General features: G+C 42.3%; 1 protein-coding gene across 2 annotated transcripts; it reads left to right on the forward strand.

Annotated features, from left to right (window-relative positions):
- Window positions 1–21,407: 21,407 nt before the first annotated feature.
- Window positions 21,408–117,492, forward strand: tbc1d12 (TBC1 domain family member 12). Of its 2 annotated transcripts, XM_033033577.1 has the most exons (14): window positions 21,408–22,144; window positions 61,221–61,344; window positions 71,374–71,430; window positions 82,260–82,369; window positions 91,128–91,210; window positions 92,535–92,652; window positions 92,754–92,860; window positions 94,740–94,820; window positions 97,113–97,207; window positions 99,336–99,407; window positions 100,557–100,685; window positions 102,264–102,373; window positions 103,305–103,563; window positions 115,699–117,492. In XM_033033577.1, exons 1-14 carry the CDS (start codon window positions 21,864–21,866, stop codon window positions 115,765–115,767), a joined length of 1,695 nt encoding a protein of 564 aa, XP_032889468.1. In that variant the 5' UTR covers window positions 21,408–21,863; the 3' UTR covers window positions 115,768–117,492. The 2 variants fall into 2 exon arrangements, with proteins under 2 accessions (XP_032889468.1, XP_032889470.1); XM_033033579.1 differs by lacking the exon at window positions 71,374–71,430.
- The last annotated feature ends 9,600 nt before the right edge of the window (window positions 117,493–127,092 follow it).

Genomic DNA, 127,092 nt, shown 5'->3' on the forward strand with positions numbered 1-127,092 from the left:
CCGCACGGCTCTCTGGGACATTATATATGATGAATATAATATGAGGAAAACATGACCTACTTGGATAGAGTGGATGTGGAGAGGATTTTTCCACTAGTGGGAGAGTCTAGGACTAGAAGTCATAGCCTCAGAATTAAAGGATGTTCCTACAGGAAGATGGTAAGGTATTTCTCTAATCACAGGATGGTAAATCTGTGGAATTCTTCGACACAGAAGGCTGTGGAGGCCAAATCCATGGATATATTTAAGGCAGAGGTAGAGAGATAGATTCTTGATTAGTACGGGTGTCATGGGGTTACGGGGAGAAGGCAGGAGAATGTGGTTAGGAGGGAGATTGAATGGCGGAGTAGATTTGCTGGGCCAAATGGCCTAATTCTGCTCCTGTCACTTATGACATGACAATACTTAAGTGAAGAAATATCATTCTTAGAATTATACCTAGTAGATTACTTCACTTTAATGTGACAGAACCATTGTTGATTTAATTCCCTGTAGTAGGTAGTGAATGGAAATGGTAAAGTGAAAAGTTGACAATTTAAGGCATCAGGCCAAGGAAAGTGACACCAGCCAGAAACCAAAACAATAATGAATCTATTCTCTAAATGTGAACAATTTTTTCCACCACTCCCCTTCCAGAGACAGATTTATATTGTTCCATGAATGCCAGTCCAACTGAGTTTTAGTTAAATTGGCTGCTTTACATGTGCAAGAGTTCAAGTTCAAGAGTTCAAGAGAGTTTATTGTCATGTGTCCCAGATAGGACAATGAAATTCTTGCTTTGCTTCAGCACAACACAATATACAAGGCATGAATACAGAACAGATCAGTGTGTCCATGTACCATTATATAAATATATACACACATTAATAAATAAACTGATAAAGTGCAAATTAACAGATAATGGGCTATTAATGTTCAGAGTTTTGTCCCAGCCAAGTTTAATAGCCTGATGGCTGTGGGGAAGTAAGTATTTCTGAACCTGGTCGTTGCAGTCTTCAGGCTCCTGTACCTTCTACCTGAAGGTAGCGGGGAGATGAGTGTGTGGCCAGGATGGTGTGGGTCCTTGATGATACTGCCTTTTTGGGGCAGTGACTGCGATAGATCTCCTCGATGGAAGGTAGGTCAGAGCCGATGATGGACTGGGCGGTGTTTACTATTTTTTGTAGTCTTTTCCGCTCCAGGGCGCTCAAGTTGCCGAACCACGCCACAATGCAACCAGTCAGCATGTTCTCTACTGTGCACCTGTAGAAGTTAGAGAGAGGGTACACAAAATTGCTGGGGAAACTCAGCGGGTGCAGCAGCATCTATGGAGCGAAGGAAATAGGCGACGTTTCGGGCCGAAACCCTTCTTCAGACTGATGGGGGGTGGGGAAAGAAAGAAGGAAAAAGGGAGGAGGAGGAGGAGCCCGAGGGCGGATGGGAGGAGACAGCTATAGTTAGCTGTCTCCTCCCATCCGAGAGAGTCCTCCTTGACATACCGACTCTCCGTAAACTTCTCAGGAAGTAGAGACGCTGATTTTTTTTTATAATTGCATCAGTGTTCTTGGACCAGGAAAGATCTTCAGAGATATGCATGCCCATGAATTTGAAGCTTTGACACTTTCGTTGATATAAACGGGACTGTGGGTCCCCATCCTACCCCTTCTAAAGTCCACAATCAGTTCCTTGGTTTTGCTGGTGTTGAGGGCCAGGTTATTGCGCTGGCACCATATGGACAGTTGCTCGATCTCACTTCTATACTCTGACTCGTCCCCATCAGTGATACGTCCCGCAACAGTGGTGTCGTCAGCGAACTTGATGATGGAGTTCGCACTATGACCGGCTACGTAGTCATGAGTATACTGTGAGTACAGCAGGGGGCTGAGCATGCAGCCTTGAGGTGCTCCTGTGCTGACTGTTATCGAGGCTGACACAGTTCCACCAATACGAACAGACTGTGGTCTGTGAATGACGAAGTCGAGGATCCAATTGCAGAGGGATGCGCAGAGACCCAGTTCTGCGAGTTTGGTAACCAGCTTGGAGGGGATGATTGTATTAAATGCCGAGCTGTAATCAATGAATAACAGCCTGACATATGCGTTTTTGTTGTCCAAGTGGTCCAGAGCGGAGTGGAGAGCCAGTGAGATCGCATCCATCGTTGATCTGTTGTGGCGGTAGGCGAATGTGGGGGTCTGGACCAATCGCTGACAAGGTCTTGGATAAATCCCGTCCCCGGAGACGTCATGTCCGTTATTTGGCTTTTCGGTGTCGTGCATTTGGCTTTTCGGCGTCACGCCCGTTCGGTTATTTGGCTTTTCGGCGTTGTGCCCAGTCGGTTATTTGGCTTTTCGGCATCGTGTCTGTTCGGTTATTTGGCTTTTCGGTGTCGTCTCCGTTCGATTATTTGGCTTTTTGGCGTTGTGCCCATTCGGTTATTTGGCTTTTCGGCGTCGTGTCCGTTCGGTTATTTGGCTTTTTGGCGTTGTGCCCGATCTGTTATTTGGCTTTTTGGCGTTGTTTCCATTCGGTATCTTGGCTTCCACTTCTTCGCTTCAGCTTCTCGTCCTTCGATGCCCCGTCCACACACGGGACGATGCAAAGCCCTCATGCAGAAGTGGGGGTACAACGGCGATGGACCAACCAAATGTGACTGCGGGGAGACAACCCAAACTATGGAGCACTTACTTACCTGCCCCCTCCTCCCAGAGCCCTGCAAACCAGAAGATCTCAAGGTCTTCAATCCACGTGCCAGAGCCTGTGTTATGCAGTGGCTTGGAAAAGTGTAGCGACACAACAACAAGATGGACTGAAGCGAAGCATCTGAGAAAGTCAGAGGCGGGCCGTCTGCCTCATGGTCCACTCCACGTGGTGCTCAGATGCAGCTGTCCTGTCCAACTCCTGCTCTCTGCACTGGAACATCTGGTGGTGATGTGCTCTCCCTTCTACTTCCCAAGGGAATTCAATCATCGTGACCAGGGTCTGCATTCCACCCCAGGCAGCTGCTCATTTAGCACTGCAGGAGCTACGTACGGCGGTCAAAAAAACATCAAACAGCATACCCAACACCTTTCCTTTCATAGCCAGAGCTCAACAAGGCCAGCTTGAAGAAGTCACAGGTAGACACAAAATGCTGATGTAACTCAGTGGGTAAGGCAGCATCTCTGGAGAGAAGGAATGGGTGACGTTCCGGGTCAAGACGTCACTCCCAAACTACCACCAACTGTTTCCTGCAGCACCAGAGGATCAAACACCCTCGACCACTGCTATTCCATCATCAAAGATGCCTATTGCTCCATCCATTGCTTTCACTTTGGGAAATCAGACCACCTGGTTGTGCCCATTCTTCCTGCATCTAGGCAGCAACTGAAGAGCACACCCCCAGCGGTGAGGAGTGCACAGATCTGGTCAGGGGAGGTAGAGGAATGACTCCGGGACTGCTTGGAGTCAGTAGACTGGCCAATGTTCAAGGACTCGGCAACGGACCTGATCAATTACACCACAGTTGTTATTGACTTCATGAGGAAATGTGTAGAGGAGTGTGTTCCCATGAAAACCATCCGAGTATTCTTGAAACAGGAGCCTTGGATGAATAAGGAAGTCTGCAATCGTCTCAGGTCCAGATCTCTGGCATTCAAGTCTGGCGGCGCAGAATCATATAAGTCCAGATACACCCTCCAGAAAGCCATCACAAAGGCCAAAAGGCACCTCTGCTCTAACTGGAGAATGAGACGGATGTTCGACAATTGTGGCAGAGCTTGTATTCCACCACTTCTTATGGCATAATCAAGCAGCACCCCAAATAACAGCGAGGCATCACTCCCAGATCAGTTCAATGCGCACTACAATAGGAAGAACACTGATGTGCCTTCTCAGGCCCACATAATCCCCTCCCCCCCCGCCCCTAGATTACAGTGACGTGCCTCAATGACTAGCGGTCGATGGAACTAACATCCGTGGTGATGAGGTGGCTTTGAGAGGTTATCATAGAGGAGCATATCAACTCCTACCTGAGCAACCTAGACCAACTGCAATTTTCCTACCACCACAATAGATCAACAGGGGATGCAATCTCACTGTCCACTCTGCACTGGAACACTTGGACAATTAAAACACATATATCAGTCTGTTGTTCATAGCCTATAGTTTGGCACTCAACGCCAACATCCCTTCCAAACTTGCTACCGACTTCAGAGAACTGGGTCGCTGCGCATTCCTTTGCAACTGAATCATCAACTTCCACGCCAAAAGAACACAGTCGGTACGAATTGGCAACATTTCCTCCTCGATATCCATCAGCACGGCCACTCAAGTTTGTGTTTTCAGCTCCCTGCTCTATGTAGCCAGATATTTTCAGTCCCCATGAATATGTAGCCAGATATTGTACCAACTCCTCTTTAAATACACTGATGACACCACTTTTGTTGGGCAAACTGACGAGTCAGGGTGTAGGAGGGAGATCGGCCGTCTGATTGAATCATAATAATAATCATACTTTATTAGCAAAGTATGTTTTGCAACATACGAGGAATTTGATTTATTAGTCATACTAATAAAGAGCAACAGAACACACAAAATACATTCACCACAGTGACACCTCCAGCAGTCGGGGGCCTCTAACCTTCCGTTGACGGGACGATCTTACTCCCGTAGCTGGCAGCGGGCATCCGCGTCGGGGCAATTAAGCTCCTGCATGGGGGGGGAATCTCAGCTCCCCCAGGTCGGGGCTAGTCGAACGTCGTGCGGCCTGCGGTGGGGGTCAAAGTCAGTCCTGAGCAAAGCCTCCAGTTCCATGATGTTAGGCCGCAGAACGACCGAAGATATGATCTGGAAAACAATCACATCTCCGGCAAGGTAAGAGATTGAAAAAATGTTTCCCCCACTTCCCCTCTGGTCCTCCTCGCTGGCTCCTGCCCCTCCCCCCCGTGATAACCCCCCTCTCCTCCACAACCTGTCTTTTCTCCGAGCTCTCTCCCCACATTCCCCCCCAGCACACACCCTCCTCCCCACAAACCCCCTGCCCACACACCCCTCCTCCCGATCACACAACCCTGCCCCTCTCCGGTTCCACAATGCTCGCTGCACCCCCACACCCCCCTCCCCACCCATCCCCCCCTGCCCCCATACCTCTCCCCTCCACTACCCCCCCCTTGCCCCACCCACACACCCCTCCCCCAACCCCTCCCCTCCCACACCATCTCTCCCCCCACACCACCCTCTCCCCCCTCCTACACTCCCCCGCCCACACACACCCCTCCCTACCCTCCCACCCCACGCCACATTCCCCCCTTCCCTCCCCCATCCTCCCCTCCTACACATGAAGAGGAGGGGGAGGGAGTACTGGTGGATGAGGAGAAATGAGCCGTGCCTGCACAGTTAGGGGACTATTGGTGAGTGGTGGAATATTGCGTTGGGGATTGGGTTGCTTTGGGGGACCAGGCATCCCGTGTGACTGGGACCCAACTGGTCCCACTTAGTCTAGTTATAAAGAAAGCACATCAATGTCTCTACTTCTTTAGAAGATTAAGGCAATTCTGTATGTCAATGAATACTCTCTTAAACTTCGACAGGTATTATGGAAGTTATATAGAAGAGCACTTAATTAAAACATTTATCATAGCACAGCCATTTTACGAAATCAGACATCAGCTTATTTTATTTAGCCTCACGTGATTGTAAGCCATTTAGCAGCACTTAATTAAATCATTTATCTAGTAATCAAGACACTAAGCAAGTGACTTATTTCTACTTTTGCATCTTTGTATTCTTAATTAAAACATTTGTATCTTTGTACTAAACTTATAAACTAATATGTAACATTATAATATGGTGTGTGTAACCTTGGCTGTAGCTAAAACATAATGGTGGCATAGTAGACACAGCTGGGAGATTAGTGTAACAGTTTGGAATTTAAGGGTGGCGAAAGAGGAAGAGATATGAGGGGAAATGTAAAGTTTAATAAGACTGAACCAAGGTCGGAAGTTAATGGTGGCGAGACAGAGAATATTAGAATCAAAGATAGATTGATGCAAGTGGAGTACAGCATGCAAGATAATGTGGCAGAGATAGGGCTAAAAAACTGTAATAAAAAGCTGCCTGTTTCTGTGAATCGGAGAGCAATTCGAGAACGGACAGGTGGTGTAATCTCTGAATGTTCCAGCCGATGTTTGCAAATAAAGGCTTTCGTCTTCTTGAAGAATCCTCCGTGTCTGTGTCATCTTATCCAACTGTGAGTCTCTAAACCACAACAAAATTGACGCAGCGAGCAGGGTCAGGAAGAGACCGTTAATTAAAAGACAAACAGCCCAGGGCGCTTCCCAGCCCCTCTGTGGCTCCTAGGGACAACAGGAAAAGGATTGCCACCCATCAAAATTATGCAGTTTTCCGCTTCATTTGGACTAATAACCTGTTGAACATGGGAAACATTGGTGACACAGAAGTGCTAGGTAGTTAGAAGGTCTCTCCGACCCAAGAATTTGACACTAAATTGTTCTAAAAGGGGGACCCGGAGGATTGTCCGAGAAGGCTGCGCTGTGTGGTGAGTAATAATATTTGTGATAAGAAAGTACAGCATTGCATTATGTGATATTATTAAGAGTTTATTTAGACCTCATGGATGCCACCCTGAGAGATCAGAGGTTGCACAGACGAGGCAGGTATTAAAACCTCATGGATACCACCCTGAGGGATCAGGGGTTGCACGGGCGAGGCAGGTATTCTGTGGACACCACCCTGAGAGGTCAGGGGTTTGTACAGGCAGAATAAAGTATTTTGTGGATACCGCCTTGGGTGACTGAGGGTGGTACGGGCAAAATACGGATTTAAGGTAAGTGGGTAACGGAAACAGTGTACACAGTGATAAAATATTGTAGAATAGCAGAAATTAGAATATCAATAAGAATAGTGTAAGGTAATATAGTGACTACAAGGACGGAGGAGGTGTAAGGACATAGTTTATTAACTGTTTGTGGAGCCAACTTGCTGCATTCTCTCTGCTGAGAGACCAAGATGAAATGTGCTCCCTTTGTCTGAAGATTGATGGGACTGGGGTGTGGTCAGATGTTCAGTGACTAAGAGTTTGATTGGTTGTGATCTTAGTGGGGTGTGGTTAGAATCTGAGTGACGGTGAGTCTGACTAATCACAATCTGAATCTATGTCCAATCACAGCGCTCAGGAACCTGACTAATAGGTGATTAGACCATCCTACTTGAACTTAAAAAGGGAGATAAGAATGTATAAATGTGTATTTTGAAATGTTAATATGTGTAGAAAATTGCATAATTTCTTTGAAGTAAGAATGGAACAAATGTGACTCGTGTGTAAAAAACGGTTTTGAATGAATGCAGAAGTTCATATTTGTGATAAGTCCTTTGTTTGTTGTAAACCACATGTTGTAAGTGTAGGTGTGTGTGTCCCTTTAAGAAACTGTAAGCAGTGGGGGAGGTTACGCACAGCTGTAAGGTAATGCTTAATGCTTTGTTTCCTCTCAATTTAAAAGGGGAAAGTTGGAAAATGTAGGTTGCTTGGTTTCTCTGATGTTTCTTTTATATTTCTTTTCAGTAAGTTAATTTGGAAAATTGTTACTAGTACTAGGAATTGGAAATTGAAAATAGTGGGGAGAATGGATTGAAATAATTGGAAATAAGTTAATTGCTGAAACACGACCAGCTTTTATGGTTTGTTTAGATAAACATTCTGGTTGGAGAAGGGTAATGATTGTTTGCTGAGATTTTCAGAAACAGACAGTGTATAGGATAGGAGAACTACAGAAGGGGGGCAGAATAAGAGTATGGCCAATGACTGGATTGATTGATAAAGTGCACAACACAAGATAATACAATAAGTAAGGTTACTGCAGTTGAATTGCTAAGTAAAAAGCTTTCTGTATCTAAAGAGGGTATTATAAAGCACTCTGAGGAATGATGGAAAAGTAAGGAAAGTTGTGAGGAAGTGGCCCAAGGAAGGCACTTTTAACGTAAATGTGTGACAAGATCGAAGTGTTAATTATGAATTATATGCCCACAGATAAGGTGGAAAGGTGGGAAAAGCGGAGAGGAGAGGAATTAGATGCACTTAGGCAGTTAGAGAGAAAGGAGAGTGAGGCAGTGAGAGGGCAACAGAAGTAGGAAACAACAGGTGTGAAAGTAATAAATCAGGAGGAGTCAGTGGAAGATTTTAAAAGAAAGGTGAATGAATTTGCAAGGAGGCTAGAATATCTGAGAAGTAAGAAATTGAGTTTAGAATAAGAAATAAGGCATACCAAAAAGGATTAAAGTGGGAAGCAGAGGGATAAATTGATGATACTGCTTTAAAAAGAAAAGGGCAGGACTTACACAGTACTAGGTGTGTTGGAGATGTGAACAGGTATCCCTAATCAGGAAATAATAATTATTATATTAAGATAGTGGTGAACATAGCTATGATAGGAACATTAAGAAGAAGTTGTAGTGCGTGGGTCTCAAAAGGAAGCACGAAGTCCAGTGTTTTGAGAGGCACCTTTTATTATGTTCCTCCCGGTTGTAGGGAAGACCAAACAAGAGAAAGATGGCACCCAAACCCCTGCCTTTAAACCCTCTGGCTAAGGGCCGCCTCCGGACTGAACCACTCCCGTGCCGAGGGGTTCGACAGTTTGATGGCACGACCCTTGGATTTAAATACTAGCCCCATGTTTTTTTTTAAATCAGATGTTAAAGGCAGATTTAAAAGGTGTACCCTTAGAAAGTAGTTGATACAGTATGTGGATGGTTTGTTGGTTTGTCCCACAAGTGAGAAGCAATGTGAGCGAGACATTTTAATTCTCTTGGAAAAGATGGCATAGGAGGTCATAAAGTATCCAGGAAGAAGTTACTGTTTTGTCAGCAGCAGGTAGAATATTCAGGACAAGTAATATCTAAAGAAGTAAAAGCTATAGCGCAGGGTCAAATTGAAGCACTAATTAAAGCTCCCAAACCTCAGACAGTAGGATAGATGATGAGTTCAAGTTCAAGTGAGTTTATTGTCATGTGTCCCTGTATAGGACAATGAAATTCTTGCTTTGCTTAAGCACACAGAAAATAGTAGGCATTTACTACAAACAGATAAATGTGTCCATATACTATGATATAAATATATACACACATGAATAAATAAACTGGTAAAGTGCAAATAACAGAAAGTGGTTATTAATAATCAGAGTTTTGTCCGAGCCAGGTTTAATAGCCTGATAGCTGTGGGGAAGTAGCTATTCCCAAAAAAAATCTTGGGAATGGCAGGATATAGTTCAGACTAGATTGGAAAGTATGTTGAAATTGTGATGCCATTAAGGAAAATAATGAAGGAAGAAGGACACACACGTCTGAGAAATGTTTTACAGTCAGAGCCTTTGAATGAAAGGGACAAAAGGATTTTGCTTGTGGATGTTTCTTGTTAAAGGGATCATAATAGCAAGTATGCAGGGTTTGCAGTGGTGCATCAGGATGAATTAGAATTTAAGGTAATTAAATTGGAAGCTTGCCTGCAATCTTGCTCAGCTCAGTTGGCAGAAATTAAGGCTTTAAGAGCAGCATGTGACATGAGGGAAGGTGAGAAAGCTGAAGTTTATACCGACCCAGCATATGCACATGAGGTCTGTCACATGTTTGGAGCAGTAGGGAAACAGAAAGGCTTTGAGAAAAGCAACGGAGACCCCATGCAAAATTAGCAGTAAAGTACAGATCTGATAAGGGCAATAATGAAGCCAGAGGCACTAGCTGTCATTAAATGCCAAGCACATAAGAAGGGAAATCAAAGTGCAGACGAAACAGCCAAAACAGCATCTGGAGGGTGATCAGCTGTTATTGCGCCTCGGGTAAGCTTGGATCTAGAACCCACAGAGGAGGACATAATTAAATTGTAAGGTAAGGTAATCTAAGCAGAGCAAACTATGTGGAGACAAAGGGGAGCTAAGCGGAACTTGAAGGGCATGTGGATTACTGAAGGATTGTTGGTAGCACCCACACCATTGCTGACCATCCTTATTACAGAAGTACATGGGTTAGATTATTGCGCAAATGGGGGAAGTTATAAAGAAGGTAAGAGGAAAAAGGTATAAGCTAGTAGCGATTGATAGATTTAGCAGGTGTGTGGAGGCAGTACTGTCCAAAGATTTAGGTGCAGGGACTGTAGTAAAGTTTCTGATGAATGAGGTAATCCCGAGGTTTGGTAGACCAACAGAATCATCTTTGACAATGGATTGTTTTCATTCAGAGAGTAGTCAAGCTGGTGCTACAGGCCCTTAGAGTAAAACAAAGATTTGGGTGTGTAACTCCTGCAGTCACAGGGCATGGTGGAAAGAATAAATGGAACATTGAAGGCCAAGATAAATAAGATTTGTGTAACTACAAAGTTGAATTGGATCAATACCCTGCCATTGGCACGGAAGAGATGTTGCATGCAAACTAACCGAATAACCCACATGAGATGTTTACTGGCCGACCCATGCCGGTGGCACAATGGAGAGGTCCCTACAAGGGACCGAGTTTGGAACAGTTAGAAGTAGAATTTAAGAAGTATATGCAACAGTTAATTATGATATACAAGTCTATTTATGCACAGGCAAAGCAAAAGCAGTTGGAGGTGGACCAGGAGGAAGGGCCCTCTAAACCTGGAGACAAGGTGTATGTATGAGCTTTCCGAACCACCCACCGCTGTTCAGGTAGAAGGTTGATCTACCTGGTACCATCTCAATCTTTACATGAGGGCTGTCCGTCAGGTACGATTCGATAATAGCCCTGATGTAAGTGAACAGGAGGACAAAGAAGTGAGGGAAGAGCAGAGCTCTAACAAGATAATGTGAGGTTTTTGGAAATGTTAGTGACTATGAGACTGGTGTAAATAAGGTCTGAATGAGGGGATGTATGTGTCTTGTTTGGGGAACAATGATGCACCTTCATACCTAATAATACTAGCCCGGAGGGGTCTTTCACTAAAGCCATGGATAAGCTAAAAAAAACCTAAGGAGTGAGGTTAAACAACACACAGGGTTCGGACATCAATTGTTTGGGTGGCTGGAGAGCATGTTGGGGGGTTGGGGAGCATGGCTGATTAAAATTGGTTTGACCATTGGGGTCGCTCCACTTGCAGTGGCAATTATGTTGTGCTGTGTTTTCCCCTGTATTAAGTCTCTCCTGGTGAAAGCTACTGTGAACCAACTACCAATGATAACGGGTGAAGACGAATCCGGCCCTCAAGGAAAATGGACCTCGGTGATAGAATACTACTACAGAAGAAGTGTTAGGAAAATGCTAAACTAAGTCTGTAAGGGAAGCTGGATCTTTTTTTCCTGCCTCGCGTAATGGGGGTGGGTTTTTGGCCCAGTCTCCCAGGGAGCCAGAGAAAGAACACTGCACAGCATTACACTAACTTAATTAAAAGAGCCTGCATTTTAGGGCTCTGTGGGTGATTCGACCTGGGGGATGTGTGTGCGGTTTTCTTTGTCTCTGAGACTCAAGGGAGTCTCAAAGGAGGGAAGTTATATGGAAGTTATATAGAAGAATACATAGCAGCACTTAATTAAATCATTTATCATAGCAGCAGATGTCAGCTATTTTATGTAATCAGACATCAGCAATTTTTACTTAACCTCGTGTGATTGTTACTCATTTAGCAGTACCTAATTAAACAATTTATCCAGTAAACAAGACACTAAACAAGTTACTTATTTTTACTTTTGCATCTTTGTATTCTTAATAAATACATTTGTATCTTTTTACTTAACTTTTAAACTAGTATGTAACATTATAATATGATGTGTGTAACCTTGGCTGTAGCTAGGAAATAAGGGTGGCGAAGTAGACATAGCTGGGAGATTAGAGTAACAGTTGGAATTTAAGGGTGGCGAAAGAGGAAGAGATATGAGGGGAAATGTAAAGTTTAATAAGACTGAACCAAGGTTGGAAGTTAATGGCGGCGAGACAGAGAATATTAGAATCGAAGATAGATTGATGCGAGAGGACAGCATGCAAGATAAGGTAGAGAAGATATGGCTGAAAAATTTCATTGTTAGAATTTCATTGTTCCGTTTTGGTACATATGGCAATAGAACACTCTTGAAACATCAATGGTGCAAAGATTCTTACTATTTACTCTATCTGACCTACCAGAATTTGGCTTCTGAAATTGCATGATCTCATATTTGTTTGGATTAACTTCTATCTGCCTAACTTTGCAGCTGTCTATGTCCCTCGTACCCTATCCTTCTTTGCTCTTTACCACCCTACCTATTTTCACATCATCTGCAAAATTACTAATCAGACCATCGACATTCTTATCCAAATCATTTATATTTATTAGAAGCAACTAAGATACCAGCCGATGGCTGTGGTAATCCACTTGCTGCAGAATTCCTCCACTACCTAGATACATAGAAATAGGTGCAGGAATAGGCCATTCGGCCCTTCGAGCCTGCACCGCCATTCAATATGATCATTGCTGATCATCCAACTCAATATCCCGTACCTGCCTTCTCTCCATACCCCCTGATCACTTTAGCCACAAGGGCCACATCTAACTCCCTCTTAAATATAGCCAATGAACTGGCCTCAACTACATTCTGTGGCAGAGAGTTCCAGTGATTCACCACTCTCTGTGAAAAATGTTTTTCTCATCTCGGTCTTAAAGGATTTCCCCTCTATCCTTAAGCTGTGACCCCTTGTCCTGGACTTCCCCAACATCGGGAACAATCTCCCTGCATCCAGCCTGTCCAACTCCTTAAGAATTTTGTAAGTTTCTATAAGATCCCCCCTCAATCTCCTAAATTCTAGCGAGTACAAGCCGAGTCATCCAGTCTTTCTTTATATGAAAGGCCTGACATCCCAGGAATCAGTCTGGTGAACCTTCTCTGCACTCCCTCTATGGCAATAATGTCCTTCTTCAGATTTGGAGACCAAAACTGTACGCAATACTCCAGGTGTGGTCTCACCAAGACCCTGCACAACTGCAGTAGAACCTCCCTGCTCCTATACTCAAATCCTTTTGCTATGAATGCTAACATACCATTCGCTTTCTTCACTGCCTGCTGCACCTGCATGCCTACTTTCAATGGTACACAAAAATGCTGGAGAAACTCAGCGGGTGCAGCAGCATCTATGGAGCGAAGGAGATAGGTAACGTTTCGGCCCGAAACGTTACCTATCTCCTTCGCTCCATAGATGTTGCTGCACCCGCTGAGTTTCTCCAGCATTTTTGTGTACCTTCGATTTTCCAGCATCTGCAGTTCCCTCTTGAACACTTTGCCTACTTTCAATGACTGGTGTACCATGACACCCAGGTCTCGTTGCATCTCCCCTTTTCCTAACCGGCCACCATCTAGATAATAGCTTTCCTGTTTTTGCCACAAAAGTGGATAACCTCACATTTATCCACATTATACTGCATCTGCCATACATTTGCCCACTCACCCAGCCTATCCAAGTCACCTTACAGCCTCCTAGCATCCTCCTCACAGCTAACACTGCCCCCTAGCTTAGTGTCATCCGCAAACTTGGAGATGTTGCATTCAATTCCCTCGTCCAAATCATTAATATATATTGTAAATAGCTGGGGTCCCAGCACTGAGCCTTGCGGTACCCCACTAGTCACTGCCTGCCATTGTGAAAAGGACCCGTTTACTCCTACTCTTTGCTTCCTGTTTGCCAGCCAGTTCTCTATCCACATCAATACTGAACCCCCAATACAATGTGCTTTAAGTTTGTATACTAATCTCTTATGTGGGACCTTGTCGAAAGACTTCTGAAAGTCCAGATACAACACATCCACTGGTTCTCCCCTATCCACTCTACTAGTTACATCCTCGAAAAATTCTATAAGATTCGTCAGACATGATTTACCTTTCGTAAATCCATGCTGACTTTGTCCAATGATTTCACCACTTTCCAAATGTGCTGCTATCCCATCTTTAATAACTGACTCTAGCAGTTTCCCCACTACCGATGTTAAACTAACTGGTCTGTAATTCCCCGTTTTCTCTCTCCCTCCCTTTTAAAAAGTGGGGTTACATTAGCTACCCTCCAATCCTCAGGAACTACTCCAGAATCTAAAGAGTTTTGAAAAATTATCACTAATGCATCCACTATTTCTGGAGCTACTTCCTTAAGTACTCTGGGATGCAGCCTATCTGGGATTTATCGGCCTTTAATCCATTCAATTTACCCAACACCACTTCCCGACTAACTTGGATTTCACTCAGTTCCTCCATCTCCTTTGACCCGCGATCCCCTGCTATTTCCGGCAGATTATTTATGTCTTCCTTAGTGAAGACGGAACCAAAGTAGTTATTCAATTGGTCCGCCATATCCTTGTTCCCAATGATCAATTCACCTGTTTCTGATTGCAAGGGACCTACATTTGTTTTAACTAATCTCTTTCTCTTCACATATCTATAAAAACTTTTGCAGTCAGTTTTTATGTTCCCTGCCAGTTTTCTTTCATAATCTATTTTCCCTTTCCTAATTAAGCCCTCTGTCCTCCTCTGCTGGTCTCTGAATTTCTCCCAGTCCTCTGGGAGGCTGCTTTTTCTGGCTAATTTGTACGCTTCATCTTTTGATTTGATACTATCCCTGATTTCCCTTGTTATCCACGGATGCACTACCTTCCCTGATTATTCTTTTGCCAAACTGGGATGAACAATTTTTGTAGTTCATCCATGCAGTCTTTAAATGCCTTCCATTGCATATCCACCGTCAACCCTTTAAGAATTAATTGCCAGTCAATCTTGGCCAATTCACGTCTTATACCCTCAAAGTTACCTTTCCTTAAGTTCAGAACCATTGTTTCTGAATTAACAATGTCACTCTCCATCCTAATGAAGAACTTAACCATATTATGGTCACTCTTGCCCAAGGGAGCACGCACAACAAGACTGCTAACTAACCCCTCCTCATTACTCAATACCCAGTCTAGAATAGCCTGTTCTCTAGTTGGTTCCTCGACATGTTGGTTTAGAAAACTATCCCGCATACATTCCAAGAAATCCTCTTCCTCAGCACCTCTGCCAATTTGATTCACCCAATCTATATGTAGATTGAAGTCACCCATTATAACTGTTTTACCTTTGTTGCACGCACTTCTAATTTCCTGTTTGATGCTATCCCCAACTTCACTACTACTGTTAGGTGGCCTGTACACAACACCCACTAGCGTTTTCTGCCCCTTAGTGTTTCGCAGCTCTACCCATATCGATTCCACATCCTCCAAGCTAATGTCCTTCCTTTCCATTGCGTTAATCTCCTCTCTAACCAGCAACGCTACCCCACCTCCTTTTCCTTTCTGTCTATCCCGCCTGAATATTGAATATCCCTGGATGTTCAGCTTCCAGCCTTGGTCACCCTGGAGCCATGTCTCCGTGATCCCAACTATATCATAATCATTAATAGCTATCTGCACATTCAACTCATCCACCTTATTACGAATGCTCCTTGCACTGAGGCACAAAGCCTTCAGGCTTGTTTTTACAACGCTCTTACCCCTTTTACAATTATGTTGAAAAGTGGCCCTTTGTGATTTTTGCTCTGGATTTGTCGGCCTGCCACTTTTACTTTTCACCTTGCTACCTATTGCTTCTACCCCCATTTTACACCCATCTGTCTCTCTGCTTACCCATTTAAGAACCCCTACCACCTCTTATTCTCTGTTTATTATTGTTTTCTTCTTTCCCCCCTACATGTTGGGTCTGAGTGCTTTCTTTCTCTGCCTCCTGCCTCACACACTTCTACTAGCTTTCTCTATTTGAGTCCCTCCCCCCCCAACCGTTCTAGTTTAAAGTCTCCCCAGTAGCCTTTGCAAATCTCCCCGCCAGGATATTGGTCCCCCTCGGGTTCAAGTGCAACCCATCCTTTTTGTACAGGTCACACCTTCCACAAAGGTGGTCCCAATGATCCAGAAATTTGAATCCCTGCCCTCTGCACCAGTCCTTCAGCCACGCATTTATCCTCCACCTCGCTCTTTTTGAGGATTGTTACCTGCCTCAATTCAACAAGCCCATTTTGCAGACACAAGGAACTGCAGATGCTGATTTACCAGAAAAGACACAAAGTGCTGGAGTAACTTGTATTCAGTTTGCCACCATGCTTTGGATTCCTTGCACCTTAACCTTCTGGACTTGCAATTGTACAGAGCCCTCATGAGACCACACCTGGAGTATTGTGTGCAGTTTTGGTCCCCTAATTTAAGGAAGGACATTCTTGCTATTGAGGGAGTGCAGCATAGGTTTACACGGTGATGGCGGGACTGTCATGTGCTGAGAGAATGGAGCAGCTGGGCTTGTACACTCTGGAATTTAGAAGGATGAGAGGGTATCTCATTGAAACATATAAGATTGTTAAGGGTTTGGACACGCCAGAGGCAGGAAACATGTTGGGGGAGTCCAGAACCAAGGGAGTAAGCCATTTAGAACAGAGGCAAGGAAACACGTTTTCTCACAGAGAGTGGTGAGTCTGTGGAATTTTCTGCCTCAGAGGGCGGTGGAGGCAGGTTCTCTGGATGCTTTCAAGAGCGCTAGATAGGGCTCTTAAAAATAGCGGAGTCAGGGGATATGGAGAGAAGGCAGGAATGGGGTACTGATTGGGGATGATCAGCCATGATCACATTGAATGGCGATGCTGGCTCGAAGGACCAAATGGCCTACTCCTGCACCTATTGTCTATTAACTAGCCTACCGTGTGATATTAAAATTTGATGTTGCAATATCAAAATCTTTAAACTATTTTCCACTACTTTTCAACACTGCTTAAAAAAGTTAAATTGGGAGGACTAGCTATGAACTAATTCAATCGCAACAATCTTTACCGGGGGAGGGGGGGAAGTTTGGAGTAATAAACAGGCACCTTGATGATGAGAGCCATATATAATAGTGAGGTTTAATAAGCAGAATTTTCCCTTGTATTATCAGTACATTATTCAGTACAGTATTCCAGAATATTGCTTGCAATGCTGGTGAAGGAAAATATTAAATAATAAATGCGTAATTTGGTAGTGACTTTGTTTCCCCTGATCTTGTTTCTTTTGTCTGTTTGTTGGTGGTCGAGATTGTGGAGCTGGGTGGGGTTGTTGAGATAATCTTGGTGTGTTGCTCCATGGCTGTAATAGATGATAACCACAACACTCTAAGGGGTTGATATATAGCCTGTAGGTTCAAGGCTGACAGTTACCCAATAGCCCACGTGTACGATCATGTACGAATAGTTATTTGGATGGTGGCACTAAATTGCACACTGAGTCAGGGGAACTACCCAGCATTACAAATTACCACCTGCAGAAGAGTGAAACTCACAAAGTAAAACTTTTGTTGCTATATTTGAGAAATACTGCATAGTAAAATTGACATTTAGAAATATATCTGTACAACAACACAAAGAAACAGCATCATCAGATGAATATTGTGGTAATAGACTTTGCCTTAATACATTTTCAATGGGAATACCCAGTTGACATGGATTATTTTTTGGTGAGAGAATTTCACACATCATAATGCAGATTTTCTGACATGCAGCAAGATCAGATGGCATCAATAGTAGAAAGCCCAAAGTCTGTTTCTGGCATAATTTTCTACCTCATTGACATTAATAAATTTGAACCTTTTCTTTCACAGGAAAAAGTTTTCAGTACTTTCAGAGGGCGGCACGGTGGCGCACCGGTAGAGTTGATGTCTTACAACTCTTGCAGCGCCGGAGACCGGGTTCAATCCTGATCATGGGTGCTGGCTTCACGGAGTTTGTACGTTCTCCTAGTGACCGCGTGGGTTTTTCCGAGATCTTCGGTTTCCTCCCACACTCCAAAGACGTACAGGTTTGTAGGTTAATTGGCTTGGTGTAAATGTGAATTGTCCCTAGTGTGTGTAGGATAGTGTTAGTGTGCCCAGGGATCACTGGTCAGTGCGGAAAAGGCATGTTTCCGAACTGTATCTCTAAACTAAAACTTTTGTAGAAAACACCAGCTGAACATGACTATAAATCACCTGACATTTTCATTACAAACAAGCGGCAGTACAACTAACCCAAGGTGGGAACAAAGACTTCACACATTCAAGTGGTTCCCTCGAAAATGTCAATGGCCATAAATGCGGAAGAAATGCAAAATGTTCAAAGTAATTCTCTTCCACATAACAGAAATGACAACATTATTTGCTAGCATTTATTTAGAGAGGGCTTGAATACAAAAACTGTAATGCTGAGGCTCTATAAGGCACTGGTCAGGCCGCATTTGGAATATTGTGAGCAATTTTGGGCACCATATCTGAGGAAGGATGTGCTGGAGAGGGTCCAGAGGAGGTTTACAAGAATGATCCCAGGAATGAGTAGGTTAACCTATGATGAACATTTGACGGCACAGGGCCTGTACTCGCTGGAGTTTAGAAGAATGAGGGGGGACCTCATTGAAACATACAGAATTGTGAAAGGCTTGGATAGAGTGGATGTGGAGAGGATGTTTCCACTAATGGCCACTAGTGGGAGAGTCTGGGACTCGAGTTCATAGCCTCAGAATTAAAGGATGTTCTTTTCGGAAAGATTGATTCACTTGGATCAATCATGACCAGTGATTGTGAGGAATTTGTGGAAATGCTGCACCTTTTCAAGGTAATCCCTTTATGTGAGAGCTTTGAATAGTGTTTCTGTTTTGGGAATGCAGTGTCAGGTATTCCAAGTAGGTGGCTTGGAGCCCATTGTGCATAATTAGGACCTGTACCAGGAATGTTGTTTGAGAGAGAATAGTGGAAAATTGATGAACTTATCTTTTATGGAGATAGTGTTGAGGTATCTCTCCTGTGCTTTGATCTACATGCTCTTGATCAGTGCTGAATTTCATTTTTCTTTCAGTACAACCGCATAACTTTTGCCTGACAGCTGCACAAGATGTGGTGAGATTGCACTTGGAGTACTGTGTTCAGTTTTGGTCACTGTGCTACAGGATGGATGTCATTAAGCTGGAAAGAGTGCAGAGAAGATTTACGAGAATGTTGCCAGGACTGGAGGGGCTGAGCTGTAGGAAGAGGCTATGTAGATTATGACTCTATTCCTTGGAGCACAATAGGCTGGGGGGTGATATTATAGAGGTGCATAAAATTATGAGGGAATAGATAGCGTGAATGCATAGAACCTTTTACCTAGTGTGGGGGATTCAACAAGAAGCCATTCGTTTAAGGTGAGCGGCAAAATATAGTATGAACATGAAGAGCAACCTTTTTACTCAGAGCGTGGTGGGTATGGAATGAGCAGCCAGAGGAGGTAGTTGAAGCAAGTACTACAACAGTATTTAAAAGAGACTTGAACAGGTACATGGAAAGGAAAGGGTTAGAGGGATATGGACGAAACAGGGGCAGATGGGACTAGCTTAGATGGGGCATCTTGGTCAGCGCGACGAGTTGGGGTGAAGGGCCTATTTCCGTGCTGCATAACTCTACAACTATGGCTCTGAAAATGGGTGATTGAAGATTGTGACCTCAACCTGGTACAAAATGTATGCTCAGCATACTCAGCTCTCCCTACCTTCCTACCTGCTTCTGAAACAACAGCCACCATATGAAATTTCTCCAAAATCAACCTGCAAAGTTGCTGGGCAAGGTGCCCGAGAGGATGGTTACCATGACATTTAGAGCATGACAGACACTTGTGTGAACTTGCACTTGTGCGTTTTTCCAGAGATCACAGAAAAATCTCCAGTCAATTGACACAAACGGATCTCAGTCACAAAACCCCAATATCTTCCGCAGGTCTTCCCTCAAAAATCAGTGGCTTAAAATAATACTGCAAGATCAGTGGTTCCATTTTCATTTGGTCGAAAGTAACTACGAGGAATAACATTCAATATAAGAAGTGGTTTCATTAACTTCTCTGCCGAAACTTCACAGGGAGGCACCCTCCTATCAGCATTTTCTGCAGGGAGAATATCTCTGCAGACCACCCTCCCACAGGGATGTCTTCACTGACATCTGTGACCGCTAAACCACAAGCACAATCCCCTCAACTGCCTGCGCTACTCCTGAATCTTTCCACCATATCTTGGTAATGTATTTGTAAAGCAAGGTCATGCACGATGACAGTGCTGCTTTTCTGTTGCAGTGAACTTTGTTCAATTCATGACTACAGAAATGTTCTACCAAAGCCATAAGCTTGTCATCTGCCCAGTGCTCCATACACAGCTCCCTTCACATGAGCGAGTTTGCAGCATTGTTTTCAAATGAACGGCTGCAAATTTAACGATTTCCTCCCGCCAAAATAGCTTTAGGGAAAGCTGCCAACGCGTTTGTAACGCCGAATAATCAGCACACACTGATATCTTGATTATTATTGCATTAACTTTGATGACTTTCAAATGTAAAGGTCAGTTTTGAAATGAGAGACACAAGACTGCAGATGTTAGAATCAGGGACAAAAAAAACTTGGGAGGAATTCAGCAGTACAGGCAGCATGGGATTGTCATTGTTTAGGGTTGAGGACCGAACAACAAGACTGCTGCAAACAACAAGATGCTGCTCGACCCGCTGGAGAAAGAAATGCCTAATTGGTGCGCTCTGGTGAATACATTTGGGGCACGGGGAGCCAACCACATGGGCTATTCCTGCCCCCTGATGATGGGAGGCAAGGAAGTCTCAGCCTCCCAGCATGGTCTGGATCCACCCGGGCCACAGCTGCCACTCTGTGAGCTGACACATCTCCTCTGCCCAAGATAGACACGAAAAGCTGGAGTAACTCAGAGGGACAGGCAGCATCTCTGGAGAGAAGGGGTGGGTGACGTTTCGGGTCGAGACCCTTCTTCAGACTCTGGCATGTGTGGTTGGCGAGACTGCTGCCCGTCCCTCTTCCCTGCCTCCCTTGCTCCCCTCCTCCCTCTCTCCCCTTTCCCCATCCTCTCCTCCTGCCTCTTCCTTCCCCCACTTCTCTCCTGCCTCTTCCCCTGCCTCTTCCCCTGCCTCTTCCCCTCCCCCTCCCCCTCCCCCCCCCTTCTGAACCTTCTGAATTTTGTAGTCGGCAGGGCAGTACTCTGTATATCGCCAACTTGGACAATTTTACATTTATACTAAGCTAATTAACCTACAGACCTGTACGTCTTTGGAGTGTGGGAGGAAACCGAAGATCTCGGAGAAACCCCTGCCCCCCCCCCCCTCATCCTCCTTCTCTCTCTTCCCTCCTCCTATCTCCATCTCCTCATCCCCCTGTGCCCTTCCAACCAAAGATGATAGAGAATCTTTGCTTCCAACCATATCCCTCCCTCAGGCTTTACTTTTCACTGCTGCTCCTCCTCATCTTCCTCTCATCTCACGTCACTGTCCGTCCCCCGGCTCCTTTCCGGTCGCTGCGAGTGCGGCGCCAGTTCCGGGGCGGAGGGAGGGAGGGAGGGAGCGGGGAGGAGGAGCAGCAGCAGCGCCGGCCGGGCGGGCGGGGTGTGAGTGAGTGAGTGAGCGAGCGAGTGAGTGGGACGCGGCTGCCTGTGTCGGAGGCCGGTGGGTGGGGAGGGAGGAGCGGCACCGGCGCCGAGAGAAGCTGAGCTGAGCGGATCAGAGCGGAGCGGCCCGGCCCGGCCGCTTGATGTCGGGAATGATCTACCGCCAGAGTCACCATGAGAGCTGCCTGCGGGACCCCGCTGCCCCAGCCCCGGCCCGCCCGCCGCGCTTCACCGGCCGCTCCGAGCCCGAGCCCGAGCCCGCGCTGGGGGGCCTCGTCAACGGCTGCTGCTCCGCGGGCGAGGCGGCGGCGGGTCGGGGTCGGGGTCGGGGTCCAGGCCGCGGGCGGGCGGCTCCGCATCCTCCTCCTCGTTGTCCTCGTCGTCGCCGGCCTCGTCGCTCTCCTCCTCGCCGGGGGAAGCGAGCACCTGGCCCGGGCTTGGAGCTGGAGTCTGTGCCCGGGGATTCTGCTCCTTGCCCGCAGGCTCCGGAGCGATGGCAGCGGGGATGAGGACAGGTCCAGCCCCAGCCCCAGCCCCAGCCCAGCCCGGGCCGGGAGCAGCCTCACAGCCCCGGGCCCCACAACAACAACAAGGCGCCACACTACATGGACGGCAACCTCCACCCCGGACAACTCCTTGCAAGCGAGTCGGCGGCAGAGCAGCAGCCGAGCAGCTGGAGGACGAGCTGGAGCTGGAGCTGCCGCCCACCACTACACTACCCAACGGCGAGGGAGCCAAGCCCAAGAAACTGGCCATCGCCGACTACATCAGCAGGTAACCCGCTCACTCACTGTCACCACAACCCAGGGACGCACCCACTGTAACTCACCTTCACAAATGATAGGTAGACACAAAAATGCTGGAGTATCTCAGCGGGTCCGGCAGCATCTCTGGAGAGCAGGAATGGGTGACGTTTCGGGTCCAGACCCTCCTTCAGAAATGATAAGTTGAAATCGCTGAGATTCAAGCATTTGTAGCTGAAGGCACTTCGGCCAGCAGCAGAACGCTTAAATTCTGATCTAGAGATCAGAAACAAAAACACAGGCCTACGGTTAAAGTTTATAAATGGTAGGAGGAGAATTAGGCCATTCGGTCCATCAGGTCTACTCCTCCATTCAATCATGGCTGATCTACAGTGCCCTTCATAATGTTTGGGACAAAGACCAATCATTTATTTATTTGCCTCTGTACTCCACAATTTGAGATTTGTAATAGAAAAAAATGTTTAGGACACAGCTATGTCATGTAAATTAAAGTAAGTCATGTTTAGTATTTTGTTGCATATCCTTTGCCTGCAATGACTGCTTGAAGTCTGCGATTCATTGACATCACCAGTAGCTGGGTGTCTTCTCTGGTGATGCTCTGTCAGGCCTGTATTGCAGCCATCTTTAGCTTATGCTTGTTTTGGGGGCTAGTCCCCTTCAGTTTTCTCTTCAGCATATAAAAGGCATTCTCAATTGGGTTCGGATCGGGTGATTGACTTGGCCACTCCAGAATTGACAATTTTTTAGCTTTGAAAAACTCCTTTGTTGCTCTCGCAGTGTGTTTGGGATTATTGTCTTGCTGTAGAATGAACCGCTGGCCAATGAGTTTTGAGGCATTTGTTTGAACTTGAGCAGAACTGTGGTTCATCTTTTAAGTATTCTTGGCAAACTGTAACCTGGCCATCCTATTTTTGCGGCTAACCAATGGTTTGCATCTTGCAGTGTAGCCTCTGTATTTTTGTTCATGAAGTCTTCTGCGATGAGTGGTCATTGATAAATCCACACCTGACTCCTGAGGAGTGTTTCTGATCTGTCGTACAGGTGTTTGGGGATTTTTCTTTATTATAAAGAGAATTGCAGACATCAAGCAGTCATTGCATGCAAAGGATATGCAACAAAATACTAAACATGACTACTTTCAATTACATGACATTGCTATGTCCCAAACATTATGCTGCTCTGAAAAGGAGGGACTATGTATAGTCCCTCCATTTCTGCTCCTAAACATTGCTGTGATTTCTACATGGTGAATCCAAAATGTATAAAAATGGCCTTTAATTAAATCTGCGAATGTGCACTTTACCCACATGTGATTTTTTTTCTATTACAAATCTCAAATTGTGGAGTACAGATGCAAATAAATAAATGACGGGTCTTTGTCCCAAACATTATAGAGGCCACTGTATCTCTCCCCCTCAACCCCATTCTCCAGCCTTCTCCCCTTAAACCCCTGTCACCTGTTACTGATCAAGAATCTATCTATCTCTGCCTTAAAAATATCAATTGACTCGGCCTCCACAGCCTTCTGTGACAATGAACTCCACAGATTCACCACAGAGAGTGGTGAGTCTGTGGAATTCTATGTCTCAGAGGGTGGTGGAGGCAGGTTCTCTGGATGATTTCAAGAGAGAGCTAGATAGGGCTCTTAAAAATAGCGGAGTCAGGGGATATGGGAAGAAGGCAGGAACGGTGTACTGATAGGGGATGATCAGCCAAGATCACATTGAATGGCGGTGCTGGCTCGAAGGGCCGAATGGCCTACTCCTGCACCTATTGTCTATTGTCTCTGACTAAAGAAATTCCTCCTCATCACCTTCCTAAAGGAACGTCCTTTAATTCGGAGGAACCTTTTGGTCATGTACATGTTATTTCCTCAATCTGCAGCCCTGTTGGGTTGCAGAACAATGAGTTAAGAGTCGCTGGCTGCGTCGCTATTAGAAATTTACTGTATTTTTCAAAAAAACTGAAAATGAGCAGTATTTATGAATAAACAATGATGGTGAATATTTGGAATATGCGAACCTGGGTAGCTGTAAGAAATGGACATTTGTGAAAATATCTTATGTTTTAGATTATTTCATATATCAAGCTGCTACTTTGCTTTTATCAATGAAACCATTCCTTGCGGGTCAAGGCGTGGTAGTATAAACACTTTTGGACATCTGGAGTGAATGTTAGTTCCACCACAAGACCACTCATTTCAAGTTTGCGTATTCCGTTTTTTCAAATTGTGGTTCGACATTTGGAGTCCCCAATCCCAAATATAGTTTGACTTCGGATGCAGATTGTCTTTGTCCCAAGTTTTTTTAATGACTCCTTTTCCCGAAAACAAAACTTGTAGTTTAAGTGTAATACATATCTTCTAACAGCGCTTCCAAAAATCCTGATGTTTAAGCAAATTCATAGAACAATGAAATGTGCAGTACAGCTGTGCAGTCTATTCAGTCAGTTTTGTAAAATATTTAAATATTTTTATGACTTCATTTTAGAACTAGGAAGTAAGATGATGCACGACAATATATACTCAGTACATTTCCAAAGGGGAGCCAGAAACGAAGGCTTTTGGCTGTGGCTTTGGAACGGGGAGATTAATAATTGTCCATTGGATTTCTTTAAATTGAGAGATTTTGATAAAGAAGATGAGGCAAAATTGTTTGTCAATGCCACAGACAAATTAGTAGTAATTATGATCTGGAAACCAATGTCTGGATAGGCTCTGAAAGTAGATTCAGAAATAACTTTCAAAAGTGAATTTAAAGTGAAGAATTGCTTTTGAGCTAAATTATAGGGAAGGGAAAGAGAGGAGTAGGGCAATTTCATAGCTCTCAGATCCAGCAAAGAACAAAACACAAAGTGCTGGAGTAACTCAGCATGTCATGTCTGAAATGTTACCTATCCATGTTCTCCAGAGATGCTGCCTGACCCCCTGAGTTACTCCAGCACTTTGTCTTTTTTGCTTATCCACTCCTCTCTGAACGGTTGAGTTACTCTAGCATTTTGTGTTTTGCTCGATTCCAGCATCTACAGTTGCTGGATCTCCAGATGCATTACATTACCCGCTCTATCACATGATTCTGAAACATTTCCTTCATTGCAGTAAGCAGCTGATTGCATTTCTCTACAGACAATCTTTTGCAAAAAAAATCATGCCACCCATTTTACACAATCATATGGTGGCACAAATTCTGACATTTCTTGGATGGGCTGTTGGATGGAAACATTGTAAGACCATTTCGTGGTAGGAAAACTGAGTCAACGGAATTTACCTAGTGTCGCATACTGTGTGAAAATGGGTGTTGCCACCCGATGTGGACCCATAGGACATTTAAAGCTCACTGGCAGTTCTGCAGTTGCTTGTCTGCGTCAGTGCTTTCCAGACTTCTAGGCTTGAGTGTGCTTGCAGAAAAGTATGGATGGTCAGATGTATACAATGTTGAAATAGTGCACCTCAGCTTCATATCCGTAAAAACTGAGGGGTGTAGCACGACCTTGTTCATTGACAGGAGAAAATGTGATCTAGCCCATTGGACATTTATAATTATGCAGATATCTAAAGCCTAGTTTGCCCTATTTGGTGACATTGACTTCAACTAGGAAATCTAGCACAAGGACTACAGTGTGTATTGTTTCAAATTAGAGTATGAATTAATAATTGGATTTGATAAGTCCCCAATAATTTGGCTATGCTTCTGAGGAGGTGCTGAACAAATGATATGGAGATGGAAAGAAATTGAAGCTTGTTGCTCGAGCAGGATCCTTTTAGGGTAATCTCATTTTAAAATGCTGGTGCCATTCAGCGATATTTAACAACTAGTACACAAGAAGCACGACATTTTAAAACAATAACTTTTAAGAATTTCAAACATCTATCACCAGCATACACTAATAGCTTTTCAGTTTAATGTTTTATAATTTATGTTTAAGATACAAAGCCTTTTGCCTCGCTATTTCTAACACTGTAATCTCCATTCAATGAAACTAAAGTCTGGTTGCATGGAATATTGATAGATTCGGTATTTCAAATCAGTCAATAAATTGTAGGCTTCTGGATTTGATGGCAACAAGTCTGTATTTTAAAAGTTTGTTGACTGAAGCCAGGACTTTTATCAGAAGATAAATAACATAGAATGATATCTACAAGGGGTCTGTTAAGAGTGTCGACCCGAAACATCACCCATTCCTTCTATCCAGAGAAGCTACTCCAGTATTTTTGTATCTATCTACAAGTGAATTATTTTCAAATATAATTGAAGATGAACATTGAGTTAGAAGTGCTGTTTTACTCTAAATGCTAATGTTTTCATTTCCATTGGTTGTAGAGCTTGTCTGGGTGCCATTAGTGGATTAACCCAGTCTGTCATATCAGATAGGCAGAGCATGGAGACACAGAGCTACAGAGCAGTGAAACTGGCCATTCAGCCCGACTCATCCATGCCAATCGAGCTGCTCAACTGATTTGTTCAGTTAGGTTGTTCCATGTGTTCACCACATTCACATATATTTAAATGACTATTCCAACCAAAAAGCAGTGTATCTTCAGATTAAAAATTTATCCGATAACAATCTTTTCAATGCCAGTATCAGGCTTGAATTTGCCCATGAATGTGTTTGTGACATTTGTTAGATTAAAAGACTGCTTATTCTGTCCTCTGCTTGCCAAATATCATTAACATCAACTCTTGGAACGTTATACTCTAAAATTAGTAGTTTATCGTTTCAAATGTGTAATTTAATGTACTGCCCTTATTATGCTTTGAACATGTCATCACTTCAATTTGACCTTTCCATCAGCATCTTGACCAATTCTACTCTAATCTTTGAGTGGAGAGTGAATTAATTTTCCTCCTCATGAAACAATCTCATCCTGCAATCCAGACCAATAATTACACATTACCATCAGAGTGTGCTGTATGTAACTGATAAATCACAAAAATCATTCTGTTTGCCATCATGTTGCCCAAGAACTTTCAGTTAGGAGTGTAGCTTCAGCAAGCAACACTGACCGTGAAAACATATATTGCCCTTTCTCAACAAGTATTGGGCATTCTCTCCCAAATGCTTCTTTGATGACTGGTGCTGTTGATATTAGCTGGTTTCAAACAGATTAGATTTCAGCAGGCTTCTTGCACTTTGGGATGTCAAACCAGGGCAGTTAAGAGTAGAGTCCTGGAGAGTGTTGCAGAACAGAGATATGGAAATACAGGTGTGTAATTCCTAAAATGTCGTGTCAGGCAGACCCGTGTAGTGAAGGTGGTTGGCACATTTGCGTAAGGGTTATTGCGTACAAAAGTTGGGACATAATGATTTAGCCATTCAGGATGTTGGTGGGACCATACTTGCAGTACTGTGTGCAGTTCTGGATACCCAGCTTTAGGAAGGATGTCATGAAGATGGAAAGGGTAACCTGAGCTTGCAGGCCTGAGTTATAGGAAGTGGTTGGATATGCCAGAGCTTTTTTCTTTGGAGTGTGAGAGGCTGACTCGTGATCTTATTGGTATACACGATCATGGATAAGGTGAATAGTCAGTCATTTTCCCAGTTAGAGGATTCAAAAGCTGCTGGGTGAGGCTTCAGGTGTGAGGGGAGAGATTTAAGAGTGATTTTGAACAACCTTTTCACTGAGGGTGTAGGAAGGAACTGCAGACACTAGTTTAAACCTAAGATAGACACAAAAAGCTGGAGTAACTCAGCTCTAGAGAAAAGGTCACGTTTCGGGTCGAGACCCTTTTTCCACATTACGGAGGCCTCAATGCGAAATGTCACCTATTCCTTTTCTCCAGATATGCTGTCGGACCCGCTGATGACTCCAGCTTTTTATGTCCATTTTTTTCACTGAGTCTAGTCCGTATCTGGAATGAGCTGCCAGAGGAAGCTATGGGAATGGATACAGTTACGAGTTTTTAAAATATATTTGAACAGCAAGTGTTGAAACAGACATGGGCCAAATGCAGGCAAGGGGAAAGGTATCGCAGATTAGAAAAAATCCCAGTGAAAATGTGAGATGAAAATTGCCACGGTAACAATCACAACTGGCTACTAGTACTGAAAAGGAAAAAAATGAAACTGAAAGATACAGGAGAAGGGTAATGGATGGTTATTCAAAGTATAGTCATATAACATGAAAATAGGACATTTGGTTCAACTGGCCCATGAAAACCACTAAGCCCCATTTGCACGAGCCCCACCTACCCCCATTTAGCTCTATTTAAACCTATTCTATATGTACCTGTTCAAATGTCTTTTAAATGCTATGATATTACCTGCCTCAACTACCTCCTCCGGCAGCTCGTTCCATATACCCACCATCCTTTGTGGGGAAAAGAGCTACCCCTTAAAGTTTCTGTTAAATCTTTCCCCCTCCACCTTAAACCAATGTTCCCTGATTCTTGATTCACTGACTGGACAAAAGCCTCTGCATTTACCTGATCTATTCCTGTCATGATTTAGTACACCTCTATAAAATCATCTTCCCACACTCCAAGGAATAAAGTCCTAACCTGCTCAACCTCTGCGTATAGGGCAGGCTCTCACGTCCTGGCAAAATCCTCGTAATCTTCCCTGCACCCTTTCTAGCTTGACAACATATTTTCTATAACATGACACCCAAAACTGAACAAAATATTCTAAATGTGGCTTCACCAATGTCTTGTGCAACTGTAACATGACCTCCCAACTCAGCATCACAATGTGCCGGTACCACCCAATTTGCCTGTGATGCAACTTTCAAGGAACTATGTATCTATATTCATAGATCCCTCTGCTCTACAACACTTCCCAGAGGGTTGGTCCTGCCCATGTTATTTATTTTATTTTTAAAATTATTTTTATTAGAAGCAATTGTACAAGAATAAAACATACGGCATGTAAAATTATACAATGATTGTACAGCTTCAATTTTAACCTTTTAACCTGAAAATGAGAGAAAAGAAGAGAGAAAGAACAAGTGAAAAGATAAGACCCCTAGACTACCGAAATAGTGTGGCCAAAGAGTGAATAAAGATATAAGCGAGAAGAAAAAAAGGAAAAAGAAAAAGTGGAGATATACCTGCCCCTCGTCTACCCCCCCCCCCCCCCCCCCCCCCCCCCCCCCCCCCCCCCCTCACCCAACCCAGAATCGGATTTAAATCCAAATTTGTGTTGCGCCATAATATCCTTGTAAGAATTTGGTAAAGGGTGTCCATGTCTTGAAAAATTGATCTGGTTTTTCTGCCAAGACAAGACTAATATTTTCCAAATGTAGTGTCTCGGACATGTTTGTAATCCACATCTTCACAGTAGGGACTGATGTGTGTTTCCAAAATTTAAGTATTCGTTTTTTCGCCGTTATCATGCGTTAAGGAAACGTCTTAGAAATAATGTTAGCTCATGTTAGACGTGCCGAAATGCAACACATCACATTTGAGTATGAAATTGTAACAATCATTCCTCAGCCTACCTGATCAATCAAGATCCTGCTGCAATTTTTGACAAACCATCTCCATTACCTACTTTAGTGTCATCTGCAAACTTGCTGGATATGTATATTCTCATCCATATTATTTGTATAAATGACAAACAGCAATGGGCCCAGCAACAAACCCAGAGACACACCATTAATCACAGGCCTCCAGACCAAAAAGCAACCTTCCACCATCACCCTCTGCTTCCTTCCATAAAGCCAATTTTCCATCCATTCAGCTATCTTTCCTTGGATCCCATGCAATCTAACCTTCCAGAGCAGCCTCCAATACGGAACTCTGTCAAATGCATATATACGCCTGCAGGTCTGCTGTCATTAACCTTTTTGGTCACATTTGATTTGTAAGACACGTAAGTATTTGTGAGAAATTTATCCAATTTACATTTTTTTCTTGACAAAATCACATTATGAGCACTGAATTCAATACACTAAAATTCTAGTGGATTTCTGCTTTATCTGGAGTATTTGCATGATGTGATGAAGTAAAGAGATGGTTGCATGCGGGAAAATGTGATTGGTGGAGATGGAAGAGCATACAAGAGAGTTGCAGATGGTGCAAATAAATGTTTAAGAAAGAACTGCAGATGCTGGAAAATCGAAGGTAGACATAATTGCTGGAGAAACTCAGTGGGAGAATAACTTTGGAAATTAATTAACAATGAAGCCTATGTGAAATTTCCCTGGACTAAAACAAAAAAGACCGATTTAGATTAATAATATTACAAAGAAAATACACAATGGCTTGTACAAGGACCACTTGCTTTATATGATCCAATATCAATGAAAATAAATTAAGTATTGTACTGCAAACAAAAAACGAATACAGAAAATACAATCTCAAGACATTTGATTATAGCCAAAACATTTATTTGCACCGAAGGAAATAGGCAAAGTTTCGGGCCTCTGAAGAAGGGTTTCGGCCCAAAACGTTGCCTATTTCCTTCGGTGCAAATAAATGTTTTGGCTATAATCAAATGTCTTGAGATTGTATTTTCTGTATTCGTTTTTTGTTTGCAGTACAATACTTAATTTATTTTCATTGATATTGGATCATATAAAGCAAGTGGTCCTTGTACAAGCCATTGTGTATTTTCTTTGTAATATTATTAATCTAAATCGGTCTTTTTTGTTTTAGTCCAGGGATATTTCACATAGGCTTCATTGTTAATTCATTTCCAAAGTTATTCTCACTAAGGAGCTCACAAATCTGATCCTTTTTGCAGCAGGACACACTGGAGTTATTTTATTTTGGAGAACACTATTTCATCCTGTACAGAAGCATACTTGGGTAAAGTATGTGGCCATAAATAACCGCATTATAACAAGCGATGAACATCTTGCATGTGGCATAACAAAGTTCTAGTATTGTTGTTCGGTCTTTTTTGAAATGCTCCTGTGAATAGAAGGGAACTCCTATTTTCTCACAGTTCAATGGAGGGCAATATTAGCACTGGGTGCACAGTGGTGAGACAAGATGTACTGGCAACACATTTCTCATAGATGTGTGTTCTATTACCTCTATTGAATAACTGAGAAAATCATCAGCTGCTAGATATTGGTATTGGTTTAATTATCATTATGTGTATCAGGATACAATGTAAGCTTTGTATGCTATCCAACTCATACTATACATGAGTACAGGCAACTTACACAATTACAACTGGTCGTGCAAAGCAGAAAATAGCAGAGTGAAAAATATAGTGAGAGCATTATGGTGTTGGTCACATAACAAAATTCCAAGATCTGCAGTAAGGTAGTTTGGAAGATTGGGATTACACCCTATTTTACGAGATGACCATTCAATAGTTTGATAACAACAGGGAATAAGTTGTTTCTGCATTCTGCATGTGCTTTCAAGCTTTTGTCTCTTCCACCTGCCAGGAGAGGGGAGAAGAGGGAATGATCAGGTAAGAAAGGTCCTTGAATATATTGGCTGCTTTTCAAAGGAAGCATGATGTGTAGATTAGTGAGGAGGCTGGTCTGTATGATGGAATAGGCTACATCATAACTGCAATCTCTTGCAGTCTTGGGCAGAGCTGTTACCAAACCAAGCTGCGATGCATCCCAATAGAATGCTTTCTACAGTGCATCTGCAGCAGTTAGTACGAATTGTTGTAGACATTCATAGTGTTTTCTGAGAGAACACATGATAGAAATTGATATATAACAATTGCAGCCTCCAACATGGAAAATATACCACTAATGCTGTCTCCACATAATCCTCCTAATTTACTGGAAGGATAAGTATTATTATACTTACAATGTCATATCCTTTCTGAAGATCGTAAGTTCATTTGATTAGCTATTGTTGATGCAACTATCCAATGCCAGCTGGAGCACAGAGCACATTTCTTGTCACCGTTCCATAGGATGGATATGATTATACAATAGGATGTTTACCAAGATGTAGCCTGGAATGAAACATTATAGTCATGAAAAGAGACCAGAAAGGTTGGATTTGTTTTCTTTGCAGTGGAGGAGATTGAAGAGAGACCCCCTCAAATGAATACATAGTTATTATAGGAACAAATAGGGTAGATAGTGGGAAAGGTTTCCCCAAAGCAGATGTATTTAATCTACAGGACATAGCCTTAGTGTATACATGACCCATTTTGTTATTTCTATTCATATGCTTGCATACTAGCAGTTTATCACTGAAGCAGATTTAGCTTCTGCAGTGCCAAATTGCTCAGGCTGCTATGATTATGCCTTAACAGGCAGTTAGGTAATTCAAGGAGAGTGTTAAGACAATTTTTCTAGTATTCAAACAGAGAGGAGTAATATGGATTTCTCCAAACTGTCTGCCTAATCACTATTACTAAAAGGAAAATAAATTAGGATAATTCCTGTCAAGTACGAAGAGGTGGAATTGTAGGATTATGGAATATTTTTTGGAGAATATTTCTTTGGATGTTGTTCCAGCTGCCATTAAGCATGTCGGAGAATAATTAATATCCTGACATATTGAACACGTCAGACTTCATGGAAGCCTGAATAGTAGCAAACAAAAAGCTAACTGGACTGTCCTTTTGAAGAAGCCATTCCTTCACTGAGAATTATAAGATGTAGCAGCTGTAAAGTTAAATCAATGGCAATATACATGGAAATAATATAGGAATGACTTAATTGAGCTTTTGGCATCAGGCAGGTAGACTCTTGAATAACTATAGGATGTAAAAAAGATTAAAGGATGTCAGAGTTGTATAGCATAGAAGCAAGCCCTTGGACCCTGAGTCCATGTTATCATCCATGAGCTTGTTCCTTTGTGTAATCCCTGCAGGAAGGCAGAGACAGGTGTTAAATTATGAAAATAACTGATCAGCCGAGTAAATGTGACAACGGATAACTTCTATAACAGATCCCATCATGACTTCAAGTGGATAGGTGATGCTTCAAGTCGAGACCCTTCTTCAGACTGATCCTTGGTAAACCCGCATCTAAAGTTCCTTGTTTCTACATCTTGAAAAAATTTAGTTTCTGTTTATGAAAAGCAATGAATTATGGACTTTGGGCTTCATTTTATTGCAACAGTATTCTCTTTTGCAGTTTGTTTTTTAATTTTCAGCATGTCATTTTAATTGATTGTGAAGAGGCTTTAGCTTGAGTATTCATTTACTTGGTATGGCACATTTACTTGGTATGGCTTCAATAATTGATGTTGTTTATAGAACAGTAAGTGTGACGCCCATAATAATGATACAGAACTACTTTATTTTCCCGAATTCCTCTCTTACCTTTGAATATTTATTTAATTTTTGCAAAAGAAAATTACAAAGGGTGTTTTGACTTCAGGCTCAGATGACATAAAAGGTATTTTAAAATGTCTACTACGTGCTACTTTGTGACTGAAGGAATAATCACTAATGCTTTAGTTAAAAGACGTTTTCTCTTTAAAACTCACTCTTTTTCTGTAGAATCTCAGATGTGTTCCCCATTGATGTTATGCAGTCTCTAGGATTTTAATTTTTCATAATGTTTGGGTGTACAATAATTCTATTATTTTTGTACATATACGTTTCTGAATGCTGTTCATTTATTGCCTTGTATTTGCATGGGCATTAGTATAATTTATTAGCACCAGCTTTTCTGCTATGTTGATTCCCCCATACCTCTTTTATATTTTTGAAATATAGGACATTACATTTATTCTTTCTAAACGTCATTGTATGCCCATTGCTCACAATTCTATTCTTCTGTCTTTTTGCAGTTCTTGTATCTGTTCCAGCAACTAATATGATTTACGCTTGATGTCATTAGTGAGTATAATTATAAATACCTGGGTTAATACCTGGCGGCACGGTGGCGCAACGGTAGAGTTGCTGCCTTACAGCGCTTACAGCACCCGAGAGCCGGGTTCAATCCCGACTATGGGTGCTGTCTGTACAGAGTTTGTACCTTCTCCCTGTGACCGCGTGGGTTTTCTCCGAGATCTTCAGTTTCCTCCCACACTCCTAAGACGTACAGGTTTGTAGGTTAATTGGCTTGGTATAAATGTAAATTATCCCGAGTATGTGTAGGATAGTGTTAATGTGCGGTGATTGCTGGTCGGTGTGGACTTGGTCAGCCGAATGGCCTGTTTCCACGCTGTATTACTAAACTAAACTGCAATCAATGAGAACTTTGACTGCTCCCTCTGTCCATTTGAAAGATAATGCAAAACTGACCCTTGAATATAACACCCACAGATCTTTGACAGTCCAACAAATCATACTCGTGGATTTAAATGTTAACTTTTTTTCCCCAGACATTTTACTACTCTTTCTAATTGAAAATGTTTACTCTAGCAGTAGTATTGCCACCAACAACACTGGATTTCATTCATATATCCACTGTTACCTATGACTCAAGGCAACTAGCTTACTTCTAACATCATGTCTAACATTAGATGCACAAAATGCTGGAGTTACTCAGTGGGTCAAGCAGTGTCTCTGGAGAAAAGGAATAGGTGATGTTTTGGATCAAGACCCTTCTTCAGACTCTTATTGACTTTAATATTGATTCTTTTAAAACAAAATAGAGGACCCTGAACTTCTTGTAAATACTTAAAGCAGAATTTGAGATCTCCATTTTTCTGGCTGTTCCTGTGGAAGTACAACCCCTGGTACGGATGATTTTGCCATCTTTCACAGATGGTAAAGAAATCAGCGGCAGCTGGAAATTGCCTCTCCCTCGTATACAGCTTCTTGGTAGGGAGGCAGCTCGTTGAACTTTTTGTTTCCAGCCAATGTTAATCCTTCATTTGATGCCTCCAAAGCAAATTCACTGACACTTCATCTCATTGTTATGTTTGGAACTTCTGCTTTGCTGGAGTTTTCTGGTACAATTGCCTAAATTATAACAGGCTCTAACTACTTTTGAGAATGCTGAGGATATGGGAAGTACTACAAAAGAGTCAAGAGTATTTTATTGTCATATGTCCCGGACGGGACAATTAAATTCTTACTTGCTGCAGCACAACAGAATATGTGAATATGTAAACATAGTACATAACGGGGGAAGAGACAAGAAAAAGAAAAAGTTAAATGAATGACAAATATAGTGCAAATAACAAATATTAATATAGTCTTTTGCAGTTCAGAGCTCAGAGCTTATTCGTTGTTGTGTTTAATAAATAGCCCGATGGCTGTAGAGAAGAAGCTGTTCCTGAACCTGGATGTTACAGTTTTCAGGCTCCTGTACCTTCTACCTGGTGGCAATGGTGAGATGAGTGTGTGGCCAGGATGGTGTGGGTCTTTGATGATTTTGGATGCCTTTTTGAGGCAGCGACTACGATAGATCCCTTTGACGGTGGGGAGGTCAAAGCCGGTGATGGACTGGGCAGTGGTCACAACTTTTTGTAGTCTTCTTCGCTCCTGGATGTTCAAGTTGCCGAACCAGGCCACGATGCAACCAGTCAGAATGCTCCCTACCGTGCACCTGTACTCTATTTTACTTTGTCCACAATTGGACCCGTCGTTTTTGGTAACTTTGGTAAACATAAAACAAGTATCATAATCACAGATAAGAACATTAAAACAAATCTTGATTATACTTAGCAGGGTATAAATATACTGGAGCAGCGATTGCCCTCAGGTACCATGAGATAATCATGGTATCAAAACATCAAGTGTGTATGTAAATCTGACCAGTCCAGTCATCTGGCTCATCAAAAGAAAAGTAGTAACTGTTTAGCCAAAATATGAGGCTTAATTTATGAATTAAACAATTGAATTTTAATTTTGTTTGTGATAGAAAAATAAATCTGTTGATTTACTTTTGTAATTTGATATTTTAATGGAATAATATAATGAAATGTGTTATTTGGCAACAGTTTTATTGAAGATTTTAGTCTTAGAATTGTAGAAAGGATGAATAATTTTCATGTGTAGGGAGGAACTGCAGAACTTTAAACCAAAGACAGACACAAAAGGCTGGAGGAACTCGGCGGGTCAGGCAGCATCTCTGGGATGAAGAAATAGGTGACGTTTCGGGCAAGACCCTTCTTCAGACTGATTCATGAACCATTTTCATGATTTGTGTTTCATGATTATGCCATATTTGTGGTAAATAACCTGCACATTGAAATGAATTGTTCATATTTCAGCAGTAATGGCACAGTGATTACTATTTTGAACTTTTACATGCAGTTTAAATTTAATTTTGCTTCATCTATAGCATCTAATTTCAAAATGCTACGTGCTACAAGAACTTTCTGAAAGGGACAACCACAGTCTGTGCATTTTTGCTCTCGAGATCTGGCTTGCAGCTGTTTGCACTCCAGTTGTGATGGCTTCTTGTTACTGGTCTCAGTTCTCCAAGTTTGGTTTTCAGCACTCATGCCAGAGTATTTGGTGACTGAGTTTTCTTCTCTCTCCTGCACTGGTGATTTTCAGTGATGTCTATCTGTTGTTTTTTCTACATCAATTTGGAAAGTTTTTATTGCTAGGAAACCGTTACTAGCTTGTGTGATTTCACACTTCAGTAAATGCTGTTGTTTCCATAAAACTAAGTTAAATCTAAATGTTATTTTGATCTATATCTTAATGAATGCCTTCTTCAGTACTGGATGTTCGTTGTATTGCAGACATTTTATGTAAAGAGATTGTTATGCATAATTGAAGCAATAATAAAATAATGAACTGCATTTTTCCTGGAATTATTTTGGGTTTTTTCTAAGGTCTGGTTTTCATTTTTTTTGAATAAGTAATAAAACATTTGGGCCTAGCCAACTGAAATTATTATGAATACACCCACTGGTTTTAAAACCAGTATCATGGCCTTTAAATGTAAAACAGAGCAAGAAATAATTTCAGGTGTGTAAATTTATGTGTACACCTGTGTGTGCATGTTCTTAAAAACGTGATGAAATAATCAATCCATGTCAAATAAACAATGGCTTGAGACCCAAAAGCACTCTTGCACCAAGTTCCCATAACGAATAGGATAGAGAGTTAAAATGGTTAGGAATTGGGCGATCTATCCTTGGCCTCCTCCATGCCCCCTGAACTGCACACATTTCTTCAACCATCTCCCAGTTCTCCAGTCATCCTTCTCCTTTCCTTCACACATTCATTATCATCCCTGAGTCTCCTTGTCCCCTTCCACCCACGTTCAGTCCTCTAGCTTTATATTTCATTCCTTCTCTCTTTACCTCTAGCCTCTGTCACTTTCTCCACCCATCTGCCAGATTCTTCCCCCCGCACGTGTGTTTACCTATCATTTGACAAGCTTTGTCCTGCCCCCACCTCTCTCCCAGCTTTCTCTCCATACTCCAAATCAGTCTGAAGAATGGCCCCGAACTAAAACATTGTGTAACCATTTCCTGACCTGCTGGGTGCACATGAAGACCATCTGGCAGGCAAGGAAAATCTTAAGGCATCCTACTCATACTCATACTTACTTTATTAGCAAAGTATATTGTGCAACAAATGAGGAATTTGATTAGATTAAGTGTAATAGAATGGCTAGAGAAAGAATATGTCCCATTAAAGATGAGCTTGGCAGGCTTTGTGCATAATCATAGAGATGGGGAGATATTAAATGATTATTTCTCATCATTGTTTGCTGAAAAGAAGATTCTAGGAGCTTAGAAAATGAGGCATACGAGTTGTGGTGTTTTAGACCAAGGGTTCCCAACCTGAGGTAAATTTACCCCCAGAAGGTAAATTTCGCCGACCCAGGGGGTATATTTGTTGATTCTGGATTTGGTAAAAACAGTATTTTAAAATTTCCCCTTTGTCGGTTACGATAGAAGTGTTAACTCAAATTACTGAACAAAACAAGGTGGGGGTAAATTTACAATTTACAGCTTTGAAAAGTTGCCAGTGGTAAACGGAACAAAAAAGGTTGGGAACCCCTGCTATAGACCATATATAAATTGCCAAAGAGGAGATATTGGTGGGTTGAAAGTGCATTAAGGTGGACAATTCCCCAGCGACAAAGTGCATTTTCTGACTTTGTATGACTTTGTCTTGTTGCTTTTCACTTAGTATGGCTGTATGTAACTCATATTTCACTGTACATTAATTGGTACATGTGACAATAAACTGACCTTGAAACCATGAAACCTTGAAATTAAAAATATATATATTGTGAAGGCCTTGCGGCAATATTTGCATCATTGTTAGGCACTGGCAATGTTCCAGAAGACTGGAAGGTGGCTAATGTTGTACCATTATTTAAGAAAGGCAGCAAGGACATGCCAGGGAAATACAGACCAGTGAGCCTGAGGTCTGTGGTGGGAAGATAAACAAAATGCTGGAGTAACTCATGGGGTCAGGCAGCATCACTGGAGAAAAGGTGGTGGAAAAGTTGTTGGAGGTGATTCTGAGGGATAAGACCTCCCACCATTTGGATCAGCATGGACTGATTGCAGATAGTCAGCTGAGCTTTGTGTGTGGGAAATCATAACTCCTGAGCCTGACAGCTTTTGTAAGAGGTCACCAAGTGGATTGATGAAGGATGGGCAGTGGACATTGTCGAAATTGAGTTTTGCAAGGCCTTTTACTGCCCCACATGGGAACATAGTCTCGAAGGACATGGAGTCAAAGGTGAACAAGCCAATTGGACTAAAAATTGGCTTGATGGAAGGAGTCAAAAGGTCACCATGAAGCGTTGTTTTTCTGATTGGAGGCCTGTGACCAGTGGTGTGCCACAGGGATCGGTAATGGGTCCACTGTTATCTACATTAACGATATGGATGACAATGTAATTGACATTATTAGTACATTTGCAGATGGCACCAACATTGAGGAAGGATATAACTTTACACCAGGATCTAGATCAGTTAGAAAGGTGGGCCAAAGAATGACCAATGGAATTTAACTCTGACAAGTATGAGGTGTTGCACTTTCATATGACAATCGAGGGCAGGACTTGCACAGTAAATATTAGAATGTAATGGAACAAAGAGATCTGGGAGTACAGATGCATGGTTCCCCAAAAATGGTGATTCGGATGGACAGGGTGATCTGGTGGAATAGGCGTTTGTCACGCTTGCCTTTAATGTGAAGGTATTGAGTGCAAAACTTAGGACATCATTATGCATCTGTACAAGTCATTGTTGAGACCACACTTGGAGTATTGTGTGCTGTTCTGGTCATCCAGCTATAGGAAAGATGTTATTAAGTTGCAAAGGGTGCAAAAGAAATCCACCTGTATGTTTGAGAGGGTGGATCGGGCCCATTTTTCTTTTGAGCACAGGAGGCTAAATAGTCACTTTATTGAGGCCTACTATGATCATAAGAACAGCATAATTGATAGTATTTTTTGGAATTGGTTTTGAACGTCTGTGGGAATTACTGTAATAGACATTAAACTTGGGATACAGCACAGAAATGGGCCCTTCGGCCCACTCAGTCCGCGCTGACCAGCGATCACCCCATACACTAACGCTATTTTACACATTACGGATAGTTTCACAACTTACCAAAGCCAATTGACCTACAAAGCTGTGCATCTTTGATGTGTTGGGGGAAACCGAGGCACCCGGCGAAAACCCACGTGATCACAGGGAGAACGTACAAAATCCGTACAGACTGCACCCGTAGTCAGGATCGAACCCGGGTCTCTGGCGCTGTACGGTTCTACCGCTGCGTCACTGTGCAACCCCTTAATATTTTCAATTCTCTCCAGCCTTTACGCAAAATTGAAATTACGCTTAATTTCACCAATTTTTAACACTATTTTTGCTTTGACAAGTGTTATCTTTCCAGCTGAAATGAGCTGATGCTGTTTAGAATAGAGATTAACAAAATTACATATGTAGTTGCATATATGTAAAGAATTAATGGTGGATTTATTAGTTTTCTTTTCCTCGGAATTGGATATACAGTGCCTTCCATAATGTTTGGGACAAAGACCGATCATTTATTTATTTGTCTATTACACAATTTGTAATAGGAAAAAAAATCGCATGTGGTTAAAGTCCACATTGTCAGATTTTAATAAAGGCCATTTTTATACATTTTGGTTTCACTATGTAAAAATTACAGCAGTGTTTATACAAAGTCTCCCCATTTCGGGGCACCATAATGTTTGGGACACAGCAATGTCATGTAAATGAAAGTAGTCATGTTTAGTATTTTGTTGCATATCCTTTGCATGCAATGACTGCTTGAAGTCTGCGATTCATGGACATCACCAGTTGCAGGGTGTCTTCTCGGGCAATGCTCTACCAGGCCTGTATTGCAGCCATCTTTAGCTTATGCTTGTTTTGGGGGCTAGTCCAGTTCAGTTTTCTCTTCATCATATAAAAGGCATTCTCAATTAGGTTCAGATCGGGTGATTTACTTGACCATTTTTTAGTTTTGAAAAACTCCTTTGTTGCTTTAGCAGTATGTTTGGGATCATTGTCTTGCTGTAGAATGAACCACTGGCCAATGAGTTTTGAGGTATTTGTTTGAACTTAAACAGATAGGATGTGTCTATACACTTCAGAATTCATTATGCTACTAACATCAGCAGTTGCATCATCATTGAAGATAAGTGAGCCAGTACCTTCAGCAGCCATACATGCCCAGGCCATAACACCCCCACCACCGTGTTTCACAGATGAGGTGGTATGCTTTGGATCTTGGGCAGTTCCTTCTCTCCTCCATACTTTGCTCTTGCCATCACTCTGATATACGTTAATCTTTGTCTCATCTGCCCATAAGACCTTTTTCCAGAACTGTGGTTGCTCTTTTAAGTACTTCTTGGCAAACTGTAACCTGGCCATCCTATTTTTGCAGCTAACCAGTGGTTTGCATCTTGCAGTGTTGCGTCTGTATTTCTGCTCATGAAACATAGAAACATAGAAAATAGGTGCAGGAGCAGGCCATTCGGCCCTTCGAGCCTGCACCGCCATTCAATATGATCATGGCTGATCATCCAACTCAGTATCCTGTACCTGCCTTCTCTCCATACCCCCTGATCCCTTTAGCCACAAGGGCCACATCTTAACATAGAAGTCTTCTGCAGACAGTAATCATTGACAAGTCCACACCTGAAGGGTTTTGCTGATCTGTCAGACAGGTGTTTGGGGATTTTTCTTTGTTATAGAGAGAATCCTTCTGTCATCAGCTGTGGAGATCTTCCTTGGCCAGCCAGTCCCTCTGTGATTAGTAAGTTCACCAGTGCTCTCATTCTTCTTAACGATGTTCCAATCAGTTGATTTTGGTATGCCTAAGGTTTGGCTGATATCTCTAACAGTTTTATTCTTGTTTCTCAGTCTCATAATTGCTTCTTTTATTGGCACAACTTTGATCCTCATGTTGATAAACAGCAATAAAAGTGTCCAAAGGTAATGGAAAGACTGGAGGAAAGACTAGGTGCTGAGAGCTCTCGTATACCTGCATGAAGGAGGCATTTAAACACACCTGAGCAATTACAAACACCTGTGAAGCCATGTGTCCAAAACAATATGGTGCCCTGAAATGGGGGGGACTATGTATAAACACAGCTGCAATTTCAACATGGTGAAACCAAATGTATGAAAATGCCCTTTAATAAAATCTGACAATGTGCACTTTAATGACATGTATTTTTTTTCTATTACAAATCTCAAATTGTGGAGTACAGAGGCAAATAAATAAATGATGGATCTTTGTCCCAAACATTATAGAGGGCACTGTATGAACAGTGATTCATGCAGATTAGATTTTTAAAAGCTGGATACGTATATTGTTTGGAAACTGTCTTTGTTTGAGAGCATTTTATTCCTTTGATTTCGTCAGAACTGTCTTTCATGTGACACTTATTTGTGCCCTGGTAAAACATGCTTAAAAAAGGTTATACAAGCTTCCATGGAGGTTCTTTACTGTTTTACTTGAATTGCACCCTGCTGTTTTGTTCAAAGAGCTCCTGCTATGTCATTTTGTGCACATAATGTATATGTTTTGGTAATCTTCTATCCAGTTGGATTTTCAGATGCAATCCAACTCTGGATTTTTAAGGCATGTTTTCTTTTAATAGGACACTGCCGTCTAATATTTAAATCCAATGTGAAAGAAATTACCCATGTAGAACTCGAAATTCACCATCAAATTTAAACTGCAAGTTCATAGTTCAACACATTGTTTGCATTAAATGAGAACCTGAGGTGAACTGGTGAAGGTTTTAATGGCATTCATCAGACCACTGGAATGCTTTTAAAATATAAATTGAACTTTTCCACGAGTTACAGCTCAGGAGTATGCATCATCAAAATATGAGTAAAGAAAGAGGAATCTTGCACTTTGTGGAGAGGCACATGACATTCGATGACAAAACTAACAGTTGAGATGTTTGTCATCTTACAAAAATCTCAACTTGGCTGGCGGCCTAAATTCTAGCATTTTAAATGACCAATTCTTTTGGGCTGTGGTTGCAAAAGGCATGTGCACATTCTTTTTTTACATTCATAATACTTTTGAACACAAATCATATGTGAAATGTAAAACAAATCAGCTTTAACCCATCTTTTATACAGAGGAAAAAAAGGTGTGTGTCCCCTCCCCATCCTTGTGATGGAAGTTGTCAATAGTATTTACTCAAATAATTTAATTGTTATTACCGAAGGAGGTTTTCTCATATTTATAACCGAGTACAAATTTCAGCTGAAAATGTTCAGATGACCTAATGGTTCTGTCATTCTTGCATATATGGTTGTTCTTTCAGTTAAATTACTTATCACCAGTAAACTGGCAAACTAGGAGCAGTGATTATATTTCCATGTCATGATGCTGTGGTAAGTTTGCAGTGTACAATGTCTTGGTCCTCGGTAATGAACATTGTGCATTTGAAAGGTCTTAAGGAGCAATCTCAGTGAGTTACTGCAATGTTTATTGTAGATGATGCACCATGCAGTTATTAGAGATAATCTTTATGATGGGAATGAGGTGCCTATAAGAAATGAGGAGGTGCATTAAACCTTTTGATCATGCTCCACTATCAAAACAAAATCACAGTTATGTCTTCAGTCACAATACAGTTTTCTTGTCCTTTCTCCCTATCCCTCGATTCCTCTGATACCCTGAAATCTATTGATCTGTTTTGAATGTTAATCAATTATTCATACAGTCCTAAGGGGTGGAGATTTCCAATGCTTCTCCAACACTTGAGGAAATAAATTTCTAATTTCAGTCCTATGTGGTTTCTCCCTAGTTCTAATCTTCTCCGCCATGGATAACATTCCTACAGCTCTCTTATCTAGCCTTTGTACAATTTCATTGAGGTATTTTTGATTCTCTGAACCCTAGAATATAGAGACTCAGCTTAGTCAATGTGCCCTAATATGACGGACTATCTCAGGAACTAATAGGACAATTTTTGTTTCTATAACAAGTGTGAAGCTCAAAAATGCACATTTGTTTGATGTGGTCTTATCATTTTACTTAATGAGGTGACTTTATTCATACTCTCTCATCCTGTTGCAAAAAAGACCATCATATTATTTGCCGTTTGGATTAAGTGCAGAATCTGCAGCGTTGTTGAGGATCTGGGTTTTGTGCACTGCTTGTTTTTGTTAGTTCAGTTGTTCATCACCTTTCATGAGTAGTTTTGACAGACTAAAAGCTGTAATTTCATTAGTGAGGTTACTTAATTTTGCCTTTCATCTTCAGTTCACATGCAGACATCTGGTGTTTTGCTGCTTTGTGCCATGAGTTTCACTGACCTTTGATGCTGTTGCCAGCATACCCTTCTGTGTTCATCGTTGGAACCAGGATAGCAGTGAAGCTTAGTGATAAGGGTAGAGGGAGGAGGGGATGGGATGAGATTTTAGATTATAGTTGAATATGCTTATATTGTAGTTCCTCGTCTTGAGCACCCAGATCTATCACATTTGGCATAATGGAAGGAGGGTGTGTGGAATGTCCAGGTGGCACTTTGTATTCATGAGAATTGTGCAGTGGGTCACTCTTAACATTGATGTCACACTAACTACCTGCTGTAGACTCTTTTAATTTTCTCTTTCAGGACTTGGCTAGCGCAGTCAGTGGTGGTACTCCCAAGCAATCCATCGTGAGATTGAAATTCCACATTCAGGCAGTGGTGCTGTTGCCATTGTGTAACCGTGACCTTCTACCTTGAGCAAGCTCATATTGATGACTGCCAGGGTCACTACCGCCTATTGCATCCCATTTTACCGCTGCATGTGGGGCGGTACGATGGTGCAGTGGTAGAGTTGCTGCCTTGCAGCGCCAGAGACCCGGGTTCGATCCAGACCATAGGTGCTGTCTGTGCTGAATTTGTATGTTCTACCCTTGCATGGGTTTTCTCCGGGAGCTCCGGTTTCCTCCCACACTCTAAAGACGTTCAGGTTTGTAGGTTAATTGGCATGGTATAATTGGAAATTGTCCATAATGTTAATGTACGGGAATCGCTGGTTGGCGCGGACTCTGTGGGCCGAAAGGCCGGATTCTGCGTTGTATCTCTGGGCACAATAATGCTTGTGGGGTAAAGAGTACTTGAGAACTGGAGCAGAATGTGGGTCATTGGCTATAAGATAGTTGAGCACAGCTATAGAAAATTGGGGGCAGTTTCAAACTAAGCCCCTTTCTTTGCCTGTGTTACAATTCTGCATGGAGAAATGACATGAATAGTACATTCGATGTACCTAATCCATTCATTTGCAAGTTAAAATAGGTTAGTTTCTGTATTTTGCTAGTTTGCATGTTATATTTTTGAATAGATATGTCAATTGAAATTTTATGCTCACAATTTCATGATGCTTTTTGAGCTAGGATCAGATTCCTGTTGCAGGAAATGCCAACAGCATAATGCAATAATGTTGGAATTTCTTTACGTAGGCAATTCTATGTTAAGTGTTCTGTATGAATGGAGAATATGTGGGTGTTGAATGCTGATGTGAGCATGCTGTCTCCATTCATTTGAATGGTGAGGAGGAAGTATTCAGTATTTTTTTTAATTGAATTTTGTTAGATAGAGTCATACAGCATTGAAACAAGCCCTTCGGCCCAACTTGCCCATTCCAAACAGACGCCCCAACTACACTAGTCTCATCTGCCTTCAAAGATCCATCCAAACCTTTCCTATCCATGTACCTGTCTAAATGTATTTTAAATGTTGAAACAAGAAACTGCAGATGCTGGATTACAGAAGTGCTGGAGTATCTCAATGGGTTAGGCAGCATCTCAGGAGAACACCTGTTTTAACTGTTGTTCCAGTACCTGCTTCAACTACCTCCTTCCACATACCCACCACCCTCTGCGTGAAAATTTTGCCCCCCAGCTTATTAATTCTTTCCCCCCTCACCTTAAACTCATGTCCTCTGGTTCTTGATTCCCCAACTCTGGGTAAAACATTCTGCATTCACCCTCACGATATTCCCCATGCTAGCCTACCAAACCTCTCCCCAATGGCTAAAGTGGTGAAGCCCTGGCAACATTCTCGTAAACCTTCTCTGTACTCTTTCCAGCTTAACAACATCTCTACTACAGCAGAATGTCCATAACTGAACATAATAATCCAAATGTGTCCTCACAACTGTATCATAACAGCCCAACCTCTATACTCTATACCCTGATTGATGAAAGCCAATGTACCGATAGCCACCTTGACCACCCTATCTATCTGTGAAGTCACTCTCAAAGAACTATGTACTCCTTATTCTACAACACTGCGCGCGGGGCCCTGCCATTCACAGTGGCAGTGTCCTGCCCTAGTTTGACTTCCTAAAATACAATATCTCACATTTATCTGCATTAAACTCCATTAACTGTTGCTCAACTCACAAACCAACTGATGAAGATCCTGCTGTAATTTTAATAACGATCTTCACTATCTACAATACCATCCACTTTAGTGACCGACAAACAGATTTGAATGAATGAATGATTGAATAAATGAATAAGTTTAATGAATGATTGAATAAATGAATAAGTTTAATGAATGAATGAATAAGTTTATTGGCCAAGTATGTACACATACAAGGAATTTCCCTTGGTGCTCCGCTCGCAAGTAACAACACCTTTGAAGGACTTCAAAAAACAAGGTGGGCCTTAGCCAACCATGTCAGACCTTTTCAGTGGTTAATTGACATTACTTGTGTTACTTGTTTAATTCCCCCACATGCTGGCCTTTATATGGTCAAAGCCTTTGTTATTCTGGTTCAGTTTGGCCTGAGAGTGCAAATTTACAGTAGCCGATGCACAAAGTCCATTCTCGCCACTTAGTTTGACAGCAGAATAGGCTGCTAGCTGCTGACAGTAAATTCAGAATGTTTTCCCCCCCTTTTCTATTTTATAAAAAGAAAAGTCACATGCATAGTCGGAGTTACAAAGTCGTTCATTCTTTTTGGCATAGTGCTTACTGTCTTCATTGCCTCTGAATGCATACACTTATTTCATGGCAGTTTGTGCAGATAAATTGCAGTTGAATATTCTTCAAAATATTGCTCAGACAATTGAAAGAACACATATAATTAAAATTGGGAGCTCAGCTGGAAAAGGCCAGTAGAGAGATTTTTTGGCGGGAACGAATGTACCAATTATGTATGCAGGCTGGGTTAAAATTATGGTCTGACGAAGCAGTTACGATTTGATTTCCATTGTCACCACAGACAAATATTCCGTTACAAGTTAATTACCCAGAGGTCATTCATAAGGAATGCATATACTTTCAGTGTTGTGGCTCATTGCAGTAAGCAGACACAAGTTCCTTGCCACAAGATGCCAGAGTTGAATCAACCGGTTGACTATTTTGTTATGTATCAGTTTAATTAGCAACCCCTCTGTAATTTGAAGTGCATCTGTGTCTTTTTGCATATGTCAGCACTTGCTTTTCCAATTTGGTTAAATGTTGGTGGTGAAAATATTTGAGGACAAAGCTATGTTATTGGGTAAGTGAGCAGGCAGTGAAACTGACAAGTTAGGACTTGCTCAAATAAATCAATATTTTTTTTGATCAACGTGCAAAACATTTGATGTTGAAGGGTTGTATTGTTTGATTTGAGCATAACTTCCAACAGGACTTCTCCAATCTAACCTTGTGTGTATGGTGACAGCTTGCCCTTGGTGCTTTCCCATGAAACACCTGACTGAGTGCATGTACTTGCTTATCTCATTTTTTTTAAAAATCTCCCTGTATTCAGAACCTTGAGGGATTGTGCTTTACAGCATTTCTCTCGTGCCTGGAACTAGGTTCTCCCATCTCTGTGCGTGCGTGGGTTTTGTTGATAGTGAGTGGCATCATTGTTAATTGTTTACACACTTTGGAGAAATACATTTAAAGATTAATTTGTACTTTAACCACTTCAGGTCCTTTAATACCTCTTCGAGAACAGTTAGCTTTAAAACACAGCCCTAAATGGTAACTCAGCAAGTTTTTATGGAAAAATTCCCAAAGCTTCTGAAGCAATGGAGAAGGCATTTGAACTGGAAATATTTGGCCCCTGGTTTAATGCTGAGTTAGCATTTTAGTGTTCAGCTTGGTGTCTAACAATTTGATTAAGTCCAATGCACAGGGCAAGTTTAGTTTTAGTTTAGTTTATGGATACAGCGCGGAGATAGGCCCTTCGGCCCACCGGGTCCACACTGACCAGCGACCCTCGCACATTAACACCACCCTACACACACTAGGGACAATTTACATATATACCAAGCCAATTAACCTACAAACCTGTACGTTTTTGGAGTGTGGGAGGGAGCAGAAGATCTCGGGATCACGGGGAGAACGTACAAACTCCGTACAGACAAGTACCCACAGTCAGGATCGAACCCGGGTCTCTGGCGCCGTAAGGCAGCAACTCTACCACTGTGCCACCGTAGTAGTACAAATTATTTTTATTGGGACTTTTAGCTGGCGTAAAAAAACATTTTGCCATGTTATAATACCCTGCTTCATCGTTTACCTATTTTATAATGTGTATATGATTTTTTTTTAAATTAAAAATTGCAAATATTGTCTACATTGGAAGTTACCAGATTTTCTCTCTTGCCAAAACCCAGCAATCATTAAATGCATTTACTGTGATCATTTATTTCTTGTCTATAATGCCATGAAAAAGGGATGAAACATTCTAAACAAAATAAGAATACACTTTTTGCAAAGACAGTAATTTATTTTGAAGAGCTTGATTGTTGATAATTTTCTTGACCTTTGGAGTGCTGAAAGTATATCACCAACATTATCCAGCTTTCGTAACTTTGTCAGTGTTGCACAGGAAATAAAATCCAACGTTTTTAAAAAAGATATAAAATACTGTAACAGATCAGCAAATTGAAAATCAGAAGTGGATAGGTTAGCTTTTATTTTGAATGTTCTCAAAATGCTTTTAATTGCTGAACTTACCTTTGTAATTAATTTCTGATTACATCAATATCAAGCTGTTAATTCTACTCTATTTAACATGAAAATTATTTAACTGGAAAAGAGTGGTGGACTTTTGCCAATGAGTATCAACCGTTAAACTATAATAACTTATTGTGAAGCTAAACATTTGCAAACTGTTGCCTGGTTTTATTTTAAATTGTATGTGACAATTTCTAAAAAGTGTTAGTTGCTATGCATTTTCAAACATTTTATGTGTAGATTGTTTGGTCGGCGAGCGTGAATGCTGAATATATACCTGAATTACAATTAAAACACAAAGTACTTATTTATAACACCAGGATAAGCGCTCAAGCATTTTAATAATCAGAGTATGCTAATAAAATTAAATGTTAAGGTATGATATTCTACATTATGATAATGATGGGGCATGTTAGTCGGTGTGGGCAAGTAGGGAAGAAGGGCCTGTTTCAACCCTGTATGATGCTGACTCTAGGACTATTATCAAGTCAACAAGGTTCTCATTTTCAAATTTGAGGTCAGGATTATTAGAAAGGAAAGAATATGGCTGTGCTTTCGATCTTGCTTAATTGTTTTTAAATTTACCGCACCTTGTGTGAACTCCAAAAATTAGCGTCTAATATTTTGCAAAGTATGTCTTTATGTTGAAGTGTCAACTCGTGTCGCTGTTATTATTTATAAATATAAAAAATGCTACTAAGTTACTGAACATTTCTTAGATCTTCAAAAAAATTGATTAAAAATGTTACCAATTTCCAAATGTAGAAGAGAAGATATTGATTTGGCTCCGTTGTTTGACATGGATCAACCAGTGTTATTACTTTCAACCGGTGGTACCTTCGTGTACCTTCGATATTCCAGCATCTGCAGTTCCTTTTTGAACACTTATTACTTTCAACCTTCTTGTCTTATCATGAAGGTTTGTATAACCCTTTGAGCACTGTCAGATCTCAACTAAAGACATTACAAATACACAGTAATCTTATTAGCATCTACAAATAGAGTTTAGCATTTTGAATAGACTCACCATATCTCTCATTTCCCTTTCCCGTGACTTTCAGTCGGAAGAAGGATCTCGTCCCGAAATTTCACCCATTCCTTCTCTCCAGAGATGCTGCCTGTCCCACTGAATTACTCCCGCATTTTGTGTCTGTCTTCGGTTTAAACCAGCATCTCCAGTTCCTTCCTACACATTTTGTCCGCAACATTTTGAATGTTCTTAAAATTACAGACTAGTGACTGATTTATGATCTACCCTTGAAATACTGATCTTCAGTCTTCCACCTAGGCCAGTGCTTCATCTGCCTTCGCGCAATTACTTTGTTTATTTCTGTATTCGTTTCCTGGTGGATTCAGAGGCAAGTTAACAAAGTATAAAACTTGTCTCATTATGTTGTCCTACAATTTTGTTCTCTCTCTCTCTCTCTCTCTCATCTCTCAACTGCCACTGTTCAAGCAGATCATGGAAAAAAAAAGTGAGGAATACTGTATTAGTTTAAATTAATTGGTAATAGAGCTAATTCTGGAACAATGTCACCACGAACCAATTACAAATATACACTACAGCTCTTGAGGACAACACAGTGGCGCCGCGGTAGAGCTACTGCCTTACAGCGCCAGAGACCTGGGTTCGATCCTGAGTACGGGTGCTTGTCTGTACAGAGTTTGTACGTTCTCCCCGTGACCTGCGTGGGTTTTATCCGAGATCTTCGATTTTCTCACACACTCCGAAGACGTACAGGTTTGTAGGTTAATTGGCTTGGTATAAATGTATATTGTAAAATGTAAATTGTCTCCAGTGTGTCTAGGATAGTGTTAGGGTGTGGGGGTCGCTGGTCAGTGCACAAACTAAACTAAATCTAAAATCTAAAATAAACTAAACTCTTAAGTTCTCTTACCCGTGAATAATTCTCATACGCGTTCCAATAATTTTTTTTCCCCAACTCTATCAAATCCACATGTGGCAACAATTAATGTTCAGCTTTTCGAGTTATAGAGTGTGAGCCAAAGTTTTAAATTCATTGCAAGCTCAGCAAAATGAGAAGTTTTTCAACTTCACTACAAGCTGTGTAAAAGCATTACTTTTGTTTCAAAGAAAGAAAGCAAGGTCCTTGATGCTGCAAGTCCTATTAATTAACAATTAGCCTTGATGTCTATTGACATCTGTAATGGTTTTATTTGGATGGAGCAAATCTATTATGGCATCTGGCAATTTTTTTTTGTTACCAATGTCGAGTAGAAATAGCTTGTCTCAGTTAACTGAATTAATGTGCATGGAGCATGTACAAGTGTAACTACCACTGGGAATTACATGACCTTGTGTAGAATTTGTTTCAGTTGGTAAAGCAGTACCTCAGCTGTAGAAAGTATTAATACTATTCAGGAAATGACATAATGTAAACAGGAAACGAGTTACAGAAATAATGGAATTGGACAAAGAATTTTGAATGGTTGGGAGTTTAAGAAAACTAGGCAGTAAAGTACTGATCAAAGTTCAGAGCAAAAAAAGTAATATAATGCAGGTATGATGAGTTGTGCACGGCTATTCAAAACATGAAAAGCATATTTCCATTTGAAAATTTAAATGCTTCCATGCAACAACCATATGTATAATATTTTGAGATACATCTCAAAGTTTGACTCCAGGAGTGTGTGCCGAAAACAACAGTCCAGGTGTTCCCATGCCAGAAACCATGGATGAACCATGAGGTCCATTCTCAGGTGAAGGCCAAGACTGCTGCTCACAAGTCAAATGATCCCGAGCGGTACAGAAAAGCTCGCTATGATCATCGCAAACCTATCAGGAATACCTAAAGACAATACCAGGACAAACTTGAGACCCAATATAATCACCAGGGCACCTGGCGACTGGCAGGGCCTGAATACTATAACTGGCTACAAAGCAAAAGTCAGACAGCATCTCTGGTGATAGTATGCCCTCCCTGATGAACTTAATGCATTACATGCTCGATTTGAGCAGAAGGCCAACAGGGCAATCCCGTTCCGTCACACTTAAGCAGTGCCTGTCCACACACGCTTAAGTGTGCCTTTTTCCTGGGTCTGTCGCAAAAGTTCGATCTGCCTTCCTTCCATGGAATGCAACTGGCCCAGGTGGAGTGTTCAGGGACATCTTTAATCTCTCCCAACTCCATTCTGATGTACTTGCCTGCTTCAAGAAGACCACTATTATCCTGGTGTCAAAGAAAAGAAAGATTTCACTTGTTAAAAACTACCATCCACTGGCCATAACATCCACTATCATAAAGAGCTTTGAGAGGCTGGTTATGAAACACATTAAATCCAGTCTATCAGGCAACCTTAATCCACTGCAGTTTGTCTCCCGCCACAACAGGTCCATGGCTGATGCCACCTCCCTGGCCCTACACTCAACCCTGGAACACCTGGACAAGAAGGACACTTGCGTCAGACTCCTATTAATGGACTAAAGCTCTGCTTTTACCACCATTATTCCGTCCAAGGTCTTCTGCAAACTTGTGGAACTTGGAGTTAGCACGGTCCTTTGCAATTGGATCCTCGACTTCCGGATCATCAGACCACAATCAGCGAGAATAGGTGGCAAATCATCCTAAATAATAATCCTCAACACTGTTGCCCTGTGAGGATGTGTTTAATTTAGAGATACATGTCCAAGGGACATGATGTAGCTGAAGCCACTCTAAGTGTGATTGTAGAGATTGCAGAAAGAAATGTTATGTGCTAAGGGAGTTTAGCTGACAGAAAATTGTGTGGAGAGATCAAACTTATTACTTTGGTGACAGAAACTTCCATGGGGGTGAGGTGGTTGTAACCGCTGGCTGGCCAGTCAGTGTGTAGTTTTTCCCTCCAGGCTGCCTCTTCACCTCCTCTCCCTTCTGTTGTACAGATGAAACCTTTAAAAATGGTTGATTATATATTATAAACATAATTTTTGACAAAAATAACAATTTGTAGGAAAAGTAATTATTTTCTTGAATGGTTTTTGAAAATGCCCCTCCTTATGGAGAAAAAGAATTTATGTAAAAATCAATTTATGAAAGGGCATATGTTCTAAAACAGTTGCTCTCGTCACAATTGTTGCTTGACCTGCTATTTCTAGTATTCTTTGTTATTTCAGTTTTCCAGGATCGTAGGTTTTTCTTTTTATTTAATTATATTTGTATATTGTCTTCCAAGCAACTGAATGAACTTCATGACATTTAATTGGTTCTAAAGTTTAGTCACTAATATCTGTACCTCAGTTTTTTTATATTATGTTTATTGACAGATGAATACAAAGATATTAGAGCTACTCTTATAACTCTTAAAATAATGCCATGCTCCTCCACTATAAAACCCTTTGTCTTTACCTGTGAGTGCAGCTGAAAACAGTTTAATATCTCATCCCCGCTTCTCAGTGAGCCTCCGATTTGTGCTGAAGTCATGCAACGAGACTGGAACACTCAATCCTGTGATGCCGATAAGATCTTGTTATTTAACCATGAAAATAAGCTGTCCTTGTTCTCATCACCATCCATACATTTAGAGCAAAGGGTACAATACAAAAATTATGGGCAAAACTCTCCTAGTATTTTCCTTTTCCAGAGTGTACAAAGGCCTTAACCATTGGCACCATCATCTCAGTAAATTCAGCACTGATGAGATTCACATTGATCTGAATTATATTGCAAAGTCACAAAATTAAAGTACATGGTGCAGAAGCTGTTGTGTGCAAATCTATGTAAACTTCACTAGCTGTTGTGGTGTGCTTATGGAAGCTGTCTGTGGGTCATTATGGGAGTGACTAAATATTGGGTGAGGTTGAAACCAAAGATCTTAGAGCAGAGCTCTAAGATCTTTGGTTGAAACATACCATGTAATTTGTGGTGTGTTTGTAATGTGATATTGTTGGGGAAGTGAAGTTGATTAAGCATATCATATAACCAATAGAACTGAAGAATGGGCCTGATGGGCCAAGTGCAGAACAATTCAATTTTGTATCAAATTGACCTGCTTTGTTATAGAGTGATTTGGAATACATGTAGAGACCATATCTTCATAAAATGATTACAGTGCAATGGTCTTACATGAGTTATCATTATTCATTTTTATGTAACAAATTAATCCTGACTCTCTGGATCCAAAGCCTTGGAGTGTATATTAAATCTCTATACCTATAAAAGTCTGATTGCGTGCGTGTGTGTGTGATGTTCCTAAAAACGCTACGCGCTAACGCTTAAATTTTCACAGATTATTAATCACATTAACCCCATCGACAAAATAAACTGCTTCACTTCAGATTTCATGCTATATTTCACAAGTCATAGCTACAACCAAGTTTTTAAATGGCAAAAGTCCTTCAACCCGCTTCGAGTGACACCACAAAGGGGGAGTGGGCGACAATGTGAAACCACCAGCTTCCAGTGACTTCAGAGGGAGGGCCGCATTTAAATTAACGTTCTGCTCTTTCCGACCCCGGCTCCATCAAGGAGGCATTGAGACCGTGTCGGTGAAGGAGACAACGAGACCGCAGCGGTGAGGCCTCGCGACTATGGGGCCACTGGGGAGGTGAGGAGGGAGAGTGGGGGGATTGAGGGAGAGGAGGGTGGTTGCTACGTCTACACTCCCCCTCTCTACCCCCTCCCTATCTACCCTCACTCCCGCCCTCTCTATCTACCCTCACTCCCGCGTTGGGGGAATGGGTGAGTGGTGGAATATTACGTTGAGGGAGCAGACCCAACCGCACTTGGTCTAGTATAAAATAAAAATGCGCTGACATGTACCAACATAGTTTTTTTCAATTGTCTTCACTCCACTCTTTTGGAAAATAACATTTAATTGAATTTGCTAAATGTGGTTGTTGGATTAGGAAGATAAAGCAATAAAAAAACAAAAATGAATTACCCTTGATTTTTAAGAGATGGCGCAACGTAAAATGGTGGCATATTGAGATTTATTAAATAGAAAGTTCAGGTTGTTGTTTCAATAATGTTCAGATGTTTTCCATTTACTCTTTCACATTGTTTCTCGAATTAAAGGAAAAGTGCTGTAACACCAGTGGGATTGTAGGATTAGTCATACAACAGATATTTGTATTTAAGTAGCACCTTTTCAATCTGAATCTAAACAATCCAAGGTAATTTAAGAATTATATTAAAATACTCTGATATTGACTCATGTAAAATGATTGATCAGAAAATCAAAAGTTTGCTAGAGTAGATTTTAAGGAGAGGTTTACAGGAGCAAGAGTTGAAAAGTCTGGGGATGGAATGTTGGAGCTTGTAGTCAAGTATGGCCATCAGTGGTGGAGCGATTGCTTGAAGATGTCACAGATATAAGGAAAAGTAAGGCTGTGGAGGAAGGTGAAAACAAGATTTAACAAGTGAAGACATTGCTAGATCAATAGACAATGTGTGACAAAATCGGTGTAAGTTATGATTGGTGAAGCAAGTTTTAAATGAACAGTCTACTTCAACTGGAATATGCCGAGTCCATTAGTTAACAAATATGTATTAAGAAATTAGAACAGATGCGCTGAGGAAGGAAAAGTGTTGAGAAGTGTGCAGTCAGATTCACCAATGGGAATTCATAGGGGTACACTCACAAGGTTGTGTTCATCGTGTCTTTTAGAATACCTTTCTTATCACAACAAAGAAAAATGTAAGATACCACTTCCATTAAGGAATTACCCATTCCATCGCTCCATAGATCTGCCTCACCCTCTGAGTTTCTCCAGCATTTCTGTCTACCTTCGATTTTTCCAGCATCTGCAGTTCTTTCTTTCCATTAAGGATATCTTTAGTTTTAGTTTGCTGTATGTTTAACTGAAACTCAGTGGGACATGTGCTGCCATCATGCCCTTGTGCACAAATGCTGAATTTCATGTTGAATTTAAGAGATATTTGCATGGTCTTGATATTTAACATCCACGAGAAAGGTTATTGCTGCTCTTTATTCAATGAACTAACTATATTTCCATTTTCTTTTGGAGGAGACTATTGGATAGCTTTTGACTTTACTCGGTAAACAAGTTTCTTGCAAGTTTTCCATTATGCAAGTTGCTGCTTGGACCCACCCCATGCTTCAACTAAGCATTTAAACTTCCTTAATCCAGCTCCATTGCCTGATGCACTTAGGCCACTTGCTAAGGATTGCTATTCACTAATACATGGCACTTGGCATTGAGGTACAGGCAATTGAAGGAAATAACTAAACCTGAACCAACTGTACGTGACTTATTTTATAATGGAACTAATTCGTATCCTGAAAGAGATTGTTTGGTTAAATGAGGTAACAAGTTTTTAATGATGTACTGATAAAAATTTACAAATTAGTATAATACCTGACCTTATAATTGCAAGACACTAAAATAATTTTGAAGGCAGACAAAAGTGCTGGAGAAACTTAACGAGTGCGGCAGCATCTATGGAGCGAAGGAAATAGACAAAGTTTCGGGCCGAAACCCTTCTTCAGACTGATGTAGGGTGGGGGAGGGGGGGTGGTGGTGGGGGGGCGGGAAGAAGAAAGGAAGAGGAGGAGCCAGAGGGCTGAGGGAGAGCTGAGAAGGGGAGGAGACAATAAGGGCTACCGAAAATTGGAGAAGTCAATGTTCATGTCGCTGGGGTATAAACTGCCCAAGCGAAATTGAGGTGCTGCTCCTCCAATTTCCGGTGGTGCTCACTTTGGAGGCCATGGAGGAGGCCCAGGCCAGCAGAAAGGTCGGATTCGGAATGGGAGGGGGAGGGGGAGCCACAGGGAGATCAGGTAGGTTATTGCGGACCGAGCGGAGGTGTTCGGCGAAACGATCACCAAGCTCATTGGTCTCACTGCTGTAGATCAGCTGACATCTAGAGCAGTGGATGCAATAGATGAGGTTGGAGGAGGTGCAGGTGGACCTCTGTCACACCTGGAACGACTGCTTGGGTCCTTGAGTGGAGTAGAGGGGGGAGGTAAAGCGTCAAGTGTAGCATTTCTTGCGGATGCAAAGGAAAGTGCCCGGGGAGGGGGTGGTACGGGTGGGAAGGGAAGAATTTTGAGTACATTTCAAAATATAATTGAAAAGATTGAAAAGACTAGGCTTGTATTCACTGGAGTTTAGAAGGATGAGGGGGATCTTATAGAAACATATAAAATTATAAAAGGACTGGATAAGCTAGATACAGGAAAAATTTCCAGAACCAGGGGCCACAGTCTTAGAATAAAGGGGAGGCCGTTTAAGACTGAGGTGAGGAAAAACTTTTTCACCCAGAGAGTTGTGAATTTGTGGAATTCCCTACCACAAAGGGCAGTGGAGGCCAAATCACTGGATGGATTTAAGAGAGAGTTAGATAGAGCTCTAGGGGCTAGTGGAATCAAGGGATATGGGGAGAAGGCAGGCACGGGTTATTGATTGGGGACGATCAGCCATGATCGTAATGAATGGCGGTGCTGGCTTGAAGGGCCGAATGGCCTCCTCCTGCACCTATTTTCTATGTTTCTATGTAATGCATATTGCGTGGAAACAGGCCCTTCGGCCCACCGAGTCCACGCCGACCACCAATCACCCGTACTCTAGTTCTATCCCACACATCAGCGACATAAGTCAAGAATGTTTTATTCTCTCACGTCCCAGTTAGAACAATGAAATCCTTACTTGCAGCAGCACAACAGAATATGTAAACATAGTACTCTGTAAACGATGTTATAAACGAGAAAACGTTACTCCATACAGACTGCACCCATATTCAGGATATATTCCGGGTCTGGCAATTTTAGGCAGCATCTTTATGGCCAATGTACTGCCCCAATAGCCTTGAACTGAATTAAAAAATACAGTAGCTGTAAAGGGGGACATAGCGTCACTTAGAGATTTAAGACTGAAAATGGATAGTTTCTTTTTTTTTTAGTAACCAAAGTTATCAACCTATAATTTTTTGTGTGTTGGAAAATAAAATATAGTGGCACAGCTGGTGGACTTGCTACCTCACACGCCAGAGATCTGTGTTCGATCCTGTTCTCGGGCACTGTCTGTGTTGAATATTCACATTCTCATTGCAAGCATGTGGGTTTCCTCCTACATCCCAAAGATGCATTGGCTTTGTAGGTTAACTTGTCTCTATAGAATTGACTCTAATGTGCAGGGAGTGGGTGAAGAAAGTGGGATAACAGAACTTGTGTGAATGGGTAGACAAAAATGCTGGAGAAACTCAGCAGGTGAGGCAGCATCTATGGAGTGAAGGAAATAGGCGATGTTTTGGGTCGAGACCCTTCTTCAGACTGATGTGAGGGTGCGAGGGGAGGTGAAGAAGAAAGGAAGAGGCGGAGACAGTGGGCTGAGGGAGACCTGGGAAGCGGAGAGAGCAGGGGACTACCTGCAATTGGAGGTCAATGTTCATACCGCTGAGGTGTTGTGCGAAGCGATCGCCAAGCCTGCGCTTGGTCTCACCGAGGTTGATCATACGCTGAATAACCACATGTTTGTTTGGAAGTGGAAAGAAATAATAAAAATTGCATTAATTGCAATGTGTAAAAAGAGTTGAGATACTGTCTTATAATTTTGCTGCATGTCATTGTGGCATATCTCGTGTCTTGATTGGTGAATATGTTTAGTTTGTGACTTTATTTGAAGCAGAAATAATATGTGAAAGCTTCATTGAGCATAATTCCGACTGGTAACTACGCACTTCGTCCGAGCACATTATCGCAAGCCGTCTTAAATGACCACCTAAACTGTCATTTGGCAACCTAAAAAGCTGCCGAGGTTACCCGGCTGGCAACAGGGAAAAAAGTTAAGTGAGAGCCCTGTATCACTGAACTATTGATGTATCAGAATTTGAATATTGAACTAATTGCAGTTAATAAAACTGTGAATTACTTGATATTTACTTTGCTGACTGTTCCTTTGCTCCCTCCCTCTTATTTATATGAATAATGTAACAGATCCTGTGCCATGATTAACCAGGCATAGGTTCAATGAGCAAGTTGGGAGTTTCTATGTAAAATGTAACCCAATATTTTAAGTTTTCTTGAACTTTATAAAATCTGTGGTACGGGAAACAAATTTGTTTTGCTTTTCCTTTAAGAGCCTAATAGATCTATTAAATCTAAATTTATTTGCAATTTTTAAAGCGTCTTCTGCATTTTGACTCGACTGATAGAATTTAGAAGACTGAGGGGGGATCTTATAGAAACTTACAAAATTCTTAAGGAGTTGGACAGGCTAGATGCAGGAAGATTGTTCCCGATGTTGTGGAAGTCCAGAACAAGGGATCACAGTTTAAAGGTAAGGGGGAAATCTTATAGGACCGAGATGAGAAAAAAAAAATTCACACAGAGGAATCTCTGGAATTCTCTGCCACAGAAGGTAGTTGAGGCCAGTTCATTGGCTATATTTAAGAGGGAGTTAGATGTGGCCCTTGTGGCTAAAGGGATCAAGGGGGTATGGAGAGAAGGCAGGTACAGGATACTGAGTTGGATGATCAGCCATGATCATATTGAATGGCAGTGCAGGCTCGAAGGGCCGAATGGCCTACTCCTGCACCTATTTTCTATGTTTCTATAAGAGAACTCGAGGTAAAGGAACCGCTTGGAGGTAGTGATCATAATATGATTAGTTTTAATCTGCAATTTGAGAAGGAGAATGTTAAATTGGAAGTGGTAGTGATGCAGTTGAACAAAGGGGACTATGAAGGCATGAGAGGGGAGCTGGCCAAAGTAGACTGGAAAGCGATCCTAGCAGGAATGACGGTGGAACAGCAATGGCAGGAATTTCTAGGCATAATCCGGGAGACGCAGGTTCATTTCATTCCAAAAAGGAAGAAAGATTCTAAGGGGAGTAGGAGGCAACCGTGGCTGACAAGAGAAGTTAGGGATAGAATAAAACTAAAAGAAAAGATGTATAACACAGCAAAGAGTAGCCGGAAGCCAGAGGATTGGGAAACTTTCATAGGACAACAGAAGGAAACAAAACGGGCAACACGGGCTGAAAAGATGAAGTACGAGGGGAAGCTGGCCAGGAATATAAAGAAGGACAGTAAAAGCTTCTTTAGATATGTTAAGGGAAAATGAGTAGCAAAGTCAAATGTGGGTCCCATGAAGGCAGACACGGGTGAAATTATTATGGGCAACAAGGAAATGGCAAAAGAGTTGAATAGGTACTTCAAATCTGTCTTCACTAAGGAAGACACAAACAATCTCCCATATATACTGGAGGACAGAGGATCTAAGGGGGCAGAGGAACTGAAATAAATTTTCATTAGGCGAGAAATAGTATTGGGTAGGCTAATGGGACTGAAGGATGATAAATCCCCTGGGCCTGATGGTCTGCATCTCAGGGTCCTCAGGGAGGTGGCTCTAGAAATAGTGGATGCATTGATGATAATTTTCCAATGTTCAACAGATTCAGGATCAGTTCCTGTGGATTGGAGGATAGCTAATGTTATCCCACTTTTCAAGAAAGGAGAGAGAGAGAAAATGGGGAATTACAGACCAGTTAGCCTGACTTCGGTGGTGGGAAAGATGCTGGAGTCAATTATTAAAGAGGTAATAATGGGGCATTTGGATAGCAGTAAAAGGATTAGTCCAAGTCAACATGGATTTATGAAAGGGAAATCATGCTTGACTAATCTTCTGCAATTTTTTGAGGATGTGACAAGTAAAATCGATGAAGGGGTGCCAGTGGATGTAGTATGCCTAGACTTTCAGAAAGCCTTTGATAAGGTCCCGCACGGGAGACTGGTGACTAAAATTAGAGCACATGGTATTGGGGGTAGGGTGTTGACATAGATAGAAAATTGGTTGGCAGACTGGAAGCAAAGAGTAGGAGTGAACGGGTCCTTTTCAGAATGGCAGGCAGTGGCAAGTGGAGTGCCGCAAGGCTCAGTGTTGGGGCCGCAACTGTTTACCATATATATTAATAATTTGGAAGAGGGAATTAGGAGCAACACTAGCAAATTTGCGGATGACACGAAGCTGGGTGGCAGTGTGAACTGTGAAGAGGATGTTAGGAGGTTGCAGGGTGACCTGGACAGGTTGAGTGAGTGGGCAGATGCGTGGCAGATGCAGTATAATATAGATAAATGTGAGGTTATCCACTTTGGCGGCAAAAACAAGGGGGCAGATTATTATCTCAATGGGGTTAGGTTAGGTAAGGGGGAGGTACAGCGAGACCTGGGTGTCCTTGTACACCGGTCACTGAAAGTTGGCGTGCAGGTACAGCAGGCAGTGAAGAAAGCTAATGGAATGTTGGCCTTCATAACAAGAGGATTTCAGTATAGGAGTAAAGAGGTTCTTCTGCAGTTGTATAGGGCTCTGGTGAGACTACATCTGGAGTATTGTGTACAGTTTTGGTCTCCTAATTTGAGGAAGGACATCCTTGTGATTGAGGCAGTGCAGCGTAGGTTCACGAGATTGAACCCTGGGATGGCGGGACTGTCATATGAGGAAAGATTGAAAAGACTAGGCTTGTATTCATTGGAGTTTAGAAGGATGAGGGGGAATCTTATAGAAACATATAAAATTATAAAAGGACTGGACCAGCTAGATGCAGGAAAAATGTTCCCAATGTTGGGCGAGTCCAGAACCAGGGGCCACAGTGTTAGAATAAAGGGGAGGTAATTTAAGACTGAGGTGAGAAAAAACGTTTTCACCCAGAGAGTTGTGAATTAATGGAATTCCCTGCCACAGAGGGCAGTGGAGGCCAAATCACTGGATGGATTTAAGAGAGAGTTAGATAGAGCTCTAGGGGCTAGTAGAGTCAAGGGATATGGGGAGAAGGCAGGATTATTGATACGGGACGATCAGCCATGATCACAATGAATGGCGGTGCTGGCTCGAAGGGGCGAATGGCCTCCTCCTGCACCTATTTTCTATGTTTCTATGTTTCTATATCATTGACCAACATTTCTTCATTCCTGTTTTTTAGAAACTTTTTTACTAAGAAGACGAAAGAAACAATTCCTTCCACCTTTAGTGCTCCTGGCTGGAAGTTATTTGGGAAAATTCCTCCAAGGGAGAATTCACAGAAAGATTCCAAAACAATACAGCAGGTATACTTTGAAAAGAAAGTCCTTTATTTTTTGTTACCTAGTGTATTTGTACCTTACTACAACGTGTATTTGTATTGGATTTGTATTTGTAAAAGACGTTGCTGCTTAATTGACACCATCCATTTTGGTAGATGTTGATTCTTTAATGTTGGCTTGAGGCAATATTTTTTTATTGTGACCCTTCTTGTGAACTGACAATGATCAATGAACGTTAAGAAGCTGTGATGTGGATTAAAAAAATATTTGGATTGGTATGAAGTAAGAATTCTTCAGTTCAAAATGAAAACAAAGTGCTGGAAGCACTCAGCAAGTAAGCCAGCATCTATGGAATTAGAAACAGTTATTGTTTGGGATTGAAAACTCATTGCTAGACCCAACCTGTTCAGTACTTTTAGCATTTTCTGTTTTTAGTTTAGATTTCCAGCACCTGCCGTTTTTAATCTTTTAAATGTAGGTGCGTTGACATTTGACGTGGATGTTGTCGATAATTTAAGGATTCCAATGTTCTGTAACATAAATGACCTTTTTAAAAAAAAAACTAGCGTGAGTATTATGTGGCTTGCAGACGTGGCTCATCTGAAGAAAAAGGTGCAGGATAAAGCAATTGATCTTTCTTTGTAAAACAAGTCAGACTTGTGTAGTGTTAGGTGCACTTGATGATGCCAGATCGCATATCCTCATTCATAGTTCATTGAGGTGGAAAGGTTATTACTGTTTTATTAATATTTAATTTATTTGATGACTAGAAGTAGACAAGTTGGGAAGAATTATTGCTTTGGCATCCAGGTACGAATTCAACTCATTTTGGAAAGTTTGCCGTGATCTTGTGGCTGCTTCTGCACTAGTTATAAGTTAAATTCTCAGGAGTCAGTGAAAATCTCAAGGTTTGGAGAATATCCTTGAAACTTTTCCACTGTCACTGAGAAATCTTTTCCTGAGACAGGACTTGGCATGGAGGATCAAAGGGTAAAGACTTGTTGACACCCAGGTATATGCTCCATTTAAAGGAAGGGAAGGCAGACTGGAGAGAGATGGTTCATGGGGTAACATAGTGAGGACTCAGATTGTGATGTTATATCTCTGTTGCCTGATCATTGGGAACCATTACCACGATTAATTGAGTGTTAAACCTATACATTAACTACAATGGGCATTGATAATGCTGATATTGTCAAATCCTTGGGCTCTGATACAGCTGTGCTTCACAGCAATAAACCTACAGGGCTGTTCGTTGTCAAAACTAGGCCATTAATGGCATTCCACATTGCCTAATCAGGCCACGTGAAAGCATTGTGGATTGTCTATACTGTGGGGAGTGTTAGGATTGTAAACTGTAAGTGATTGCGTCATTTTTGTAAAAGTGAATACATTTTTTTTTAATGATTTGGGATGTCATGAAAGGAACGTGAAATGTGATTTTTGAATGGCAATCAATTAATAACTATATTGATGTCAACATGCAAAACTTGAATGCTGTTCTTCATACCAAAAATCTATCAAACATTCTGAAGATTATTTTTTGTGCTGCCCCAACTGCTAATGATGAATCATATTTTTTGTTCACTTCTGTTCTAAATTTCTACTCCATCTGGGGGTAGAGAATAAACTCTGAACTTTTCATTGAAATTAATGAAAGAACTCAGTCGTAGAATTGTTCAGCACAGAAATAATTCTCTTCGGCCCAACTTGCCCTTGCCAACCAAGATGCCCCATCTACACTAGTCCCACCTGCCTGCATTTGGTCCAGATCCCTCCAAATCTGTTCTAGTGATGAGACAGGCTCTTGAATACGTCTGCCCTTTGGTCCAATTTAAAACAGAAATGACCTGATAAGGATTCTTCCTTTATCTGGATTGGAAATATTTATCTTATGATTTCAATTGAGCAATGCTCCATTCAACTTGGAGTGGAATACATTAATATTAGACATAGTTATACAGTACAGGAATAGGCCTTTGGGCTCCTCATCCATGCCAACCAAGATGCCTCATCTAAGCTAGCTTTTATTTGCACTTGCACAATAATCACTAATCATGTTATACATACTGTATATCTCGGTGATACGTTGACAGGATCTTTAGTGATGAGGAGCAATCTTCTATCAATTAAAAAATGCATAACAGTTTATATTCTCCAGGCGATTTTTGTCCATTTTAATTGCAGTGTTTTGCCTGTGCATGTGGGAAAAAATTATAGGTTTAAGTGACTTTTTTTTAGACTCCACCAAGATGGAAAATTCCACCATTGCTGCCAGGAGTTATCTCATGCATTCCTTTAATTCTATTGTGGAAAGAAAGTTTATCTGTCCCCTGTTAGTGTAATGTACTCCTGCATTTAATATTACCATTCTTCAGTGAGGTTTCTGTACACCGATCTTCTCGTGTGTCATGTGGCAGAATAACAAAGTGATACCTTGAATTAGAATGGATGCCTGCTTGTTGCCTTGGCAAAGATAACTAAACATTAAAAACAAATAATGTTTCAAATATCTTTATACATATAGTATTCCATTACTTTAATTAAAATTTAAGTTATCAGTTGGATATGGCATTGAAGTTGAAAGCGTAAAATAAGGAATATTTTAATGTAATATTTAAATGCCGGTGAACTGCAATCCCTTGTGGTGGGAAGAGGCTGGCCGTTTGATCTATAAGACCGTGACGTCTTTCACGGTGCTTAAATGTGGCCTAAAATTGATGATGGGCTTCTAGCCATTGTACTGAGAAAGTACTGGAGGTTGTTTGTGGTGACATCATCTATGAGTTGAATAATCAGCAAAACTTTGGATAGTATTGCATGGCAGGTGGGGAAGAACAAAGGAACAGTGGAAGAAAAATTAATATTCTTTGAAATTAAGTACAATTAGAATCATAGAAAGTATGAGCTGGGTGTATCGTTCAGCCCTTAATTAGCAATGTTCCAAAATTTTGAGATTAAAAAAATCAAGTCTGCAATTTATCCCATCAGATTAAGCATAAAAAGAAGTTTAATTTGACACCTAATTCACTTTCATATCTTCAGTATTAAAAAGGTTATGGCCATTTTCATACTCGGAAATTAGCATCTTGTTCCCTATTGATTTTCCATTGACTTAACACAAAAGCTGTGATCGAGGACAGTCTAAAGCCCATAACTTTATTAAAAATTAAGAGAACTGAAATAAATTACTAGTATAGTAAGACCTGAGTGATCTCCTGGACAAGTGTCGATCGCCTGGATTGGGGTCGGAGAGGAATTTCCCGGATTTTTTTCCCGAATTGGACCTGGGTTTTTATCCGTTTTTTTGCCTCCCCCAGGAGATCACGAGGTTCTTGGGGTGGAGAGGGGTGATAGCGGTATAAAGGGGAGGGTAGTGTCTTGTGTTCTGTGTCCTGTGTCTACTGTTTGTGGGTAAGTGTGTCTGTTTAGTGTTCAGCCATGAGCGAATGGCGGTGCGGGCTCGACGGACCTGGTGGTCTACTCTCGCACCTACTTTCTATGTTTCTATGTTTCTATGAAGCATTCTGAAACAAATATTAAACAATCTTACTTGGATGACCTGAAATTAAAGCATATAATTAGTTAGTTACCCAATTGTAGCTAATTCCAAAATTCAATTACTAGATCTAAACATCTATCCATTTCTTAAGGAAAGATTAACATTTTTAAATAGCCAAAGTGTCCAAATAACATTCACACAAGAATTCACAATAAAACATGATTTTTATATATCATTGACATTAATTTATAGGCCAAATGGAAGGAATTTAGTGTTCAATTGCTGTAAATTAATGCCCATCAGCTTTCGAGTGGAACGCGTTGGTTTGGAACGCTGCCATTGCGGTGAATTTGTACCCCATATGCCCAGAAAAATACTGCAGGATTTAATAGGCCCCCAAATCAGCTACTCGCAACATAAAATTTTGTATAAAGGGATCTTAAGAAGCGCTTTTTAATGTAAAAATAAACAGCCTACCTTGCGTTGTCCCCTACATGAGATCCGTCCCGTTGGCGGCGGTCGCGGGTTTAGAGGATGATTTTTAACCTACTATAACAATTAAATAAACCAATTTAGTTTAAAAATAGCTGCAGCGAACTAATGTCGCAGCGATTTTTCGTCAGCAACTAAGTAGGCTGAACAACCTCGATTTGAATAGCCGAGAGAAAATCGCGTTTTAAACCCGCCCCCCCCTTTCAAAGGCACCAAAATCTCGCACACGGGCAGCGACAGATCTGCACTGCCGCTGAAGGTAAGTTTTGCAACATACCTACCTTAATGCTTACCCTGCCATTCAAGATGATTGTGAATGATCCTTTATTCCACTCTCATATTCCTCATACGCCTTGATGCCTTTTGATTCTATACTCTGACTCAAATTTAAATACAATCATCAACTTGATCTTCGCAGCATTCTGTGGTAGGGAATTCCACAGATTGGCAATCTTCTGGATTTTTTTCCTCCACTGTGGTCCTAAATGAGGCCAGTCCTTGTATCCTGAGACGTGGCCTTGTTTTCCCCCAGCCAGAATTTTACATTTCAATAGGTTCCCTCATTGTTCCAAATTAACATTTGTGATAATAGTTGCTTGCTGAATCTACTTTCAATGATTGGTGTAGAAAATGCCTCAGATTTCCTTGTTCATCAATGTTTCCCAGTCTATAACCATGTAAATCCTACCCAACTTTCCTGACTTCATACCAAAGTGGGTAACTTTGCATTTATCTGCTGCACTGCAGTTGCCCACTCTGTTTCTCAATGTCCAAAGGAAGTCTAAAGCCAGTTGTTAACGTGCCAGTAGGTGGGTGTCACCCATGTGCACAGCAGGGCGAACTCGGCCCACACCAGGTGGTGGTCTGAGCTCGGCACCAGCCGCCACACGGAGGCCGCCGAGGCCTTTGAAACGTACAGGAGTTCAATCCGAGAGCCCCCCAGACCTCCAGGTGTAGGCACTGGAGCCAGGATAGAGATTTCGCTAGATATTCACCCGTCAAAAGAGCCCCTTCAACTTCTTCATCGACGGCCAGCCTCACTGTATACCAGAATGATCAGCTCCTTTGAGGTACAGTTTAAGTGAGTCCCTCACCCCCACCCCCCTGGGGATAATGCACTCACCAGGGTCAATGGAGTTCCAGAGTGTGGACACGTCCTGAGAAAGGCGGGCCTGCAATATGCTGGGCTTGGGGAGGATGTACACATTCACAAACTGCAATGGCACGCTATCCATGTGCACGGCGAGGTGGGGCAAACGGATAGGAACAAGATCCTGGACTTCCAGGATCTGAGGCTGGAAAATCGAAGCCAACAAAGTATCCACCCTACTTGATAGGGAGCTGAGGTGACTGCAAACCCCCTTCGCCACCAGGAACCAACAGATTAGTCTCCTAGAAGGGTATGGGTTTTCTGCAAGAAACTCATCATGTATCTCCTGTTCTGGAGGGCGGTGTTGAAGCCTGCACAGAAGCCACCTGCTGCCATTCACCTACAGGCTGACAATTGTGATCTTCATGTTAGAAGTACACCTTATCCTGGCACCAGCACCACTATGGTAGCACGGTGACATAGCGGTAGACTTACTGCCTTACAGCGCCAGAAACCCGGGTTCTATCCTGACTACGGGTGCTGTCTGTACGGAGTTTGTACGTTCTCCCCATGACCTGCATGGGTTTTGTCCGAGATCTCTGGTTTCCTCCCACGCTCCAAAGACCTACAGGTTTGTAGGTTAATTGGCTTGGTGTAATTGTAAATTGTCCCTAGTGCGTGTAAGATAATGTTAGTGTGCGGTATCGCTGTCGGCGCGGACTCGGTGGGCCGAAGGGCCTGTTTCCGTGCTGTATCTTTGTATCTGTATATGTTTGGCGCTGCTCGGTGCCCTACTTTGCTAGGGCACTCTTAAAGCTGCCACTCGTTTCTCTCTTTCATTGTATTCATCTACATTGAACTAAATTGTTTTGTTTTTAATTCTTAAAAATATGAAGGCACTTACAATATATATATTTTTAAAACACCACCGCCATAGTAAAATAATTACAAAATAAATTGTACAGCATTCTGTACGTTCCGCCACAAGCCATATCTATTCCACTCTCACATTCCATGATATAGGGTCTGGAAAATAGTTTATCCTTCATATGACAGGGGAATTCTAGCAAGATCAAACACCAATGTGATGTTGAGCAATAGTGTGCGGTGATACCTGTCATTAGGTCTAGTGCTCGTGCTACTTCTATCCAGGTCAACCACTAGCATGCAGAACTCATTCCTATGCTAGCTGTCCAAAGTATAAAAGGTGTTGTCTTTATTGGGGGTGGGGGGAAGGAAATGAGCCATAATTGAAACATGGACTTGAGAAGGAATGAAGGGAAGGTAGTATTAAAGTCAATGTATTAAATATTATTGGAGCAGGCCAAAATTGTGATGGCCCAATCAATTACATGGTAATAACTTACATGGTCCATAGATATTTGTTCTACATCTAATGTGGTATATTGTTGCTTGCTTCAACATCAGTGTATCTGAGAATCACTACTGACAGTTTGGTGCATTTACTGAAATAACAAATCGAAATCGTACCCATCAGTAATTTCCAACTTAAGCAGATAGTAGCACTACTTCAAATTTTGCTGAAATGTTTTCTATGGTACAATGATCTTACTCTTTCAAATATATATTTTTGCTTCAATTGAAACACTAAACTAGATTAGCTAAATTGTCCACAGGATTTTTTTTAAAGAAGGATGAACCAACTAATGTAATCATAGTTTTGGAGCATAGAGGTGAGTCATGAAGTGAGTGGTATGAAATACATAAATTCGAGGCCTAATATTTTTTTCTTATCACAATTTTCTTTTGGTCAGATTCCACCTCACAATTTGACATCTCTTGCAACCAGAGAGCGTAGGACTGACTAATGCCAATCAAGGCACATGGTTTTCTGACTCCCTGACCATGGGGTTGGTATTGCTGGATATGCTGGAGCACTGGGTAGCAATAGAGCATGTTGTTTTTTTCCCCATTTGACAATTTTATGGATCATAGGAGATAACCCCTCAGATCCTCGTTTGAAAATTCTGGTTCCACAAATTGATAGTTTCATGTGTTATGCCTGAACAGTGGACACAATGAGAAAGGGATTTATTCAAACATATTTTCATTTGCTGTTAATTGTACTCAGTGTCATCATTGAGTGAGAATCAGCATGGGTATGATTTAAGCAGTTTGTCAGTAAGAGCTGACTTACTTAGCAATTGGGTGTTTATTTGACTTGCTGGGATATTGGGGAGAACTTAAGGGTAAAATATAAATAATGCAAATAAAACTGCAATTTACTTGTGTACTTGTTTTTTTACATGAAGTCCTTATATACAGTGCCCTCCATAATGTTTGGGGCAAAGACCCACCATTTATTTATTTGCCTCTGTACTCCACAATTTGAGATTAGTAATAGAAAAAATCAAATGTGATTAAAGTGCGCATTGTCAGATTTTATTAAAGGGTATTTTTATACATTTTGGTTTCACCATGTAGAAATTACAGCAGTGTTTATACATAGTCTGCCCCGCCCTCCCCATTTCAGGGTACCATAATGTTTGGGACACAGCTCTGCGGGTGTTTGTAGTTGCTCAGGTATGTTTAATTACCTCCTTCATGCAGGTATAAGAGAGTTCTCAGCACCTAGTCTGTCCTCCAGTCTTTCCATCACCTTAGGAAACTTTTATTGCTGTTTATCAACATGAGGACCAAAGTTGTGCCAATGAAAGTCAACTAAGCCATTATGAGATGAGAAGCAAGAATAAAACTGTTGGAGACATCAGCCAAACCATAGGCTTACCAAAACAACTGTTTGGAACATCATTAAGAAGAAAGAGAGCACTGGTGAGCTTACTAATCGCAAAGGGACTGGCAGGCCAAGGAAGACCTCCACAGCTGATGACAGAAGGATTCTCTCTATAATAAAGAAAAATCCCCAAACACGTGTCCGACAGATCAGAAAAACTCTTCAGAATTCAGGTGTGGATTTGTCAATGACCACTGTCCGCAGAAGACTTCATGAACAGAAATACAGAGGCAACACTGCAAGATGCAAACGACTGGTTAGCCACAAAAATAGGATGGCCAGGTTACAGTTTGCCAAGAAGTACTTAAAAGAGCAACCACAGTTCTGGAAAAAGATCTTGTGGACAGATGAGACGAAGATTAACATAAGTGATGGCAAGAGCAAAGTATGGAGGAGAGAAGGAACTGCCCAAGATCCAAAGCATACCACCTCATCTGTGAAACACGGTGGTGCGGGTGTTATGGCCTGGGCATGTATGGCTGCTGAAGGTACTGGCTCACTTATCTTCATTGATGATACAACTGCTGATGGTAGTAGCATAATGAATTCTGAAGTGTATAGACACATCCTATCTGCTTAAGTTCAAACTAATGCCTCAAAACTCATTGGCCAGCAGTTCATTCTACAGCAAGAGAATTTCTATCTTTTTTTTATTTTTAGTTTGTTTAAAAGTACGTTTTGGATTTTTTTTTTAGTATTTTTATGTGGGGGAGGGGGGGTAGGGTAAGGGGGAAACCGTTTCTCAGTCAATTCCTCGCGGCCTACCAACAGGATTGGCGCGGCCTTTCCTGCCGGGGACCGGACCAAAGCTTCAGCAGCGGCGCAGCACTGGATTCACCGCGGTGCGGTCGATGCCTTACCTGGATCGCGGTTTGAAGCTCCGGAGTGTTGGGCCTGCTACTTCAACATCGCGGAGCTGTGGTTTGCGGAGCTCCCAGCGCGGGCGGCGCTGACTTCAACATCGTGGAGTCCTGGGATCCCTTTTCCGATTGCCGCCAGTGTGAATCTCCGCCCAGCTCGGCCTGTGGACTTCGGGAGCCGCAGTCTCCGTAGGAAGTGGCCGATTCGGAAGTCCAATCCGCGGAGAATGTTCTCTCGTTCCGACGTCGGAGTTTCATCATCCGGCGAGCGGACCTAAATATCGGACCGCCCGTAGCGGCGACAGCGAGGGGTTCGGGACCCCCCGACCACGGGTGAACAACTGAGGACAACAGAGGAGGATGACTGAACTTTGGTGCCTTCCCTCAGAGTGGGAAACTTTGATTCCGCTGTGTGGGGATGTCTGTGTTAAAGACTATCGTGTTCTGTGCTCTTTTTATTCGTATGACTGTAAGGTGACAACAAATTGCGCTGTACCAATTGGTACATGTGATAATAAATGTCTCTTGTCTCTTGACTCTTGTCTCGACACATCCTATCTGCACAAGTTCAAACAAATACCTCAAAACTCATTGGCTGGCGGTTCATTCTATAGCAAGACAATGATCCTAAACATACGGCTGAAGAAACAAAGAAGTTTTACAAAGCTAAAAAATGGTCAGTTCTTGAGTGGCCAAGTCAATCTCCCGATCTGAACCCAATTGAGAATGCCTTTTATATGCTGAATAGAAAACTGAAGGGGACCAGCCCCAAAAACAAGCATAAGCTAAAGAATGCTGCAATACAGGCCTGACAGAGCATCACCAGAGAAGACACCCAGCAACCGGTGATGTCCATGAATCGCAGACTACAAGCAGTCATTGTTTGCAAAGGATATGCAACAAAATACTAAACATGACTGCTTTCATCTACATGACATTGCAGTGTCCCAAACATTATGGTGCCCTGAAATTGTGGGTGGGGGGGGTATAATGTATAAACACTGCTGTAATTTCTACATGGTGAAATCAAAATGTATAAAAATGGCCTTTATTAATATCTGACAATGTGCACTTTAACCACATGTGATTTTATTTCTATTACAAATCTCAAATTGTGGAGTACTGAGGCAAATAAATAAATGATGGGCCTTTGTTCCAAACATTATGGAGGGCATTGTAGATGCTGTATCATGCATTTTAAATTGTTTCATAATAAACCATCCTATAATAAAACTACTTTTTGGCCCTTGAAGTTTTTATATCAAGGTTTTGTCTTAATCCTTTTTCAATGTGATTGTGTGTCCCTGTGCTTGTGTTGTTGATGACTAAAGTTGTACTATGTTTCTTTCATCAGGATAGCTATGGTTGCAGTCTTGCGTCAGTGTCTGCACCTAACCTGTTCATGACAGGGGTATGAAATTACTACATTTCCTTCCAGTCAGTTGTTAACCCATGCATGACTTGGCTGTTGGTTTATGTGCGTATTTTCACCTGTATGTCATATTTATTCAAGCATGATGCTTACAATGCATATCACTGTAGCGGCATTAAAACATTGAAACATCCATTGGAATGAAATAGCAGGATGCATTGACATTCACCATTGTTTTCAGTACCCAAAATACCATTCACGCGATCATTTATGCACTCTTCATCAATCTTTCAATGCTAGATAAAATATATTGGGAACTTAAAACAAAATGATAACTTGCCTTCAGATATAATTTAACATTTGTTTTGAAGCTAAGCACATTGACTTGGATTTGGTTTTGAAAGTGATTCAAGTTATAGCATACATAATTCAATTTGATCTGAAAATAAATTGGAACTAAATTTCCTGAAATATCTTGTGTAGCAGTTATTGAACCGTAATGTTGCAAAGAGTTTGCATGTATTTATATTTTATGTAATTGCTCAACTGTTCAAACACATGTACATTCTAAAACACTGCAATAGTGTTAAATAAAGAAGTATTCACTATTAACTATTGCAGTATTGAGGTACATGGATCATTAAACCATTTTGGCAATTGCTTTTTGGGGAAACGATTTTTTAATGAATGTGCAGAAATTGTAATTATATTCTTGCCATTTTAATAGTTTTTGTTTTACTATCCTAACTATTTTGGCAGGATTTGACCTACCAGTCAATTTCAAATTTGATTCTACTGACTAGTAACACAAGGACGACTTTTCTTTAGAGGTCATCAACAGTATTTTCTTCTACATATAACTGGTTCCAGATTCATTATCGTAAAGCACTGAACACAATAAATGTTTTCCTAGTGCAAATATATTTTGTCGTCCTTTCAAAGTTAAAGCAGAATACAGATACAGAAAATTCCAGCAGTACTCTGGGACAAATAGTTTTTGAAAATGGGTATCTTTGTTTATGTGTTTACACTATAAAGATGACATTGTTATGCCTACGTTGTTGGAATCTCATAGCTAAGGTTACAGGGAAGCACAATACCTGGCACAATATGACTACATTGGAACGATTTCTGGCATTCAGTTGCTTTAACCGTCCATTGCCAGATTTGCCTGGACCATGTTGAGCACTGTGTTGTTTTGCACTCATCCAGTAGAAATCAAACTTTAAAACAAGACATTCACCCTCAACCTACTTGACCAGATATTTTTTTAAATAGTTTTTCTCTGCAGAACCATCAAGCTCCCTACAATTTTGCAATGTTAAAAATCTCCTGGTCATTCAGATTGAGATGATTTGTTAATTTTCCTTTCCTACGGTCAAACAAGCCAGACCTCAATAAAGATCCCATTTACCCTATTATTTTAACCCTCATCATTTTTGTTTTTCTTGAACCTTCCCCTTCGAGTTCTTCCAAGATGGTGCCCAACCCAGATTTGTGTGCTAGCCACAGCGGCAGCTCTGCAATCAAATATTACGATCACTCCATACTTTTAAATCTCTACTCCTATAGCAGCATTTCATACTTTTCCCTTATCATGTATCTGTACACTGTGAATGGCTCGATTGTAATCATGTATTGTCTTCCCACTGACTGGTCAGCATGCAACAAAAGCTTCAGCTCTGCCTTTAACACTGTCATCCCCGCTAGCTTGATCACCAAACTCAGCGGACTTGGCATCTCCACCTCTCTCTGCAATTGGACACTGGATTTCCTCACCAACAGACCACAGTCTGTTAGGGTCAACAACCTCACCTCCTCCACTATAACACTGAACACCAGCGTGCCACAGGGCTGTGTGCTCAGCCCTCTCCTCTAATCCCTCTTCACCCATGACTGCGTCCCTAAGAATGGCTCCAACGCCATCATTAAATTTGCCGACGACACCACGGTGGTAGGACTGATCAGTGACAACGACGAGTCAGGCCTACAGGGAGGAGGTCCAGCACCTGACAACCTGGTGTGCCAACAATAACCTCGTCCTCAACTCCAAGAAGACGAAGGAAATTATTGTTGACTTCAGGAAGAACAGAGGGGGCAGACATACCCCCATCCATATAAACGGGACTGAGGTGGAGCGCGTCTCCAACTACAAATTCCTCCGGGTACACATCTCGGAGGATCTGTCCTGGTCCCTCAACACCTCCAAACTGATCAAAAAGGCGCAGCAGCGCCTTTACTTCCTGAGTAGGCTCAAGAAAGCTCACCTGTCCCCCCAGATCCTGACCAACTTTTACCGCTGTACCATCGAAAGCATCCTGACCACCTGCTTCACGGTATGGTACAGCAGTTGCACCGTAGCGGACAGGAAGGCACTACAACGGGTGGTGAAAACCGCTCAGTACATCATCGGTGCCCCGCTCCCTGCCATGGATGCCCTCCACCGAAAACGGTGTCTGAGACGGTCCGGGAAGATCATCAAAGACCCCTCCCACCCTAACCATGGACTGTTTGCCCTCCTCCCATCAGGGAGGCGGTACAGGAGCCTCAGGTCTCGTACTAGTAGGATGAGGAACAGCTTCTATAACAACACTGTCACATTTCTGAACTCGGAGTCCCGCCGATAGATTTCTCCAGTCTCTCCGTCCACATTGTTTGCTTATTCTGTATTTTTATTTCTATATTGCACTTTTACTACGGACTGACGCTAAACTGCATTTCGTTGTACCCATACTTGTATCTGTGCAATGACAATAAAGTTGAATTGAATTGAATTCACGTGACAAGAAACTAAACTGAACTCATTTTGGCCACAGTGCTTATTTTTACTTGTGACCTTTATTCCATTGCACATTTGATTCTCAACTATCATTCCTCAACTGCATTCTTGTACACATTTTAAGGTTCTCACAGTTTTTGAAAACAGCATGTAAGCACTCGCCTCACAAGTCCCACTCTTGAAACACATGCTCAGAAATCAATCCACCTAACTGCAAGCTCCTGAGGGCTTTGAATAGTTTGTTAGCTTCCAAATCCACAGCATCTTTCCTGCTGTTCTCTCTCTGAATTTCAATGGTCTAGGTAACAATGATGCATAAATCTCCTCTATTCTTCTCTGCAGCCTCTGTTTTTCCACCAGTGCATTACCTCTGTTGTCCAGTCCAAGGGAAATACCTTTGCTTATTTCCATTATCCTGTCCATCAGTCTGAAGACAGGATTTGACCTGAAATGTCACCCATTCCTTCTCTCCAGAGATGCTGCCTGTCCCGCTGAGTTACTCCAGCATTTTGTGTCTATCTTCATTGTTAATCCAGTTCTGTTTATCTTCTTTAAATCCAGTCTGAAGAAGGGTTTCGGCCCGAAACGTCGCCTATTTCCTTTGTTCCATAGATGCTGCTGCACCCGCTGAGTTTCCCCAGCAATTTTGTGTACCTGTTTATCTTCTTGTCCTTGTACCTTTGCCCATGGAGCCCTTTTGGTGAGACTTTTCTCATGCATCCCAGTATTACTTTCCTTTGGAAACTTTAGCCTAATTATGCTTCTGTGTTGAGCATTGTTTTTAATGCTAAACAATTTTTCTAAATATACATTGTTCCCTTGTGCCATATTCACAAGAATTCAGAAACTTCAACTTTGTTTTTCCTGAACTTTACGATCAATTGGCTGTTTGAAACATCTTCTGAGCTGGATGATATTCTATTTCTTTCATAAGCAGAATGATCCCACTATCTCGCAAGTTCCAAGGCAGAGTTGATTATTGTTTATCTGAACAATTAAACTTCCGAGTTTAGGCTTGCCATCCCTCTGGTCCTGAAATCTTTCCAGAATGCAAACAAGCTATTTCAGTTATCTCTGCAGTTGATTATTGAGAGTGACTTTTTTCTATTTAATGCTTCAATTGAATAAGATGGTCTTTGAAATACTGCCGTACCAGCAGTCCATTGGCACGTTTAGTAGTTCCTCGTTATGAATAGGCTTCTGAAATGTAATTTAGGGAATACAGGAAGCAAATTGTTAAAAAGCTCTGGTTTCTACTGATTGGATTTAAATAACAGCTGCCACCTGTTGGAGTTGCTGACTGGTACCACATATTCTTTGATTGACTGGGTATATGTGTCTTTGTTTAGAAAGCCCATGTTTCTTTGGTTTTGATTATTTTAAAATTGTTTTGTTTTAATTATTAATTTGAAATTGCTTCCATGGCATTTGGAATATAGCAAATATCATTTGTGCCTCTTTTTCCTGTGAGCAACATCATAGCTCTGTTACTGAACCATTTCACTTTTTAATGCTTGTTGGTCTTTTTTGATTTTTCCATGGATGAAAATTGCAGGTAGATTTAGCATTTAAAGCCCACTCTTAAATGCTATTGAAAAATGGAGGTGCAGCATCTTGAGCTGCTGGAGCCTGAGGCAAAGTATCTGCCACATTGCTTTTATATAGTGAGATCGAACATCTTTACTGAGTAATAATGAAGGATCACTGATATTTGCATGCCAGGGAGGAGCATGATATGGAGAAATGTTGCAGCGTGAATGGTCCTATGTGCTCATTGCAGAATTCACGCCATCCCCGCATTATTGCGGGGTTGCTTTCCGAGATCAGCCTCATCACAAAGTCACATCGATTGTGCATGCGTCAAACAATAGTTGAAAGAAAAATAAATGTTGTATTAATCTATTTAGTTTTTTCATATTCTGAGAGCAAATTTAATTCAGTTTCACAAATCCTTGGCTAGTGATATGTGAATTCTGTGTAAAGGAAAATGTCTGCAACACAGACAGCTGTAATGTGGGAGTCATCTGTATTCGGCTCCTGATGTTGTTATACCCACAGTATCCAAGCCCTATCTTACTGATTGGTTTTGTTAAGATTTTGGTCAACTGATGGTAAACAGCATGTTGATGGTAAGGACGTACAATATCATGTTATTTCTTCGTGCCTGGCAATTTTTTATTTTTCTTGTCACATACCCACTGATGCAGGTCAGATCATTGATTAAGCGGCTTCATTTGATTGGGCCTCAAACATTGCTAGGTACCTTATTTAAAAATTAAAAAAAATCAGCAAAGTCAGAGTACGGAGACATTTGAATAAGATTGTTATTCCAACAATCAAAACCTTGTTTCCATGTAAAAAGAAGCGTAGAAAAAGGTACATTGAAAACGCATCTTTGAAGTTGTACAATTGGTCCAATGCTATGCTATTGTTATATGGATGCACGCTGGAGACACAAACAACTGCAGATACAAGAAGCTTGAGCAAAAATCTGAATGCTGGAGGAACTCGGCAGGTCAGGCAGCATCTGCAGAGGAAATAGACAGATGGATTTGAGATCAGGTCTCTTCAGACTGAAGAGTGGGGATGGGGGGAGAAAGCTGGAAAAGAGAGTGTGTGTGTGACATTCCTACGGCCCGCAAAAATGTGCAAAATATATAATGTGACCCTCGTACTGCATAGTTTAGAGGCCCCTGCTGTAGTACTTTTGGAACAGGGAGTGCTTAATGTACCGGGCATAGCTGGTGCCGTGCAAGTGTTATGTTGAACAGTCCTTGTGCCAAACGTATTCTGGCATCATTAATTACACAACTCTGTTACATCGATAATTGTATCGGGGTTGCCCTCTGCACCCTTGCAGTACTCGTGGACTTCTTAAACTTCATTACTAACCTCCACCCTGCCTTCAAATTCATTTGGCCTATCTCTGACACCTCCCTCCCCTTTCTCGATCTCTCTGTGTCTACTTCACAGGAGACAGACTGACGTCGACCTCAAACCCACTGCCTCCCACAGCTACAAGACTGCATCTTCTCCCATCCCTCTCGCAAGGACACCATTCCTTAGTCCCAATTTTGTCTCCTCTGCATCGGCTCCCAAGATAAGCTTTCCACTAGGACATCCAAGATATCCTCCTTCAGTAAATGGGCATCCCCTGCTGATGTGAATGGACCCCTCGTCTGTGTCTCCTCCGTGTCTCACATTTCTACTCCCACTCACCCTTCGCCAGGTGGAACTAGAGTAGAGTTCTTTGCCTTTCGTCTCACCAGGCTCCGCATTCAACACCTCATTCTTTGACATTGCCACCTCCATCGAGATCCCATCACATGTTCTTCCTACATGTTTTCATCCTCACCTTCTTCCGCTTTCCGTAGCGGCCACTCCCTCTAAAACTCCTTATTTTAGAGGCCACTCCCTCCAAACCTATCCCACCCCATTCCAAACAATTTCCCCTGCAACCACAGAAGATGTAATGCCTGTCCCTACACTTCCATCCTGAGACTCTCAGCATTCCTTCCAGGAGACATATGCACCTCTTCAAATCTTGTCTGTTGCATTTAGTGCTCCCATTGTGACCTCCTTTACCGAGACCAAACATAGACCAGGGTATCTATTTCACCTAACATTGTGTGAATTGATGGTCAGCATGGACTTGGTGGATCGAAGGGCCGATTTCGATGTTGTATCTCTAACCAGCTTCAAAATATTTTTAGCCTTTGTAATGTACTTCATCTATCCGCTTCTCATCCCCCTCTTAAGTAGAGTGAAAATTGCCGGTTTGTACATAACCCACTTTCCCACCAGGGATATGAAAACATTGGACCTGCTGTATGCCAATGTTAAAGAGGCGTACAGCTCCATAGCCCTTCCGCCACTGGGAAGATCGGACCACAAGCCGGTAGAAGCCAATGGTCCAGAGGCTACCTGTGACACAAGGTCAATGTGGTCACAGGAGGCCTGTGACTCTGGGGTGGTGAATGAGTGTTCTATGGAGATAAAAGGAGGTATGGGGTTGCATAGTAGGAGAAAAGACAGGAGCGGTCACAGAAAAGAGAATGGGGATAGGGTGGTGCTACTTCAATTTTGAGAATTTACTATTCACATTGGGTAGTAAATGCCTTCTATTTCCTTCCTTCTGGCTTCACATTTCACTCCTTATCTGAAACCCCTTTTCCTTCTCACCTCTACTTTTGTCATTCACTCTACCCATCTGTCAACCAAACCCCCCTCACTTGTATCCACCTATCACTTGTCCCATCCCCAAATTTGTTTTCCAGCTTTCTCTCCCCAACTACAAGGATCCTGACCTGAAACATCTCCTGTCCATTTTCTCCTCTGATGTTGCCTGACCCATTGAGTTCCTCCAGCTCCTGCCATCTCTTACTATCAACACATGTTGGTAACTCAACCAGACAACAGGCCAATTTAGCTTTGCTCTTGCAACAAGAAGGATTAATTAACAATGTAATACTGAGAAAGAGTGATCATAATATGATAGAATTTCATATTTAGTTGGGGTAATATAAATCCAAAACTAGAGTCCTCCGCTGTTTTAATAACTTGGATGAAATGACGGGATATAATGTATCTGATTTTGCTCTTAATATCAAGGTGTGTGTAAATTATGTGAAACGCACAGTTACTAGAATTGAAAAGCTGAATGTTACTTAAATAGTGAGAGCGTTAAATGTTCCTAATAGGAAGAAACTGCCTTTGAAAGGCATAGTTAGCATGAAGGGACAAAATGTTATCAAGCCACATGGAGTGTTGGTCCTTATTGGCAGGATTTGTGTGTTTGTCCTGCACCCTGAATCTTGCGTTCACATGGGCCTCAGCCACTCTCTTAATCATGGCTCAGATTGGTTCAGGACACAAAGAAAATCTCTTACAGCAGTGGCGAGTTTCTCAAACAAGTCAGTTTATTCTGGCCTTTTCACAGTGTCCACTAGAGAAGCACTCCATGTGTGGCCTTGAAGATACTTAATTAACTCAGAAAACTTGCAGCAATTTGTAATATACACAGTACAATGGTTACATGCAGATTTAACATTTTTACAATAATTCACCAGTAATCAACTTTGTAAATGTTGATTCCCTTTTACCTCTGGGGGAGTTCCCTCTATTTGTCTGACAGGTGAAACTTGTCTTCCTTTACTTAATAGCCATTTTCCCTATTTGTTCTGTAAATCGATGCTATAAATAATAACCAAGACGCATTGTTGCGTAACTTCTTGTGATCAATTCTCCTGCACTCAGCCTAGTTTAAAAACACCCAATGTTTATTTTTGCTCCTGCCAGCTATGCTGTACAATCTAACTACTGCCGCTTCTAAAATGACCTTTAAATGACCTTCACATGTGTTAGCCTAATTTCCCGTCATCCTTTTCCAACGATCATGGGTTAACCATATTCCAAACTTGCCTAAATGTCTTATTTCCAGAGATTCCTTTAGTCCCTATTACAAAAGGGTTAGAGTACATGAGAAATTCATATTCACCATACAGGGCTTTGCACAGGCCACTGCCAGAATACCATGTACAGTTTTAAGAAAGAACTGCAAATGCTGGAAAAATTGAAAGTAGACAAAAATGCTGGAGAAACTCAGCGGGTGAATCTCTTTTTTAATCTCATTTGCATTGGTTTTAATCTCATTTGATTTGATAAAGTACGTACTTGCCTTGGATTGATTCAGTGATGATTGACTGGGTTATTTCTGTGAGGTTGTCCTTTGAGGAAAAATTAAGCAGAATATGCCAGTAGATTAAAGGGAGGAAAGATTATCACCTTGAAAACACAAGATTCTGAGAGGATTCGCAACGTTAAATGCTGTGACGGTGTTTCTCTGGCAGCAAGGCCAGAATTAGCCATCGATACCTCGGGTAAATGGGCATTGTCTCGGTTTTAACGGTCTACCACCTAAGGTTGAGGAGATCTTGTTTTTCTCTGGTGTTTGAATTTTCTAACCAAGTGCTGTGTATGCTGATTTATTAAGTATATTCAAGGCTAAAATGCAAATAATTTTTGGTGATGAGAATTGGTTAAGGAAATATGGTGAGAAAACAGAGAATGAAGCCAAATAGGAAATCAGCATGATCTTGCTGAACAATAGAATAGACAATTTAAAAAAAAAAGAATAGACACTTTAACCAAGTGGCCTATTTCGCAGTTCTATGCCCTGTCCAAAATATATTTTGTTTGGTACATTAAATAAAATGCCACTTTAAAAAATTAAATCCTTTGGCAGTAACAAATCACATCCTTTTCAGATAATCTTGAAATGCTGAATTATAACAAATCTGATTTTTTAATATAAATGTCATTGAACTATTTTGAGTTTTAGGGAAAAGTGCATTTTATATGCATGAAGATGCTCCATGAACGTTTTTAAAAATGGTTTGTGGATTACTCTTTTAGAAATGGAATGAATCATGTAAATTTAAATTTGTAATTGTATTTTACATTTTATAAATGGGGTAGAAGTTGACATTTAAATCATACATTAAATCAATGAAATATGCATGCAAAATCTCTGAGCAAATGTATCATTCAGTGGGCGTGATAGCACAAATTTTGCCATTGTTAGAATCACCAATATGTAGCCTTGCATAGTGCAAAGAGTTTCCTAAGATTCAGGACAATAGTTTTGGCGATTCCTGAAAATGTTTTTCCAAAAGTAGGCACTTTACACATAAATCTAATTTTTAGCTTAGTTATTCAGACAAAATACTTTGAAAATTATTATTATCAATATTATTATACAAATCCAATTATGGACTGCTCAGGCTTTAATCAGAATCAGATTATTGTCATTTGAACATGGAAGTTCAAACTAAATTACGTTTCTGCAGTCATAAACTTATGTTCAAATGACAATAAACAATTCTGATTTTAAATTAGTTTGTACTTAACTAATTCCATTTACAATAGTTTTTAATTCAATGTAAATATGAGTTCTTACAGTTCAGTTTGGTGGGATTTGTCTTAGTACATTGTAATATGGCAGACAAATAATGGTTCAATGATTCTTAATTGTCACGTGTGCACAGCACAGGGAAACCCTGTTGCACAACCAACAAATGCACAGATGCCATATTTTGGCTCAATTTACAAAGAAAAAGTCTAAAGTGCGGTGCACATGTTGGAAGACCAGGTAGGCCCCAGGCTGCTGCTGCAGGCCCGCGACCCGACGCCCATCTCATCGCCCGGGTCCCGGGGGACACCTCCTACAGCTGATGGTGAAGGCATGGAGGCAATACTCCGGTTCGGTCCCTCTCCTACTGTTCCACTCCTCGTGTCCATAATCACCACCTCCTTCCTCCCGCACGTAGTGACCCACCGGACCTTTCTTTGCAGTTGCGAACAGGCCCACCGGGTCTGCATTCACGGTGGCCGCTAGGTCCCTCCTAGTTCTCGGCAGTCGGTGTTGATGGGTGTGCACAAGAATAAGTTACTGGGAAATAAATGGGAGAAAAGTATTTTGTTGAATATGTCAGATTTTTGTTTGAATTAGTCCACAAATTATTGCTTTAAAATATCTCAAAGGCCATTATACATAGATGATTCATGATTGATCAAAAGAGTTGTGCTGCTTCCAGTGACGTTTGATGCGATTTTCAGTTTTATTGTTGCAAACAAAACATCAAACAAGTAATCATTATCACAAAATATATGAGCTGGGTAAGTAGGTGTGGAGAGGTTACTGTAACGGGTTTGATACTGTGTCTTTTTTTCCTTTACCGTTCTAACGTCTAAACTAGAATTAATTGCGGTGCTATAGTAAATTGGGTGATTTACATTTCAAATAAGTATACTTGTATGGATGATGACTATTAACTTCCAAGAAATATTATTATTAATGATATAACGGTGCTTTACCATTGGAAAATATGTGACCTTAAAACTGAACTGTTGATTTTAATTGACTGTCAGAAACTATTCTTTGAACAATTGCAGATTTGTTCAATCTATCAGCTGTTCTTTCTATTTCATTTTATGTTGATGGGGTGGGCGAATGCATTCTAATCTGTCCAATTAGTCTTTAATTGTTAGAAGTATGTTTGTGTTCATTTGCTCTTTTTGCTGAAAATAGGAATATGAAGCCCGAACTGGCCGAATGACCAAGATTCCACTCCAACGCCGACGTAATCTTGAATTTGAGCCACTGTCCACGACTGCATTGATCCTGGAAGATCGACCAGCGTAAGTTTGTTATCATGTACAGTGAGTGGTTTAGTTCACCAATTACTACCTTCTATTCCCTTTCATTCACAGCATTAAGATATATTGCACCCATACAGAATTCAATTCTGCTACCATTCAGTCCAACTTTCTGAGAATAGATGTGGGCAATCAATGTGTGAACATTTGTAGCATTTGATCCCTCTCCCTCTCCCTCTCCCCCCCTCCCCCCCCCCCCCGCCCCCCCCCCCTCCCTCTCCCTCTACCTCTTGACATGGTGTCCTCCAGAGTCCCTGGTGTAGCTGTGCCCATAACTAATCTTTTAGGGCACTTTATTATAGTCAATATTAGAGCTGTTAGTCAATTGTCACTTTTCTCAGGGACGAGAATGATAGAGGTTTACTTGTCGTGGATGTGGACAATAGATGCTGTCTGACCCACTGAGTTACTCCAGCATTTTGTGTCTTATCTTTGGTGTAAGCCAGCATCTGCAGTTCCTTCCTATACAAATTGTTGAAGTGACAGGTTAAAGATGTCGGCAAAGATCTTGCGGCGTGTGTTCCGACAAACCGGGCCTACTAGAGGGTTTGGCCACGCTCGCCGGGAATGCTCCCGGCCGTGCCGCTCTCCGGGAACATTCCCGGCTGCACTGCTCGCTGCCAGGAGGAATCCCACTTGCATGTTTGCATATATTACGTGGAACAAGTAGCTCAGTGACGCGTTATTGCCTCATTTTATCCAGAGTTATGTTATGGTTATGTAAGAAGACAAAACATCTTTGATGCTGCTTCTGCCTGCCTTGAGAAGTATACTTGAGATGCACATTCTTGGTGATGTTCTTTTCTATTCTTCACACATCATCAAAAACAATGTTAGATTACGTTCATAGAGAGCCTAAACAGAAATTAAACACATTAGTGGAACACAATGTTTTAAATGAAGGCAGACAAGATTGATGTATAAATGAACTTGCTGGAGCTTTTATATATTACTAGACTAAGTGGGACCCGTTGGGTCCCAGTCACACGGGAGTCCCCCAATGCAACCCATTCCCCAATGCGTGGGGGGGAGGGGGGGTGGTGTGGGAGAGGTGGGGTGGTGTGTGGGAGGTGGGGTGGTGTGTGGGAGGGGGGGTGGTGTGGGAAAGGTGGGGTGGTGTGTGGGAGGTGGGGTGGTGTGAGGGAGGGGGGGTGGTGTGGGGGAGAGGGTGGTGGGGGGGTTTGGGGGGAGGGGTAAAGGTGGGGTGTGGGTGTGGGGGGGAGGGGGTGTGTCTGGAGATGAGGGAGGAAGGGGGTGTGTGTGGGGAGGGGGAGCGGGAAGGGGGGGTGTGGGACGGGGGAAAGGGGGGTGTGCGGGGGGACGGACTCGACTCACTGGCCGCGGCATCACACAGCACCTCCCGATTCCACACAGCGACTTTCCCGACTCCACACAGCGACTTTCCCGACTCCACTCTTACGAACTAAATCAGCACTTGTGGGTGACGGAAGGGGCATTACTTTCATGGTGACTGACAGGCGAGAAGACCAATCTGCTGATCTCACCTTCATAACTTATGTATAATTCCACCGGTCGGAACAAAATTTGGTGCGCTTGGAGGAGAGGAGAATGGTGAGTAAGGTGGCGAAGAAATCCTAGCGATAAAGCGTACCGTTTATGCGCAAATTAAAAACAAAATAAGCAAACAAGTGGTCAAGATGAGAGTTTTAGTAATAGTTTAATACTTAACACAATACTTAACTTCTTGTGTTAATACTTAACACAATATTTTTGCTTCTGTAAACTCTCAAATTGAAAATAAGTTAGAGATTCAAAGTACTACAGATGCTAGTCTACAAAAAAAAATATTTCCTCTGGTTTCATAATTCACACCACTTCTGTCCTTATCTGACATTATTTGTCTTTTAATCTCTAGCCTTTGTCCATCCAACTGCCTAACAAACCCCGCTCACCTGTATCCGCCAATGACTTGCCAGGCTTTTTACTGCCCCCACCAGTTCCCCCACTAGTGCTTCCCCCCCCCCCCCCCCCCCGCACCCCGATCAGTGAAGAAGCGTCCTGACCTGAAATAACCTATCTATCTATGTTCTCGAGAGATACTGCCTGACTTGCTGAGTTACTCCAGTATTTTGAAAATAAGTTATTATTTCACCCAACAAAATGTGTATAAGGATATTGATATTTCTTGTCTTTCGGAGTTACAGGAAATGCTGTCATAGTTAACCCAAATTTATGCAATCTAAGATGTATCCATAAAAGCTATGAACGCTTCTCGTGCAACAAATGAAAACAAAAGTGATTTTTTTTTTAAGCCTATATTTTTGTAGGCAAAAATTATAAACCATTTGGACCACTTGTACCTAAAAACAATAATGAATCTGTTTTGAGGATTTATTGCCAATGGCATCAGCCAATAATTCCTTGCCTCCTAAACCCTTCCAAATCCCGAGGGCTTTTACCCAAAGGAGAGCTTAGCTCCAAGGATTGAGAGGTATTTTATCAACATTCAATAGAATGAGGAAAATTGTCACGAAAACTGCAGTAGTAGCAGAAGATAATGAAATGCTTTGTATTTCATACAAACCAGCAAAATCATGCGATGCATACGCACGATCCCACACGAGTGAAAGAGTGCAACTTAGAACTGAACTTGTTGGAAATACCCAGCAATTCAGGCAGCATCTATGAAGAGAAAGAGACGGAATTAACAATTCCGGGAAATGAGAAATTATAATGCTACTTGAATCCAACATGAAGGTTAATTGGTTTGCCGCTTGTCATCTTGTTTTAGGAATAGAAATACTTCTTGTCACGTGACTGGGCACAGTGAGATTCTTTGCTGCATACACAATATACAAATAGCGGCCACCTACGGTACTGACAAAGTTACAAAGCACGCCGGCTCCCCCTTTTGTTCCCCCACGCCGGGTCCTCCATAGTTCTGCCCCTCCCCCATCATGGCGGTCCGCCGCGCTCTCATCGACCATCGACCGCGGGTTGACCCGTGAGGCATCGCCACCGCCGCGAGGCTTCACCACCGCCAAGGTCCCATCGTCGCGAGGCCTCACCGTTGTCGACGCCCCACTTCACGCCTCCATGGTGCCGACCCGGGCCCCAGCTGCAGGCTCCGTCGGCCGTTTCACCCGACCCGGGCTTCTACGCAGCGATCCGGGAGGCATCGAGATCACAGCCACAGCCTGTTGGGAAACCTTCTGGCTGCGTGACCCGTCGCTGCAAGTTTCAAAAATGTGATTAAGTACAAGCTAGCGATGTATTCACATTTTATCCACATGACATGGCAGCCAGTAAATTTGTTTGTCATAGTTATGCAGAGCAGAAGCCTGGCCCATTGACCTGTCTCATTTGTACTAACTTGCCTACCTGAAATAGTTCCATTTGCCTGCGTTTAGATAGTATCTCCCTAAACTATTCCAATCCTTGTACCTGTCTAAATATCTGTTAAGCATGTATGCATGTCTACACCTTCCTTTGGCAGCTCGTTCCACATACCCGCGATCCTCTGCGTAATAAGAAAAAGTTGCCCCATAGGTCGTCTCTAAACCTTAAATTTCTGCCATTTAGTTTTTGACACCCCTATCCAAGGAATAATACAGTGACCATTTATTTGCCTTATCTATTCCCCTCATGATCTTGTATACATCTATAAGGTCACTCTTCCGGCTCCTGCGCTCCAAGAAAAAAAAGTCCCATCTTCATCAAGTCCCTCCTTATAGCTCAAGCCCTCCATGCCCCGTAACATCTGTGTGAATCTTTTTTGTACCATTTCCATCTTAATGGCATCCTTCCTATAGCTAGGTGACCAGATTTGCACACAGCACTTTACGCATGGTCTCACCAACACCTTGCACTGTTTTGTGCATGTAACAATTCATTGCTTTTGTTTCAGTTCAGTTTCAAAATATATATTTTTTAAAACATGTATTTTCATTGTGAAATTTGGTTGAGACTTGATCTTGCTACAACTGTGCAGTATTTTAATAGAAAACTATTCTGCATCATGCAGTCAATCCAAGTAATTTAAATAATAGACTGTTTGCTAGCTGGTCTGAATAAATATTTGCATTTTCAATGCCACCGTTGACAGGAAAAGTAGAGTGTGAATAACTTGAGTGTATTTCCTCAAAGGCTAGGTGATCATTTTTGATGCATGGGGGGAGGGGGGGGAGAGAGAGGGGGGGAAGGAGGGGAGAGGAAGGGGGGAGGGGAGGTGAGGAGGAGGGTGAAGTGGGGGGAGGGCAATTAAATATCTAATGTAGAAAGCCCAATTTGTTAAAGATAGCAAACCGTAGTATTTTAATATTAAGCTTTTAGATCACAGCAGTATTTTCAATCGTATTGTGATAAATCTAATGGCAATAAGCCGGCGGTTTTGTCGTTGAAGCAGATCATTCTTTTCAGCACAAGAAAATGTAAGGGATTATTTTAAATCTGAATTTGAGTTCTGTTACGTACTATCTTCTTCCTTCAATTTATTTGATGAATAGAACAGAAAAATAGAACATAAAATAGCACAGCACAGGAACAGGCCCTTCGACCCACCTTATTGTGCTGAACACAATGCCAAGTTAAACTAATCTCCTCAGCCTGCACATGCTCCCTATCCCTCCATTGCCTGCATATTCATGGGCCTATCTCTGCTAAATGAGAGCAAATCTTACCCAGAAAATTTATCTCCAATGGCTTTCCAACTATCTGTGCAGCTCACTGGTTTATAATTTCTGGATTATCGCTATTTTCCTGAAACAAAGGAACAGCATTGGCTACTCTCCAGTCCTCCGGTACCTCATTTGTCGCGAGAGATGATACAAAGATCTTTGTCAAGACCCCTGCAACTCCTCTCTTGCATCTCTCATTCACTTGGGATAGATCTCATCAGGCTCTGGAGATTTATCCACCTTGATGTTCTCCAACAGCCCGCAACACCACCACCTTGTTGATCTCAAACTGCCCTAATATATGAGTATTTGCAACGCTGATCTCCCTGTCCCCATGTCCTTCTCCTTGACAAATACAGATACATTTAGTGTCACGCCTGCATTTTCTGACTCCAAACATATATTCCATCCTTGAACCTTGAGCTGCCTTACCTTCTTGCTCCAGATATGCTGTCTGACCCGCTGAGTTACTCAAGCTTTTTGTGCCTATCTACCTTCTCCTTAGTTAAAGCCCTGTCCCACTGTACGAGTTCATTCAAGAGCTCTCCCGAGTTTTGAAAAAATCACTCGTGGTAAGCACGCAGAATGTACGTAGCGGGTTCGTTGGAGCTCGGGTACGTCGGAGTCTCTTAGTGGCTCGTAGCACTAACGGCAGGTACTCGGGGAAACACGGTAAGCTCGGGAAGACTCGTGAAGAATTTTCAACATGTTAAAAAATGTCCACGAGAGCCCCGAGTACCTACGAGCGGCCGTTACCGTAAATCTCCGAGTTCGAATCAGGGCAAACTCGGGAGAACTCTTGAACTCGTACAGTGGGACAGGCTTTTAGCCTCTTGTTTTTAATGTCCATATCGAAAGCCTCAGGACTATTTTCAATCAGACTGATCAATTAGGTTTTTTGCTTGCTTGCTTTGCATTCCGCAAAAGCCCAATCTTTCTAAACGAAACATATGTGAGAATACGCGAGAATTTCTTCCCGTGTCACTTTTGTTTTTATCATTCAGTAATTTTGTCACAAAGGTTAATGTAAATATTTCAACATGATGGTTTTAATTAGAAGCACAGGGAACTGCAAATGCTTCTTTACAAAAAAAAGTGCTGGTGTGACTCAGTGGGTCAGGCAGCGTCTGCAGGGAATATGGATAGGTGATGCTTTAGGTCAAGAATACGGATAGGTGATGCTTTAGGTCAAGATTGTCGTGAAGGGGTGCGAATTGTCGGAGCTCAGGACGTCTCTTAGCGGCTCGTAATGCTAACGGCAGCTTCTCGGGAAAACGCGGTAAGTTCGTGAAGACTCGTGAAGATTTTTCAACGTTGAAAAATGTCCACGAGAGCCCCGAGTAGCTACGAGCGGCTATTACCGTAATTCCCCGAGTTCAAATCAGGGGAAACTTGGGAGAACTCTTGAATTAGCTCGTACAGTAGGTCAGGCCCTTTATTATGTTCTCTGGATTAAAAAAAAACCGAATTCAATAAATGTGTAGGAAGGAACTGCAGATGCTGGTTTACACCAAAGATAGACACAAAAACCTGGAGTAACCAATCAATCAATATCAATCAATATTTATTACATGTCATTTGAACCTCAATGAGGCTCAAACGAAACTCCGTTTCCACAGCCATACAAACAGACAATTTCCTACAGACATACACACAATTCAATTTACAAAAACATCCATCACAGTGAACCCACTGTGATGGAAGGCAAAGTATTTTCTCTCCCCTGTTCTCCATTTCTCTCCCGATGTCCAAGCCCCAGGCGGGCGATGGTGAGTCCCACGGCCATTTTAGGCCGTGCGGGGCAATGTACGGCCCCGCTCCCGGTCTAAATGTCACAAAGTTGGAGCCCCCGGCGGGCGCTGGAATGTCCCACGGCCATGAAGCCGCGCCGGGCGATGTACGGCCCCGCTCCGGGTCGTTCCAACCCCGCGACACGGGCTAGAGAAGTCGCGTTGCGGGAGCTCCGGAAAGCGGTCTCTCCACCCGGACGGTCCCGACAGTCCACCGGACCTGCGGCTGCAGCTGGAGCCTCCGAGCTACGTGGTGTTACGTGGCGAGTTAGCTACGAGCTAACTCAGCGTGTCCGGCATCATCTCTGGACAAAAGTAATAAGTGATGTTTTGGGTCGAGACCCTTTTTCAAACTGAGAGTCGGGGGAAAGGGAAACAAGAGATATAGACAGTAAATAGAACAAATGAGTGAAAGATGTGCAAAAAGCAAAGATCTAGGAAAGGTGGTGGACCATTGTTGGCTGTGGAGGAGGTGATAATGAGTTATCCATACAATGAAACTACAGGATAACAGTGAAATGGTACAATAATTGTGGTGGGCAATGGACGAAGAGAGAGGGGATGCTTGAAGTTAAAGAAATCAATATTCATACCGCTGGGTTGTAAGCTGCCCAAGCGAAATATATGGTGCTGTTCCTCCAATTTGCATTTGACAATGGAGGAGGTCCAGGAGAGAAAGGTCAGTTTGGGAATGAGAAGGGCAGCCAGGAGATCGCAGTGGGCAAAGGTGGACTGAGCGAATGTGTTCAGAGAAACGATCACCCAGTCTGCACTTTGTCTCGCCTATATAGATAAATTAGATGAGGTTGGAGGAGGTGCAAGCGAATCTCTGCCTCACCTGAAAGGACTGTCAGGGTCCTTGGACATAGTCGAGGGAGGAGGTAAAGGGACAGGTGTTGCATCACCTACGATTGCAGGGGAAGGTATATAAGAAGGGGACGGGTTGGGTGGGAAGGAAGGAGTTAACCAGCGAGTTGCAGAGGGAATGGTCTCTGCGGAAAACGGAAAGGGGTGGAGATGGGAAAATGTGACTAATGGTGGGATCCCTTTGGAGGTGGTGAAAATGTTGAAGAATTATCCACTGTATGCGATGGCTGATGGGGTGGAAGGAGAGGACCAGAGGGACTATGTCCCTGTTGCGACTGGGGGAAGGGGGAGCAAGAGCAGAGCTGCGGGGTACCGAGGAGACATGCGAGGGCCTCATCTATGGTGGATTCCTTTCCTTAAAGAATGAGGACAGCTCTGATGTCCTGGTATGGAACACTCATCTTGGGTGCAGATACGGCATGGACGAAGAAATTTGGAGATAAAGTCTTTGCAAGGGGCAGGGTGGGAAGAAGTGTAGTCGAGATAGTTGTGGGTGTCGGTAGGTTTATAATCGATGAAAGTCGATAGTCTATCTCCTGTGATCGAGACTGTGAAATCTAGAAAGGGGAAGGAGGTGTCGCAGATGGTCCAAGTAAATTTGATAGCAGGATGGAAATTGTTAGTAAAGTGAATGAAGTCCATGAGTTCTGCATGGGTGCAGGAGGTAGCACCGATGCAGTCGTCAATGTAATGGAAATGAAGTTTGGGGATTGGGTCAGTGTACGCCCGGAACTGGGATTGTTCAACGTTCCCTACAAAGAGCCAGGCGTAACTGGGGCCCATATGAGTGCCCATAGCTACGCCTTTTTTTTTAAGGAAGCGAGAGAAGTGGAAGGAGAAGTTATTAAGGGCGAGATCCAGCTCCACTAGATGGAAGAGAGTGTTAGTAGACGGAAATTGGCTGGTTCGGAGGTCGAGGAAGGGCTTTAAGGCCTTCCTGTTGGGGTTGGAGGTGTCGAGTGACTGAATGTCCATAGTACAGATGAGGGAACGTGGGCCTGGAAAATAGAAGTAAGTGAAGAGACAAAGGGTATGTGAGGTGTCTTGGTCTTGGGTTGGGAGGGATTGGACCAGGAGGTATAGGATGGAGTCGAGGAATGTAGAAATCATTTCATGTTGGGTAGGAGCAGGCAGAAGCAATGGGTCTGCCAGGGCAGTTGTGTTTGGTGTCAAACCACGGGCTGGGGAGGTAAAACTAGGTTTGATGGTGCTGGGGAAATTCAGTCATTCAATAAATATATTTGTCTAACATCACTACATGGATTCAAATGTCAGTTGTTACTTTTGTTGGGTAGATTTCTATTAGCAGAAACTATGAAAACATGATTTTGAATGGATTTTAGCACAAGTAAATGGTAAAATTGATGATTTTTCTGTGCTTTGATTTTACTATTTGATAATGAAACTTTTACACCCATATTTACAATAAAACTATCTTTTTTACAGGCACCTACCTGCTAAATCAGCTGAGGAAGCTCAAAGGCACAGACAAGAATATGATGAAATGGTGGCAGAAGCAAAGAAACGAGGTGCTCCAGTTAGTTACCTCATTTTGTTCTAGGCTGCATGTTCTGGCATCTGTGATATAGTGACATTTATTCCTTGTTCTTCAAACAAAATGTTTGGGGAGAACTGTTCTTGTGCTGAAAATTAACCTATTTTGTATTTTTTACAATCTATAAGTTCAAGGATCAAGAGAGTTTATTGTCATGTGTCCCAGATAGGACAATGAAATTCTTGCTTTGCTTCAGCACAACAGAATATAGAAAGCATAAATACAGAACAGATCAGTGTGTCCATATACCATTGTATAATTATATACACACATCAATAAATTAAACAGATAAAGTGCAAATAAACAGATAATGGGCTATTAATGTTCAGAGTTTTGTTTGAGTTCAATAGCCTGATGGCTGTGGGGGAGAAGCTGTTTCTTAAGGGGTTGGACAGGCTAGATGCAGGAAGATTGCTCCCGATGTTGGGGAAGTCCAGGACAAGGGGTCACAGCTTAAGGATAAGGGGGAAATCCTTTAAAACCGAGATGAGAAGAACTTTTTTCACACAGAGAGTGGTGAATCACTGGAATTCCCTGCCACAGAGGGTAGTCGAGGCCAGTTCATTGGCTATATTTAAGAGGGAGTTAGATGTGGCCCTTGTGGCTAAGGGGATCAGAGGGTATGGAGAGAAGGCAGGTACGGGATACTGAGTTGGATGATCAGCCATGATCATATTGAATGGCGGTGCAGGCTCGAAGGGCCGAATGGCCTACTCCTGCACCTAATTTCTATGTTTCTATGTTTCTATGTTTCTGAACCTGGACGTTGCAGTCTTCAGGCTCCTGTACCTTCTACCTGAAGGTAGTGGGGAGATGAGTGTGTGGCCAAGATGATGTGGGTCCTTGATGATACTGCCAGCCTTTTTGAGGCAGTGACTGCGATAGATCTCCTCGATGGTAGGGAGGTCAGAGCCGATGATGGACTGGGCAGTGTTTACTATTTTTTGTAGTCTTTTTCGCTCCTTGGCTACGCTTTGTTAACTATTATTGTAACGAACAAATATATACAATATCACAAATTGAGTTTCACCAGCAAGTTCTAGGATACCAAATTAAAGTGTTTATGGAGGCAAGGTTGGTGTGAGTGGTGGTAGGGGTGATGAGAAGGCAACATGTGGGAGGAGCCTTTCAAGGGTAGGAACTATATATCTGTCTCCGGTGACCTTGGAGGCAATTGTCAAAGTTCTGAAAATAAATGACTTCTCTGCCACCTCAAATATGAATCGAGGCAGGTTTGATTGCTGGTCATTTGTAACTTGTGAACTGTAACTGAAATATATTTTTGGAATCTTGATTAGAGGTAAAAGAAGCACAGAAAAGAAAAAAAATTATGAAGGAGCGATTCCGTCAGGAAGAAAACATTGCTCATGCCATGATTATTTGGAACACAGATATTCTTCCCAACTGGGAGACGATGTAAGTGTGGCATCTGTCCAGTTGATGGTTCACCCATACAATAATTAGTATCAAATTGTGATAGTTACATATCTTTTTCCGTTTGTTTCTCATATACTTAGTCGAAATACACGGAAGGTGCGGGAACTGTGGTGGCAGGGTATACCTCCGAGTGTCCGAGGGAAAGTGTGGAGTTTGGCAGTTGGCAACGAACTCAATATCACTCATGGTACGTATGCTGCATTTCTGCTTGCCCTTTTGAGACATAAAGGCAAAACGTTCTGCTTTAGAAGAATTCTAACAAACACTTCTAACAGTATTTTGTTACATTTGTGCTTGCATGAGCTTGGCTGATGACATTGGCAGTGAGTTGGCCTGTATGACTACCATGGTCTAACTGAGTTTTTTGCACTCATTCCAACAAATTGGGAAGTTGAGCTTCATAGAAAAAAGATAAGGCAATGGAATTTATTTGTGGAACTTTCTGTATGGCTTTGTTTGTGGTGAATTTATTAATTCAATTGACTATTATAGAGGTGGATAACTCGAGTGTCCCTGTTCTGATCATCTTTTATCTTGTTCCATTCTTCTTAATTTTACAGCTAGTAAGTGGGCAGTGAAACGGTTAATAGAGTTTAATGCAGATAACTGCGAGGTGTTGAATTTTGGGAAGTCTAACTAGGGCAGGAACTTCACAGTTAATGGCAGGGCCCTGGGGAGTGTTGTAGAGCAGAGGAATCCACGAGTGCAGATACATAGCTCAATGAAAGTGGCATCACAGGTCAATAGTGTGGTCAAGGAGGCTTTCGGTATATTAGCATTCATCAGTCAGGGCAATGAGTACAGAAGTTGGGATATTATCTTACAGTTGTACAAATTGTAGGTGAGGCCACATTTGGGGTATTGTGTTCAGTTTTGGTCGCCCAGCTGTAGGAAGGATGTTGTTAAACTGGAAACCATGCAGAGAAATTTGAGGATGTTGCCAGGACTAGAGGGCCTATGCAAGGAATATAGTCCTTGCTTGCCCGACTATAGTTTGAGGGTCTGAGCTATAGGTCTCCAAGCTCAGACTATATTCCTTTCAGTGCAGGGGATGAGGGATGATCTTATACAGGTGTACGGGATCATGAGAGGAATATATAGGGGTGAATGCACAGTCTTATACACAGAGTAGGGGAATCAAGAACAAGGCTCATAGGTTTGGGGTGGGAGTGGAAAGATTTAATAGGAACCTGAGCGGCAATGTTTTCGCACAGAGAGTGGTGGGTATGGAATGAGTTGCCAGAGAAGGTAGTTGAGGCAGGTACTATAACAACATTTTAAATGACATTTGGACAGGTTCATGGGTAGGGATGGTTAAAAGAGATACGAGCCAAACACAGCAGGTGGGACTAGTGTAGATGGGGCATCTTGGTCAGCATGGCCGAAGTGGACCCAAGGGCCTATTTCCATGCTGCATTACAACATCTATTCCATTGAACTAGGCCTGGAAGTGAACTTACAATCTCCACAACATAATCAATCTTTCAATCAAAAGTGGCGAGCAAATCTGCTATGAATTTGAAGTCATACATTCTTCAGACTATATTCTGTTTGTGGCTTGATGAATGCTGCTGAATGGAATGCTGTGTTGACCAAGAAGAGAGTGAACCATTCTGGGTCACGGTTACACCCTGCCATGGGAACTGGATTGCAACGTAGCTCCAGGTTTGATTGACTTAGGGCAGTCACGGTGGCACAGCGGTAGAGTTGCTGCCTTACAGCAAATGCAGCGCCGGAGACCCGGGTTTGATCCAGACTATGGGTACTTGTCTGTACAGAGTTTGTACGTTCTCCCCATGGCCTGCGTAGGTTTTCTCCGAGATCTTCGGTTTCTTCCCACAATCCAAAGACATATAGGTTTGTAGGTAAATTGGCTTGGTAAATGTAAAAATTGTCCCTAGTGGGTGTAGGATAGTGTTAATGTGCGGGGATTGCTGGTCGGCGAGGACCCGGTGGGCCGAAGGGCCTGTTCCCGCGCTGTATCTCTAAAATAAACTAAATGGAACTGGTAGAAATCAACTTATTTTGAAATTGCCTTCATTTTTGATATTGTTTTCATTTGACAGAGCTTTATGAAATCTTCCTGTCCAGAGCTAAGGAGCGATGGAAAAACTTCAGTGAGGTTGGATCTGAGAATGAAACTGAAGGTAAAATTGTGTTACACGTCTGTTTTTATACCTCTGCTCCATGCTAAAATAGCGATGCTTCTTCTCTGCTGTTTATAATTTACACTTTCTCTACTTATCCATTCTACTCCTTCCTCCACCCCACCCACCCCCCACATTTAGCATTTGCCACCTTAAAAATGCAACAGTCATTCTTTGGTAAATGTGTACCAGTAGACTAATATGCATAGTCCCCTCATTATGCAGTGGAATTGTTTGTAATATAGTTAACCTAGCCCCTTTTCCCATCAGCTTTCACTGCGCATTACCTTTCAATGCATTAAAAAAAAAAACTCAACGACAACCAGGACCTTCAAAGTCATCTGCTTATTCACAAAGGTCCTGAGATATCTCAAGTTCAAGAAATGCTTACTGTTTCAACTGAAAACTCAGTCATTTTCAAGTAAAGTGCTGGAAGATGTGGATAACTGAAGGAGCCAACCACCAGGATCTACTGGTAGATCCTGCATTTCAACCACCCAGCTTAATGATACAATATAAAATGGCACCTCTGCAAATGTGACTAGGACTACGTGAGGATTTGTTATCACCCAGTACATTGTAGAAATGAAGCATAGTGTGACTGGCGAATATCTGAATTTTCGAGGATCTTGTGAACACTTATCCACCAAGATCTTTTCTTCCAAGACAGCACTTGTCCAATTTCACTGGAGGCCATCCGAAAGATAATGAACACGCAATTAGCATCTAATGTTGCTTTACAGATTGCAATATGAAAGTGCTACAGCATTGATGCTTTGAAGATGAAGCATACTGTGTTTGTAGCTGCTAATGAGGGAATCACTACTTTTGCAAACTCTGCATGAACCAAAAAGGATTAAAAATGACTAGGCAGCAGTGTGCAAGTTTCTAAAACCTTTAAACTTTGTTCTGTTCATTGTTCTTGCCTGCCGATCCCATATGTTACGTGCATATTCTTATTCATTGACAACACTTTCATTAAAGTAGAAGTTACTCAGCAGAAACCCAATTTTGCGTGTGGAACTAATGCAGTGTCCTTTCTCCCACTCTAATGCTTTTTGCTGAGGCGATGTTGTTTATGATCTTTTACATTTGTTCAAATGTGAATGCAGCACGAGAATGCTGGAAAGTTTCTTTAGACAATTTTCAAAATGCAATATAGATTTATTTCTCTACTTTATTTACAACCTTTCTTCTATACTTAGGCTTAATAGGAAACAACTATCTTGAATTGTTCTTATAAATATTAATAGTTTGGTGGATGCAGCGCGGAAACAAGCCTTTCGTCCCGCCGAGTCCGCAGCGACAAGCGAACCCCCCACACTAAAGCTATCCTATACGCACTAGGGACAATTTACAATTATACCAGGCCAATTAACTACTGGAGTGTGGGAGGAATCCGGAGATCCCGGAGAAAACCCACACAAGTCACGGGGGGGAACATACAAAGTCCGTATAGACAAGCACCCGTAGTCAGGATCTAACCCTTGTCTCTGGTGCTGTAAGGCAGCAACTCTACCGCTACAACATTGTGCCGCCCACAAAATCAATCCATCAATTCAATACATTAAATCAATCCAAAACAACAAGTATTAAAAATAACTAGTCAGTAATGTGCAGCTTTGTCAAGTTTTTAAAACTACAAACTCAGTATTGTCCATCTCCCTTCCCTGAAAATCCCATATGTTACTTGCGTACTCTTATCATTTACATTTATTTAATAAACAAAATAAGATATTGTATATTTTGATATGCAACCTTCATGTGGTCCGCCCTGTTTCAACAAATGCAATCAACCTGGCGTGCACAATCAAATAAGATCAAATAGAGCAAGTTGTCCTACAACTTTAGGCTGTGCACGCCATAAGCTAGAAGAAGAGAAAGATATGAAAAATGAAGCATAATCATTGGCATCTTGTGTGTGAATCTAAGTTGAATGTTGAATGTGCAAGTCCCAGTGTAATTTGTGGTAGTGTTGCATCTACTGGAAATGCCAGCCACATGATAACAAAAGGAACCCTCACACTGTTAGCAAATTGGACTCATTCAGCCAAGTGTAGAATGAACAGAAAATGATGGCAGATGTTTATCAGGTCAGGCAGCATTTGTGGAGAAATCATGTGTCTCGATCCCCACAGATGTTGGCTCCACAGATGTTAGCATCTCCAGATTTTTCTACTTGTCTTTCTGGTTTCCAATATCGGTAGGTTTGTTTTGCTTTCTAAAGCGACAATGAAGATTCAATTTCCACATTTCATTTTCAGTCATAATTTTACTGTCATTTATTTCTAGAAGCTGGAGCATCAGGAGCTGACAGGGAAGCAAGTCTTGAATTGATAAAGCTGGATATTTCCCGTACATTCCCATCTCTCTTCATTTTCCAGAAGGTTTGAGATTTAACCTAAAAGTTTGATTAATAACATACAATTTTAAGTCAGATATATTTCATGCTTGTTTATAGAATGTGGCAACTGGCTGAAAATATTTGGTTTACTGAGTAATAGGGATGAGCTAGATGCACATATATGTTATAAAACATTTAAGGCGTATGAAACCACGTTGACTTGAATTTTGAAACAACTTAGTCATAGAATGATAGAATCATACAGCATGGAAACAGGTGCTTTGGCCCTATATGCCCATGCTGTCCCATCTATAGGAATCCCACCTGCCCATGTTTGGTTCATATCCCCCTAAGCCTTTAAGGGCCTGTCTCACTTGGCAATTTTGCCAGCGTCATATCAATGTCGCCAAAAGATTTTGCACATTTCAAAATCCAGCGGCGACAAAAAAAATGTTGCGACACTTGAAAAAACACCGCACGTCATACGTCATCACGTCGCGTCACACGTCATCACGCCGCGTATTTTTCGGTGACCTGATACGCCAATCAATGATTCCAGCAGTCGCCGAAAAATTTGCCAAGTGGGACTGACCTTTTAGTCAAAGTCAGTAGTCAAATTTAGCCAAAACTATTTTGAATAGGAAGGAATAAATATTTTGAGATAAGTAAATCTGAAGGAATGCATTCAAAGGTAACCAAGCATATTAATTGAGCAGGAATTTGTTTTTTTGAATTTAGTTCATTTTTAATGAAACCAAGGAGAAATGCCTACTTTTGTAACTGTTGTGACCTATTTTTGATACATAAAGTGGTTAAAATTAGGAGAGTTGGTGCATTGAGAAAAGTTCAATGGAATTTATAGATAATGATTTAATTATGTCTGTGAATGCATTAAGAACATTCCTCAGAGGAAGTACTAAAACATTTAGTCAGTAATACATTTGGCATGTTTTAAACAACCAGATTATATATTTTTTAAACAATGCCTCCTTAAACCCCTGTCTTCAGAGTAAGCTTAAGGGCCTGTCCCACTTGGCTGTCGCGCGTCAGTCACTACCGGCCTGTCGCGTAAATGACGGCCAAAGTGGGACAGGTCCTTTAACCACCATCTATGTCATATATACATATTTTTTTAAAGGTTTCTGTAATTTAAACTACATTTTTCTGTATTTATGGAACAAGACTAGCAATTATACATTTCTTTCCCTTGGTAAATGAGAGTGGAATACCTTCCTGTTCTTCATTTGGTTCATTCAGACACTTCACTTAAACAATATTGATTTAAACTCTTTTAAATGAATCTTATTGTATTGGTATTGTCAAATTTTAAGCAGGGTGCATTTCTGCTGAAATATGAAATGGCAAAGTTAACCTCCTTTTAAAAAGTTGATTAAAAATGGTGAATTCAACATTTATGAAATCTATCTCACTATTGAAAGTCCAAATGTAGCACCAATGACATATCTCAGCACTTCAATTAATTATTTGATCCATCCATTTTCTACAAGTGTATTTTCTATGTGAGGCTCTGTCTTAGTTTTTAGAGATGCAGCGCGGAAACAGGCCCTTCGGCCCACCGGGTCCGCACCGACCTGCGATCCCCGCACACTAACACTATCCTGCACGCACACTCGGACAATTTACATTTTACAATTTACATTTATACCAAGCGAATTAACCTAGAAAACTTTACATCTTTGGAGTGTGCGAGGCAACAAGATCTTGGGGAAAACCCACGCAAGTCACAGGGAGAACATACAGACAGCATCCGTAGTCAGGATCGAACCGGGGTCTCCGGCGCTGTAAGGCAGTAGCTCTACCGCTATGCCACCGTGCCGCCCTGGGCAAAACCCAATCACCTACTCAATATCATTCAAGGTTTGTGTTGGTCTAATCATTGCCCAGATTTGCTATGTCTTATCAGTTATTAGGCTGGGTTTTCTCTGGATTTTTTAACATCTTAGTCATTTTGTGTATGTAGGTGGAGTCAAAAGAGCAATTTGAGTTATTTAGTTCAAGCAATAATGTAAGTGAGGGTGGGGTGATATAGGAAGAAAAGTTGAAAGTGAGATTATGGTAGAGGAGGAAAAATTGAGAAAGGGATTGTTCATTGGATTTGTTTTTCTGTTATTCATATTGATAGATCTGACAGTCATATGTTAATTTTGAAGGGTGGACCATATCATGACCTTCTTCACAGTGTTCTTGGGGCATATACCTGCTACAGGCCCGATGTGGGATATGTAAGTATTTTATGTTGTCCCAAAATGAGGTTTTTATGTTGTCTTAACATTTCTCATGATAGTATTGGTGTACATATTTTTTATATCATGAATACTTATTAGAATTTTATCGTGAGTAATATCAGAATTCAGTCCCATTGAATATTTCAGGTCTTTGGTCCATTTATTTTAGTAACTTTTGTGCCATGTGGTAAACATAAACGCAGAATTCTAGATAAACCCAGCAGTTCAGAATGAGATATACAGTTAATATCACAACTCAATGATCTTTTGGGCTTGAGTGTTTCTAGCATTTTCGGGGAGGTTTTCAGATTTGCACCATTTGCCTTTTCTTTTGCTTTTTAATTACTTGCCAGACTATTATAGTTTTATTTATCACAGCTAGAATTTTGGCAGTAGAACAGCTCGGCTGCTTATTACCTGATTTATTGTTCTCTTTTCAACCTCAGAGGTACAAGCTCCTATACTTCAGAGGCATCAGCTGCTCCTGTTTCTGTTCAGCTGCTTTATAATATATCAAGTAGCTGTCACATTCTAGAGCTAACTCGCATGTGCCGTTATGAAAATCTTCTCCAGGGAATCTAAAATATTTCCCCTTTGAAATAAAGTATAAATGTTGCACATTTCTGTGGTCCTTTAATCTTTTAACAAGCTGAACTTTTTTTTAGAAGTATTTTTTTGGTATTGAATGTTGCATAGTCATTACCACTTCTGTTTGCCTGAGGCATTGGGAGGTAACAAAATAATAAACTGTGATTTGTGTTAGAGGAAACGTGACATTGCCTTGAATTCTGAATCTTGTCAAGTTATATAAAGTCACAAGGGGCGGCACGGTGGCGCAGCGGGTAGAGTTGCTGCCTCACAGCGCCAGAGACCTGGGTTCGATCCTGACCACGGGTGTTTCCTGTGTGGAGTTTGTACGTTCTCCCTGTGACCTGCATGGGTTTTCTCCGGGTGCTCCGGTTTCCTCCCACAATCCGAAGACGTGCAGGTTTGTAGGTTAATTGGCTTGGTGTAAGGGTAAATTGTCCCAAGTGTGTGCAGGATAGTGTTAGTATGCAGGGATCACTGGTGGGCCGAAGGGCCTTTTTCCGCGCTATTCGCTAAACTAAACTAAAGGCAATTGTTAATGTGTACTATTTTCTGCAGGTCCAAGGAATGTCTTTTGTTGCTGCTGTCCTCATCCTTAATTTAGAAGAAGCCGATGCGTTCATAGCCTTTGCCAACCTGTTGAACAAACCCTGTCAGCTGGCATTTTTCCGTGTGGATCATGACATGGTAAGGACATTGTAGTATGCATCGTGAAACACATTACATGCCCCTATTAAATTTCCAATGGAATGTGAACCGTCTGGTATGCAAGACGTTTAAAATCATGACTGAAGTCCTTGATCTAAATCCACTTTCTGAATGTTATTTCCCCTTTATTCTATAAGTGATGATGCTCCCTGATTCTTCAGAGAACTCCCCAACATTGGCCTTTGACACCAGTTTTGAGTTTGTTTCAGTTTTCTATAGAAAAAACAACCATTTATATCAACATAGTTTTTTTTCCAGATTAAACTTACATTTTATTCATTTTTCAAAGATATGTTCCTTCTTTTGGTGCAAAGTGAAAGAACATTAAATCAGAAAAACCTATTATATCCAGCATTCATACCATAAATATTTAGAAAAGCTTGCTGTGGAAGTACAATACAACTGGTGTCTTTTCTCTTTCTGTTTTGTTGCGTATTTTCTCTATCTGTTTCTGTTCTGTACCTGTGCAGATGGAATATTCACATTTGACACTGCTCGTGATCAGTACAAATGCTACTTACAAACTATCACACTATACTAGGGGTCTCCAAACTATAGCCCGCGGGCCACATCCAGCCCGTAGCAAGCTCTTAACACGTTCCATGCGGTGAGCTATTTGGCGGGTTCTGTGGTTGCGCAGCTTTAGAGATACAGCGCAGATACAGGCCTCTTGGCCCATCGAAGCGATGCCCGTACGCACTAGCACTATCACTACACACTCGGGACAAATTCGCTTAACCTGCAAACGTGGAAGGTGCGAGGAAACCAGAGCACCCGGAGAAAACCCACGCAGGTACAAACTCCATATAAACAGCTCCCGTAGTCAGGATAGGACCCGCGGCAGGTCTGTGGCGCTGTGAGGCAGTGACTCTCCCGCTGCACCACCGTGCCACTGCTCCTGTGTTATCTATATCAGTGTGTGTGTTTGTCTATATCAGTGTGTGTGTCATTGTGTGTGTGATTGCCTATCAGTGTGTGTGTTTGTCTATCGGTGTGTGTGTGTGTGACATTTCTTTATTTTTTCGTACGGCCCGCAAAAATGTGCCAAATATATAATATTGACCTCGTGCTGAATAGTTTAGAGACCCCTGCTCTATACCATGAAAAAACATTGAATGTGTTGTCCACATATTAAAGAATAGTCTTGTTTTATTTTAATTTATCTTTGGTCAAATATAATTTGCATAATTCGAAAGAATAGCTGTAAAAACTGTATAATGTAACATATCTAACAGTATCTAGAGAAATATAGTTAATTAATAATGACACCATTGGGCAGTAGTGTGGTGCACAATTTCCCTATTAGATGTGTTCGTAGTGAACTGGCCACAGGAATTACAAAATGATTTTGAAATAACTTTGTGACGAATGAAATTCGTAGCCAGCATTCATTTTGGGCCATTTTCTATCTTGTATGTTGACTTATTATTCTAAATGTAAGAATTGATTCAAAAGTCAAAGTAGAAATGTTGATGCTTTTACTTTGAAAACCAATGCCAACATTCCTTGGGAGCATTTTAGATAGTATTTAATTATGAAAATGTTGATTTTCCTCAGATGTTGAAATATTTTGCATCATTTGAAGTGTTCTTTGAGGAAAATCTTCCAAAGCTTTTTGTGCACTTCATGAAAAATAGTTTGACTCCTGATATCTACCTTATAGACTGGTAAGTGCATTAAAAAAATGGGTATGTTAAATTCATTTTATGATATATTGTTATTTTAGGACATGATTGATAGCCATCGTAACCAATCTCATTGTATTTCACTTTTGTTGCGTGAGGATGTATAATTTGTAATCAAGAGTGTTTTATTGTCATGTCCCAGACGGCAATGAAATTCTTGCTTGCTGCAGCATAACAGAATATGTAAGCACAGTACATAACGGGAGAAGAAAAAAAGTTCAGTGTGTGTATACACATGCATACATACTCAATCTCAATAAATAACAAATATAGTGCAATAATAATGATAGCCTGTTGCAGCTCAGAGCTTATTTGTTGTCGTGTTTAATAGCCTGATGGCTGTAGGGAAGAAGCTGTTCCAGAACCTGGATGTTACAGTTTTCAGGCTCCTGTACCTTCTTCCCGATGGTAGTGGTGAAATGAGTGTGTGGCCAGGATGGTGTGGGTCTTTGATGATGTTGGCTGCCTTTTTGAGGCAGCGACTTCGATAGATCCCTTCGAGGGTGGGGAGGTCACAGCCGGTGATGGACTGGGCAGTGGTCGCAACTTTTTGCAGTCTTTTCCGCTCCTGGACATTCAAGTTGCCGAACCAGGCCACGATGCATCCAGTCAGTATGCTCTCTACTGTGCACCTGTAGAAGTTCAGGAGCATCCCCTTTGACATACCGAATCTCCGTAATCTTCTCGGGAAGTAGAGTCGCTGATGTGCCTTCTTTATAATTGCATCAGTGTGCTGGGTCCAGGAAAGATCTTTGGAAATATGCACGCCCAGGAATTTGAAGTTTTTGACCCTCTCCACCATCTCCTGTTGATGTAAACAGGATTGTATACTGCATATCGCATATTTAATATCGCATGGCTACATCAGCCACTATGATGCAATTCACTTAATAGTTGTATTCTTTAATTGCAGGATATTTACACTCTATAGTAAGTCACTCCCCCTGGACCTGGCTTGTCGAGTCTGGGATGTCTTTTGCCGTGATGGGGAAGAGTTTCTTTTTCGGACAGCACTGGGCATTCTCAAGTTGTACGAGGAAATTTTAGTGCAAATGGATTTTATTCACATAGCTCAATTTCTTACCAAACTGCCTGAAGACATCACATCAGAAAAACTCTTTGCTTGCATCACTACTGTTCAAATGCACAGTAGTAACAAAAAATGGACACAGGTGAGGAAATGCACATGTCGCTTTTATTAAATAATATTTTTAAGAAAAGCATATACATATAATAACAAAATTGTTTACCAATTACATATATACAAAGCTTCTTTTTTTTGAAAGCTAGAGCTGTAGAGAGAAAAAGAAATAAGAGAAAAAAAAAGAAACTATAAACTAATAGAGAGGGGAGGGAAAAAACAAATTACCAATAACACAATTTTGGAGATAGGTCTATAGATTATAAAGTGTAATTATTCATCAAGTCCTGGACTCAAGTTTCAGTCCAATTTGAACCAATTTACCTTTTTAGAAAATCAATAAATGGAGACCATATTCTAGCAAATAGTTCTGATTTGTCAATTAAGACAAGTCTAATTTTTTCCAAGTGTAAGGTCTCAGACATTTCCGTGGTCCACATTTTAATTGTGGGGGTTGTTGGATTTTTCCAAAATTTTAGTATTAATTTATTCCCAATTATTATACTATAATCAAGAAAATGTCTTTGATTTATTGTAAGTTTTATACTTTGTTCTGATATTCCTAATATTATTAGTTTTGGATCAGGATCCAATTGAATATTAACAACTTCAGAAATATTAAAAAAAATATCCATCCAAAATGTTTTAATTTTTATGCAGTTTACAAAGGTATGGGTTAGATTAGCTTCTAAAATGCACATGTAGTTGAATAAGTATTGTGCTTCATTCACAACTATTAGTAGCTCTAAATATATATTGTGGAATATGCCTTTAGTTTAAGAACAATATACCTCAAAGCAATCGGAGGCCAATTGTAGCATATTGTCATGTGAATATTCCAAAGTACAAGGTGCGTTAAAGCTTTTAAAGTTTAATTTGCTGAGAGTTTAAGAAAGTATTACATGTCTTACTTTTGTATATGATTTTGTAAATGACAGTATCATTTGTTGCATGGATAAGAACCTCCTGATTTAACAACAGGTAATAGACATGTTTTTAGCTTTTATTTGTTGCCAACAATTACACATTTCCTGTTGGGTTAAATGTTGAGCGTTATTTTTGATAATGACTTTTCTGATTGCAGATAGACTCAAAAGGCTCAGCGGGTCAGACAGCATCTCTGGAGAGAAGAAATAGATGATGTTTCGGGTCGAGACTATTCTTCAGACTCTGAAGAATGGTCTCGACCCGAAACATCACCTATTATTTTTCTCCAGAGATGTCTGACCCGCTGAGTCTTTTGTGTCTATCTTTGGTTTAAACCAGCATCTGCAGTTCCTTCCTACACATCTTTTCTGATTGTGTAACTTGATACTGATTGTAACCCTGTATCAATGGCTACTGAAATATTTGGAGGCAAGGTAAGGTGAGTTGCAGTTCCTATCTCAAATTACTGGGTTTAATTACTACTAAAGATTGGGAGGTCTGTGGGAATTAGATCACTTTGCTTGATTAAAAGTTTCTCGTTACATTGTTAAAAGATAAAATGACTGACATGACTGATGTATTTAGTTTCTCATGCCAAAATGCACTCAGAACCCAAACATTTCGAAGATGCACAAAATTAAGTGAATAAAATATCATTCTCAACGCTGTTTACTCATGAGATTCACAAGGCATACATGTTCCCCACAGTATTCAATAGACCAGCTATGTTAATCCATGTTGGCACGAGCCAGATTGCTGGTAGCTGAGACTGTCGACTGTGCAAAAGCTGAGAAAGATTTCTGGCCTGCTGAGCTGCAAAGAGAGCTGCATGTGTCATGAATAAAGAATGAATTAATTGATAAGCACCTGACAATTTTACTCTTTTTTGTTATCAAAGCAAAAGTTATCCAAGACGGCGCCCAGCCCAGGCGAGTAATTGAGTGCAGATCTACAGTCACACATTACAATCGCTCCACACTCTCAAATACACTGTACATGGCTCTATTGTAATCATGTATTGTCTCCCCGCTGACTGGATAGCACCCAACAAAAGCATTTCACTGTACCTCGGTACACGTAACAATAAACTACACTGGAACAGGGTGTACCTTAAGTTGTTAATGACGTACCTACCCTTCGTGCTGAACAACTTTTCAGACCTTGGACATCTTATGAAGTTTATTGGTGTGGAAAGTAAAGATGAATCCATGTATTGCTTCACATTTTTGCCTCCTACTCTCTGCAAATTGTGCATGGTCAGATGTGTGATCAACAGATGCCTGTGTTATTCAAACATCTGACTTCTTAAAAAGGCTTCAGTACTACCAACCCTGTGATACTTTTGACATGTCTAGTAACATGGTATTCACAAAGTAAAATTAGAAATCACTATATGTTTCATCTTTTGGGTCTTTGGGTTAAACCAAAAGTAAAAGATGAAGTTTAGAGAATGAGCAGCGGTGGGTTTATGTTGGGAAGAAAGGGAAGAATTATGGTATTGTGTGAATTGGGAGGCAATTAAGACTGGTTAAGAGGAAACCAGCCAGCAATATGTTTTGTGGCTTGGATTTTCCCTTTCCAAACCTGTTTCTGTCAGGTGGGGCGAGTGCCTGGAAATAGTGTTCTTGTTCTATTTATGGAGTCAGTCAGATTGAAGGTTAAGGCAAACCAGGATGTAAAAATTCTAATTATGACCTTTTATAAAATAAAGGATGGGGATAGGCACCATATGTCATCATATTTTTAAATTATTCTGGGGGAAAATACAATTAGTTTTTTGAAGCAATGTGGAAATTATTTTGGGCTTAGTATGCCACTCGCAACTTAATTATACATTGAACAAAGTACAAAGTATGTGTTTTGGTAGCAAAAGTAGAGCAAAAAATTATTGATATTTGTGTTAATTCATTATGTTTTGATTTGCCACCTGAGTGAATCACGGATGGCAATTTCTAGATTTACAGGTATTGTGTGGACTATGGGTATTGTTATCATGTTTCCTCCATTTCCCAGTGAGTGCTGGCAGTTATTGTATTCTCGACACATATTGCATTGCCAGTGAAAGGAGACAGTAACCGGTAACATGGAGTTTAAACAAAAATGTGGTATGTATGACCGCAGTTAGAGATTTATTGAGAGGATATTTAATATCATGGGATAAGATGAAATGAACTAGGAAACCTCAGCATTGGTGATGTTATGGGAAATTTGAGAGTTGACAAAGTTCTAATTTTTTGAAGTAAAGTGGGAGGAAGGAGTTTGTCTTTCCAGTCTGTTTTTTTTTCATTTTTCTTTAACAACCAAAGGATAGTTACAGCAATTAGGATCTGATATAGAACCTTAAAGTTAATATATTTTTTATGAAGTTTATTGTCAGGCGTACCGAGGTACAGTGAAAAGCTATTGTTGCATGCAATCTAGTCAGCGGAAAGACAATGGTAATTCCGGTTCTTCTACCCTCCCTTGTCTGGGTCAGTAAAACACTGAATCGAATGCTGGAGTCCAAACCCTTCTTTATTACTCACCGCGGGGCCGGCTTCGGATCCACTCACTCGAACCTGCAGCAGCCTCGAGCAAACAGAACAGAATGAATGACAACCAACACGCCCCAATGAAACGATCCCCTATTTATACTAATATACAGTGGCGGGAAAGTACAGGGGGAGACAATCCCTTAGCCCAATCACAGATAGTGGCTGGAAAATACAGTGGGAGGCAACCCCTTTGCCCAAACACTGATACAGAACAAGCGTAAGTACATTGAAACAAAACAGAAACTTCTATAGGGGTCCAGACTTGGTGATGACATGATTTGCAGGAATTCGGTCTCCAGCACCTGTGATGTCACTACCAGTGAAGCCAAGTTTCACAGTCACCTTACATTGCTAAAGCACTCCCATTTCTGCATATTCACAGTTATACTTGATTACAATTGAACCATCCATAGTGTACAGATATATGTACAGGAATAACATTTAGTGCAAGGAAAAGTGTGATTAAAGATTGTCCTGTGGTCTTAGTGAGCTCAGGACCGCTGTCTAGTTGTTTATAGAATGGTTCAGTCGCCTGACAGCAGCTGGAAAGAAACTGTCCCAGAATCTAGAGGTATGCGTTTTCACACTTCTGTACCTCTTGCCTGAGGGAAGAAGAGGGAATGACCAGGGCGACACTCGTCATGCTGGTGGCCTTGCCCAGGCAGCTTGAAGTATCGATGGAAGGGAGTTTGAGTGATGGTCTGGGCTGCGACCACAATTTTTTGCAATTTCATGTGGTCTTGTGTGGAGCTGTACCCAAACCATGCTGTGATGCATCCTAATAAAATGCTTTCTATGGCGCATCTGTAGAAGTTGGTGAGAGTTGTTGGGGACATGCTGAATTTCCTAAGCCTTCTAAGGAAGTAGAGGAATCGGTGTGCTTTCTTGGCCATTGCTTTGATTTGGGTCTTCCAGGACAAGTGGGGAAACATTTGAAAGCACTTCAATGGATTCAAGCAAAAACTGACATGCTTTTCCTATTTTCTCATCCTTTGAATCGATATTCAAAGAACTTTACAGATAGAACTCTAAAACTTGGGACCTAGCAAGTTAAATGCATCTCTGCCACAAGTGAAGCGAAGTATGTGGACATAGAGTTGAAGGAGACTACAGAAATAGAGGGAGGTATCTGAAAACATGAAGTATTCTTAAATGGTACTAGACTAAGTGGGACCCGTTGGGTCCCAGTCACACGGGAGACCTGGTCCCCCAACGCAATCCATTCCCCAACGCAATATTCCACCACTAACCCGTTACCCCAACACAACCCGTTCCCCCAATGCAATATTCCACCACTCACCCATAGCCCCTAACTGCGCAGGCGCAGCTGACGGGTTCCCGTTGTGACACCCCTGATCCCCCTCCTCTACTCACCTCTTACCCTTCACGCACGCACTCCATCCCCCCTCAACTCCCCACCCCCCCCCATCCACTCTTAGCGGTATCTCCGGCAGCGCAGCCATTACCGCCCAATGGGTTCCCATTGTGACGTAGAACACGCAGGTATTACTGCGCAGGCGCAGCTGACGGGCATGGCAAGTGGAAAAGGGATTTATTAAAGCTCAAAATGTAATAATTCTTAAAATATAACAACAATTTATACTTTAAAGATGAGATTTATTCAGTCCATTCTTTCTTGTTGCGTCCCTTGTTCTGCAGCCGGGGGAGGGGGAAGGTGGAGGGGGGGTCTACCGTAGCCTATCGATGTTGTGGCCTACTGTGGCCGTGGCCCCTCGCTGCCGTGGCCTATCAATGCCGCTCCCCATCAGCTTCAGGCGGGGCCCAGTGGGGAGCGTCCTGCAGCGGGGAGGGAGACGGCTTCAGGTGGGGGCTGTCGGGGGCATTGTACAGCCAGGGGAGGGGGACGGCTTCAGATGGGGGCTGTCGGGGGCCGGGGGAGAGAGCGTCCTGCAGCCGGAGGAGGGGACGGCTTCAGGCGGGAATTGTCGGGGGCCGGTGGGGAGGGGGGGGGGGGGGTGAGAGAGTGTCCTGCAGCCAGGGGAGGGGGGCGGCTTCAGGCGGGGTCTGTCAGGGACCGGTGGGGGGGAGAGCGTCCTGCAGCCTAGGGAGGGGGGCGGCCCCAGGCGGGGCTGTCGAGGGCCAGTGGGGGTGGGTGCAACCTACAGCCGGGGGAGGGGGACGGATTCAGGCGGTGGCTGTTGGGGGTCGGTGGGGGTGGTGGAGAGCATCTTGCACTCACTGATCCCACCTCAACCCCCCCACCCACTATTCGCGGCTCTCTGGCGGCACAGCCATTCCCTCCCATTGGGTTCCCATTGTGACGTAAAACACGTAGGTATTACTGCGCAGGTGCAGCTGATGGGCACGGCAAGTGGAAAAGCGATTTATTAAAGCTTAAAATGTGAATAACTCTTAAAATATAACAAAAAATTAAAGATGAGATTTATTCAGTCCATTCTTTCTTGTTGTGTCTCTCATTGCATTCTGCAGCTGGGGGAGGGGGACGGCTTAAGGCGGAGCCTGTCGGGGGGAGCGCTGTCGTGGCCTTCCACTGCCGTAGCCTGCTACTGCCTACCCCTAAGGTGGCCTGCCGCTGCCTATTGCTGTCATGGACTAACCGCTGCTGCTTCCTGTACGGCTGCCATGGCCTATCGCTGTCATGGCCAACCGGCTTCAGGCGATGACCAGTGGGGAGCATCCTGCAGCTGTGGATGGGACGGCTTCAGGCGGGGGCCGGTGGAGGGGAGTGGCTCCCAGCAGGGGAGGGGGATGTCTTCAGGAGGGGGCTCTCAGGGACCGGACGGGGGAGCGTCCTACTGCCGGGGGAGAAGGACGGCTTCAGGCGGGGGCCGGTGGGGGAGGGGGAGTATCCTGCAGACATGGGAGGGGGACGGCTTCAGGCGGGGGATACCGTTGCCTACTGCTGCCGTGGCCTGTCGCTGCCATGGCCTACCGCTGCCACTCCCCACTAGCTTCAGGCGGGGACCGGTGCGGTGCATCCTGCAGGTGGGGGTGGGAGTGGGGACGGCTTCAGGCGTGGCTATTGGGCGGTGGGGAACATCCTGCAGCTGGGGACGGCTTCTGGCGGGGACCGACAGGAGCATCCTGTAGCCGGGGGAGGGGGACGGCTTCAGCGGTTGGTGGGGTGTTGGGGGAAGCGCGGGGTTGGGGCGGGGGGGAGAGAGCTCGGAGAAAAGACGGGGGTTGTGGAGGAGATGGCGGTATCACGGGGGAGGGGGGCAGGAGCCAGCGAGGGGGACCGGAGGGGAAGGGCCGATAGGGACTCACAACGGGCATTGGACGCTCTCCTCCGCCAAGATCAGATTCTCTGCTTTCCCTTTGGCGACATCTCGCGTGCCGCGCCAGGCTTCCGGTCCCTCCTAATATTGTGTCCGGTTGGAAACCTCCGCTGGCCATCCTCAGCTCCAGCAAAGACGCGATGGTGCAGGAAGGGGCGGACCCTCCCGCAGGGTGACAGAAGAAAAGACCGATCCACGCGTTGATGAACGGCAGGAGAGGAGATCGATCTGTGCACGAGCGGTTTTTAGGATTTTTAAAACCTTGATAACTCTTACATTTGACCACCGATCGGAACGAAACTTGGTGCAATCACAGCACAGGATAACGATAAGTAAGCTGGCGAAAAGTTGTAGCGCTATCGCGTACCGTTTTTACGCAAATAGGATGACTGCACAAACCGGAAGATAACGATCAGAGCTTTAGTTATGTATAGATTGGCCTGGAAGCTAACATAAGCCAACAAACACAAGTGAAGTTAGAACAATACTTAGGGAGCGGAAGAATTTGGGATAATTTAGTTTATGGAGGGTGCAAAAATGGGAGGCTGACTTGGACAGCATTGAAATGATTGAAGCAAGGGGACACTTAAGCATGGAAGATGCTAAATCAGCAATGGATGATGGAAATATTTCTTCCTGATGACGAGAGTGCGTCTGGGAAGCTACTGAGTTGGAATAGAATAGCAACTTGCCATGTACGTTGGCTTGATTTCATTGCCTACATGTACTGAGCTCAGAATCCTATCACAGAAAACTGATAACCCTAAACGTGTTATTCAGCCAATTATGTCCATGCCAGTAGAAAAGGAAGCACCCATCTCAATCACATTTTCCAGTACTTGTTCTTTCATAAATTAAATTTCTTTATTTATATAGCACATTTTTAGTCAACTTGAATTGACCCCAAAGTGTTTCACATAATTACATTCACACACACAGGCAAAGGTGGGTGAAGTGTCTTGCCCAAGGACACACACAGGCAAAGGTGGGTGAAGTGTCTTGCCCAAGGACACAACGACAGTATGCACTCCAAGCGGGATTCGAACCAGCTACCTTCCGGTTGCCAGCCGAACACTTAGCCCATTGTGCCATCTGTCGTCCACATAACACTGTTGTCTGCTTTACAAGTGGGTGCCGTGCCACATTTTGAATGTGGTGATGGATTCCTCCTCTTCCAGTCTCTAAGGCACCAATTCCCATCCTCTTAACATTTTGTTTCCTCATCTCATCTCTCCTATTCTGTAACCCTACCAATTACTTCAAATCTAAACCCTTTGGTATTTGACCCTTCTGCCTTGGGGAAATGAGTCATTTTTACTCCATCAAAATCCCTCCTTTCAGCCTCTCTGTTCTAGAGAAATCAACCCCATTCTTCTAATCCCAGGTATAATTGGTAGGCACTTAAGACTCTGGTTAAGTGGAAACCAGCCGGCAATAAGTTTTTGGCTGGGATTTTCCCTTTCCAAACCTGTTTCTGTCAGGTGGGGTGAGTGTCTGGAAATAGTGTTTTTGTTCTATTTATGGAGTCAGTCAGATTGAAGATTATGGCAAACCAGGATGTAAAAATTCTAATTATGACCTTTTATAAAATAAAGAATGGGGATAGGCACAATATTTTTTAATGTCATTATATTTTAAACTTATTCTGGGGAAAATACAATTAGCAACTCAATTATACATTGAACAAAGTACAAAGTATGTGTTTTGGTAGCAAAAGTAGAGCAGAAAATGATTGATATTTGTGTTCATTCATTATTTTTGGTACAGAGAGGTCTGGATTTTATTCCATGACCTTTCTCTTATAACAATGGCTTTTGTCTGAAACGTCTTTAAAGAACACTAGACCAAGTGCAGACCCGTTGGGTCTGCTCCCCCAACGCACCCGTCCTCTACCTGTAGCCCCCACGGGAAGCTTAGGGGGCAGAGAGGGAGCGGGAGGGGAGGACAGAGAGGGAGGGGGGTAGAGTTTATGGGGTGGGGGCGCGTCGTCACAGGGGAGAGCTGGTTCCCAAATGCAATACTCCCTCGCTCCCGGCTTGCGTCTGCAGGCTCCAGGCAGTAGGGCCACAGTACGGGGGGAGGTGGTCGGGGACGGGGACGGGGGGGGGGGGGGGTGACATCACTCGCAGCACGAGGAAGAAGACCGGGTTGTTTTCAGATTTTTCAGATTTTTGAGCATTTTCATTAATAACGAGAAATATAGCATGGATTTTTCAAATAAGGCGATTTTGGACTCCACGGAAAAAATCTCTGCCGGAATATGTAAAAAATGTACCGTTAGTGTCGTTTTTTCGAGAATATGTGATTATACACAAACAAATACACACACATACAAGATCAGACTTTTAATAGGTATATGATGATTTATTACTATGTTACCGTTTTACTAATGTATTTTGGTTGCACGCTACCCGTGGGATTTTGTCAAATTAAATCTGAAGCTTTGCTCCCACTAATAAACAGCTTGCTCCTGCTCTTTTTCAGTAATCTAAAGCATCTCATGGGATGCTTAAGATAGATTGCTGGAGTTGTCTGGAGTAACTCAGTTTAGACAGGCAGCATCTCTGGAGAAAAGAAATAGATGACATTTTGGGTCGAGAGCCTTCTTCAGCCTGAGAGACGGGGAAAGAGTAATGATAGATGGTGATAGAGGGAGATATGGAACAAATGAATGAAGATATACATGCTTACTATTTTTAAGTTGGATACTGGGTCTACTTGGCACAATTCCCTGATCCAGTGAAGTCTCCTTTGTTGCTGAGCTCAAAATATACTATTTGTGGAAATCCTTCTGGACCCTTATTCTTATAAGAAATTCTTATTCTTTGCTACAGTAGAGTGTAACATATTTTTCACTTCAGCTAACTGTATTTTGTCTGTCTTTGCTGTTACTGATAGGACAATATTCCCGCATGAATATCTGTACCTGTTTTGAGAGTTTTCACACATGCGCTCTAAATTTACCTTTTTTACCCTTCCCTTTGACTGCCCCACCTGATGTACTACAGCATGCACAGAATATTCCATCTTATGCTCCCATTAGTTTGTGCCTCTCTTTATAGCTGCCACATGTGATTGCTCATCCGTGAGGCCATTTACTTTAAACCATTTCTCACCACACTAGTGATACTCCCCATGAAGATAAGATTAATTCCTTTTGTGGTGCATCCCATTTCTCTTAGAAACATAGAAAATAGGTGCAGGAGTAGGCCATTCGGCCCTTCGAGCCTGCACCGCCATTCAATATGATCATGGCTGATCATCCAACTCAGTATCCTGTACCTGCCTTCTCTCCATACCCCCTGATCCCTTTAGCCACAAGGGCCACATCTAACTCACTCTTAAATATAGCCTCTTGAACTCTTGAAGAGCCTCCCTCTTGAACTAGTTCCTCCTGCTGCTGCCCTGCTTCCAGTGCCCCAAGAATCCGAAGCCTCTCCTCCTATACCACATGTCTAGCCACTCATTACTCTGAATGACCTTTCTATTTCTGCTCTCATTTACCATAGCCTTTCACAGAATATTCTGTGCCTTTTCCCTGCCACTGAGGAGGTTATACACATGGGTACATGTTGATGGAAACAAAAATTCCTATCATTGCCTTTGTCTACAAAGTTCCCCATGACTTGGTCATAAGGTCATAAATGATAGTAGAATTAGGCCATTCGGCCCATCAGGTCTACTCCACCATTCAATCATGGCTGATCTGTCTCTCCCTCTTAACCCCATTCTCCTGCCTTCTCTCCATAACCTCTGACACCTGTACTAATCAAAAATCTATCTATCTCTGCCGTAAAAATAGCCACTAACGTGGCCTCCACAGCTTTCTGTGGCAAAGAATTCCACAGATTCACCACCCTCTGACTGAAGACATTTCTCCTCATTTCCTTCCTAAAAGAACATCCCTTCATTCTGAGGCTACAGACCCAGTACTGACAAACGCACATCATCGGTTAAACTACTAATTCCTGCAATCATTCTTGTAAACCTCCTCTGGACCCTCTCCAGAGCCAGCACATCCTTCCTCAGATATGGTGCCCAAAATTGCTCTCAATATTCCAAATGCGCCTTATAGAGCCTCAGCATTACATCCTTGTTTTTGTGTACAAGCCCTCTTGAAATAAATGCTAGCATTGAGTTTGCTTTCCTTACTACCGATTCGACTTACAGATTAACATTTTGGGGATCCTGCACCAGCACTCCCAAGCCTCTTTGCACCTCCGATTTCTGGATTCTCTCCCCATTTAGAAAATAGTCTGACTCCGCACTTTGCTACACTATATTCCATCTGCCACATCTCTGCCCACTCTCCCAACTTGTCCAATTCCTACTGCATTCATACCCGTCGCTTTTTTTTATCTCTGAGCATCCTTTCCTCCAGCTTCCACATTCTGTGTTCATGTTCCCACTGTGTACTGTTCATTTATTATAGTCTGTCCTGTTCAAGCCAATAATGATCACTTTTAATGAATAAGCATTTCAACCACTAGGGGTCTCCCACTACCAGGAGATGAGTATAAATCGTACCTCCTCATAATCTCCAGTAATTCAATGAGAGGTGGCAATAAATGTGAACATTTGGTTCTCTCCTAGTATTATGGAATAAAACAAAATGTTAAAGTGCAGCTAGTAACAGTCAATGTGCAGGAAGGAACTGCAGATGCTGATTTACACTGATGGCCCTGCGGTCTGCGGCGCTTCCGGCTGCGGCGCGGCAGGGACTTTAGCTCTTCGACCGCCGGCCTGCGGCTTATACCATCTTGAAGCCGCGGTCTCCGGTGGGGAAGCATCGATTCAGGACTTACGTTGTCTGCACATCTGGACGCCCGCAGCGGCAACTGCGGAGGGTTGTGGTCCCGACCACGGGGGAAAATGGAGGAGGACTGACCAAACTTTGTGCTTTCCACCACAGTGATGAATGCTGTGGTGGATGTTTGTGTTAAATTTTTATTGTGTATTGTATGTTCTTTTTTATTGTACCGCTGCTGGCAAATTCATTTTGCTGCACTTTATATGCAAGTGACGAATAAAACTTGACTTGACTTGAAGGTAGACACAAAATGCTGGAGAAACTCAGCGGGACAGGCAGCATCTCTGGAGAGAAGGAATGGGTGACGTTTCGCGACCCTTCTTCAGACTTCAGTAACAGTCAATGCCGTGTTAAAGCACTGAGTTATGGTGCTCTAGCAATGATAATGCAGCTGTGTGGAATTCACCTCTCTGATGTCTGCCAAAGCAACTCTAATTAAATATATTGTTGTTTCTAAATCTATAGGTTCAGCACCCGAAGAGGCATTTTCCTTGTAATTTGATTTTAAGTACATAATAATAATTACCACAATGACTAACGTTGCCATGCAGCTCCATTCTAAAGTCAATTTATGAACCAGTTTGCTTTGAATTATTTGTACACGAGAACTCATTCTTCCCTTTTATAACCTGCAGGTGTTTGCTTCACTGATGAAGGAAAACAGAGAGATTGAGAAGAACCACAGTCCCGCCCTGAAGAGTTAATATTCCTTTAAGGACTTTTGATGTTTGCAGGAGTTTGTTAGAATTAATGGTGTAGCAATACTACATGGGAATTTCTTCAGTTCATCTATTTAAAGTTGTTGTCAGTTGGGGTTAAAGAACTGAATATTTTGGACTATTGATGACCCAAAGATCTGTGTATGTTGCACGCATTGATGGGAAGAGGTTAAAGGGGCAGTGGAGCTTCTTGTGGCTTTGCCCAGCAAAAATAATTGTTTACACTAGTGTCAGTATTAAAAGAAAAGTGGAGTCCTGTGCAGAGTAGTTTATTCTGCATTTATTAGCTGACTGAAAACTGAGATGTAAAATTTTGGAGCACTTATAGACCAACCATCTTACTATACCATGTTTCTGTGGCCCAGCATACCTCCAAAGCCAGCTGATTTCCAGAAACTACCTAACTTGGACCAAACGGATTTTGAATTGCTATCCTGTTATGTGTAGCTTTTTAGCCATGATCATATTTGGGATTTTTTTTAACCAGTCATTTTGCTTTCAAGGAATCTGAAATAAAAAAACCAAGGAAGGGAGAGCATTCTAACCAGTACTCTTCTGTTTTGCAAGAACACATTTGTCAACCTGTGAGTGCATAGTTTCAAAATATTACACAACATTCTCTTTAATATTTTCATGTAGTTCCTGTTTTCTGGAAAGCTGATGATTTTTTTTTCATTCAAATACTGAACTGTGGCATTTAGTGATTACTGAACTGTACTACAACGATTTTTAAAGACTTATTTCAGTAATATCTGTTTATTCTGGTGCTTTCAACAATGGAACTATGGGTGTTGTATAATCTCCAAGCCTACAGGTGAGTTACCAACAGAATGGTAGAACTGAAATGGTCCAAGTTTAGAAAATTCCAAATATGATACTACTCCAGTGAAGTCGGTGTCTCTCAGCTGATAATTCTTTGTGATTGTCCTCAGACAGGTGCTATGGACTTGACATGAGCAACTGTGTGTATGTTTTATAATGTGCAATACAGAAAACTCCCCAAAATGACAGTTCTTTGCACAAGTTTTGGAATGTAAACCATGATAACATTAAGTAACATTTATTTCAAATCAGGTGATGAAATTTGAGAACCACAACCTGTGGCAGTGTATATATTACATTGCTCAGGACTTGTCTGCTCACAGTGCGGAAATAGGAGGTGAAATTATTTGTTGGTAATCACGAAAAAGCAGAGGGCTAAACTATCAGGCTTTTTTTCTAACTTGATGTAATTTCTGCTGTGAAAAGTGACAGATGTTTGTGTAAATTTGAGATTTGTCTCGTGTGCAAATTATAAAGTATACTTTCTTACATTTTTCTTTTTTTGTTAATTTGAAAGGGTTTGTACTTTATTTTGTATTTTTAGCAAAACCAGCTCTTGTATTCTCATGTTGCAAGTTAATATTGAATATGAATTCTGTAGGAATTTTTACTTTTGAGATTGTTTTGAAGTCTTTAAAGGAATTGGCATGTTCTATAAGCATTAATGTACTACAGATGGAGTGCAAAATACTTTAAAATGTAAGATTTTTTATTTATATATCCTTTCATTTAGTTAAATGAATTTCTTTATCTTGCTTTCTATTGTACAGATTTCATATTGAATACAAATATAATGTATATGCAAATTGTATATAGGAGGGAGACAGTCCACAAATAATACCACTAGACACCAGTTTCATATGTAAATAAAGTATGAAGTCAAGTGCCTTCAAATGTGTGCTTTTTGTTCAATTTTGCAAACTTTAAATGGGTTTAAATTGTCTGGTGTTTAAACAAAATAGAAGAATGGTTCGGTACTTGGTTTAGTGATGAAATAAGCAAAAATGTCTAACACTCCCAGCTTGAGACCTACATTGGTATGTCTTTTTGACTCATTAATTAGTTTGGTGTTAGGCTGATACTTGACGATTTCTGCAAAACCAGGCGATTGACATCAAACTAATGAAACCAGGTAAAATGTTTTTGTGTATTTGCCCACTTCAGGATGACATGTACATTAAGCGATCTTAATTAAAATCTCCATAGCACGTTTCTTCAATAATCACAAAATGCTGGAGTAACTCAACGGTACAGGCAGCATCTCTGGAGAGAAGGAATGGGTGGCGTTTCGGGTCGAGACCCTTCTTCAGACTGATGTCAGGAGGGGGCGGGACAACGATAGAATGTAGTCAGAGACAGTAAGACTAGTGAGAAAACTATGAAGGTGGAGGGGATATTGAGGGAAAGCAAGAGTGGATAGAGAGGGAAGCTGAGTTACTCCAGCATTTTGTGTCTACCGATTTAACTTCAAATAGCCCTTGCTTTCCCTCTCTCTCCATCCCCTCCCCTTTCCCAGTTCTCCCACTAGTCTTACTGTCTCCGACTACATTCTATCTTTGTCCCGCCCACTCCCCTGACATCAGTCTGAAGAAGGGTCTCGACCAGAAACGTCGCCCATTCCTTCTCTCGAGAGATGCTGCCTCACCCACTGAGTTACTCCAGGATTTTGCGTCTACCTTTGATTTAAACCAGCATCTGCAGTTCTTTCCTGCACACTTCAATAATCATGTTGTGATCTTTAGTTTTGAATTTCTATTTTACTTGCATAACACTAATAATGAAAGATGTCCAAGCAAATGTTAATTACCTGCCCTTTGGGAGTTCCTGGTGATTCCAACTTGCTCATTTATTCACGTTCATTTGTTAACATGGCTGCTAGCAAGTTATTTAAGAAAGAACTGCAGATGCTGAAAAATCAAAGGTAGACTAAAATGCTGGAGAAACTCAGCGGGTGAGGCAGCATCTATGGAGCGAAGGAAAGTTATTTTGGGATTACTCGGCGGGAGTTTTGGAACATCATTCATACACTTAATGGTGCAGCCAAAATCAAGAACTCGGTCTCGCACCCTCAGAAGAAATTTTTCATCACGAGAATCAAGTTTAATTGTCAAATGTACCAAAATGGAACAATTAAATTATTTCTTACAGCAGCATAACAGACCTGTAAACATCTGTAAACTCAATATATAACATGATATACAAATAAAAAATTAAATAAAAATAAATACACGATTAATACAAAAACAAATGCAAAAAAGCACAAAGTCTCGTGCAAGCAAAACAGTGCGTGATTTAGTTGGTGTTTGTAGTGTTCAATAAATAGCCTGATGATTGTTGGGAAGAGGATGTTTCTGAACCTGGAGATCATGATTTTCAGACTCCTTTGCCTTCTTTCCAATGGCAGGAGTGAAATGAGTATGTGGTGAGGATGGTGTGGGTCCTTGATGATGCTGGCTGCCTCTTTGAGGCAATGTCTCCTATAGATCTCTTTGATGATGAGGATGAACCAGGCAGTGTCCACCTCTTTTTGTCATCTTCATTCCTGGTCATTCGAGTTACTGAACCTGGCAATATGTTCTCTAGCATAGCCCTGTAGAAGTCCAGGAGAGTATTTGTCGACATACCAAATTGCCTCCGTCTTTTAAGGAAGTAGAAGCATTGATGGGCATTCTTTATGATTACATCAGTGTGATGGGTCCAGGGCAGAGCTTCAGAAATATGCATGCCTAGGAACTTGAAGTTGTTGACTCTCTCCACCATCAACCCATCAGGACGACAGGTTTGTGGATCCTCTGCCTTCCTCTTTTAAAGTCAACTATCAGCTCCTTAGTGATACTGAGTTTGAGCAAGGTTGTTGTTCTGGCACCATTCAATCATATGATTGATCTCTCATTATTGTCTGTAATTTGTTTAAGAAGGAACTGTAGATGCTGGAAAATCGAAGGTAGACAAAAGTGCTGGAGAAACTCAGCGGGTGCAGCAGCATCTATGGAGCGAAGGAAATAGGCAACGTTTTGGGCCAAACCCCTTCTTCAGACTGGTGTAGGGTGGGGGGGCGGGGAGTAGAAAGAAAAAAGGAAGAGGAGCCTGAGGGCTGAGGGAGAGCTGCGAAGGGGAGGAGACAGCAAAGGCTACCGGAAATTGGTGAATTCAATGTTTATGTTACTAGGGTGCAGACTTCCCAAGCGGAATATGAGGTGCTGCTCCTCCAATTTCCGGTGGTCCTCACTCTGGCCATGGAGGAGGCCCAGGACAGAAAGGTCGGATTTGGAATGGGAGGGGGAGTTGAAGTGCTGAATCACATGGAGATCAGGTTGGTTAAGGCGAACCGAGCGGAGGTGTTCGGCGAAACGATCGCCAAACCTACGCCTGGTCTCACCGATGTAGATCAGCTGACATCTAGAGCAGCGGATGCAATAGATGAGGTTGGAGGAGATGCAGGTGAACCTCTGTCGCACCTGGAACGACTGCTTGGGTCCTTGAATGGAGTTGAGGGGGGAGGTAAAGCGACAGGTGTAGCACCTCTTGCGGTTGCCAGGGAAAGTGCCCTCAACTTCCTCATTAACAGAGCACAATATATCCCCCTCCACGTAATTGAGGAAGGACATCCTTGCCATTGAGGCAGTGCAGCGTAGGTTCACGAGGTTAATCCCCGGGATGGCGGGACTGTTATATGAGGACAGATTGGGAAGACTGGGCTTGTATTCACTGGAATTTAGAAGGATGAGAGGGTATCTTAAGGGCCTGTCCCACTTACGCAATTTTTTTGGAGACTTGCCGGCACCCGTCACTGGTTGCCGAAAAATTTCAATATGTTGAAATTCCAACGGTGACCTGAAAAAGGTACGACTCTTTGGGCGACTACTCATGACCATACAGGCGACATGTCGTGGGGTGACTCCTGTATGGTCGTGAGTAGCCGCCCAAAGAGTCGTACCTTTTAACATGTGGAAAATTTTCAGTGACCAGATGCGACTATGAAGGGTGCTAGCAGTCGCCGAAAAAAATCGCCTAAGTGGGACAGACCCATTATAGAAACATATAAAATTATAAAAGGACTGGACAAGCTAGATGCAGGAAAAATGTTCCCAATATTGGGGGAGGCCAGAACCAGGGGCCACAGTCGAAGAATAAAGGGGAGGCCATTTAAAACTGAGATGAGAAAAAACGTCTCACCCAGAGAGTTGTGAATTTGTGGAATTCTCTGCCACAGAGGGCAGTGGAGACCAATTTACTTGATGAATTTAAAAGAGAGTTAGATAGAGCTCTAGGGGCTAGTGGAATCAAGTGATATGGGGAGAAGGCAGGCACGGGTTACTGATTGTGGATGATCAGCCTTTATCACAATGAATGGCGGTGCTGGCTCGAAGGGCCAAATGGCCTTCTCCTGCACCTATTTTCTATGCTTCCATGGTTGGAATAAAGACCAGTGTTCTTTCTCTTAATTGTCAGCTGAACCTGTACACTAACTTTACATTTTGTATACAGACACCTATGTCCTCCAGGTCCTGCAGTATTGTTATATTGTCTCTACTATTTTCCCACTATTCAATATTTTACTGTAATTCCTATAATGTTTATGTTTATCTTCGTAAAATCAATGTTGGTCTATTACATACTTCACCCAGGTATTTTATACTGAATGTAGATAATTGATGTTGTCAAGCTGGCAAGCGTACAGAGTAGCTTTACGAGGATGTTGCCATGACTAGAAGGTGTGAGTTGAGTAGGCTGGGACTCTATTCCTTGAAGCGCAGGAGGATGATGGGTGATCTTAGAGAGGTGTATAAAATCATGAGAGGAATAGATCGGGTGATGCACAGAGACACTTGCCCAGAGTAGGGGAATCGAGGACCAGAGGACATAGGTTTAACGTGAAGGGAAAAAGATTTAATTGGAATCTTAGGGATAATATTTTCACACAGCGGGTGGTGGGTGTGTGGAACAAGCTGCCAGAGGAGGTAGTTGAGGCTGGGACTATCCCAAGAGTCAAGAGAGTTTTATTGTCATGTGTCCCAGATAGGACAATGAAATTCTTGCTTGCTGCAGCACAACAGAATATGTAAACATAATACAGAACAGGAGATAAAAAATATGGTGTGTCTATATATCATAGACCATATACACAATAAATAAACATAAAGTGCAATAGTAATAATAGGCTGTTATTGTTCAGAGTGTGTTTGATGTTGTGTTTAATAGCCTGATGGCTGATCCTGAACCTGGATGTTCCAGATTTCAAGCTCCTGTACCTTCTTCCCGATGACAACGGAGGGATGAGTGTGTGGCCAGGATGGTGGGTCTCTGATGATGTTGGCAGCCTTTTTTAGGCTGCGACTGCGATAGATCCCTTCGATGGTGGGGAGGTCAGAGCTGATGAAGGACTGGGCAGTGGTCACAACTTTCTGCAGTCTTTTCCGCTCCTGGACGTTCAAGTTGCCGAACCAAGCCAAGATGCAACCGGTCAGTTTGCTCTCTACTGTGCACCTGTAGAATTTCGAGGGAGTCCTCCTTGACATACCGACTCCCCGTAATCTTCTCAGGAAGTAGAGGCGCTGATGTGCATCAGTGTGTTGGGACCAGGAAAGATCTTCGGAAATATGCACGCCCAGGAATTTGAAGTTCTTGACCCTTTCCACCAGGAGGTTGATATAAATGGGACTGTGGGTCCCTATCCTATCCCTTCCAAAGTTCCCAATCAGTTCCTTGGTTTTGCTGGTATCGAGAGCCAGGTTATTGTGCTGGCATCATTTGGCAACCGGTCGATCTCACTTCTATACTCTACCCCTGTGCCACCGTGCCCTAAGTTGTGAAGCTGGTGAAAGGAATGTGGGTGGAGGAGGAGACAAGACGTAGGTGTGAGTCCAGGTGGGGCAATGTGGGCGGAGTGGGAGGGAAGAACTAGGTGTGAGAAATCGATGTTCCATTGGGTGGTTTGCTACCTAAGCGGTATGCGATAGGAGGTAGTGTTCCTTCAATTTGCATGTGTGGCCTCACTCTGGCTTTGGAGGAAGGCCAGGACAGAAAGGTCAACATGTGACTGGGAAGAGGTAGATCAGGGGACTGAGCACTCAGCCTTAAGGTGCCCCTGTGCTGATGCATATGGAGGAGGAAGTGTTGCCAATTGTGATCTGTTGATGAGGAAGTTGAGGATCCAGTTGCAAAGGGATTTTCTCAGCTTGCTTAGAAGTTTAGTTGTATCAACTCTCGTTTAAATGGTTGATCAGGTATTTCTGAAATTATTCCCTCAAGTAATGTCGTTTTGCACAAGGTTGATCATCCTTGCAGCAACTCATCTGTTAAACCAGAAAGCTTCAATAAAATGATATTCTTCAAATCTCTGTAATTTGTACATCCCAACTGTCAACCTGTCCTCACCAGATACCTGTCCCAAGAATCCACCAAGTGGATCTTTTCTGAATTGTCTCAAGTGCCTAGCGGTGGAGTGTCAGAGACCCAGTTCCAAGTTCAGGTTCAAGTTGCATTTATTGTCACATGCACCAATTGGTGCAGTCAAATCAAGTCAAGTGATGGTGACACATCACCATCAGTGATTCGTCCCACAACAGTGATGTCGTCGGCGAACTTGATGATGGAGTTCGCACTATGCCAGGCTACGCAGTCATGAGTATAGATTGAGTACAGCAGGGGGCTGAGCACGCAGCCTTGAGGTGCTCCAGTGCTGATTGTTATTGAGGCTGACACATTTCCACCAATACGGACAGACTGTGGTCTGTGGATGAGGAAGTCGAGGATCCAATTGCAGAGGGATGCCCAGAGGCCCAGTTCTGAGAGCTTGGTAACCAGCTTGGAGGGGATGATTGTATTAAATGCCGAGCTGTAATCAATGAATAACAGCCTGACATACGAGTTTTTGTTGTCCAAGTGGTCCAGAGCGGAGTGGAGAGCCAGCGAGATCGCATCCACCGTTGATCTGTTGTGGTGGTAAGCGAACTGCAGTGGGTAGAGGTTCTTGTCGAGGTAGGAGTTGATATGCGCCATAATCAACCTCTCAAAGCACTTCATCACCACAGACGTTAGTACCACTGGTCGATAGTCGTTGAGGCATGTCACCTTGCTCTTCTTGGGCACCGGTATTATTATGCCCTTTTAAAGCAGGTGGGAACCTCAGACCTCAGAAGTGAGAGGTTGAAAATGTCCGTAAAAACTACACGTTGGTCTACACAGGTTTTTAGAACATGACCGGGTATACCATCAGGTCCAGGCGCTTTCCGAGGGTTCACCCCTCTGAAGGATCTTCTGACGTCAGCCACTGTGACTGAAATACCATCACGGCGAATGGGGGCTCGGGAAGCCCCAACGTTTAAGAAACAGTTAGACAGGTACATGAAATAGAACAGGTTTGGAGGGATATGAACCAAACGCAGGCAGGTGGGTCTAGTGTAGCTGGGACATGTTGGCCAGTGTGTGCAGGTAGGGCCGAAGGGCCTGTTTCCACACTGTAAAACTCAATGACTAAGCACTGGTCCCTAGCATCTCACTGGTTCTGTTTATCAAATTGCTGATTTTCAACAGCTTGACTTCATTTAGTTAACTAACTCCTTGTTGATGTATATTAATGTATTACCCACAACATCACAGTCTTGTTCTTTGTGAGTATTTTTTAGTATGTACCACCTGCATCAAATGTATTTGAATTTCCCAAAGCTTATGCTGCGGCTTTTCCTTTATCCAACCTGCTGAGTTACTCCAGCTTTCTGTGTCTATCTTCTGCTGGTTACATTCTCCTTCTGATGAAATTGTTGAATGTGATTTCCTTTTGGACAAAAACTAGACTAAGTGGGGCCCGTTGGGTCCCTGTCACACAGGAGGCTTGGTCTCCCAATGCAATATTCCACCACTCACCCATAGCCCCAACTGCACTGGGGCAGCTCATTTCCCCTCATCCCCAGCACTCTCTCCCCCTCCTCCTCACCCTCCCCCTTCTTTCCCCCCTCCTCCCCTCCCCCAATCCCTCCCTCACCTCTCCTTTCCCCTACCTTCAGTCACTCCCTCCCTCCCTCCATCTCTCTTCTCCCTACTCCCCTCCTCTACATCTATCCCTCTTCATTTTAGGCAGAGGTTCACTAGCACGTCCTCCAACCTCATCTACTGTATCCGTTGTTCAAGATGTGGACTCTTATACATCGGCGAGACCAAGCGCAGACTGAGCAATCATTTCGCTGAACACCTTCCGGTTGCTAAACACTTCAATTCTCCTTCCCATTCCCACACTGACCTTTCTGCCCTCGGAGGTAGACAAAAATGCTGAAGAAACTCAGCGGGTGAGGCAACATCTATGGAGCGTAGGAATAGGCAACGTTTCGGGTCGCGACCCTTCTTCAGACTGATGTGGGGGGAGGGGGGGGGGTGCGGGAAAAAGAAAGGGAGAGGCAGAGACAGTAGGCTGTGGGAGAGCTGGGAATGGGAGGGGAAGGAGGGGGAAAGCAAGGACTACCTGAAATTGGAGAAGTCAATGTTCATACCGCTGGGGTGTAAACTACCCAAGTGAAATAAGAGGTGCTGCTCATTCAATTTGCAGTGGGACTCACTCTGGCCATTGAGGAGGCCCAGGACAGAAAGATCGGATTCGGAATGGGATGGGAGTTGAAGTGCTGAGCCACCAGGAGATCAGGTTGGTTTTTGTGAACTGAGCGGAGGTGTTGGGCGAAGCGATCGCCAAGCCTGCACTTGGTCTCACTGTTGTAGAGCAGCTGACACCTAGAGCAGCGGATGCAATAGATGAGGTTGGAGGAAGTGCAGGTGAACCTCTGCCTCACCTGGAAAGACTGCTTGGGTCCTTGAATGGAGTCAAGGGGGGAGGTAAAGCGACAAGTGTAGTATTTCCTGCGGTTGCAAGGGAAAGTATCAGGGGAGGGGGTGGTTTGGGTGGGAAGGGATGAATTGACCAGGGAGTTACGGAGGGAATGGTCTCGGCAGAAAGCCGAAAGGGGAGGAGATGGAAAGATGTGGCCAGTGGTGGGATCCCGTTGGAGATGGCGAAAACGTCATAGGATTATCTGTTGTATGTGACGGCTGGTAGGGTGGAAGGTGAGGACAAGGCGGACTCTGTCCTTGTTACGAGTGGGGGGATGGGGAGTGATAGCGGAGCTACGGGACTTAGAGGAGACCCTGGTGAGAGCTTCATCTATAGTCGAAGAGGGGAACTCCCGCTCCCTAAAGAATGAGTTTCCGATGCCCTGGTTTGGAACACGTCATCCTGGATGCAGTTGTGGCGTAGACGGAGGAATTGGGAGTAGGAGATAGACTCCTTACAGGAAGTAGTGTGGGAAGAAGTGTAGTCCAGATAGCCATGGGAGTCAGTGGGTTTGTAGTAGATGTCGGTCAGTAGTCTGTTAACTGCGATGGAGATATTGAGGTCTAGAAATGGTAGAGAGATGTCGCAAATGGTCCGTGTGTGTGTGTGTGTGTGTCATTTTGCCATTGAAACGTATCTCCTCGAAAACCAGGTGCCGAAACGGGAAAATCTTTACATATTTCAGTAGAGATTTTCCTTGTGATTTTAGTAATCCACTCCCCTGTACATTTGGAACATTATTTACCCGACTTTTTAAATAAAACTGTTGACCAATATGACTTTTTTAAAATCTGACCGCTGCCCAGCTGCTGCCGTTACAATAACAGTGACATGTTTACATCTTCTGGTAGAAATTTTCCTCATGATTTCAAAAATCCACTCCTCTATAAATTTGGTCAATTATTTCCTGAGATATTTATTAAAATTTATCACCAAACTGACATTTTTTTAAAATATAAAGGCTGCCCAGCTGCTGACCTCACAATGCCTTTCCTCGTGCCCCCCCCCCCCCCCCACCTCTCTGGATTAATGCAGATGCAGCCAACGCGCATGCACAGTTTTCCACAAGGTACGTAAGCCCACCCACCCCCCAAAAGGTGCAGAAAGAACGAGAAAGTTCTGCAGCAAAGATCCTATAGGATCTTTGTTCTGCAGATCCCGAGGTCAGTGGTGCTGACGTGCTGAAGAGGTTTTCTCGCTGCCTCACCTGCCACGCCCCTCCCATCCCCTGCCCGCCCGCTCAGTCAGCCGCATGTTTCCAGAGAAGCAAGCCGGTTATGTCTCTCCGCTGTTCGCAGCCCACTCACTCGCCCGGCTCCCACCCCCCCCCCCCTCTTCTCACCTCCTCCCCTCTCCTCTCTACCCGTCACAGGAGACGACCTCCTCTCCGTATCCGCGGCCTGATCCTCTGTAACGCTGGCGGAAGCCACAATCGGCTGGTCCACTGCTTTTGGCAGTCCTCAGCAAAGAGCCTACAGCTCGCTATAGGATCTTTGGTCCTCAGATCGCTCTGGGAGCCCCCGCGAGCTGCCGCCCTGCCCTGCCCCACCCCACTCCTCTCTCTCTCTCTCTCTCCCCCCCCTCTCTCTCTATCTCTCCCTCTCTCCTTCCCTCCCTTCTCTCTCCCCCTCTCCCTCTATCTCTCTCCCCATCTCTCTCCCCTCTATCTC

Source organism: Amblyraja radiata, chromosome 15 (assembly GCF_010909765.2).
Source record: "Amblyraja radiata isolate CabotCenter1 chromosome 15, sAmbRad1.1.pri, whole genome shotgun sequence".
NCBI classification, from domain to species: Eukaryota; Metazoa; Chordata; class Chondrichthyes; order Rajiformes; family Rajidae; genus Amblyraja; species Amblyraja radiata.

What these genes read in the sequence shown, in the direction of transcription:
- tbc1d12 (XM_033033577.1), top strand. Translation starts at nt 21,864, where the DNA reads ATGGCAGCGGGGATGAGGACAGGTCCAGCCCCAGCCCCAGCCCCAGCC. An exon ending in ATCTGAGAATGAAACTGAAG is followed by an intron (nt 94,821 to 97,112) that starts GTAAAATTGTGT and finishes ATTTATTTCTAG; the next exon opens with AAGCTGGAGCATCAGGAGCT. An exon ending in CTCTCTTCATTTTCCAGAAG is followed by an intron (nt 97,208 to 99,335) that starts GTTTGAGATTTA and finishes TTAATTTTGAAG; the next exon opens with GGTGGACCATATCATGACCT.